General features: G+C 41.9%; 4 protein-coding genes, 2 non-coding genes and 1 pseudogene across 14 annotated transcripts in view; 2 read left to right on the top strand and 5 right to left on the bottom strand.

The window, feature by feature from the left end:
- Positions 1 to 17,820, bottom strand: part of MTCH2 (mitochondrial carrier 2) — a 21,395-nt gene extending 3,575 nt beyond the window's left edge. The window contains exons 1-11 of one of the 2 annotated variants that reach the window (XM_040495158.1): positions 17,636 to 17,819; positions 15,231 to 15,315; positions 14,966 to 15,072; positions 9,253 to 9,279; positions 8,744 to 8,806; positions 6,345 to 6,402; positions 6,020 to 6,071; positions 5,419 to 5,478; positions 2,978 to 3,071; positions 1,882 to 1,929; positions 1,154 to 1,221 (exon numbers count right to left, since the gene is read on the bottom strand). In XM_040495158.1, the coding sequence (XP_040351092.1) occupies positions 1,154 to 1,221; positions 1,882 to 1,929; positions 2,978 to 3,071; positions 5,419 to 5,478; positions 6,020 to 6,071; positions 6,345 to 6,402; positions 8,744 to 8,806; positions 9,253 to 9,279; positions 14,966 to 15,072; positions 15,231 to 15,315; positions 17,636 to 17,722 (749 nt within the window). In that variant the 5' untranslated portion in view covers positions 17,723 to 17,819. Of the gene's footprint in view, positions 1 to 1,153; positions 1,222 to 1,881; positions 1,930 to 2,977; positions 3,072 to 5,418; positions 5,479 to 6,019; positions 6,072 to 6,344; positions 6,403 to 8,743; positions 8,807 to 9,252; positions 9,280 to 14,965; positions 15,073 to 15,230; positions 15,316 to 17,635 lie in introns of both variants that reach the window. The other variant, XM_040495159.1, reaches the window with a different exon arrangement.
- Positions 17,821 to 19,772: 1,952 nt separating this feature from the next.
- Positions 19,773 to 21,989, top strand: LOC121043431 (uncharacterized; annotated as a pseudogene).
- Positions 21,990 to 37,995: 16,006 nt separating this feature from the next.
- Positions 37,996 to 38,107, top strand: LOC121043988 (U6 spliceosomal RNA). The gene has a single exon (XR_005797049.1). It is a non-coding gene; the product is annotated as a U6 spliceosomal RNA (small nuclear RNA).
- Positions 38,108 to 39,070: 963 nt separating this feature from the next.
- Positions 39,071 to 86,352, bottom strand: AGBL2 (AGBL carboxypeptidase 2). 7 transcript variants are annotated; one of them, XM_040495150.1, is made up of 18 exons: positions 84,918 to 86,352; positions 84,599 to 84,731; positions 84,274 to 84,337; positions 82,954 to 83,088; positions 79,007 to 79,060; positions 78,084 to 78,269; positions 70,965 to 71,072; positions 63,218 to 63,371; positions 59,451 to 60,233; positions 57,755 to 57,911; positions 53,451 to 53,577; positions 52,745 to 52,845; positions 51,564 to 51,694; positions 47,770 to 47,836; positions 45,347 to 45,472; positions 44,747 to 44,866; positions 41,340 to 41,426; positions 39,071 to 39,803 (listed from the first exon to the last, which is right to left on the bottom strand). In XM_040495150.1, the coding sequence occupies exons 2-18, from the start codon at positions 84,632 to 84,634 to the stop codon at positions 39,630 to 39,632; spliced, it is 2,610 nt and encodes an 869-aa protein (XP_040351084.1). In that variant the 5' UTR covers positions 84,635 to 84,731; positions 84,918 to 86,352; the 3' UTR covers positions 39,071 to 39,629. The 7 variants fall into 7 exon arrangements, with proteins under 7 accessions (XP_040351084.1, XP_040351086.1, XP_040351088.1 ...); XM_040495152.1 differs by having other exon boundaries at positions 84,611 to 84,731; XM_040495155.1 differs by having other exon boundaries at positions 39,687 to 40,143.
- Positions 86,353 to 86,466: 114 nt separating this feature from the next.
- FNBP4 (formin binding protein 4) lies at positions 86,467 to 130,856 on the bottom strand. Of its 2 annotated transcripts, none has more exons than XM_040495148.1 (17): positions 130,562 to 130,856; positions 129,376 to 129,468; positions 123,016 to 123,152; positions 122,484 to 122,670; positions 119,584 to 119,731; positions 119,329 to 119,449; positions 115,497 to 115,838; positions 114,161 to 114,371; positions 111,002 to 111,123; positions 109,078 to 109,182; positions 107,624 to 107,757; positions 106,451 to 106,638; positions 100,733 to 101,043; positions 100,460 to 100,604; positions 99,581 to 99,921; positions 90,780 to 90,937; positions 86,467 to 87,531 (listed from the first exon to the last, which is right to left on the bottom strand). In XM_040495148.1, exons 1-17 carry the CDS (start codon positions 130,794 to 130,796, stop codon positions 87,441 to 87,443), a joined length of 3,069 nt encoding a protein of 1,022 aa, XP_040351082.1. In that variant the 5' UTR covers positions 130,797 to 130,856; the 3' UTR covers positions 86,467 to 87,440. The 2 variants fall into 2 exon arrangements, with proteins under 2 accessions (XP_040351082.1, XP_040351083.1); XM_040495149.1 differs by having other exon boundaries at positions 130,568 to 130,856.
- An 8,321-nt stretch (positions 130,857 to 139,177) lies between these two features.
- On the bottom strand, positions 139,178 to 139,280 carry LOC121043994 (U6 spliceosomal RNA). Its single transcript, XR_005797053.1, has one exon. It is a non-coding gene; the product is annotated as a U6 spliceosomal RNA (small nuclear RNA).
- A 1,629-nt stretch (positions 139,281 to 140,909) lies between these two features.
- The window catches only part of NUP160 (nucleoporin 160), a gene marked incomplete at its 5' end in the record, with an annotated part of 54,578 nt that continues 51,308 nt past the window's right edge, over positions 140,910 to 144,179 (bottom strand). The window contains 2 exons of the mRNA XM_040495924.1: positions 140,910 to 141,984; positions 142,455 to 142,559. Of these exons, the coding sequence (XP_040351858.1) occupies positions 141,895 to 141,984; positions 142,455 to 142,559 (195 nt within the window). The remainder of the gene's footprint in view (positions 141,985 to 142,454; positions 142,560 to 144,179) is intronic.

Genomic DNA, 144,179 nt, shown 5'->3' with positions numbered 1-144,179 from the left:
GCTCTAATGAAACAAATATTCAGAAAGGGAAAAAAGAGCAAGCATCCCAAAAGGATTTTCCTCCCTCATATTTAGGTTTTGAAACAGCAAGGAAACAGAAACGTCAACCAATTAGGCATTTTCTAAAACATCTGGGTTTTTAATTTGTGAACAAATATAATTCTAGAACACAGCAGTTATAAGCAGGGAAAGGAGACTTAAAAGCTAAGTGATGTTCAACAGAGCCTAAATATGGCAATGAATCTAAACAGTGGTGACTACATACTTTACTCAGATATAACCCGTAATCTCTTCCTCCCTAAAAATCTGTCAGGGACAGTAATACCCTCAACTCACTCTTTTACTACGCTCTGGGTTAAGATGTGGCAGGGGCCCTACTGGGCACAAAACAACCAGAATGTGACATGACAGGAAGTATGATAACTATGCTCGAATCTCCACACAGCTATCTATTTGATACCTTGTTTGAAAACAGTGACACGTCTAACGGCATATGGCGCCAGGCACTGCACTGGAACTGTCCTGACTTAAAGAAAGAGGCAAAACTCCTGCCCAATGCGGTCGTTACTCGGCGTCCAGAAGCTGGAAATCGGTGGTGTCCACCACCGTACCCCCATCCCTCCTTCTCAATCAACACAGTGAAAGGTTAAAAAACTTCCCATGAAAAAAAATAAAGAAACTTTCTATGGACCAAATCTCCTACTTTTCTTTCTTTAAAACTTCCTTTTTCCATGAAGTCCCTAGGAGAGAAACTTACTTTCTCCATGAAGCCCCGACAAGCTGCCACTCAACCCCTGACATATCCTTTGTAAGTTTCATTAAAAGGAAGATAAAGACTTCAAATAAAGGAAAGATATAGAAATAGAGTCATTTGATCACAATCCCACCTTTTCAGAAAAGGACCTAAACTACAGGGAAGGGAATATTATCTGTAAGTACTTGAGAGATATTCTAACAGAGGATATGAGACGGCTGCTTATAATCAAACATACATTGATGCCACCGCTGGTACATGGGGCATTCAGGGAAAAGATTTAGGAAATCTAGTAACGGCATCAACTGTACTTTTCCTCCCCAAATTTCTCCCTGGACTGCTCTGCCAGGCAGGCATACAGGCAGCCAACTACTAGAATAAGAAATGCAGGGCACTTACCCACAGTTGTTGACAGCCATAAGATTAGAGACAAGCACAAAGGGATAGGTCAACATACTGGCAAAAAACTGTGAAGTGGTAAAAAGACAGCTAAGTTATTAGGTCATTCTGAATCTTTATTCTCTTCCTTCCTCTCCCTTAAAGCCCTAGCGCCACTGTGGGCAACGCTCCACCACTAGCTTTGCTTTCTCAGTAGCTCACATTTTTGAGCCTGGAGATGCTTCCTCCTCTTAACATACCGATACATCCAACACTTTAACAAAAGGCCAGAAGGCATCTCGTACCGTGACAGAGTCCTCCTTCAAATAAAACTGAATTACATTATTTAAGAGAAAAAGTAAATGCAATCAAATACAATGAAGCATTTCAAAACACCCCTGAAGAAAGTAAGAAAACATGAGGTCCTTCCAAAAATGATGGAAGTTACTTCAGAAGTCAACTACTGGAAAACTCCACAGACTCAAGAGGGTGAAGTTGTCTGGTACAGGATCAGTGGGGTGCCGCGAGCAGCAGGCCTGAGACTTGGGGGCACGGTGGCATAGACCAAACCATGTGGGCTTGTTAATGCCACTCCTGTGACAAGGGGACCCTGGGTCATTCTCACCTCTGAGAAACATTAATGAACTTGAGAGACATTCCTGTGAGACATCTGTGATGACACGACCCAGATGAAATTGAAAAGGAAACAAAACACAACTAGAAGGTTAAGGGGGTTTTAAAAAACTCACTCCTGTGACAGCTTGGGAATAACTCTTCATTTCACTCATGGTGGAAACCTAAAACAGGAATAAAGCCTTTTCAGAATGAGAAAATTAAGATGATGCTAACAGCTAATTGTCCCCACTCATATCAATATATTCGATCTCTAAATTTTTAGTTTCTTTGACAGCCTAAAAATTAATTTTGAGATGAAAACATAAAATACTGATTGTGACCATAAAAAGGCAGTGAACTAAATCATCAACTTCATTCAACATTAAGAGACAAATTTGCATTAGACTACAATGGCTTAGGAACAAATGTGATAGACCCAGGATTTAAAAAAAAAAAAGAAAAAAAAAGTAACCTTTTCTGATGTTCTAGAAATCCAATCCCTGGAAACTACATTTGTGGTACACCTGAGGGACAAGTCATTACCTCTACATACATCCAGCTGTGCACCAGATGCTGCAGAGACAAGTCTCCGTACTCTAGAAGTGGACAGCGTGGATTCAGTCCTCCCTCTGTGTGTGTTCTATTTCCCACTATGCTATGGGGCTGCCTGTGCACAAAGAGGCCCGCAGCTTCCAGGAAAGACTAATTCTCAAAACTTCCCAGGCTGAGGTTTCTAAAAAGCCCAAACCAGGAGTCCCATTAACACTTCAGATTAGATGAAACACCATTAATATGCTATAAAACTGTCCTGCTTTGCACTGCCCTCCAAAATTATGTACCAATACAGATGTGATCTCCTTGCAGCACAGAGACAGGGCTAGATTTCTTAGGCTGACTCAGCCATACCCTAAGGACTTTTTAGGTGCATCTTTTCATGGTAAATAGCATAGGTCATTCCATCAGCCTTTGAAAAGTTGACTGATAAGGTTTAGCTATATAATGATGAGTCTGGCACATAATAAAGTGCCACCTTACTTTATCTTTTCTTTTCTTTTTTTTTTTTTAAGCAGGCTCCATGCCAAATGTGAGGCTTGAATTCAAAACCCCAAGTCACATGCTGTACAGACTAAGCCAGCCAGGTGACCCACCACCTTACTTTAAAGCTACCCAAGCTGCCCAGTGAAAACAATAAAGTCAGCACCAGCACATCTCATCAAGATCACAACCTACCCCACTGTCCAGTGCATAGGTATTGACGAGGTAGGCCAGTGAGTTACAGAGCCACAAAGAAATGATGTCACCTAGGAGGCGAGGAATAAGACCCCTACATGAAAAACAATAAAAATAAGAGCCAAAAAATGTGATCAGTAAAAAGATAATCCACTCAATACAAACACTTCTCAAAGACAGATTTTAAAGTCTTCTAGAGAACTGAAAAGACACTGACCGCCAGAATCTAGTCCTAACTAGTTCATTCTACGTAATGTAACTATATTAGAGGCTAATCTCTAATGACTTTCCCATTTTCCCTTTTTTTTTTAAAGGAGTCTCCACGCTGGGCATGGAGCCCAACACAGGGCTTGAACTCACGACCCTGAGATTAAGACCTGAGCTGAGATCAAGACTGAGACACTTAATGGATTGAGCCACCCAAGCAACCCAATTTCCATTTTTCAAATGCAGACCAGCTATACATCCTGGAGCTCTGGCCAATGGTTCATCTTACTATCAATAACTACAAGCAAGAGGGGACAAAAATGTGCCTGCTTCAGATAAGAGACTTAAATATAGTTTTGGCTTGGGAATGCAAGCTGCTGCAGCCACTCTGGAAAACAGTTTGGAGGTTCCTCAAGAAACTAAAAATAGAACTCCCCTACGACCCAGCAATTGCACTACTAGGTATTTATCCAAAGAATACAGGTGTGCTGTTTCGAAGGGACACATGCACCCTAATGTTTATAGCAGCACTAACAACAATAGCCAAAGTATGGAAAGAGCCCAAATGTCCATCGATGGATGAATGGATAAAGAAGATGTGGGATATATATACAATGGAGTATTACTCGGCAATCAAAAAGAATGAAATCTTGCCATTTGCAAGTATGTGGATGGAACTGGAGGGTATTATGCTAAGTGAAATTAGAGAAAGACAAAAATCATATGACTTCACTCATATGAGGACTTTAAGAGACAAAACAGATGAACAGAAGGGAAGGGAAACAAAAATAATACAAAAACAGGGAGGGGGACAAAACAGAAGAGACTCATAAATATGGAGAACAAACTGAGGGTTACTGGAGGGGTTGTGGGAGGGGGCACTAAGGAATCTACTCCTGAAATCATTGGATTTGCTAACTAATTTGGATATAATTAAAAAAAAAAAAAAAAAGAATGTATGGGCGCCTGGGTGGCTCAGTCGGTTAAGCGTCCGACTTCAGCTCAGGTCATGATCTTGTGGTCCATGAGTTTGAGCCCCGCGTCGGGTTCTGTGCTGACAGTTCAGAGCCTGGAGCCTGCTTCAGATTGTCTCCCTCTCCCTCTGACCCTCCCCCTTCATGCTCTGTCTCTCTCTGTCTCAAAAATAAATAAATGTTAAAAAAAATAATAAAAAAGAATGCATAATAAGTGATTAGGAATAAAAAACATGTAAATCATAATAAATGAATAATAATTTTAAAAATACATATAATTTTGGCTAAGGTATTTGATACTTAAATTTGACAGGGCTAAAAATGGCTACAAAATCACAAAACAAAACAAGAATGGCCCAGAGGGCCATCTTTTTGAGGGATATCAAAAAACACATTCCCAGCGCCTGGGTGACCTAGGTGAGGCAGTATGCAATTGCGGGATGAACATTACCCCACAGACTGAAGACTGGGGTTCAAATGCCACTTCCACTACCTATTAGCTACGTGACCGGCAGCAAATGAAATTCCCAGAGCATCAACTTTTTTTCACCTCTATAATGAGAATAATAGTAACTACCTGCCTATCTCCCAGGCGATTTGTTTGGTTTTACTTTTTTTTTTTTTCTTTAAAGTAGGCTCCGTGCCCAACGTGGGGCTTGGAACTCACAACCTTGAACTCAAGAGTCGTGTGCTCCACCACCTGAGGCAGTCAGGCGCCCCTCTCCCAGACTAGGATGCTCAAATAAAATCAGTGACATGGAAACCCTCTGAAAATGAAAAAGGACCATTTACAGTTTCTGTTGTTAACAGAAGAATGACAGTAGTAGTCTAAGTTCTTCTAAAGGAAATTCAAGGGAACGGATATAGCCTTGCAAAAACATGTTACTCACAGGATAAGGAAGATACATGTTAGGTAATTCTCCCATTTTTCAAAAATTAAGTTTCCCTAGTTTATCAACTGTACATCATTAGGAACTTATTATAAAGGTAGAAACTTGGAATAAATTTATTTGTTAAAACAAAATGAAAAAATCCCCCAAACAAAAAACAAAACCCTCTAATTTCCAGTGTTTTAGATGTCTGGAAGTAAAAGTTTGGGATCTTTACAAGAGAATTTAAGTCAGAGGGACCTTAATAGAGTTTAACATGAAGTAAACCCAGAGAGTACATTTTCTCCAGGGATTAAACAGTCATGTCCTTATTTTCATTAAAGCTTTCCACTCCCACAAATAATCACACACAAATCAACAATTTACTCACGCAAAAAATCCTAGGATGCCTTCCTCACGATAGATGGTTACTATGGAGTCATAAAGTCCACTAACGTACAGAAGATGGAAAGGCAAAAATACATGAAGATTATTTTGGAGCTACTAAAGAAAACGTTCAATTATCACTTTTGACAAGGTCAAATTTATATCCCACCCCCTTTTCTGCCACCCTCACTCTGTAAAGACAGTTGAATTTGGGACAGGTGTGGAGATATTACTACCTAGTTACATGGAGTCAGGGTGAATTTTGGCTTTAGTGTCTCTGCAGCTTACTCTGAGATCTTGGGTAGCTTCTTAAACGTGCCCAGGCCATTTTCTTCTATTTTCCCTTTTCTGTGTGTGTGCATATCAAATGATGTATCAACTTGATCAAAATGATATATCTAAGGCACCATAAAAATGGAAAGCACTTTTGATAGCTCAGAGCCTGGAGCCTGCAGCCTGCTTTGGATTCTGTGTCTCTCTCTCTCTCTGTTCCTCCCCTGCTCGCACTTTGTCTCTCTCTCTCTCAAAAATAAATAAAGATTAAAAAAAAAAATGTAAAGCACTTCAACTGATCTCCTTGAATCCTTGGAAATAAAAACACTTACCAGTACTTGGATTCTCTGCCGATGAACTGTACCATAGATCTCAGAGTGATCACTGCAGAACACAGAGAAAAGATTTTTAAAACTACGTCGACATAAATTTTGATAGCCCTGAAAAAGAAAAAAAGTTTTTTCCACCTAAAGACACTTTGCTCTCTGGGTAAACTGGATAAATGCCAAAGCAAGTAAGCAAACAAAAAACAAAAACACACAGGCAAGGCACTTAAGTGAACTCCCACATCAATCTGTCTAAGCAGTTGGAGAGGAGAGATCATGCTCTAAAAAGTAAGGTCACAAATCAGATTTCAGTTACCAAGTGCAAACATACCGTGGAAGGGATGTGTGATGAGGGTAGCAGCAGAACGAGCCATCATCTCTCGAGTTGTCTAGAAACAATCAACACACACTTCTGAGATCTAAATAAATGACATTCAAATTCCTGTGAGAAGTAATGTGGGCGACAGGGCCCTCCTGCCCTGAACGTGATACTGTAACACACTGTCATCATCTCAGACCGCTTAGTCCTGGATTTCAACGTTCTGTTGGGGTTACTTCTCAAAACTGATGTGCAAAGCAGATTTCGGTTATCTTCTCGATTTTACAGATTGGGGGACAAAAAAAAGGCAAAAAGACAGGGAGGGTCACTAGCAAATGGTAACCAAGCTAGAAGAAAACTGTGAGGCCTGTGTTTTAGATTTTGAAGTCACTTTCTCACTGTGAGTGATTTCACACTCTGATATCTACATTATTCAAATGTCAGGCTCTAGTTAATCTGTACCAACACAACAACTCTGATTTGTTTTTCCACCACAACCATGTAACTGCAATATCTCAGAAATGCTATTTATCCTAGTTTATCTTTCTTGTCCAGGACTCTGCAAAGAAGTAGCAAAGAAAATTAAATTACAATACTTGGAGGTAGGTTGTAAATACACCAGGTCATTCGTTTATGCATTTAAACATTATCTTCAGTTATTTAGTTAAGACAGCCCTCATGGTATGGTAATCCTGAGAAGAGCCTGTGGGACAGGATGGGCCAACTGAAGTTAAGAAAATACAAAATGTATATTAATACATGTTCCTCTATTTTTTAATAAAAGTAGAAACTTTATGGAAACAAAGTTGATTCATCTGATAGCTACACTTGTAGTAAGATTTGCTTTGGAATATATATTTTATTTATTATTTAAAACTAATTTTTTCCATTTATTTGAAAGAGAGAGATCATGTACATGTGGGAGGAGAGGAGAGGCAGAGGGAGGGAGAGTGGGGGGGGGGTTGGTGAGAGGGGTGGAAAGGGAGAGAGGGAGAGGGAGAGAGACAGAGAGAGAGGGAGGGAGAGAATGAATCCCAAGCAGGCTTCATGCTCAGCACAGAGCCTGACATGGGGCTCAATCCCTGGGATCCCTGGGATCATGATCTGAGCTGAAATCAAGAGATGGAAGTTCAACTGACAGAGCCACCCAGGTGACCCTGGAATATATATTTTAGAAAGCAGCATTTAGGGCACCTGGGTGGCTCAGTCAGTTAAGCGTCTGACTTCAGCTCAGGTCATGATCTCGCGGTTTGTGGGTTTGAGTCCCACGTTGGGCTCTGTGCTGACAGCTCAGAGCCTGGAGCCTGCTTTAGATTCTGTGTCTCCCTCTCTATCTGCCCCTCCTCTGCTCTCGCTCTGTCTCTCAAAAATAAACATTAAAAAAAATTTTTTTTAAAAAGAAAGCAGCATTTACAAGAAAATTGCAACCTCACTAAAAACAATTAGACAATGTGAAGACTAAGAAATCAAAGAGTACTTTTGAAAGCCATAAATATTAAGTCAGGTATGAAACAAACTCCTAAGGCAGGAGATGGGAACAGGAAAATGGGTGTGAGGAACAATCCCCTAAGTCAGAATAACATTGTAAAAACTTTTACGGATAGAGGGGCATCTGGGTGGCTCAGTCCATTGAGGACTTTGGCTCAGGTCATGATAAGCCCCACATCAGGCTCTGTGCTGACAGCTCAGAGCCTGGAGCCTGCTTCAGATTCTGTCTCTGTCTCTCTCTGCCTCCCCCCCACCCCGCCCCCCTTCACACTCTCTCTCAAATGTAAATAAACATTAAAAAAAAAAAATGCTTTTCCAGAGAGATGGATAATATCCAATTCACAAAGGACCTGGCCACTAATTTAACACTGTGCCAGATGTTTACAACTCCATTAGAAAACTTTCAAGGAAAACCTCTTCAATTTTATTTATTTTTTTTTTATAAGATATATTTCTTTTTTTAAATTTTTTTTTCAACGTTTATTTTATTTTTGGGACAGAGAGAGACAGAGCATGAACGGGGGAGGGGCAGAGAGAGAGGGCGATGCAGAATCGGAAACAGGCTCCAGGCTCTGAGCCATCAGCCCAGAGCCTGACGCGGGGCTCGAACCCATGGACCGCGAGATCGTGACCTGGCTGAAGTCGGACGCTTAACCAACTGCGCCACCCAGGCGCCCCAACCTCTTCAATTTTAAAGATGAGATGACCACAAAATTAGTTTCCTTCAAATGCATGCAATCCAAATAGCTTTTTTTTTTTCTTTTTTATGATATCTATATAGAAAAGCCCAAATTAAATTGAAGGTCTGATTTCATTTGGAACAAACGCTGAACACACAGGCCTGATGATCCTAATTCCACAAAATGCCACACTGCATACACTGTGATTTTGGAAAATAGCACAGGATATAATTTGTCTCTTACCTCTTTGATAACTTGGTCGAAGGAAGGTGTGACTTCTTTTTGTACATTCCCAGGGCCTAAATCCTGGAAATCAATACGAAAGACAGATATCTTGAAGGTTTTCTTTCTTTCTTTCTTTCTTTCTTTCTTTCTTTCTTTCTTTCTTTCTTTCTTTTCTTTTTCCTTCCTTCCTTCCTTCCTTCCTTCCTTCCTTCCTTCCTTCCTTCTCTCTTTCTGTTTCTAATTTTTTTAAAGATTTTTTTTTTAAGTAGTCTCTACATACCACACGGGGCTTGAACCTACAGCCCCAAGGTTAAGAGTTACATGTTCCACCAAATGAGCCAGCTAGGTGCCCCTATCTTGATGGTTTTAAATAAAACTGTTCCAACACCTGGCCACTCTGTACACCAACGCTCACTGAGATGAAAGGAAAACTGACTGCTTGTCCCTTCTCCTAAAGAGGACCAAAGAGCAATAATTATCTGCAAGGGAAATGGGCCACCCATGCATACAAATAGGCTCCAACATACCTCAACCTTGTCACATTCCTGGTAATGCTACAAAGGAAAAGAAAAGAAAGGATGATTAGGGCTGTCATAGTGTCATTGAGAGAGGACATAAAATGAAAGTAAAACAGTTTCTGGGTTTTTTTTTGTTGTTGAATATCTCCAATAATTTCTATTTCTATTATCAGTTGGAAGTAAGTGTCTCTAAGATATCTTATTACTAAGTTTAACATATTGGCCAGCTAGAGGAACAGGCAAATGCTCATGAAAACTCTCATGTAAGAGAAGAAATGGGTGCCTGGATGGCTCAGTCAGTTAATCATCTGACTCTTAATCTCAGCTCAGGTCTTGATCTCAGGGTTGTGAGTTCAAGCCTCAGTGAGGGGCCTACTCAAAAAAAATTTTTTTAAATAAATAAGTAAATAAATAAATAAATAAATAGATAGATAGATAGATAGATAAATGAAACAGGACAACAAACCAAAACAGAAACCCAAGGGCATTATTTACTAAACATACACGTTTAGCAGAAATAAACTGGTATAAACATACCCTAGGCCTAAGGTTATGGAAAAAGCCTCATGGCTTTTTCATGAAAAAGCAGAACCAATACCAAACAACCCAATTAAAAAATGGGCAGACGGGGCGCCTGGGTGGCTCAGTCGGTTAAGCGGCCGACTTCGGCTCAGGTCATGATCTCACGCTCTGTGAGTTCCAGCCCCGTGTCGGGCTCTGTGCTGACAGCTCAGAGCCTGGAGCCTGTTTCAGATTCTGTGTCTCCCTCTCTCTGACCCTCCCCCGTTCATGCTCTGTCTCTCTCCGTCTCAAAAATAAATAAACGTTAAAAAAAATTAAAAAAAAAAATGGGCAGAGAATATGAATATACATTGTTCCACACAAGATATACAGATGGCCAACAGGCAAATGAAAAGATTCTCAACATCACTCATCAGCAGGGAAATGCAAACCAAAATCACAATGAGATACCACCTCACATCAGTTATATTGGCTGTCAACAAAAAGAAATAACAGGTGTTAGAGATGATGTGGAGAAAAATGACCTGATTCTGTTGGTGGGAACGTCAACTAAGGCAGCCACCGTGGACAACAGTATGGACACTCCTCAAAAAGTTAAGAATAGAACTATCGGGGGTGCCTGGCCGGCTCAGTTGGTAGAGGATGAGACTCTTGATCTCAGGGTTGTGAGTTCAAGCCCCATGTTAGGGATAGAGATTAGTTAATAAAAAAACTTTTTTAAAGAACTACCATATAAATCCAGCTATTTTACTTCTGGATTATCTGAAGAATATGAACACTAAATTGAAAAGATATACGCACCCTGACGTTTATAGCAGCATTATTTACAGTAGCCAAGATATAAAAACCTAAATGGCCATCGATGGATGAATGGATAAGGAAATTGTGGTATATGTACATAATGGAGTATATTGCTCAGCCATAAAAAAGAATGAATCTTGTCATTTGAGACACAGATGGACCTTCAGGGTACTAAGTTAAGTGAAATAAGTCAGACAGAGAAAGAGAAAAACTGCATTTCACTCACATGTGGAATTTAAACAAACAAACCAAACCAATTCATAGACACGAAGAACAGGTTACCACAAGGGAAGGGGGATGGAAGATGAGTGAAATGGGCAAATGGGGTCAAATGTATGGTGATGGATGGTAACCAGACGATCACTCTGTAATGGACACAGATGTCGAATTATAATTTTGTACACCTGAAACATATGTTTTGTACCAATTTTATCTCACTTAAAAAAAAAGAAAGTAGTACCAATATCAAATTAGGGCAAGGCTCTTTTCTTCACTGCACAAAAGAACAGAGAATTGGTGCCAAGTCTGAATAGCTAAAATCGTTTCACTTTTCCTTTTGTACCTGACTGTTTCTAAAACAGGCGAGAGAAGATTTTGTTCTCTTTTACAGAACTTGAACACTGCCAAGGCTCAGACTAGATTGGAAGAGGAAATATTATTTGTGGGATACTTCAGAAATAGAAGATGGGCTAGGTATTAAATAAAAGAAGCAGACAATTGAGTCACTAGTTATACCAGATTAAAAAAACAGACAATACTTCCTATTAAAAAAAGATTTAAAAGAAAAATCAGAAGAAAGGGAGTAAATGTTAAGATTAAGCAATATGATGTTTTCGGGTCAAATTCCAAGTCTTTAGTTAAGAGTAATTCTAATGGTTTGAGGCGTATTTTAAAATTCTCACTCATGGGGCACCTGGGTGGCTCAGTCAGTTAAGCATCTGACTTCGGCTCAGGTCATGATCTCACGGTTCGTGGGTTCAAGCCCCGCATTGGGCTCTGTGCTGACAGCTCAGAGCCTGGAGCCTGTTTCAGATTCTGTGTCTCTCTCTCTCTCTCTGCCCCTCCCCTGTTCACACTGTCTCTGTCTCAAAAATAAATAAACATTAAAAAAAAAATTAAAAAAAAATAAATAAAATAAAATTCTCACTCATTTCTAGGGGCGCCTGGGTGGCTCAGTCAGTTATGTGTCCGACTTCGGCTCAGGTCATGATCTCACGGTTTGTGAGTTCAAGCCCTGCGTTCCGCTCTCTGCTGTCAGGGAAGAGCCCACTTGGGATTCTCTGTCCCCTTCTCTCTGCCCTTCCTCTGCTCTTTCTCAAAAATAAAGAAACTTAAAATAAAAATTTCCTCCTGTCCTTTCTATACTATTCTGAACAGAATTTAATTTCATTTTGGTTCAAATATACAGAACTCTTTCTTATAAAAGGCTAACAGTTTCACCAACCCTGAACTGGTCTCTCTTCCTGATTGTATGGAACTGCTTTTGATACTAAATGTAGTACCAATCCCGTTATATTTCATTTGGCTACATGTGAAACATATATTCAGGGTACCTAATTACCGGGAGTTTATTACTTTCTGGAACATACAGGACCTTGTTCTCAAGTAGTACGTCTACACATGAAGCCCACTAGAGGACAGCTGTCTTTCCATATGTAAATCTCATTCGCGTAAGGGCAATACTTTCACTGAGCACGGGGGAGGGTGTGGCTGGGAATGAAACACTAGTAATCAATCCACCAAAAATACCTGCCCATTAGGACTCCATTACTCTCACCCACGGGCTACCCACACTTTTCCACATTCAGCCCACAGGCATGACAACAAGAATAAGTATAAGGTGGAGCGCCTGGCTGGCTCAGTGGGTAGACCATATAACTCTTCATCTTGGGGTCATGAGTTCAAGCCCCGCAATGGGAGTTAAAAACATAACAAAAGAATAAGTTTTTGTTAAAAACATAACAAAAGAATAAGTGTAAAGAATAATAAAGTGGCTAAAGGGTGAAACAGCTTCCATGTGAGGAATCTACTGAAAACCTTTCCAACTCAAAAATCAATGAAGGGTGAAGAGAATTTAAAATTGAAGCCAATTAGCATTCATACATGAAATTTAAGGAACAAAACAAATGGGGGCACCTGGGTGGCTCAGTTGGTTAAGCATCCGACTTTAGCTCAGGTCATGAACTCATGGTTCACGAGTTCAAGCCCCACACTGGGTTCTGTGCTAACAGCTCAGAGCCTGGAGCCTGCTTCGGATCCTGTGTCTCCCTCTCTCTCTCTCTCTCTGCCCCTCCCCTGCTCATACTGTCTCTCTCTCTCAAAAATAAATAAAACATTAAAAAAAAAAATGATCATGGGGAGAAAAAAGAGGCAAACCAGGAAACAGACTCTTTACAGAAAACACACTGATAGATACTAGAGGGGAGGTGGGCGGGGTGGGGGATGGGTGAAATAGGTGATGGGGACTAAGGGGGGGCACTTGTGATAAGCAGAGGGCGATTTAAGGAAGTGTTGAATCACTACACCGTACACCCAAAACTAATATTACACTGTATGTTAACTAATTGGAATTTAAATAAAAACTTAAAAATGAAATCGAAGCCAATTAGATCATGAAACTAACAAAATCAAGGCATGGTCATCAGATGATAAAACATTAGAACTGGGGTAATGTGAAAGCCTACAAAAGTAAATGAAGGATTGTGCCCAGTACTATTTAAATAAGCAGTTAGTGGGGCATCTGGGTGGCTCAGCTGGTTAAGTGTCAGACTTCAGATCTCTGGCTTTCTTAAAATCAAATGCCTCAGATACAGATAGCCAAAGTTCCACCTCTCACCTCTTCCCCTACTTCCCCAAAATTTCTACAGCCCTGCAGTTGACATGGACCTTGGTGGTTAAAAAAATTTTTTTAAATTTATTTAACATTAACACATTTGCAGAAACAGTGCACAAAATATAAATGATGGAATAAATAATCACACAACAAATATCCACATAGCCATGATCCAGGTCAGGAAAATCATTTCCATTACCCCCAAATGTCATGCATGGTCCCTTTTCCCTTCCCTCTTCCCACAAATAACCACTATCCTGACTTTTATGTTTATCTTGCTAAGTTTTTTAAGAAAATAAGTTTGTGGGGCACTTGGCTGGCTCAACAGGTAGAGCATGCGACTCCTGATCTCAGGGTTGTGAGTTTAAGACCCACATTGGGCACACAGCTTACTTTAAAATATAAATCAATAAAAAAACCTTTTAAACATAAATACATAAAAAATAAGTTTGTAACAGAAAACATTTTACTAGGAGTAATGATAAGAAAAAAATAACTTCAGAAAGAAATATGTATGTTTTAATCAGCCTCCTTCCTCCTTCAAAGAAATCAAATGAGCTATGCAGGAGATCGAATAATTGCATTCATTTTCTTCTCAGAATGACTGATTCACAGGACGAAGGTTGTGTAGATCAAAGTCAAATGCTTCATTTTATACAAATTCCCCTTGCGTCCCAGGAAAGAATTAAGAATGGGTATTTGGGGGCGCCTGGGTGGCTCGGTCGGTTGAGCGTCCGACTTCGGCTCAGGTCATGATCTCGCAGTCTGTGGGTTCAAGCCCCGCATCAGGCTCTGTGCTGACTGCTCGGAGCCTGGAGCCTGTTTCAGATTCTGTGTTTCCCTCTCTCTCTGACCCTCCCCCGTTCATGCTCTGCCTCTCTCTGTCTCAAAAATAAATAAACATTAAAAAAAAAAATTAAAAAAAAAAAAAAAAGAATGGGTATTTGGGGGCACCTGCGTGGCTCAGTCGGTTAAGTGTCTGACTCATGACACTGGCTCAGGTCATGATCTCACAGTTTGTGAGATGGATCCCTGCGTTGGCTCAGCTGACAGCTCCGAGCCTGCTTGGGATTCTCTCTCTCTCTCTCTCTCTCTCTCTCTCTCTCTCTCTCTCTCTCCCCCCCCTCTCTCTGTCCCTCCCCCACTTGTGCATACATTCTCTCTTTCTCAAAAATAAGTAAATTTTTAAAAAGAAAAAAAAATGGATATTTGAAGAAAATGTTTTCAAGAGGAAGAAAGATCACGGTCATAAATATATCTTTAAAACTGCTCTTGGGGCACCTGGGTGGCTCAGTCAGTTGAGCATCCAACTTCAGCTCAGGTCATGATCTCCTTGTTCTTGAGTTCAAGCCCCGCATTGGGCTCACTGCTGTCAGCCTGTCAGCACAGAGCCTGCTTTGGATCCTCTACCTGCCTCTCTCTGTCCCTCCCTCACTTGTGTTCTCCCCCCAAAAGTAAACAATTATTAAAAAAAACAAAAAGCAAAAATAACCCTGCTCTTGGTCAGTAGAACAAACTGCATAAAAGGTAATCTAAATCTTTGGGAAGATGAACTGATGTTCTTACCTGTAAAACTTTACCATGGACCACGGTCCCAAGGACTCCTGAGCACAGTCTTGGAGTTAAGCCTGTGAACAACCCACGCTTCCCGTCAATGCTGGCGATGTGCTGAGCTAAGAACACAAGTCAGAGATTTAAATTCCAGCTGAAAGAAATAGTTACATAGAAATTTCATGTCAACAGGCTTTCTACATGTTTTCTTTCCATACCTCCTGCCTACCTATCATCATCCTCAATGTCCTCCAATTCCAAATAAATCAAAAACACTTACCATAACAAAACAGACCAGGAAGCTGACATACTTGCCGCCCAAAAATATTTCGTCCTATTGTTGGAGGAAGAGGCTCATATCCCACCTTTAAAAACAATAGGATGTATCAATACTAAGCAATATTCCCCAAAATACCTTGGTTGTAAAGTTATAATTTTTAACCTCAGTTAAAATACAGCATACATTTTCCGAGGCAATGATGAAGTATCATCCTTGTCAGTTTCTTATTCCCTCAACTGATAACACTAGTTTCAATGAACTCCAAGCTTCCTTTTGTTTGGTTCAAATTCTACAAAGTAAGCCATGTAGCTGAGCTGGACTAGTATCAAATTGAAAACAGAGTAAGGGAACTTTTGTGTTAGGAAAGCTACAGTTTACTGAGGCTCAAAAATATTTTCTAAAGAAAATCTAACACATTTTAAATAAAGTAATCTCCATGCCCAGCGTGGGGCTTAAACTCAAAACTGGGAGATCAAGAGTTGCATGCTATACCAACTAAGCCAGCTACGCTCTCCAAACACATTTTTTATATTTGGACAAAACAGAAGACTAAGCCAGTATCCACTATGGATTTGGCTATCAAGATGAAACACTCAAAAGGCAAATGCAGATACGGTTGGATAAGTCATGTGGGAAATGATTATAAGCTAAATCCATGTTAAACAAGCTGATTGTCATTAATAATCTAATGAAGACCATTTTAGAGTTAATGATTATCATTTTATTTCTACAATATATTCAGCATTCTTAGTGCTAAAGAGAAAGTTGAGAGAACGAATGCCATAGGACTTGGTTTTGACTCGTTATTGCCGTGATTCTTAACCTGTTCAATTAACTCCTGACTGAGCTCCCTCAAAGCGCTACCATACAACTATTTTTAAAACTGAGTATTCGATGGGCACCTGGGTGGCTCAGTCAGCTAAGCATCTGACTTCAGCTCAGGTCATGATCTCGTGGTTCACGGGTTCCAGCCTCGCATCAGACTCTATGCTGACGGTGCGGAGTCTGCTGGGGATTCTCCCTCTCTCTCTCTCTCTCCCTCCTTCCCTGCTCCTCTCCCATTGTCTCTCAAAATAAATAAATAAACTAAAAAAAATAAATAAATAAAGCTGAGTATTTGGAAATTTCACCAAAACCCTTAAAGACACTTGGCAACACACAGAAGTTAAGTAATCAGGGCTGAGGATATTAAAATTTTTGAGACAAGAGCTCTAGACGTCACTAAAAAAACACTGTCTCCTGAAGAAGTACTGAGCTCATAGCAGATTTACTGCAAAATGTCATCTCAAGACACTATTTAGCTACAAATGTGCCAATTCTGTTTTAGATGTCATAGCACATTTCAATCAAAGTCTTTGTTCTTAGTTAAAATAATTTACTTTATAATAGCCTTTTATGTACGGAATCTGAATCCACATGGGTCAGCCAAGCGACACATAATATGGAGTAGCATCAACTCAATAGTAAGAAATGTGGCCCTCCTTAGGGTCTTGCATGTTTCTGACAGAAAGGTAGATGGCAAGGACAGGGGTTCTAATCAGGGAATAATGCATGACATAATTATGTCAACTCTCAACAAGAGTTTAAAAAAATGAATGACATGCCCATCACAGGGAATTCTAGAAAGGCAACTGAAAACACTATCAAATAGTGTACCATCAGGTAAAACCTGGGTTACTTGCCTGCGAATGTAAAATGTCACTTAAGGATTATTTCACAGTAGATTAGAAACTAACATATATGCTTCAACTCTTTCATCTGAACTATTCCAAGCTCAGACAGATGTGGTTTCCACTGTCATGAGTCACAAGGGCTGCTCTTGGGAGAGCGCTCAGTGAGCTCAGTGAATCCTCTCACTTCTGAATGAGCTCCTTGTGTTTACCTGGGTATCTGGTGCTAAAATCTCAGAAGAGTAACAGTAGCAAAGAAAAAAGAAGAAAAAAAAACGCTAATCAAGTGTTGGCTCCCCTTTAATATCAAATTTGTCTTTAATATATTTAATGTCTTGCGTTCGGGCCGGGGGAGGAGGTGAATGCTAATTTCAGAGGGGTATGCAGGGAGCGTTGGGAAGCTCTTGGTGGCAACTGGCCAGTATCAACCTCAGGAATGAAAAAACAAAGTTCAGAGGAGCCACCGGGCAGGGCAGGACGGCAGTTGGCTACGGGGAAAGGATCGGGCCTCCCCGCCTTCCCCAGGAAGGAAGCGAGACCTGGGGAAGGCCCATGGGCAGTGGAAGAGGCGCGGGCAGTGGAAGCTGTCCCTGCGGGGAAGGAAGGGGCAGCAGGGAAAAAGCAGCATCTCAGGGGACTGAAGGCCCGGGAAGGCTGGAGCCGATCGCCAAGCGCGGAGGGCAGCGGCGACTAAACAAGGCGCCGGGCGGGGAAAGGGATGGCGACGACTCATACCTGGATGAGCACCTTCACGTACATGAGCGGCTGGGACAGGATGGTGAGGCCGGAGCCCAGGAGCACCTGACTGGCTGCGTCCGCCATGATGACACCCGCGGACGGACAGACAGATCAAGCCACCAAGCGACCAAGCCGCTCCCGTATCACGTGCCAGGGCCGCCGGCTTCACTGGCCCGCCCGCGGCGCGCGCACACACGCACGCACCGGCGCGCGCCTCTCCGCCCAGTCCCCGCCCACCGCCCCGCCCGGAGAAACGGCAGGCGCTCGCGAGCCAGCGCAGGGGTCGGGGCGGGGCTTACAGGCCAGGGCCGCATGCGTTTTGTAGTGGGATCCGCGCCCTCCACTAAGAAAGGCAGTTTCTTTTGCGCTTGCGCAGGCTGGGAGCCTCGGAAGGAGAAGAATGGGCGTGGCAGTGGGGCGTCAGTGACCCTGACGGCAAAGGCAAGGTCAGAGGAATAAAAGAATTGGAGAGTTCTCTGTATGCTTTGCCTGGACAGTTGCACTTTGGGCTGAAAGAGCGGTCCTAGGCTGGCCGACTCCATTTTGTTGTGTGTCCTCCATCTTGAGTGACTATGTCCCCGACGTGGCCCCCTTTTCTGGGAAAACCCGCAGAAAGAAATTCCTGCTTACTCGCTAAAACCCCCTCCCCTTGAGTAACTTCCCGCTCACCCGTTCAAACTTCCCATACAAACCACACCTGGCAACCTGCACAACGGGACTCTGATCCTTCCCCAGCCAATCAGCTAAGGCCACGACCATCACCCCACCAACTACCCCTAGACCCCTATGAACCTTTGTGCTTTTGAAACTCAGTCTCTCTCTGGCATCTCACCGCTGCGTCGGTGCAGGTAGGAGATTGAGCTCGAGCTAGCTCAAATGAAGGTTCCTTGCTTTTGCATCAGACTCGGCTCCCTGGTGGTCTTTGGGGATCGTGATTTCTGGGCATAACATTTGGGAGCTCCTCCGGGATCCCCAAGACTCCCGAGGGACCCCCCCCCCCAACCCAGAGAGCCTGACTGGCCACGGTTAGTGTCTGTCCATTCCCTGTCTCTTCTGTGTGAGCTCATTTCTGAAATTCTGGTAGTGCCTGGAGTGGTCTAAATGGACGCACTGGAGGACCACGGGCCGGGAGTTTCAGAAGACGTTCCAATCCTCCCTTCTGGAGGGATGTGGATTCCCCTCAAAGGTCTGAGACGAGGCGGGTCGCTCCCGCCGGTGGGCGTGAGGCCATTGTCTAGCTTTCAGTTTTGCTTCCACGGACTTGGAAGACTTTCTAGGGGCCCTCTGTCTGTCTGTTTCTGTGTTTCTCTGTTTTGTTCTGTGGACTTACTAGACGGATGTTATGGGACAGACTCAGACTACTCCTCTAAGTATTATGATTGATCACTTTAAGGATGTCAGCCAAAAAGCTAACAACCTCAGTGTGGAAGTCCAAAAGGGTTGGTGGCAGGTTTTTTGTTCTAGCGAGTGGCCAGCTTTCAATGTCAGATGGCCGCCAGAGGGCACGTTCAACCTCCCTACCGTCCACCGAGTCAGGGGTATCATCTCTCGGCCTAAGACGGGCCATCCTGATCAGCTCCCTTACATTATCACTTGGCAGGACCTTGTAGAAGACCCACCCTCTTGTCTTAAGCCCTTCCTAGCCCCACACCCTCCAGAGCCAAAACCCATTCTTGCTTTGCAGGGGACAGAGAAGAAGGAGAACAAGAAAAGTCTTACCCAGCCTTCAGCACCCCTCTACCCTGTCCTACGGGGGGGGGGGGGGGGGGACTAAAAAAGAATTATTTTTTCCTTCCCCGTATAACCCCCTAGGATGCCGGAAGAACACCATCCTCCCCCTCTGGGGGAGGCAGACGCTGTTCAGAGAGCGGGAGGCGGAAACGCTCCAGTGGGAAGCCCGCCCTTTACCAGACAAAGGGCTTAGAGGGAGCAGTCTGCCTCCGCCGCTGACTCCACTATTCTGCCCCTGCGAACCACCGGACCCCCAGACGCGAAGGGGAATCAGCCCTATCACTATTGGCCTTTCACCACTAGTGACCTCTACAATTGGAAAGCTCAGAATCCTAAGTTTTCCGAGAAACCGGCAGGGCTTATTGATTTATTAGACTCTGTTCTTTTTATCTATCAGCCCACGTGGGATGATTGCCAGCAGCTCTTGCAGGTCCCGTTCACGACTGAGGAAACAGAAAGAATCCTCAATGAGGCCTGAAAACTAGTTTCGGGCGCAGACGGGAATCCCACCACCGACCAGGCTCAGATAGATGCCTCCTTCTCCAAGTGGGATTTCATCACAGCAGAAGGTAAGGAGAGGCTCCGGGTCTACCGCCAGACTCTAATGGGGGGGGGGGTCCCCGAATGGCTGCTAGGAAGCCAACCAATTTGGCCAAGGTAGGAAATGTGCAACAGGAAAAAGATGAATCTCCGGCTGCCTTTTTAGAACGGATCATGGAGGCATTCCGTACTTATACTCCCATGGATCCAGAGGCTCCAGAAAGCAAGGCAGCTGTTATCATGGCCTTTGTAAACCAATCGGCCATAGACATTAGAAAAAATTACAGAAAATAGATAGACTAGGAGAAAAAAAGTCTGCAGGACTTACTGGTAGTAGCCGAAAAGGTATATAATAACCGGGAGCCTCCTGAGGATAAGTAGGCTCTCGCCATGGCGGCTGCCAGCAGTAAGCAGACTCGAGACCTGGCCCGAATACTACTAGCTATCACTGCTGACTCCCCTGAGGAACGAGACCTCCATCTCCAGCAGCTGGCGGACGACTCAAGAGGAGGTAAAGGAACCAACAAGGGGGGGAAGCAGAGGCTGCAGAAAGATCAGTGCGCATACTGCAAGGAGATAGGGCATTGGGCCCGAGATTGTCCAAAAAGGCCGGCGGGAAGGGAAGCAAGACTGATTGAGTAAAAGTCTTAGAGCTAGATGAACTGAGTGATTAGTGGAGTCGGGGTTCAGACCCTCTCCCCGAGCCCAGGGTAACTCTTAAAATGGAGGGGACCCCTGTTGACTTCCTTGTCGACACTGGAACGCAACATTCGGTCCTCTGCACCCCACAAGGAAAACTAGCCAGCAAGAAGTCCTGGGTACAAGGGGCAACTGGTATGAGCCAGTATTCATGGACTACCCAAAGAATGGTAGATTTGGGGACTGGTCAGGTATCCCACTCGTTTATGGTAATACCAGAATGCCCCTACCCACTGTTAGGACGGGACTTACTGACCAAGATTGGAGCTCAGATAACTTTCAGACAAGGGGGGCCTCAGGTCACTGATGGCAAGGGCCACCCCATCCAGGTCCTGACCATGAAACTAGAGGATGAATACAGCTTCCACCAGGAGGCGCTCCCGAGAGAGGATAATATAGACAGATGGCTACAAGAATTCCCCTCAGTTTGGGCAGAGATCGGGGGGTGGGGTGGGGGCATAGGACTAGCCACCCACAGGACCCTGGTCCTGGTAGAGCTCAAGCCAGGAGAAGGTCCCGTAAGGATCAAACAATACCCCATGTCTCAGGAGGCCCAGAAGGGGACCCAGCCACACATCCAGAGACTACGAAACCTAAGGGTACTAGTTCCTTGTCAGTCTGCCTGGGACACCCCCCTACTGCCGGTCAAAAAGCCTCACACAAATGACTATCAACTGGTACAAGACCTCCGGGAAGTAAATAAGAGGGTCATGGACATACACCCAACTGTTCCCAACCCACGTACTCTCTTGAGCTCCTTGGCACCCTCCAGGGTCTGGTATACTGTATTAGATTTAAAGGACGCCTTCTTCAGTCTGCCGCTGGCACCCCAAAGCCAACCCTCGTTCGCCTTCAAGTGGCATGATCCAGAGGAGGGCTACAGCGGGCAACTCACCTGGACATGGCTGCCTCAGGGGTTCAAAAATTCTCCCACCATCTTCGACGAGGCACTACACGAGGACCTGGGTGAGTACAGAAAGGAGCACCCTGGCCTCACCCTCCTACAGTACGTAGGTGACATCCTGATTGCTGCCGACACGGCCGAGGACTGTGAGCAAGGGACCCAGGACCTGCTGGCTACCCTGGGGGCCTTAGGGTACCAGGCATCTGCGAAAAAGGCTCAGATATGCAGGGAGAGGGTAAGTTACCTGGGATACATCCTGGAGGGCGGACAGCGGCGGTTATCAGATGCCAGAAAAATCTGTCCTGAAGATCCCTACTCCCACCTCCTGAAGGGAAGTAAGGGAATTCCTAGGACCGGCCAGCTACTGCCGCCTCTGGATCCCGGGGTTTGCTGAGATCGCCAGGCCCCTATATGAAGCCACCAAAGAGGGAAAAACATTTGAATCGACTGAAAAAGAGGAAACTGCCTTTAATCAGTTGAAAAAGGCCCTCCTAGGTGCCCCAGCCCTGGGCCTGCCAGACATTATGAAGCCCTTCCACCTCTTTGTAGACGAACACAAGGGAATAGCAAAAGGGGTTCTAACTCAAGCCTTAGGCCCCTGGAACCGCCCAGTGGCTTACCTGTCCAAGAAGCTAGACCCAGTGGCTGCTGGCTGGCTGCCATGCCTAAGAATTATTGCGGCGACAGCACTCCTTGTCAAGGACGCAGACAAACTGACCCTAGGACAGGAGATCTGGATCATGACCCCACACGCCATTGAAGGGGTCCTGAAACAGCCTCCTGATAGATGGATGAGCAACACACGTATGACTCATTACCAGAGCCTCTTACTCAACCATCCCTGGGTGCAGTTCCACCCCAGTGCGGCCCTCAATCCTGCAACTCTGCTGCCCAACCCTGACCTAGATGCTCCACTACATGATTGTGCAGGGATCCTGGAGCAAGTACATGGATTCCGGACGGACATGACCGACCAGGCCCCTCCCTGATGCCGAGGCTACTTGGTTCACTGATGGCAGCATCTTTGTGTGGGACGGACACAGGTATGCGGGTGCAGCGGTGGTCACCAAAACGGACACCGTATGGGTGGAGGCTCTTCCCTCCGGAACGTCAGCCCAGCAAGCAGAGCTCGTCGCCCTCACCAAGGCGCTGACACTGGGAGCTGGAAAACGGCTTAACATCTACACACACAGCCGTTATGTGTTTGCCACAGCTCATATTCATGGGGCAATTTATCAGGAGAGGGGGTTACTAACGGCAGAAGGACGGACTATAAAAAATAAGCAGGAGATACTTGACCTGCTTACAGCCTTATGGCTTCCTGCCAAGCTGGCCATTATCCACTGCCAAGGGCACCAGAATACTGATAACCTGGTAGCTAGAGGTAATCGAAAGGCTGAGCAGGCAGCCAAGGCAGTAGGCCTTACTTCAGTTCCCACCATGACCATACAACTACTGGACCCGGGAGACCCAGTTTTACCAGACCAGCCCAATACTCCCAGGAGGAGTTACAGTTCATCAAGAAACTCCCCATGGCCCAGGAGATAAAGGGATGGTGGTATACACCTAACAAGGAGCTCGTGCTGCCAGACCAGCTCGGAGTCTCAGTATCAGAGCACATGCATCGGTCTACTCACATGGGGGCCCAAAAATTAAAAGACTTAATCCGACATGCCGGAATCAAGATTCACCAACAGGACACCAAAATAGAGCAAGTTGTATGTGCCTGCAAGACCTGCCAACTCACCAACTTGAGAGCCACATCAAATAAAAAAGGAAGCAGGCTCAGAGTCACCAGACCAGGATCCCAATGGGAGGTCCACTTCAATGAAGTTAAACCAGGAAAGTATGGTTATAAATATCTTTTAGTATTTACAGACACCTTCTCTGGCTGTGTGGAGGCATACCCAACCAAGCATGAAACGGGGCCAGCTTTTATCTCACAGGTAACGCAGGCAGTAGCCAAGGCAGTGGGGGGAAATTACATTGTGCTTATAGGCCCCAGAGCTCAGGATAGGTAGAAAGAATGAATAGAACCCTAAAAGAGACCCTTACCAAATTAACCATGGAGACTGGCGAGGACTGGGTGACTCTCCTACCATATGCCCTTTACCGGGTTAGGAACACTCTTTACACCCTGGGTTTTACTCCCTACGAGATCACGTTTGGCAGGCTACCCCCTATTATTCCCAACCTTCGAGCTGAACTTCTTGCTGAGTTTAAAGATCAAGAACTTTTTCTTTCCTTGAGAGGGCTCCAGAAGGCGCACGAGGACATTTGGCCGCGCCTCCGTGCCATCTACGAGGCCGGCCCAACCCTGACACCTCACCAGTACAGGTCTGGAGACTGGGTCTGCGTCAAGAGGCACCGCCAAGAGACCCTCGAGCCACGCTGGAAGGGACCCTACATCGTGGTGCTGACAACCCCCACCACTCTCAAAGTAGACGGTATCGCGACCTGGGTCCATCACACCCACGTTCGGCCAGCGGCCCCCCCCCCCCGCCCTCCACGATCCGGAAGGACTTCGTCACGCAATGGGCCGTCAATCGGGACCAACACAACCTGCTCAAGCTCAAGCTATAGCGCATTCGACCCACCTGATATTGGTAACTCTGTTAACTCTGCTTGTCATTGCTCATGCTGCCGGGAGTCCCCATGCCCCCCAAAACATTACCTGGCAGATCGTAGACACCAGCTCAGGGACAATACTTAATCAGACATCCCAGACCCACCCTAGAGACACATGGTTCCCGGAATTACGAGTAGACTTAGAAAGCCTGTTTCCCCCTTATACTGGCCACCCCAGGGTTGATACCACAGGGTTCAGGCGACAAGACTTTTACTTCTACGTCTGTCCCGGTGGAAAAGACCATGGGGACACTTGTGGGGATGCGGCAGACTACTTTTGTGCCTCTTGGTCATGTGTCACCACTGGACACATCTGGTGGACCCCACCATGCACTGGAGATCTCATTGTGGTAACACGGCCCAGTGGCCCCCGACCACCATATGTCTTGGGCCATGGTAATCCTGTGTCAATATCTTTCACAGAACAAGGAAAAAAGGCAACAGGGTGGGAAGCTGGAAAAACCTGGGGGGTCAGGCTTTATGACAAGGTCAGACTTGGGCCTAGAGATAAAGGAATGTTATTTACCCTCCGAATGCAAGCAACCCCCCTTGCCCAGCAGTCACCCACAGGGGTAGGACCCAACCAAGTACTAGTTCCCCGACCTGCCCCCGCCCAGACAGCCACGCCCAGAAACACCCAGGCTCTGGCCACACAGCCCTCCACATCCCCTGTCCCTACCGGAGCGTCACCCACATCTCCTGCCCCGGGTCACAACTTACTATCTGATACAGACCCCCTATGGAGCACGGAGCATACCAGGTACTAAACACTTCTAGGCCTGACCCGACCAAGTCCTGTTGGCTCTGTCTAGATGTCCGGCCCCCATATTACGAAGATATTGCCATTAAAGGCAATTTTACAACAGCCTCCAACTCTAACTCCTGCAGATGGCAGCAGGCTACTGTAAGACTAACCCTCCAGGCAATAACAGGACAGGGCACTTGCATAGGCCACATGCCCCCCGGGCAGTCACATCTTTGTAATGAAACCCTAACAGTCCCCAGGGAGACAGTGTATCTACTTCCCCCCAAAAATGCATGTTGGGCCTGTTCCACCGACCTCACTCCCTGTGTCCACTCCCAAGTCCTTAACTCCTCGAAGGAAGGCTTCTGCATACTCCTGCAGTTGATCCCCAAGCTAGTGTACCATTCGGGGGAAAAAATTCTTAACAGGTTAGGCTCTACTAACCCCCGAAGTAAAAGAGAGCCTATTACAACCCTAACTCTGGCTGCGCTCTTGGGACTGGGATTAGCGGGGGCAGGGACTGGAATATCCTCACTCGTCATCCAGGACAAAAACTACGGAAACCTAAGGGCAGCCATTGACTTAGACATAGAAAGAATTGAGAAATCAATTTCTCATTTACAGCAATCCCTTACTTCTTTATCAGAAATAGTACTCCAAAACAGAAGGGGATTAGACATTATTCATGCAGCAAGGAGGATTATGTGCAGCCCTAGGGGAAGAATGTTGCTTCTATGTTGATGACTCAGGGGTCGTAAAAGAATCTGTGGCCCTCATAAGGGAAGGGCTGCAACAATGAAAGTTAGAGAGAGAACAATCTCAGTCCTGGTATGAGTCTTTGTTCAACTGGTCTCCCTGGTTAACTACCCTCATCTCGGCCCTTGCTGGACCCCTCGCCATCCTGCTCCTACTAGTAACCCTCGGACCCTGTATCATCAACAGGCTGGTCCAGTTTGTCAGGGACCGCTTGGGAGCCGTCCAACTAATGGTCCTCCGTGCTCAGTACAAGCCCCTAGTAACAGAAGAAGACAAAACAGAAATGCAGCCGGTCCCATGATTGGGTCCATAAGCTACATGACAAGGGGGGAATGAAAGAGTGGACCTAGGCCGGCCAACTCCATTTTGTCCTGTGTCCTCCATCTTGAGTGACTGTCCCCGACATGGCCCCCTTTTCTGGGAAAACCGCAGAAAGAAATTCCCGCTCACCGCTAAAACCACCTCCCTTTGAGTAACTTCCCACTCACCTGTTCAACCTTCCCGTTCAAACCATACCCAGCAACCTGCGCAACAGGACTCTGATTCTTCCCCAGCTAATTGGCCAAGGCCACGACCATCACCCCACCAACTGCCCCTAGACCTCTATAAGCCTTTGTGCTTTTGAAATTCGCTCTCTCTCCGGCATCTCACCGCTGCATCGGTGCAGGTAGGAGATTGAGCTCGAGATAGCTTGAATAAAGGCTCCTTGCTTTTGCATCGGACTCGGCTCCTTGGTGGTCTTTGGGGATCACGAATTCTGGGCATAACAGGGCGTCTGCAATATGAGGTACAAAGGGTATTCAAACCCATAAACAGCCTAATGGCCAACAAAAACTAGTTAAGTTTGATATCAAACAACGAATCTATCAGCAGGTTGCCTCTTGATGCATTCATTTAATGTTACCTCCTCAGAAATGGCTTCTCTGACCTCTATTTAAATTTACCTGCCCCTTATTTCCTACCACATTATCCTGTAGCACTTACTGTCTGAAATTGTCTTCCACTAGAATGCAAGCTCCGGGAGTTCAGTAATTGGGACAGCCTTTGTTCACTGTTTCATATTCAGCTCCTGGCACATACTAGGTGCTCAGTAAATATTGCACGAATGAACACATACTTCAGTGCCTAGGAGACTATAGGCTATTAAAGGAAAAAGGCATTGTCCTTAACCCTTCATTCCCTAGCTCACATGTTCTGTATCAAACAACACAGAGCATGGCTCAGAATGAAGTACCTGGAGAAGACTTGGCATTTGGATCCTGGCTCTCCTTTGTATCTAAATGATTCAGAAAACTTTTTGTCTTTTGTTATTCAGTTTCTGTATCAAAATCTAAGGATGACACTACTACCTACCTCTCAGGGTTATTACTGAATGGTAAGTGGAATTGTGCATAGGATAAGATTTTTTTTTCAACGTTTTTTTATTTATTTTTGGGACAGAGAGAGACAGAGCATGAACGGGGGAGGGGCAGAGAGAGAGGGAGACACAGAATCGGAAACAGGCTCCAGGCTCCGAGCCATCAGCCCAGAGCCTGACGCGGGGCTCGAACTCACGGACCGCGAGATCGTGACCTGGCTGAAGTCGGACGCTTAACCGACTGCGCCACCCAGGCGCCCCGAGGATAAGATTTTTTTTAGCTGTATATTAAAATAGTTTTAATTATTACTGTCCTGTACTCAGCATGGTGCTAGGTGATACTGGGGGCAGCTTATGCAACCAGAAGGAGCATGATCTTTGAGGTCCAACGGACTGGGTCCAAATTCTGTTTCTACCAGTGCGTGATCTTAGATCACAGGAACTCTCTGAATCTTAGACAAATGAGCAATGTAATGTCTCCTCCACACAGTTATGAGGAATGAATGAAATAATACGCCTACCCAGCTTGGCACGCAGAAATATGTCAAGTTGTAGGTTTTAGAGTTATAAGAAGCTTACAAGTTGCTTCTAACCAAGTCCAGAAATTATTTAGATGTCAATACAATTTATATCTAACAATTGTGTCTAACGAGACAATATCTAACCTTAGAGACCATCTACCAAAAGAATTCTTTGTGGATTTGTGTGCTGGTGGTGCTAACAAAATATCCACCATCTCTGCCCCCACTGATGGCTGTGGGCACAAAGAGGTAAAGAACCTCTTGCAAGGATGGGTGGGTGGGGATGCAGGGTGCTTTACCATTTTCTCTAATGGTGCAGGGCAGAAGCTACCCATGAAATTTGGGGAGAATCTGCAGAAATGGAACGGAAGCCAGTAGCATAGATAAGGGAAGTGCAAAAGGTATAGGGCTGTTGTATACAGCTGCCCAAGCTCCATACTGAACGACTCACAAGACTATGATATAAATGAGTGGTGTTCCCTGATAGAGTTCAATATGGTGAGTTCTAGTTGGTGACCCATATTCATGTGGTGAGAGGAATATGAATCAAAGGGGCACACTAATTTGTCCCTTGAGGGGAAAGGAAACAGGACCAGAACATCAGTGTCACTGAGGTCAAGAGAAAGGTTTGGAAGAGGAAGGACGGTCAGTAATGTCAAAAGCCATTTCTACCCATGTATGACCTCAGGTCACAGGACAAGAGATCAATAATAATAATGAACCCCAGTGAAAGATGAGTGAATTTGCCAGTTAAAAGACTCCTGGGCTGGGAGGCAGTCTAACCTGGGAGAGAGATTAAAGGTCCTATAACTTCTTTCCTATTTTCTGATTCCCATTCTGCCACTTGCAGTTGACAACTTTGAGCAAATCACTTAACCTCTTTGTGCTAAAGTTGTGATGAATAAGCACTCTTTCACGGGCTCACTTGTGAAGATTTCAGAAACAAGCTGACATTCTCTATTCTCCCTTCTTTATTTTTCTTCCTAGCCTTTATCACCTTCTAGAGTACTATACAATTTTTAAATTTGTTCCCCTGCCCCCAACATTCTAGAATTATGTCCAAGAGGGCAGGGATTTTTGTCTTTTTGTTGTTGTTCACTTCAGTATCCTCAGTGCCTAGAACAATACCAAGCACATACTAGGCACTCAATATATATTTGTTGTATTTCAGGTCCTTTCCAGGTCCATCCTGCTCATTGTTCCTCTAAGTTCCTTCATGTTCCTCAGCTAATTATAGATGGGATTATGTATCTCACAGTTTTCCTCATGTATATTTTATTTTATTTTATTTTGAGAGAGAGAGAGAGAGAGAGAGGGCACAAGTGAGCAAGGGGCAGAGAGAGAGAGAGAGAAAGAATCCCAGGAGGGGCAGAAAGAGAGAAGTGGGGCTCACCCAAAGCAGGGTTTGTGTTCACCCAAAGCAGGGCTTGAGCTCACCCAATGTGGGACTCGAACTCACGAACCATGAGATCATGACCTGAGCTGAAGTCAGATGCTTCACGACTGAGCCACCCAGATGTCCCTTCATGAAGGCTTTTAAATTGCCTTATCTCAACTGAAAAACTTATCTGGTATCTTAATTAGGACTTTCTGTGTGCAAGTAATATAAAATCCTACCCAATCTGCTTTGGGATGGTGGGATGGTGGGCATGTGGGGGAGAAAGGGAACGTATTGACTCTTACAAGTAGGTGGCTTCAGGCATGGCTACATCCAGGAGTTTAGGGAATGTTACCTGGACTGAGCTTTTTTTTAATCTCTCTGCTTTCTTCTTTATTGGTTTTTAAAAATGTTTTCCTTTTTTTATTTTGAGAGAGAGAGAGCAAGTGGAGGAGGGACAGAGAGAAATGGAGAGAGGATCCCAAGCAGGCTCTGAATTGACCACGTGTAGCCTGATTCAGGGCTTGGGCTTACAACCATGAGATCATGAGCTGAGCCGAGATCAAGAGTCAGAGGCTTAACTGACTGAGCCACCCAGGTGCCCCTAACTTTTTTTTAGGGAGAGCACGAGAAAGCAAGTGCGAGCAGGGGAGAGGGATGGGGGCAGTAGAGAGAGAGAGAGACAGAGAGACAGAGAGACAGAGAGAGGGAGAATCTTAAGCAGACTCCACCACTCAGTACAAAGCCTGATGCAGGGCTCGATTCTACCATCCTGGGATCATGACCTGAGCCAGAATCAGAACTGGATGAGCCACCCAGGTGCCCCCCTTTTAGCATCTTTAGAGATGGTCAGTCATATGGTTTCTAGTTTTGACCTAGTAACATGGTGTTGGTTTGCAACCACCTTGGGGGCATCCCAGGTGAACCCTAACATCACCCCCCATATTCTGAGGGCAGAGAGAGACCAAAGAAAGGCCACTCCAGGCTGGTGACAGCCATTCAACAAGGGAACTTACATATGAAGCTTGTCTTGGGTGGCTGTAAGACGATCTACACACTTGCCCACAAAATTTTAAAAGGCTTCTGTAATGTGATAAGAAGGACACTTCTCTGTGGTATTCTTTCCAGAAGCCCATTACTCCAGTCAAATCACGAGGAACACATCAGACCAATTGAGGACCATTCTACCAAATACCTAACTGGGACCTCTCAAAACTGTCAAAGTCATGAAAAATAAGGAAAGACTGGGAAACGGTAACAGACAAGAGGAGGCTAAGGAGGCATGACGACAAAATGCTATATGATGTTCTGGATTGGATCCAGGAAAGAAAAAGGACTTTAAAGATAAAACGGTGAAGTCTAAAGAAAGTCTGGAGTTTAATAGTAATGTACTGATGTCTTCTTGATTTTGACAAATGGGCCATGGTAATGGGAGATGATAACAGTACGAGAAACAACCTGAGTGAGGGGTATGTGGGAACTCTATCTTTGTGGGTTTTTTAAAAAATATTTTATTTTTAAGTAATCTCTATAAAAATTGTTCCAAAATAAAAACAGTTTTTATTGAAAAAATTTGTTTAAATGCTTATTTATTTTTGAGAAAGACAGAGCATGAGCAGGGTGGGGAGGGGTTGAGAGAGAGGGAGACACAATCTGAAGTAGGCTCCAGGCTCTGAGCTGTCAGCACAGAGCCCGGTGTGGGGCTCGAACTCACAAACTGTGAGATCATGACCTGAGCCGAAGTCAGACGCTTAACCGACTGAGCCACCCAGGCGCCCCAAAACAATTTTTAACGTATAGAAAAGTCAGAGGGGCGCCTGGCTGGCTCAGTGAGTACAGCGTGTGACTCTCGATCTTGGGGTTGTGAGTTCAAGCACCACATTGACTATAGACAGAGTGACCATCGAGAGGCAGATAGACATCATGTGCCCTCTGATGTGATGCTTGAGAAGGACATGTCACTTATGTGGTATTCTGGTCAGAAATGCATCCCCTGAATCTGATCATGAAGAAACATAAGGCAAAGCCAAAATAAGGAACATTCTACCAGAAAGAAGGCTCTAGACTCTGGCATCAGAATGCCAGGGTTTGGGGGCACCTGGCTGGCTCCGTTGGAAGAGCATGTGATTCTTGACTTCAGGGTCGAGAGTTTGAGCCCCTCGTTGGGTGTGGAGTTTACTTAAATAAAAACTTAAAAAAGAAAAGAATGCCTGGGTTCAAATGCTGGCTCCACTGGCTTTATGACCATAGGAAAGCTACCTTCTGAAAGACTCCATTTCCTCATCTGTAAATGGGAACACTAGCAAGACCCACCTTAGAGGGTAGCTGGGCGGACTGGATGGGAAAACGCACACAACATACCGAACAGACTGCCCCCCACACAGAGGGAGCGAGCATTGCTCCTGTCCACCCTGGCTTCCTTCCCTTTGTTCGTAGAGAAAGAAGTGCCCAGCTCTGGGTTTAAGGCTAATTTTCAATTCCATCTCCTCCAGTGTCTTCTCAAACTTTCTGCATTGCTTTATCCCTTCTTCCATAGGTCTCCCTCTTTACCAGCAACTTCTCCATAGCCTAAAAACATACCAAGCCTCTACCGGCCTTAAAGAAAACATAAAACCTTCAACTGTTCCTTACCATCTCCACTGCCCCCCTTCTGAAGCTCTTCCCTCCCTTTGTAAAAACCACCTTTGGTTAGAGGCCTGCTGTGCGTCATGAACTTTACCCTACATGGGAGGTAGCCATCCTGTCCTATTTCACAGAGGAGAAAACTTGGGCTTAGGGAGGATTTAAACCTAGATCTGCCTCAGACTGGGACTGTCCGATTAGGCAGTCACAAACCACAGGTGGCGCTTGAAATGGGGCTGGTCCAAACTGAGGTGTGCGGTCGGTGTAAGTCCATACCAGGTTTCAAAGACTTTGCCCAAGGAAAAAACACTGTAAAAGATCTCGTTGATATTCTTATACCGATTACATGTTGAAATAATTTTTTGGATATTTCAGGTGAAATAAACTATATTATTAAAATTAATTTTACCTGTTTCTTTTTACTTTTCCGAGGTAGCTACTAAAATATTGAAATTATGTGGTTGGAATTATATTTCCATTGGGCAAGCACTGTTCTAGAATATTCATCTCATCATGAAATATATGGCCTTTTGTCTTCTGCAACACCACTTATCTTAGCTTCCTGAATGTATCCCGGGTACCGGGGCGTCTCCCTCTACATACCCTGCCTGGATGATCTCCGCCTGCTCTTAGTATCTGCATGCCATGCTGATGCTGGGAAAGGCTTCTCCTAGATTCAACAGTCTCCCTCCATCGCCACTTCGTTCTCTTCTGTACCTCAAAGGGAACATGGCCAAAGTGAAGTTACTCCATTTTCTTTTTCTTAAACCAGAGCCTCCCTCTATATCCTCTGTCTTGCTAAACAGTCACACCCTTGTTGTTACCATGCTTATAAGTCCCTCCCCTTCTCCTCCGTGTCCAGAGACCACACCCTGTGGCCTCTACCTCCTAAGTAAATCCAAAACCCTCTCTCCATAAACATTCTAAGAACTTCAGGTTATCATAGTTCTCCTAAATGATTCAGTCTGGCCTCCCGGCCTCTAGTCTTCAGGATCCTGATCTTCCTTTGATAGAGGGGCTGGGGTGAGCCCATGATAAGGCAAATCTGAGCATGCTGGTCCCCTTGCCCGACACCTCCCTTCTGCAGGACGGTCCATCTGTGACATGGCCCTGAGCCCTCTCAGCCTCCAACGCTGGGTCCGCCCTGTTCCTTATGGATCTGGAATGTTAACTGGCTCTCCCTGCTCCCTCCATGCCCACCACCCCCGTGCCCACTTCCCAAACACTTGTCACCTTTCAGGACTCAGCTCAGTGATATATCAGTTTTTAAGAAAAGATCCTGCTCAATAGTAGCCCACTATGCCAAACTGGTCGTTTTTGTTGTTTTTAAAAAAAATTAAAAAAAATTTTTTTTAATGTTTATTTATTTTTGAGAGACAGAGTGTGGGTGGGGGAGGGGCAGAGAGAGAGAGAGAAAGACACAGAATCTGAAGAGGCTCCAGGCTCTGAGCTGCCAGCACAGAGCCCAACGCGGGGCTCAAACTCACAAGCTGTGAGATCATGACCTGAGCCGAAGTCGGATGCTTAACCGACTGAGCCATTTAGGGGCCCCCAAAATTTTTAAATAATGTTTATTTTAGAAACAGAGAGAGAGAGAGAGAGAGAGAGAGACAGAGACAGAGAAGGGGAGGGGCAGAGAGAAAGGGAGACACAGAATCCAAAGCAGCCCCGAGGCTCTGAGCTGTCAGCACAGAGCCCGACACGGGGCTTGAATACACAAACTGTAAGATCACGACCTGAGCCAATGTCCAAGGCTTAACCTACTGAGCCACCCAGGCGCCCCGTGAAATGTCTTGATGGTTTTTCCCAGGCAGATCTCACCAATCCTTCCTTTGCATCCTACAGACTTCTACCTCAGCACCTGGACCACTTCAGTGCACCAATTTGTGTATTTGGCTGCCTTTCCTAACCAGAAGGATTTCAAGTACAATCCACAAGAGGGAAAGAAAAGACAACAACAAGATTCAAAGAAAAGGCAATTATTGGGCGCCTGGGTGGCTCAGTTAAGGGTCTGACTTCAGTTCAGGTCACGATCTCACACTCTGAGTTCAAGCCCCACGTCAGGCTCTGTGCTATACAGCTCAGAGCCTGGAGCCTGCTTCGGATTCTGTGTCTCCCTCTCTCTCTGCCCTCTGCTCATGCTCTGTCTCTCTCACTCTCAAAAAAATGAATAAATGTTAAAAAAATTAAAAAAAAAGAAAAGGCAATTATTGCTTCACATAAACAAGCAGTCCAGATGCAGGGCATCTCCAGGACTGGTTAATTTATTCAGCAGCTCACTGATGCCTTCAGAGATGCGGCCTTACCATCCTCCAGCTCTGCTGCCTTTGGTGCCGACTTTGTCCAGCTTTGTTGGCTGCACGGCTGTAGCAGATTCAGGCAAAGCACCATATGGAACAATGCCGGATGGAAGAGAACATCTTTCTTTTTTTTCTGCCCCTCGGTGGTCACTGTCAACGTGCATCCAATTTCTCCATGACATAGTTAATATTTTTTCCCTTTGAACTAATATGCAATCTGAGTAGACCGTTTGTTTGTTTTCTGAGTGGACACTTTAAAACCTCCTCCTCCTCATCATCATATTTCCTCCTAAATTTGGCCTCCAAGGATGAGTGTTGCCTGGTCCATTTCACTGTGATGGTTACAGAACTCCAGCACTCCCTCTATCTGACTCAACATCAACTCTTGTATTCGTTTGCTCAAATCCTAGAATACATCTGAAAAGGTTTCAGAATCATTTTACCAATACCAACACATAAACAAACCCACTAGAGACAGATCAGAACTTGTTTGAATTTTTCTTCCTACCCCCACCCCACCAGAGCCTGCCTTCTCAACCACTACCTCCTCGTAAGGTTGTTTGCTGGCAGGGTGATGGTAACAGGGAGGGACAGGGCACTTGAGGAACCTGGAGGTGGTGTGAAATGGCCCTGCATGGGGAAGGATGAGGGACTTCAGTTTCAGAAGCAGAGAGTTAATTCCAGAGGCTGGAGGGGATCCATGAGCAGTGGCTCCAGTTCTCTTGGGGGCATGGTTTCCTACAGCCATGTTGGCAGCCTGGGTGTACGAGTGGAGAAGACAGATGGTTGGGATGGCTAGGCTGATCCAAAGGTGAGGAACTACCAGGTGGATGCGGCAGAAGGACAGAGAGCAAAGTCTGGAGTGCTGGCAAGAGAGTGGTTGACATCTGTGCCCCGGAGTCTGAGCTGAATGGCGGAGCAAGTGAGGCCAAGAGGGAGAAAAGAGAGCGGCTGGGGCTTGAGCTGGGCTGCCAAGAGGTTTATTGAAGTAATTTCCGGTCACCGAATCCTACGGTCGGTCCGGGAATAGCCAGTTCAAAGGACCGGGAGGAGAGATGGCCTGGACCAAATCTGGCCGCGGGCAAGACGGGAGAGGCTATCCTTTGAGCAACCGGAGTGTTTGTATCCCCAAGGAGGAGAGAGGAGACGGGTGCTGGCCCCGAGCTGAAGAGGGAGGCTGTTTCAGGCACATTGTTGCATGAGCGACGGCTGTGAGAAGTGTTCCAAAAAATGTGATTTTGAAAAACAAGGAGGCCTTAGAGATTATTTCACCAGAACGGTCCAGAGCTGTTGAGCAACTGCACCCCCCCCACCCCGTCCCCCGCCAGCCTGGGTGGGATTCAAACCCAGGTGTTTTCAATTTAAGTTGGTGATTGTCTTTAACCCACTACCATGTTCTAAAGCTTTAGCGCAGAACAAGTCTTAGTTTTTCATGGGGCAGGAATGGCGTCTCACGCGTCTCTGCACTCTTGGTCGTTCCCAAGTCAGTCACTGCTCAGTGCGTTCTTTGCGATGGATTTGTGGGAGTAGCACATATCTTAGGGAAGAAGTATAGCAGGGAGTCTGAATTTTCAAGTTGTTACTATTTCTTTCTATGTTCTTAGGGATCTTCCTTTCTTTTGACCCTTACTGCACAACTGTTCCTCTGGACATGTGCTACACGCTTTGTCACTAGAGCTTTGTCTTGTAGACACGCTAATTAAAACAATGCCTTTCTGAACCCAATGTCTTGTGGAAGCTGATTTCTCAGAGACCATGTGACCCAGCTGCACAGAGTTAAGTTGGAACCCACTTAAAGAGGAAAATCACCTCTGAGCTTCCTTGTGGTTGATCAGGCAGCATGGAGGTGAGGGCAAGGGGATAAAAGATGTTGGACCTCGGCAAGCATGAACAAGGGTGAGTTTATCTTCCCCAGGAATATTCCACTAAGAAATAGAAGTGTCCCTGGTGGAATGTAGCTCAGCTAAACCTAGCCATGCCTTACAGTTTGTCTTTGTAGTTTAAAGGACAGAGTAGGCTTTGTGGCATCAAAGGCATCCTGTGCAGAAGGCCCCAAGTCTCTGTGCTCTGGAAACATCTCTGCCATTCTAGGTAATTAAAGCAGAACTAGTCGGAGAACAACCTGGAAAACCAGAAGTTAGCAGTTCTATTTCTGCAAAGCAGAGCCTTCTGCGTAGCATTTTTGCTAAAAGCTGGGATCAAAATTGGTGACAACATAACTAAACCAAAGATCACATTGACAAATGGGGGAAAAAATACCTAGATTTTTTTTTTAAGGAGCCTCTGTGTCCATACAATGTTCCTGTATCTAATGTTCCATCAGAAACTTAAGAGTAATGCTGTCATCACCTTACCTGTTTGGACTTGTTTCTACCACTTTCAAGAGTTGCCACTTCTCCAAAAACAGAAACGAGTACTGCCACAGGACCTTGGTTGTGACTACATGGTCCCAAAAGTAAGGCTTCTAAAGAAAACAGGTTTACCTGAAATACTTCTTGAATCTTAAAACATACCATTAGTGATTGTGTATTTAACTTATCGACAAAATAGGATATAGATTATTTTTCCCTTTTTAGAAAAAATATTTATTTATTTATTTATTTATTTATTTATTTTGAGGGAGAGGGGCAGAGAGAGAGGGAGAGAGAATCCCAAGCAGGTTCCACACTGTCAGCTCAGAGCCTGACATGGGGCTTGAACTCACAAACCTGAGCCAAAATCAAGAGTTGGATACTTAAGCAGCTGAGCCACCCAGGTGCCCCTAAATACATATATATTTTTAAGTAATCTCTTTGCCCAAGGTGGGGCTCGAATTCCTGAGCCCGAGGTCAAGAGTCACATGCTCTAACAACTAAGCCAGCCAGGCAACACCCTGCCGCCTTTAACCTTTGTTGACAACTCTTGAATATAAGGTAGATGTTGGCCTCTGACCCGACTAAAATGCTCCATTCTCAAGATTAACTCTTAGTGATCAAGACGCTTTGGGTTGTTTCTCCTGCAGCATGAGATTTATTATGTTCATACAAAATCAATTACCTTAGTTTGTCATTTTAAAGTTTCCAGCTACGCGGGGCGCCTGGGTGACTCAGTCAGTTAAGTGGCCGACTTCGGCTCAGCTCATGATTTCAAGGTCCATGGGCTCAAGTCCCGAGAGGGGCTCTGTGCTAACAGCTCAGAGCCTGGAGCCTGTTTCAGATTCTGTGTCTCCCTCTCTCTGACCCTCCCTATTCATGCTCTGTCTCTCTCTGTCTCAAAAATAAATAAACGTTTAAAACAATTTTTTTTAATTAAATAAAATAAAGTCTCCAGCTATGGGCACTTGGGTGGCTCAGCCGGTTAAGGGTCCGACTTCGGCTCAGGTCATGATCTCACAGTTTATGCGTTGGAGTCCTGAGTCAGGGTCTGTGCTGACAGCTCAGAGCCTGGAGCCTGCTTCAGTTTCTGTGTCTCCCTCTTTCTCTGCCCCTCCCCTGCTCGTACTCTGTCTCTCCCTCTCAAAAATAAATAAACATTAAAAAAAATAATAAGTTTCCAGCTAGAGGCACCCTTCCAACCTCCTACCAAAAGCAAAATGAGAAAGGCACACGGGCTGCTAGATGCTGCAGCATGTAAATCGTGTGTGTGTGTGTGTGTGTGTGTGTGTGTGTGTGTGTGTGTGTGTGTTTGGGGGGAGGCACTTCTTCCTAACCATCCAAGCAGGAAGGCTTGCTTTCTTCTAAAGAAAACAAACAGCTACCCCTCTGCAGGCCTGACTGTGAGCTGAGCAGGTCTCAAAATGGAACTGCCACAATGTTTTGGCAATTATTGGATGTGGAGGCCGTGTCTGGATTACATGGATTCTCTCCTTCTTCCCTTTCAATACCTTAGCATTCAGACCCCATCCCTCAGGAAGCTCTCCCCCACTCCCCTGGGAGTTTGTTGCTTTCAAAAAGCACTTAAAAAAAATCTGATCATATATTCTGATATTTGATTCCACAAACATCACCATACTGGGGTGCTCTTTATAAACTTTCTCCAAAAGAGACAAGTTATTTCTGAACAACTTTCATACAAAGGTTTGCCCTCAGCAGTTTGTAGCTGTCTGGGGACTTGTCCTTGAAAGATATCCTCTTAGGGACAAAAAGTGGGGTTTTGGATGTGCTTTAGGTTTTAGGGTGTAAGGTGTGGAACAGGCAGGTGCCTGCTTGCTTCGGCAGCACATATACTAAAATGGATACAGATCCTGAGAAGATTAGCATGGCTCCTGGGCAAGGAAGAGATGAAAATTCCTGAAGCGTTCCATATCAGAAATCAAACAAACAAATGAAAAAGAGCTCGAGCAGATTCCCTTTAAAAAGACTCACATAGGGACACCTGGGTGGCTCAGTCGGTTTAGCGTCCAACTCAATTTTAGCTCAGGTCACGATCTCACGCTTGTGAGATCAAACCCCACGTTGGGCTCCATGCTGCTAGTGTGGAGCCTGCTTGATATTCTCTCTCTCCTCTCTCTCTGCCCCTCCTCTGTTCATGTGTGCATGCTCTCTCTCAAAATATTAAAAAAAATTTTTTAAATGACACACCGTGTATGTGGAGGGTGGAAGGGTGGGTAATATAGGGGAACTCTCCGTACTGTCTCCTCAGTTTCTCTGTAAATCTAAAACTGTTCTCAAAATAAAGTCTATTAATTTTATTTATTTATTTATTATTTATAATTTTTTTAATGTTTATTTATTTTTAAGAGACGGAGAGACAGAGTATGAGTGGGGAAGGGTCAGAGAGAGAGAGGGAGATACAGAGTCCGAAGCAGGCTCCAGGCTCAGAGCTGCCAGCACAGACCCCGACGTGGGGCACGAACCCACCAGCTGCGAGATCATGACCTGAACCAAAGTCAGATACCCAACCGACTGAGCCATCCAGGCTCCCCAAGTCTATTAATTTTTTTAAAAGGCACAGATACTGGAATTGTAATAGAATTTGTGTTGCCATGTGGTCCTAATCATTAGTCATCCAGGTAGGGGTGGAGGCTGAAGGAGTTTACAGGCGATCGTGAGAAACACACCAGGAAACTTTCAATCCAATGTGACAGGAAGAGGGGAAAGTCAGAGCAGGAGGCCTGGCATGAGCCAGAGTGGACCTTCTTCAACACGACTCCAGCCTGTTAACATGACAGGCTATAGTCCGCTGACTGTGCTCGGTGCTCACGAGAGATCTACAATATGAAACACCTGTTCACTTAAGATTATGCAGTCGATCAATCAAAGGAAACAACTGGTTAGAGAGAAAGAATTTTAATCAATGGGTTAAAAAACATACGTAACCGTGTTGAACATAAGATATGTAAGACTAAACTGGCGAATACACGAATTGTTCTCTCTGTGTGGTATGAGCCAATGAGCCACCATGAGCCAATCTGATAATCACAGTCTGACCATTCATTGCCAGAAAGCTTTGACGCAAGACTTTTTAAACACAGCACACTCCCAGAATAGGTTTAAAACAGAATTTGAGCTCTTAAAGTTAATTTGCACATAATTTTAGAAAGACTATCTATTGGTTAGAATGAGGTATATCTGTGCTGTGGGTTCATGAACACACACCTCAATTTCTGATAAAGGAAGCTTTTGTATACATCATAATATAATTTTGCTTTATGAAAAAAAACCTGATTCGTGAGGTATGAGTCCTGAGGGCATGCATGCAATGTAAGCACACAGCGCAAGGTCAGTGCACCATGAGCACACAACGCAGAGTACCCCAAGTCACACAACTCCCCTCATTACAAAACATGTCTAGCCCCACTGCCAATGACGCTCCTGTGTGGCCAAGGCCCCCTATGGGTACGTGTATATGTGCAAGGAGGGGTAAACCGTCATGGCGGCGCGGCCTCTCTTTGTGGCAGGATATCTGTTCCTGGACCAGTGTGACTTCATATCTGCAGCTGGCTCTTGGCTGGAGTTTGTGCTTCTCTTGGGAGAGCACGACACTGTGGGTCTTGGCTTCTCCGTCTGGGCAAACAAGATATAAAAGTTGAATCACTTTATGTTGCGATTTCTGAAGTCATAGTTAGGGTTGGGGTTGGTTTTACCAGGAGTTAGTGAGAAGTATTTGCGTTTCTCCCCAAATGCCGAAGTATAGTCATTGATGTTGTTCCAGAGCACAGAGGAATCAAGCATTTGCCCTAATCCTTCAGAGAGCCGAAGAAGGGTTGGTCCGTGGGCAATATTTTAATTGCCCTGAGTTCAACGACTACATTTCATAAGCTGCCTAGAGACATTACACAGAGGGAAGAACTTGGTCTTTCAAGGTGGAGGCTGCCCCATTGTTTTCACTTCTGCTTACCTATACCTGCAAGTTAAACGCCCATGTTAGAGAAACGTTCCACCAGAAATTGTAAGAAAAGGAAGGTAGAGGTCTGGATGGCATTCACCCGCCACTCTGGGTTTAACTGAATCCCCCGTTAGGTGTTATTGCCCAATTAGCAGGTTTCAGCTGTGGGATACGGTGTGAGCAACCTGGCGACGTCCTGAGCGAATGCTGAAGACGAGAAGGGGGCAGTTCGTGGCTCATCTGCCTGTCAGGACCGAAATCCTCTCTGATTTGAATTCCCCTGTACCTCTCTTCCCACTGCTGTCCCGGTTCTGTTAGGCCACGGGGGTTGGACTTCATCCTCCCGGAGGATGGCGGACTGAAGGGAGGGATTATGTCTTACAGTCCTCAAGGGGCCCTGCCCCTCGTAGACTCTCCATAAGATACTGATGGCTACCCGGGAGCGCCAACCTGAGAAGTCCCGAACAGCAGCCTTGGGAAGCCAGCAGGGACGTCACCCTGGGAGAGCCGTCCATTCTCTCTAGTTTGCCCACGTTACTCCAGCGGTGCTCACGCTGTTCGCCGCGGGCGCACGTGAGCTGCACCCGCCCAGAGACATACCCAGAGCTCTCAGCTTACTAGCTGTTTCTCCACTTCTTTTTCCTCCTTCTCAGGAAGGAATATGCCAGTGCAAATGAGCAAGAGAGATGTTATTAGGGCATAACGATGAACTCGTTCTTAGTCCTTTTAAAAAGGAAACCATTCACAATCCTCGGTATCGAACGATCACTGGTAACACTGGCCGGGAACACCTCACGACTGAGACTGAGGGCGGCGCCCGGGGTTTGTTGTTACCATCTCCTAGGGCTGAGAACCAATGCGTTATTCACGATCGCTGTTTCACCTGAAATGCCGCCATGGAGTTACAAAATAATAGCCGCCGAACGAATGTTTGTTGAAATAAAACTAAATTCTCCACGGCAAGCTTTGAGCTCTAGGGGGGGATTCCTCCTATCCTGGGGTGCCTCGTGGGCTGCGCCCCCTGGTGGCCAGGGGCTGTGTAGCTGCGCAGGGGGCAAACCGCCTCAGCCGGGCCCCGAGCAGCACCAACCCTAGGAGGTGAACTGTGCACCATGGATCCCCCCCCCCCCCCCCCCGGATCACACAAGGCACTTGAAAACCAGGTCAAATTAATTGCTGGCGTATAGGTGTGTATATATAGATTAGTGACATACCTGCAATCTCTCTTTACTCTTAGTCAGAATCAAGGTCATTTTTGATGGGTCCAGCGAGGTGCCCTTGTCTCTTCCATGTAACTGTAACTGAAATAGATGAGCACTTTCTCACTACATTTTCCACTTGCACGAATGTGATTATATAGAATATACATTGGGTGGCATTTAAAAAATTTTTTCTAATGTTTATTTATTTTTGAGAGAGAGAGAGAGTCAGAGCAGAGCAGGGGAGGGGCAGAGAGAGAGGGGGAGAGGGTCTTAAGCATGCTCCACACTGTCAGCACAGAGCCCAATGTAAGGCTCGAACCCACAAACCGTGAGATCATGATCTGAGCTGAAATCAAGAGTCAGATGTTCAACCAACTGAACCACCCAGGCGCCCCTACATTGAGTGTTTTTCTATTCACACATGTTAATTCATTACAATGCTGTAACACGGAAAGAGAGTCAAGACACAAATGAACAGTAATTCAAAGAAAAGAAGGAAACTACTTATTTATGGACTGCCTACCAGATGCCAGGCATTTTACACAGTTTCACATCTCCTTTTCTCAACATTTATGATGTGGAGATTATTACTCCAATATTTTAGAGGCAGAAACTGAGTCCCAGGGTGGTTCAGTAACTCAAGGAAAGTGACAGTAAGGCTGGAATTTGAACTCAAGAGGGACTTGAAAGCTGGGATCTTGCCACTGTCACACCAGACACCACATTGCCCTCCATGCCTAATAGAGCCAGCTCGGTAGGGGTTCTTTGGTGTGACAGAGTGAGACCTCATTATGTCACTGTTAAACACAGGGTAGCATTCTGCAGGAAAAGGGCCTATTTTGCACCCTGTCTACTAAGAGTTGTATACTATTATACGAAAACTTATTTATTTTTAAAAATTTTAAACGTTTATTTATTTTGTGAGAGAGCATTTGTGTGAGCAGGAGAGGAACAGAGAGAAGGGGAGAGAGAGAGAGACTCCCAAGCAGGTTCTGCATTGTCAGCGCTGAGCCCCACGCAGGGCTCGATCTCACCAATTATGAAATCATGACTTGAGCTGAAATCAAGAGTCAGATGCTCAACTGACTGAGCCACCCAGGCGGCCCTTATTTTTTTATTTTTACTTTGTTTAAAGTTTATTACTGGGGCGCCTGGGTGGCGCAGTCGGTTAGGTGTCCGACTTCAGCCAGGTCACGATCTCGCGGTCCGTGAGTTCGAGCCCCGCGTCGGGCTCTGGGCTGATGGCTCAGAGCCTGGAGCCTGTTTCCGATTCTGTGTCTCCCTCTCTCTCTGCCCCTCCCCCGTTCATGCTCTGTCTCTCTCTGTCCCAAAAATAAATAAACATTGAAAAAAAAAATTTAAAGTTTATTACTTAAGTAATCCCTATACCCAATGTGGGGCTTAAACTCATGATACCAAGATCAAGAGTTGCATGCTCTTCTGACTGAGCCAGGCAAGCACCCCACCGAAACTTGTTTTTATACATCAAAAACACAAATTTTTTTTTTAATTTTTTTCAACATTTATTCATTTTTGAGAGTGAGAGAGACAGAGCATGAGTGGGGCGGGGGGCAGAGAGAGAGGGAGACACAAAATCCGAAGCAGGCTCCAGGCTCCGAGCTGTCAGCACAGGGCCCGACGTGGGTCTCGAACTCACCGACCGCGAGATCATGACCCGAGCTGAAGTCGGACACTCAACCGACTGAACCACCCAGGCGCTTCCCCAAAAAACACAAGTATTTTATAGGTACATAATTCCAAAGTACTAAAAAAATGATTGGGTGCCTTTCCTCTGTGCTCCTTCTGCATCCTACTCTGTGATGTAATTTACTGCTTCTTTGTTAAAATCCCCAGTAGACTCTAAGGTCCCTAAGGCAGAGATGGTGTTTTGTTCGATGTTGCATTCCCAGCACACAGGAGAGCGTGTGGCGTGTGGTGGTCACACAGTACAATTTGTTGACTGCAGGGGTGGACAGATGATGAAACCACCTGTTCTTATGCTCTGGGTAAAAAAATCACAAACCACCAATATCCGTGGTCAGACTTCAGTGGTGTCTACTCCAAAGCAGTGTCAATGTCCCCACTGATTTTAATGTTTCCCTGCTCCTGGTGGCATTGACAGGGAAGAGTGACATAGGGGACTATTGTATTCTTCAGCCTGTGGGACAGATGTGCTAATTGGAAAAATCAGAGAATCTAAAACAAAGAGTCAAAGATGGAACAGAATAGAGAGCTCAGAAATAAACTCATGAATATATGGTGCATTAATTTTTTACAAAAGAGCCAAGCATTTACAACAGGGAAAAATGGTCTCTTCAATAAACAGTATTGGAAAAACTAGATGTCCACATGCAAAATAATGAAACTGTACCCCTATCTTGTATCATACACGAAAGTCAACTCAAAATGGGTTAGAGTTATACTTAAGACCTGCAACCATCAAACTCCTAGAAGAAAACACAGGAGGTAGGCTCCTTGACAATGGTTTAGGCAATGATTTTTTGGATTTGATCCCCAAAGCAAAAAATAAACAAGTGGGACTAGAGCAAACTAAAAAGCTTCTGCACGGCAAATCATCAATAAAATCAGAAGGCAGGGGCACCTGGCTGGCTCAATCGGTAGAGCATGTGAACCTTGATCTCAGTGTTGTGAGTTTAAACTCTATGTTGGGGGTAGAGATTACTTAAAAAATTTTTTTTGAACCTAAAAAAAAAAAAAACAAAATCAGAAGGAAACCTATGGAATAAGAAAATATTTGCAAATAATATTATTCAGTCTTAAAAAAGAAGGAAATCCTGCCATCTGTGACAACATGGATGAAATTAGAGGGCATCGTGCTGAGTGAAATAAGCCAGACAGAAAAAGACAAATACTGCCTGGTATCACTTATGTGTGGAACTGGAAAAAAAAAAAAGGGTCAAACTCATAGAAACAGAGAGTAGATTGGTGGTTGCTGGGGAGTGGAGGGAATAGGCAGAAGATGGTAAAAGACCATAAACTTTCAGTTATTAAAGAAAAAAAATGGTAACTATGTGAAGTGGTGGGAACTCAGTGGTGGGAACCTTCTCGCAGTGTGTACAGATATCAAATATCACATTGTACACTTTAAATATATTACCCCCCAAAAGTGTTTTTTTAACGTTTATTTATTTTGAGAGCAAGCAAGAGAGAGACAGAGTGGGAAAGGGGCAGAGAGAGAGAGAAGGAGAGAGAATCCCAAGCAGGCTCCCCACTGTGAGCCCAGAGCCCCACTCGGGGCTCAATCTCATGAACTGTGAGTTCATGACTTAAGCCAAAATCAAGAGTCAGGCGTTTAACCCAAATGGGCCACTCAGGCGCTCTGTGTAGGAGTTAAAAGTTTTGACACATTCTCCATGTGGAAGTTAAAAAAAAAAAAAAAGGTCAGGCAAAACTACTACCTCATTCAACCTCGGTTTTTCATTTCTCATCGCTGAAGAACTGGCATTCTCTGAATTTCTGAAAAAGGTAGGCTGTTTTTGCAGGGTAGAAGAAGCAAACCCTGCCCTTTCCTGGAAGGACTGAGTGCAAAGAGAATATTTTTCAATTGATCCATTGCAATTAATCTACTTATAATTGACCCAATCCACCCAACAGTAAAATGCCCACATCGGAAAGCATTTTCATCTTTAGGAAACAGTGGCCGCTGGGAGAAGACTGGGAAGGAGCCAGCCTGGACGAGGCCTGACACCTCGGCCACGCAGCAATCCTGGGCTAGCTCCAGCCACCACTTCTCCAGCACCCCCGTTTCTTCTGGAAATCCAGACATGGCCAAAATCCAGACCAGAGTGCCATGGCAGAGGGTAGTGCAGGGGCCAGGGTGGAAATCTGCTCAGAGATGTCCAGAGGACCCATGGAAGAGCTCTGAATTCAAAATAGCTTCCCTCTACCCCATTCCCCATTCCCTTTCTGGTTGAGAGTAAACGTTAACCCCCTGTCCTGCTCCCACTCTGGAATTCTCTTTAGCCAGACCACAGAAGTAGGCAACAGAGCCTTCTTACCAGGGCATCTTCTGTTAACTTTAACTCCTGCATCAAATTATTTTTCTGATACTGTTCATTTCGCTGTTTCCTAGTCTGAAGTGGCTTCTTTTTTTTCTTCTTATACATCTTCTTCTTTTGATTCAACTGTTGCAAAAAGCACAGAGAACCTAGTCGTTGAGGATTCCGGAGGAAATGACCACCTGCATGCAGCACTCTTTTACACAACACTCAAGACAGGAGAGCTGCCCCGGGACATGAGCCCTCACGGTGCCCAACTGCTGCTGGCTCGGAGGATGAACAGTTCAGTTGCCTTGTTACCAGAGTCCGCTCCCCATTTAACACCCCCAAATCCCACTATCGCAGGTATGCTGCCAAAGGGACACCTATATCAATATCCAAATATCTGTGCTTTACAATATGAAACCAGATTACTTATGGCAATAATGTCAGGCACAGACAATACTGATATTGGGTGTGTAGTTAAGAGTCAGTTTGGCTGTTACACAAGGTGGCTTTAATAATTAAGCAAGTGAAGCTCAGGACTGATTTTCCAGGGACCTGTTGAGTGGTGACACTTATATTGATGTTGTAAATCCAGCTGAAAAAATTATAGGGTCCAGTCTGATTTGGCAGGTTCCATCTGACACAGCCTTAATCTCACTCTATGAGAGAGTTATTTCTTCTTCTTCCCCCTTTTTTTTTTTTTTTTGAGAGAGAGTGAGTAGGGAGTAGGATAAAGGGGCAGAGGGGGAGAGAGAGAGAATCTTAAGCAAGCAGATCCTAAGCTCAGTACGGAGCCTGACGTGGAGCTCAATCTCATGATCTTGGGATCATGACCGAGGCTGAAATCTAGAGATGGACACTCAACTGACTGAGCCACCCAGGTGCCTTGTATGATGGAGGTATTTATTAATGCAACTATGAAATTATGTGCATAATGAACCACAACAAATATATCATCTATGTAATAAGATCTGTGAATGAGATGGAGCAAAGAAAATTTAATATATGGAAATATAAAAAACTATCTAAAACTATATGAATAAAAAAACACTTTTTGGGGGCACCTGGTTAGCTTAATTGGTTAAGCATCTGACTCTTGATTTTGGCTCAGCTTATGATCTCACAGCTCATGGGATCAAGCCCCGACTCGGGCTCCAAGCTGACAGTGCAGACCCTGCGTGGGATTCTCTCCCTCCCCTTCTCTCTGCCCTTCTCCTGCTTATGTTCTTCCTCTCTCCTTCTCTCTCAAAATAAATAAAATAAATTTAAAAAAAAAGAAACACTTTTTTTTTTTTAAAGTATGGGTCTTTTTAACAACCTCTATCTCTTGAAATAGTTTTGTTTTTGTTTTTTTAGGTAAACTCTACACCCAATATGGGGCTTGAACCCCAAGATCAGAGACAACCCCTATCTCTTAAGATGTTTTCACTTTTAGGGGCACCTGGGTGGCTCAGTTGGATAAATGTCTGACTTTGGCTCAAGTCATGATTTCATGGTTCGTAAGTTCAAACCCTATGTCGGGCTCTGTTCTGATGGCTTGGAGCCTGGAGCCCGCTTCCAATTCTGTGTATCCTTCTCTCTCTCTCTCTCTCTACCCCTCTCCCACTCGTACTCTGTCTCTCTCTCTCAAGAGTAAAAACAATTTTTAAAAAAAAGATGTTTTTCAGTTTTAAACTTTTTAAAAAATTTTGTTGACTTTGTAGTAAACATGGAGTCTTCACATTTTTTCCCCTAGATTTTTAAAAGGAAAGTTATTTTTTTTTTATTTTATTTTTTATTTTATTTTTCAACGTTTATTTATTTTTGGGACAGAGAGAGAGACAGAGCATGAACGGGCGAGGGGCAGAGAGAGAGGGAGACACAGAATCGGAAACAGGCTCCAGGCTCTGAGCCATCAGCCCAGAGCCCGACGCGGGGCTCGAACTCATGGACCGCGAGATCGTGACCTGGCTGAAGTCGGACGCTTAACCGACTGCGCCACCCAGGCGCCCCTAAAAGGAAAGTTATTAAAAACAAATAAACAGGGGCGCCTGGGTGGCTCAGTTAGTTAAGCAACCGACTTTGGCTCAGGTCATGATTTCAAGATTCGTGAGTTTGAGCCCCACATCGGGCTTTCTGCTGACAGCTCAGAGCCTGGAGCCTGCTTTGGATTCTGTGTCTCCCTCTCTCTGCCCCTCCCTTGCTCTCTCTCTCTCTCTCTCTCTCTCTCTCTCTCTCTCTCTCTCTCAATCAAAAATAAATAAAACATTTAAATAAATAAATAAAAGGAAAGTGATAAAGGACAAAATGAAAGACTCCAGGGCAGGGTAACCAATAGATATAGAAAATCTATTTTCTATAGATTTTAGGATAGTTGGAAAATTCCACCAAATTATCCAGGAGACTCATGCTTTCCTTAAGGCTGCTACTTCCTGAGTGGAAGAGTCTGATAATCTTACCTCATCTGCTACGTTCAGTAGGTGAACAGGGAGACCATCTGAGAGGGAACTATCAGAACCACTGGTGCTGTTTCCAGAAGGAAAGAAGAAAGGGAGATGCCTGTTATTAATGTCTAGGACATATACATTTACCAGACTGGCAGCATGGGACTAGAATATCCAGTCCGCTATTTGCTCCCAGTGCCTGCATTTCGATGACCAGCAATTCCGGACAAGCACATTCATTCATTCATTCTGAACACCTACTATGTGCCAGGCAGGGCATCGAGCGCAGAGATGAGCGTGACCAAGCCCTTGGCACCAAGGAGTCTATAATCCATGTGGCAAAGTAAGTACTGGCCAGGTGGGCAAAGCTGCCCATGGCAGTGACTGTGGGACTCTGTGCAGCTCTAGAGAATAACAGACTATGATTTGTTTGAAAGCGGGGCTCGTTTCATTCATTCCTGTCTGGCCAGGTCCAGTTCAGAGAGCAAGGAGCCTCCGGGTACTCTTTAAAACTGCGTTGAATATATACATAAACATATTTGATAACAAGGAATCTGTAGGTCAGAGGCCAGGAATATTACTTTTATTATCTCAATTCCCACTTCAAAAGTTGTGGATGCAGGTCCAGACGGATCTGAAGTCTTCCCCCACAGAGGGTCAGCTCCCCCTTCCTTCAAGGGCTAGGATGAATGAGGACTTGGATTCTCCATCCCTGTGTCCTTCATCATGTCCATTGTTTAAGCGTCCCATTATACATTCCCCTCTCCCGGGGTGTGCGTGGCCAGAAGCCAGAGCTGGGCTCTAGAACATGGCCTCCATGTACAAAAAAGTGTCTTAGGCACAAAACTCAGATCTCCTGGGAAAAGAGCATTTCAAACCATTCTTTTGCTCAGGCCTTTCATCCTGTTCATGCTCCACCTCCCTCCCTTCAGTCCACAATGAGGAACCCCACGGTAAGACAGCGGGAAGAACGCCCTCTCTTCTCAGATCTAATTCCCAATTCCCTGTTCTCAAAAGGCTTTTCTAGTCTGAGGAATAGCCTTTGATGTCACTGGATAATAGTCTCTGAAGTCCCTTTTGGAGATAACGGAAAACTATTAATCAAAGGGATAAAAACATTAGATGCGGCATGCCACGGAAAATGTTGAAAACCATGGACGTGCACACACAGGGCACACTCAAACTGGGCTTGGACATTCGCAGTCTGCTTTTCTGGGTAATGGTGAGAATGGAGAGGTGGAGACCCATGCAGGCCCGTGATAGCTGGCTTCCTGTTCAGATGCTGGCAAAATGGTTTCAATAATTCTTAACTAAATGTATCTTAACTAAATGTGTCCCTGCTAAGCCAGCTAGGATGCAGTCTCCCTGTTTCTGAGTGGACTGCCCCCGGGCTCGGTACCAACAGGTTGACATGCAGGGGCATTTTGTTTTTGAGGCTGAGATGAAGAGTGGTTCATGCAGTGGTCCTGGAGAGCAAGGCAAAGAATTCTGGAAGAGTGGAAGAGGCAACATGGTGAATGGGGCACACTGCCTGGCCTGATGGTCTGACTTGAGGTTCCTAAGGACACATTTGAGAGACTCAGCCAGCAGAACTGCTTTAGGGCCCAGATGTCAACTCTATGTCCACATAGAGCAGGAAAGAGAGCCTTCGACTGTCCACCACAGTCTACAGCGCAGCCTCTGTCATGTCCAGCCCAGAAATCTTCTGACTGAGGGCAGCTGGGATGGGTATGAGGCACCCTGGCCAATAAGCTGGAGTAGAAGGTGTTCCTGCCCACCTGTCAGATACTCACCCACCTGGTAGGCTTCCTAAAATAGTTGAAGAGATTATGAGTGTGGGGCTGAGACCTTACAAACTAAATTAATTCAACAAATATTTATTGAGCTCTCCCTATGTGCAGGGTACTCTGCACATGAGATACAGAGGTGAACAAAATAAAGATCTCTGACCTTGTGGGACCTACATCCAGCAGGAGGAAACAGATAATACTTAATAAACACAATAGAGATGTAAATGACCTAAGACAGACAGAAGGTGATAACACGCTATGGAAAAAAAGTAGAGTACCTCAGGGGGATAGGGAATAGTGGCAGGAGGGCAAAGGCAGGGGAGCAAGTGGCAGTATTAGAGTAATGAGGGTAGGCCACATTGACAAATTTTACATTTAAACAAAGACTTGAAGGAGGTGAAGGAATGAGCCATGTGGATATCTGCGGGAAGAGCATTCTAGGCAGCTGGGACTGCTAGTGTAAAGGCCCTGGGGCAGAAGAGGGCCTGGCAAGTCTGAAGAAGAATGAGGCCAGTGTAGCCATAGAGAGAGGTGTGTGAAAGGGTGAGGGTGGAGGTTATAAGGTGTCCGGTGGCTAGATCCTATAGCCTGTCAGCCATTGTAGGGTCCTGGTCTTTCTACCTCATTTGCTGGATTCTCCCTATCTTTGTGACCTGTGCCCTGTGTACCCTGCTTAGACTTGGACCTCCTATTTACTCGAGCTGCACGTACTCCCTTGGGATCTCACCTAGTCTTAAGGTTTAAACATCATCTATCCAATGATGACTCTATTTGACCTCTCCAGCGAACTACACACTCATATATTCAACTGCCTATTTAATATCTCCATTTAGATGCCTAATAGACGTCTCAGACTGAACATGCCCAACACTAGCCTCCTGACCTTCACCGCTCCCCTAACCTTCTCCACCACCTTAATCTTTCCCATCTCACTTAAAAGGCAACTCCATCCAATCAATTATGGACTCATTCTCTTTCTTTCATGCTCCATATCTCATCCATAAGAAAATCCTAATGTTTATGGGGCGCCTGGGTGGCGCAGTCGGTTAAGCGTGCGACTTCAGCCAGGTCACAATCTTGCGGTCCGTGGGTTCGAGCCCCGCGTCAGGCTCTGGGCTGATGGCTCAGAGCCTGGAGCCTGTTTCCGATTCTGTGTCTCCCTCTCTCTCTGCCCCTCGCCCGTTCATGCTCTGTCTCTCTCTGTCCCAAAAATAAATAAACGTTGAAAAAAAAATAAAAAAAAAAGAAAATCCTAATGTTTGAAACTTCAAAATATATCCAGAATCCAACCAATTCATAGACCCCCAACCACTACAACTACTCATGTCTAGACCACCACCTGCATTTACCTGTATTATTGCAAGAGCCTCCAAATGCATGTCCCTGCTTACACCTTTCCTCTCTACAATCTATTTTCCACATAGCAGCCAGGGTACTCCTACTGAAACTAAAACCCAAGTCAGAACATGACACTTCTCTATTTAAAACTTTCCAAAAGCTTTCCGTCTCCCTTGGAGTAAAAGACAAAGGCTTTACAACTGCCTCAAGGCCCTTACACGCATGGCCTGCCCATCTCCCTAACCTAGAAAAGATGCTGTCAAAGAGCAGGCACTCAATACGTAGTTGGTGAAGAAATGATATATATTTAAGTGCGCTACGATTTATTCAATATTTTGCACCTTTGGCTCAACCAACAAAACAACAGAGCAAACGAAAACAATAAAAAAATAGAACTTGTCTGGTTTTTCCTTGTGTTTTTTTTTTTTTTTTTTTTTTGAGGGAGAGAGTGAGTGCTCTCGTACATAGGAGGGGGGAGAGAGAGAGAGAGAGAGAGAGAGAGAGAGAGAGAGAGAGAGGATCCCAAGCAGGCTCCCACGTGGTCAGTGTCAGCACGGAGCTCCAAACCAACAATTGTGAGATCATGACCTGAGCCAAAACCAAGAGCTGGCCATTTAACTGGCTGAGGCACTCCGGTGCCCCTCTCTGGTTTTTCTTTTAAATGAAGTTTCATTTCATTACCTGGATTCAATGTCAGACAAGCAGATGTCACTCCAACTTCCTTCTAAATCCATATCTTGTCCAAGCTCATTGAATTTCTTATGGATTTCTTGTTGTAAGAGCTCTTTAAGCTCTGTTAGGCACTGCATGAACTGTGGAAATCAATAAAAGGACATTTTTGATTATTCACTTATTTATATGTCAAATATTTACTAAGCATATGCGGAAAGGCACTTTATTTATTGCTGGGGACATAAAGATGTGTGAGTGGTAACCTCTGCTTCTAAGGACATGTTAACATAGAAATTACATGAGCTGCAGTAAAAGTGTTTCTCGGGCAGAACATCAGTGAATTTTATGCTTTAGGTGCTTTTCCCTGGCTATGGACAATAACAAACTTCTTAAACAACTCAACGGTCTGATTTATTGTATTTTTGTGAATAGCAAGGAAGGAAACATTAGAATGGGGTTGTTCAGATTTTGGCTTATGGCAGATGTGATATAACAGGCCGTATTGTGGCTGATTCTCCTTTAAATATTTTTTTATTAAAGGGGAGCCTGGGTGGCTCAGTTGGTTAAGTGTCCAACTCTCGATTTTGGCTTAGGTCATGATTTCACAGTTTGTGAGTTCGAGCCCCCAACGGGCTCTGTGCTGACAGCCTGGAGCCTGCTTGGGATTCTCTCTCTCCCTCTGGCCCTCTCTCTCTCTCTCTCTCTCTCTCTCTCTCTCTCACACACACACACACACACACAATAAGTAAATAAATGTTAAAAATATATAAATAAATAAACTAAAAAAAGAAGTAAGAAGAGGAAAAAAACTGAGGACACAGAAAAGGGAGGAGGTAATTAATAAGGCAAGACCTTAGGGAGGCCATGGATTGAGGGGCTGGTGGGTGCACAAAGGGCAGGGTTAGTTTCACAGAAGGGGAAGAACTCCTGCTTTTCTGGAAAGCAAAATGAGGGAGAGGTGTGCTGAAGGAGGCATGAAGAAGCATGAAGGCTTCTATATTCTTGGTGAGTTATGAGGTTGCTATTTGTGGACAGTGTGCAGACTGGGGGCTTTCTTTTACTGATTATAAAAACTTCAGAATGATATTAAGAGGAAAATAAAGACCACCTATAATCTCAGTAGGCTGACTTTGGACCCATGTGAAACTGATCACAGTAGCACCACCCCATTTCTTGAACCCCATTTTTACCTTGGTTCGGTCAGGATCACAGAAATCCAGAAGGGTGTCACAAACATGATAACCTAGAGACTTTAGATCCTCAGTAGTAAAGTGAGTATCTCTTTTATTGCCTGAAAAAAAAATCCATAAACATTTCTCATTAAATAATAAGCGAATGCAAATCTAATTTATGAATAGCTCCTTAGAAACGCCACCTCTGATTCTAGAATATTGTGCTTCTGGACAGGGTCTTTCTCCTTCTAGATCTGGTTTGGTTCAGAAGAATCTGACAATGAAAAAATTTCTAATCATGATGGCCATGATTACTGAAGTTTTACTCTGTGGTAGGCACTATGCCAAGGGCTTTACGTGCATTAAGTAGTACCTATAATGCAGGTACTATTTTTATTGCCAGTTAAAAAAAAAAAAAAAAAAAAACGAGGTTCAAAGAGTAAATGAAGTAACTGAGCCAGGATTACACAACTTGGAAATGGAGAGGCAATTCGAACCCAGATCTGCCTGATTCCCCATCAAGTATTATATTTGGGGCTATACTGCCCCACCAAGTGTTATATTTTACACTCATATTTAGGTTAGTCAAATTTGGCATAAGGCGCAGTTAAGAAAACTCTCTAGGTCAATCATCTCCCCAACATTCAAAAGGACTTCCTGTCCTCAGAGCTTTGCTTGGCTCCCCCTTGTCATGCTGACCTATGATATACAAAAGAGAGCTTACCCAGTGTGGACCCCCCAAAGGTAGATTCCATGGTGTAGCTGTTCAGGATTCCCATCCGCCACATTACAACTCGTCCTGTTCCTTCTTTGCACTTTTGGACCTTAAAATTACAACTATGAAAAGAGAACTAAAGAGAAACCCAAATCCTCTGTTAATCATAAACTGGCAAATATAAGATGCCAATGACTCATATAAGAATGGTTTCCCTGGGGTCTATATGTTATTTCCTAAAGTATGTTCCATAAAATAGTAATAATTCTAAGGGATTACAGAGGAGAAAATTAGTGCTATGGTCATGTTGCTCAGGAGGATGAGGGGCTAACAAAATTACACAGTCTTCCTGTGCAGGACCTTTTTTTTTTTTATTTTGAGAGAGACAGAGAGAGCGCGAGTGGAGGAGGAGCAGAGAGAATGGGAGACAGAGAATCCCAAGCAGGCTCCACACTGCCAGCACAGAGCCCAACGTGGGGCCTGAACCCATGAAACCACGAGATCATGACCTGAGCAGAAACCTAGAGTCAGATGCTTAACCGACTGAGCCACCCAGGCACCCCCTCTCCCAAGCATTTCATTATTGTAGACTGTGAGTCTCCAAAGAGGAGAAAGTAAATTCTGTTCCTTACTGCCCGTGAACCCTTCCTTCCCTTCCCTACCTTTCCAGGGACATTTTGCAGGACTAGGGTTCTTTGAACTCCAGTTTGGGAATGCTGGCTTACTTTGGCATTCAAGACACTAGCCACATTTCTAAGATTTATTTTCTACTCCTCTGCAACTTGAGCCCTTGGATCCAGTTGGGTTTATCCTCTATATATGATCTGGGTATGCCTCACTCCTATAATCTGCCTAGAACTGTCTCACTTCCTCATACTTAATGTTCTTGGCTCGGAGTTCAATATCCTCCATTGTCCTTCATGACCACCCCAACCCTCTTTCCTTACTTGGAGTTTGTAATGTACACTTGGCACCTATCCTGACCTATCCTATCCTGCTGAAAATGCTTTACAGTGGGAAGGCATTTCACCACCTAGTGGTTTGTAAGTGGTGCACCCTGGAATCCAGGGGTTCTACTGAGGAGCCTCAAGCATTCCTGCCACAAAGACTGAAGGAGGCAGAATGGGCAAGGTTCCAAGCCTGCCATCCCCCTTTAATTAGCATAGCTCTGTTTTTAATTGTTTTAGATACTAGGTTCTGGATGTCATTTGTTTTTTAATTAAAAAACTTTTTAAAAAATGTTTTTATTTTATTTTTTGAGAGAGCATGAGTGGGGGAGGAGCAGAGAGAGAGGGGGACACAGAATTTGAAGCAAGCTCCAGGCTCCAAGCTGTTAGCACAGAGTCCGATGTGGGGCTTGAATCCATGAACCGCAAGATCATGACCTGAGTCCAAGTAAGACACTCAAGACTCAGCCACCCAGGCACCCCTAATTTTTTAAAAAATACTTATTTATTTAGAGAGAGAAAGACCAAGAGTGCAGGTGGGTGAGTGGCAGAGAGGTGGGGGGAGAGACAGAATCCCAAGCAGACTCTGAACTGTCAGCATGTAGCCCAACATGGGGCTCGAACCCAAAACCCAAGAGATCATGACCTGAGCTGAAATCAAGAGTCAGACGCCTAACCAACTGAGCCATCCAGGTGCCCCTAGATGTCATTTATTTTTAATTAAAAAAAACATTTTTTTTAACAAGACACATATTTGGATGCCATTTTATTTAAAGAGATCCCTAGCAAACACAGGAAGATTTTTTAAAAACAAAGAGAAAAGGAAGGAAGGAAGAAAAAAATGGAGGGAGAAAGAAAAGCTTCCTCTTTCTTTTTAATGTAAGAATAGTAGATATAAAATATTTGTCATATATCTTTATAGGAGAAAATGTGCACTATTATTTAAAAACTTTTCTAAATCCAACCTAATTTCTTCTTTCTTTTTGGTAAATGTTTATTTATTTGATGGGGCACCCGGGTGGCTCAGTCGGTTAAGTGACCGACTTCAGCTCAGGTCATGATCTTACAGTTAGTGAGTTCAAGGCCCAGATCGGGCTCTTGGCTGTCAGCATAGAACCTGCTTCAGATCCTCACTTTGCCCTCCCCGCTCCCTCTCTTTCTCTCAAAAATAAATAAACATTTGTTAAAGCAAGCGCACATGTGAGTATGGGAGGGGCAAAGAGAGAAAGAGAATCCCAATCAGTGCAGAGCCTAACATGGGCTCAATCTCACGATTCATGAGATCACTACCTAAGCCGAAATCAAGAGTTGAGTACTTAACTGACTGAGCCACCCAGGCGCCCCTAATTTCTTCTTTCTAATGAAATTACATTTTGTGGATCTATTTATGATGCTGAAAACCAACGTCTAAACCAATGCAGATCCTCTGTTTATGCCTAACTGTCAGAGCTGTTACTCAGCCAACTGGTAAAGACTTTTAAGTTGTTTTTATTAGCCATTTACTATCTTACAGTTATTTGTAATCTTGTCTTATGTAAACTTTTCTGTGGAGACTCATATAATATTAGTATTTTGTGTATCATTCAATCCCTTCTATCACTGCCAAGCACAGGATTAAAGAGAATAAGTTACCTACTAAGAGTTTGAACTTGTGCCCAGGAAAAGCAGCCAGAGCAATTTTCAAAACTCATCTTCACTGAGGGGCGCCTGGGTGGCTCAGTCAGTTGAGCGTCCGACTTCAGCTTAGGTCATGATCCCACAGTTTGTGGGTTTGAGCCCCATGTGCTGACAGCTCAGAGCCTGGAGCCTGCTTGGGATTCTTTGCCTCTCTCTCTCTCTCTCTCTCTCTCTCTCTCTCTGCCCTCCCCTGCTTGTACTTTGTCTGTGTCTGTCTCTCAAAAATGAATAAACATTAAAAAATTTTTTAAAATATCATCTTTATTGAGATATAACTCACATGCTGTAAAATTCACACATTTAAGGTACACAATTCAAGGATGTAAGTATATTTACAGTTATGCAGCCATCACCACTCTCTGTTTAGAACATTTTCATTACCTCCAAAAGGAAACCCAGTACTTATTAGCAGTCAGGCCCCCCCCACCTCCCAACTGACTAATCACTACTTTCTGTTTCTACAGATCTGCCTCTTCTGAACATTTCATAGAATGGAATCACACAAAAATGTGGCCTTTTAGGTCTGGCTTCTTTCACGTAGCATGTTTCAAGATTCACCTATGTCTTAGCATATCAGCACCTCATTTTTTTATTGCTGAATAACATTCCATTGTGTGGATATACTATATGTTATTTATCTTATTTTATCTTATTTATCTTATTTATTTGTGGATGTACACAGAGTAATTCTTAAAGCCACACCTTTCTAAATTCTTGAAGTACCTTTCCAAAGAAGATGTACAAATGGCCAATGGACACATAAAAAGATCCTCAACATCACACATCATCAGGGAAATGCAAATCAAAACCACAATGAGATATCACCTACACCCATCAGAATGGCTAGAATTAAAGACAAGAAATAACAAGGGTGGGTGTAGATGTGGAAAAGGAACCTTCATACACTGTTGGTGAGAATGTAAATTGGTGCAGCCACAGTGGAAAACAGTATGGAGGTTCCTCAAAAAGTTAAAAATAGAATTACCATATGACTCAGTAATTCCACTACTGGGTATTTACCCAGAGAAAACAAAAACACTAATTCAAAAAAGATATATATGTACCCATATATTTATGGCACCCATATGTTTATACCAAGGTATACATGTACCCATATGTTTATTGCACCCATATGTAATAGCCAAGATATGGAAACAACCCAAGTGTCTGTTAATAGATGAATGGATAAAGAAGATGTGGTATAGATACACAATGGAATATTACTCAGCCATAAAAAAGAATGAGATCTTGCCATTTGCAACAACAAGGATGGACCTAAAGGGTAAAATGCTATGTGAAATAGAGAAAGACAAGTACCATATGATTTCAACCATATGTGGAATTTAAAAAACAAAACAAAGAAAAAAAGACAAAAAAGCAGAGTCCTAAGTACAGAGAACAAACTGGTGGTTGGCAGAGGGGAGGAGGGCAGGGGATGGGTGAAATAGATACAGCGGATTAAGGGTACACTTACGATGAACATTGAATAATGTAGAGAACTGTTGAATCATTATATTGTAAACGAAAACCAGAGTAAAGTCTTGAGGTCCAAGCTGCTGGGATTTACCCAAGATAATGAAAAGAAATGTGAAGTGGCAGATCAAACACTACATATAGGATGCAGCGAACTCCTTTCCTCCTTAGTCAATGGATGGAAGATTACCTTATGTGCTTACCTTGTGTGCTTACCTTATCTGGCGCATTTTTGCTTAACATTAAAGGAAAGACTCGCTCATGAAGCCAGTACTTGCGATCATTGTTATTACAGCCATACAAGAAGATATTATTCTTACGGCTGTGGCCATGGAAATCACAATACAAGAGAACCTCCCTTTCTTCAAGAAGTCTATTGAGAGGGGCAAACAAAAGATTTAGTGGACATCCAGATGCATGAAAATAATCAAGGATCTTTTACAGTCTCTTCCTTAAGTATGTCTGTTGCTACCTTCCCACTAAAGAAAATGCCAACCCCTTCAAAGGACCCTGTCCCCACCCTCGGCTACTGCTGTAAACATGACACCAGCACTCCTCACCCCTGCCAGTCAGAGGGACTTGAAATGAAAACACCCTGATGTGGAAAGTGGTGTTGGATAGGCCCTATATAAGTTGACAAGGAAGTGGAGGAAATCAACTGAAAGAAAGCCCCCTCTGGGGGCAGACCTGGGGAAAGAGAAAGAGAAGGGAAGAGGCTGTAAGTGTAGGGATGAAAAAGAGAAACAAAGAAAGCCTGGGTCCCTGACTTTCCAGTACCGGTTCCTGTAAGGCTTAGCTCCTCTTTGTCTCCTCTTCACCCAGGACACCTCCTCAGTCTTCCATCACGGTCACCTTCTCCATGATGATAATGATAGGATGAAGAGGATGACAGTAATGCCACACACTTACAATGTGCTGAGCACTGTGCTAAACAGATGACAAGGGTCCTCATCTAATTCTCTTAAGTAACCACCCAAGGCAGGTAAGATTACCCTCCTCTACAGATGAGAAAGCTGAAGTGCAGAGAGGTGCAATCACATCCAAGGTCACAGACCAGCCAGTAGTAACACCACGTCTCAAAGCCAGGCCTGTCTTGACTCCCAAGCACATGCCCTTAGCCATCTTGCCTGCCAGCCCAACACTCCCCCCACCCTCTCACACAGATAAGGTTAGAAGGTGTATGCATTCACATATCTTACACGCTGTAGTTTGGCAGAGGGGAGTACACAGAGTACCTTTAAGTAGTAGTTCCTTTAAGGTGGGTGCTATGACATCATAGCCTTCAATTGCTTTCACACAGGCTTGGAAAATATTAACTGACTTTTTTATTATTCTTTCTTTATGCGATGAAATATAAGAGGTAATAAGGAACTCAGATTCTGGAACCCGAGAGCGTGTATTCAAATTATCTATTCTGTTGCTTATTAGCTCTATGACCTTGGGCAAGTGACTTGACTTTTCTGGGCCTTAGTTTCCTCATCATATATAATGGGGATACTGATTGTGCCTACCTCAGGGGGTTAATGTGAAGATTACACGGGTCATGTATCTGTAAAGCACTGAGAATACTGCCTGTCCCCTATACACAAACACTGCCTAGTAGTTAGGTACTATTATTATTATTCGCCAGGCCTCCTGACAAAGACCTATGAACTTCTGACTTCTGACCTCTCTATTCCATTGTTTTCACTTATACGTCAAACAACCCCTGGCAGAAATGTTGCATGTTCAGTTTAACCCCAGAGACAAAACATGACTTAAAAGTTTGAAACTGAACGAACTCATGTGACTGCAAAGAGAATGGCAGACTCTCTCTCAAGCCGTATCTGATTGCTACATCAAAGAGAGCCCTCGCACCCATCAGAGAGTACTCACAGCATTCGGAGGAAGATCAACAGATAAAGGGGCTCACCTTCTGATCATGTTCCTGGTGTACCAGATACAAGGGAAAGACTCCTTCAGAATGGTTTTATAATGTCTATTCAAGTCCCTTCCAGCCAATGAACACCGGTAATTCCCCACAATCACTCCATCTGGATTTAACATAGGAACCACTTTGAAGACAAAGATATCTCTGAGGAGCTGGGCATCTGGAGAGTTGCTCAGGATGAAGTCCAAAAAGCCTTTCATGATCCAGGAGCCGTTACTTTCTCCGGGGTGGACTCTGGCACTCAAGACCACAGCTTTCTTTGCAGCTGCCTCTTGAGGGGTCCGGGATGGGTTGGTGATGGTGAGCAGGTAGACGGTATTTCCTGCAAGGCTCCTGCATAAAGTTCGGAGTTTGCAGAACTGAGACTGGACAGGGTTGTTTGCCACTGACAGCAGGTAGCACTGCAAGTCAGTGTATGTATATGGATAGAAGTGTGCGAAGAAGCAAGTGTCCTGGTCGTGTGGGAACTGAATGGTCCACGTGAGACAGTAAAAGGCCCGCTGCCCATCGTCCCTGTTGTTCTTATAGTACCTGATTTCATTTCCTTCTCTTCTCCAGCCAATGTTGTGGGTCTTGGCATCCAACTGGGAGTACATGAGTGGCTTCATCCCTATAGTATAAAGGCTCTTGGGTTTTAGCAAGTTGACAATGGTGAAGCGGTAGGTGGCATCTTTTCTAGTGTTCTGCACTCGAAAATAAAACCACTGAGTGTGTTTGTTTGTGTAGAGGTCAGTTCGCAAGGTGAGCTCATACTCATAGGTATCTCTGTAGTGGAGAAAATAGAAGAATATCTCTGTAACACCACATCCCCCCTCAAAAAACAAAGCTTAAAAAATGTTTTACCTGGGCAAAAATAGATCTTATCTCAACAGGAAAGCCTGCTACCTCAAACATTAATTTTCTTTTTTTTTTTCCAACGTTTATTTATTTTTGGGACAGAGAGAGACAGAGCATGAACGGGGGAGGGGCAGAGAGAGAGGAAGACACAGAATGGGAAACAGGCTCCAGGCTCTGAGCCATCAGCCCAGAGCCCGACGCGGGGCTCGAACTCACGGACCGCGAGATCGTGACCTGGCTGAAGTCGGACGCTTAACCGACTGCGCCACCCAGGCGCCCCTCAAACATTAATTTTCTAGTGTACCTAGTTCCTCAACTCATACATTAGGCTGAAAGAAATATGGGTCAACCAAGTTTATTTGGGGTATTTGGGAGCTCTGTGAGTTTTTTAGTATCGTTCTGGAGTGTTCAGTAGCAGTTCCCAACCACTTCAACACATTTCTAGAACCACACCTAAAGGCAGCGAAGCCAGAGCCCTCTGTTGGCTGTTAGCTGCCTTCTGGACATGACCACTATGGAGGAGAACTGTCAGCCTCAGGTGTTATTTTAGCTCTGATTGTCAACTGTTTGAAGATTAGGGGGCATCTCTGGAATGCATTCACCTTACTGAAAAGTAGAAGAGGAAATACAAATACTAAATCCTGAAAAGATGCTCCCACACAGGCATAATGCAAGAAAGGCAAATTAAAATAGGAAGTCAGGGGCGCCTGGGTGGCACAGTCGGTTAAGCGTCCGACTTCAGCCAGGTCACGATCTCGCGCTCCGTGAGTTCGAGCCCCGCGTCAGGCTCTGGGCTGATGGCTCAGAGCCTGGAGCCTGTTTCTGATTCTGTGTCTCCCTCTCTCTCTGCCCCTCCCCCATTCATGCTCTGTCTCTCTCTGTCCCAAAAATAAATAAACGTTGAAAAAAAAAATTTTTTTTTAAATAGGAAGTCATTCTCCCTCCATTTCATGCATATTCCAGCTTTGGGAAACAGTCGCTTTCATACACCGGTGATGGGAACTGAAATCATGTTGGAGGGTAATTTGGCAAAAAACAGCAATACTTAAAGTGTTCAAACCCTTTGGCCCCCCAATGATATTTCTAGAATGTATCCCATAACATCACAAATATTTAAAAATATAAATGTCTTTGCAACTACATGGATGAAACTAGAGGTATTATGCTAAGCGAAATTAGTCGGAGAAAGACAAATATCATATGACTTCATTCATATGAGGAATTTAAGATACAAAACAGATGAACCTAAGGGGAGGGAAGCAAAAATAATATAAAAACAGGGAGAGGGAAAAACCATTAAGAGACTCTTAAATATAGAGAATAAACTGAGGGTTGCTGGAGGGGTTGTGGGAGGGGGGATGGGCTAAATGGGTAAGGGGCATTAAGGAAGACACTTGTTGGGATGAGCACTGGGTGTTATATGTAGGGGATGAATCACTGGAATCTACTTCTGAAATCACTGTTGCACTATATGCTAACTAACTAGGATGTAAACTTAAAAATTAATTAAAAAATTATATATATATATATATATATATATATATATATAATTTAAAAAGTGCCCAAGAGTATTAATTCTGTTAATTCATTAAACAAAAAACAGTAAATACCTTCATTTCCTATCAGCTGGGCACAGGTTACACATGATATGGAACATCCATACAATAGAATAATATGAATTATTAAAAATAAGGAGATATGGGAATGCAAGCTGGTGCAGCCACTCTGGAAAACAGTATGGAGGTTCCTCAAAAAACTAAAAATAAAACTACCCTACGACCCAGCAATTGCACTACTAGGTATTTATCCACGGGATACAGGCGTGCTGTTTTGAAGGGACACATGCACCCCCATTTTATAGCAGCACTATCAACAATAGCCAAAGTATGGAAAGAGCCCAAATGTCCATCAATGGATGAATGGATAAAGAAGATGTGGTATATATACACAATGGAGTATCACTCGGCAATCAAAAAGAATGAAATCTTGCCATTTGCAACTATGTGGATGGAACTGGAGGGTATTATGCTAAGTTAAATTAGTCAGAGAAAGACGCAAATCATATGACTTCACTCATATGAAGACTGAGACAAAACAGATGAACATAAGGAAAGGGAAACAAAAATAATATAAAAATAGGGAGGGGTACAAAACAGAAGAGACTCATAAATATGGAGAACAAACTGAGGGTTACTGGAGGGGTTGTAGGAGGGGAGATGGGCTAAATGGGTAAGGGGCATTAAGGAATCTACTCCTGAAATCATTGTTTCACTATATGCTAACTAATTTGGATGTAAATTTAAAAAAATTAAAAATAAAATTAAAAAAATAATGAGATAAATCTGCAGTATTGCCATAGGAAAAATATAAAGCTTATTATGTGGAAAAAAGCAGTTTGCAAAACGGTATGTATACCATCATCCTATTTTTAAAAACAAAATAATTTCTGTATATTATACATACACAGTAAAAGGGGGAAAAATTACTGCATGTATACCAAACTGTTAACAGTTTCTGCATCTGAGAGGTACGATTACAGAACTTCAATTTTTTATGTTACGTATTTTTGTTAATACAGATTTCTTCTTGAGTTTTACTTAAGTAAACTCTACACCCAAAACAGAGCTTGAACTCACGACCCTGAGATTATGCTCTTCTGATTGAGCCAACGAGGCACCCCTATTAATACAAATTAAATTAATACTAATTTCTTTCATAAGCAGAAAAAAAAATGTAGATAAATTTTTACCCTGAGGGAATATGAGTCACAATTATTCAATTTTTCTTCGTCCTCATACCATTTCTCACCACTTCTCTCTTTTCCAAAAACACCCCTAACTCCTAATATGACTCCTGAAGATGTGAGTCAGTCCCTCCAGCGATCACCCCTTTGGGAAATTCCTGTTACTCACACTCTGACAGCTTTTTGCAGATTCCCACTCTCAAACCTTGACTCAAACAGGAGAGTCTTGTCCTCAGGTCCTTGCAGCGTAACAGCAAGCTCCTTGATGATCCCTCGCTTGCCTCCCACTCTGGAACTAGTGAAATAGGAACCTTCGGTGGGCACTGCAGAGGAGACAGACCTATTTAGAGCAGGTTCCACTAAGAATCTATTCATCCAGCCAATATTCACAGAGCTCCTCTGTGTGTTTATCGCCATTTTAGGTTAACGATAATGAATATTCAGATTTTCAAGGGTCCTTGCTGAGACTTTTAATTTTAAACATTGTATTTCTTTGAAGACCTTTAAAGTGGTGTAGAGCACCTCCTTTTGCTGCACGGCTGCCCCTGGCATCTCAGATACTGTTTGTACCCACATAAGCCCTAATCTGAAAGGATGTTGACAAACAAATGAGATTCTACATAGAGCATCTGAAAACATTTACAATCTTTATTCTAAAAAAATAGCATCTATTATTTTTTAACTTTTAAAAAAATTTATTTACTTATATTGAGAGAGACAGTGACAGCACAAGCAGGGGAGGGACAGAGAGAGGGAGAGAGAGAATCCCAAGCAAGTTCTGCACTGCCAGTGCAGAGCCCTATACAGGGCTTGAACCCATGAAACTGTGAGATCATGACCTGACCCGAAACCAAGAATCAGACGCCCAACCAACTGAGCATCTATTAATTAAAAAAAATAATAATAAATAATAATAATAATAGAGGGGCATCTGTGTGGCTCAGTCAGTTAAGCTTCCGACTTCTGCTCAGGTCAGGATCTTGCAGTTTGGGAGGAGTTCAAGCCCTGTATCGGGCTCTATCCTGACAGCCCAGAGCCTGGAGCCTGCTTCAGATTCTGTGTCTCCCTCTCTCTCTGCCCCTCTCCCATTCTCTCTCTGTCTCAAAAATAAAAAATAAACATTACAAAAAAGATAATGGAGAAAAACAAAGAAAGAAAGTATACTTCATATAATTTTTTTGGTATATCCTTCCAGATTTAAATATAAAAAAATAATAGAAGTTTGAGAAGAATTGGCATGGGTGAATTAGCCTAAGAAGGGAACCAAAATATCTATAGTAATTATAGTGAAAATGTTATGATTGAAATTTTATCTTTAAAATGATGCCAAAACAAACAACCAACATACATAATTTATTTTATTTAACAAAATTTAGATTATAATCATCTCTTTCTAATCCTTGCAATAATCAACTGTTAATTTGTTTTAGAAAGTGGGGTTGAGGGGTGCCTGTGTGGCTCAGTCAGTTGAGCATCTAACTTGGTTTGTGACTCACGGTTTGTGAGTTCAAGTCCCCTGTTGGGCTCTGCTGACAGCTCAGACTGGAGCCTGTTTTGGATTTTGTGTCTCCCTCTCTCTCTGCCCCTCCCCCACTCTCATTGTCTCTCAAAAATAAACATTAAAAAAAAAAAAGAAAAAAAGTGGGGTTGCAACTTTTCAGACAAATTCAGTAAGACTGCCATCTGACATCTTTGATTTTTAGTTTCTTTTGCAAAACTATTTCAAAACTATTTGTAAAACTTTGTAGTTTTCCCAAAGACTTTGTACCACCATATTCTCATCATTATGTCTAGAAGAGCCTATTTTGTCATCTTTTGTTCATTTTCTCTTCAACTGTTGTTAACTGCTAAAAAAAATGTCTAGATTCTCATTTGTCAGTGGCTTTGCAAGTGATTCAAACAATTCCTTAACATCCATCAGCTTCATAAAATCCTGCATCTCTTGTAAGGATAATTTCACTTTGCAGCTGATTTTTACTGTACTTACATTATATTGTCACATATTAACAATATCCACCAATTGGCAAGTGACTGATATTAACAAAGACGCTGATCACAGGGCAGGGCAGATAGGAGCATTAAACAGTAATATGCTGACATGTGGGGACTGATTATATAAGTCTAATTTATTAGTAAATCTGTTCATGTTATGACAGCTTTTGTTTCAATAGGCAACTCTGTCGTTGTGGAGACTTAGATAATAAATATTTGGATAATAAATGAGAGCAAAAGAGAAAAGCAAGCATATAAAGAAGCGAGTAAAAGAAGAAAACAAGCACAGAGGAGGCAGGAGCAGAGTCGCATAAAGCAACTAAAAGCTGGGGACCTACGTGGTTCAGTCTCTTCATGGAAGCACAAAGTTATAGACCAGCAACCAGATGTAATTTTTTTTTTTAATTTTTTTTTCAACGTTTATTTATTTTGGGGACAGAGAGAGACAGAGCATGAACGGGGGAGGGGCAGAGAGAGAGGGAGACACAGAATCAGAAACAGGCTCCAGGCTCTGAGCCATCAGCCCAGAGCCTGACGCGGGGCTCGAACTCACGGACCGCGAGATCGTGACCTGGCTGAAGTTGGACGCTTAACCAACTGCGCCACCCAGGCACCCCTTCAACCACATGTAATTAATACAGGAATTTCGACATTTTTTTGAGTCTCTCAGGTAAAAACATTAAAGATGATCCAATTCATAGTCCACAGTAACATTTCTCAAAAATAAAACCTCTTTCCTTGTTTCTCCCCATTATTCTCATAGCAGGTAAACCGACAAACTCCCAAATTTTCCCTGGAGTCCCATTTTCTCCATTTTCTGTTTCTTCATTCCTCCAACAGGGTGGGCTCAATTCTCCTTGGTGAATCCAAAGGACAAGATCAAGACCACTGCCACAACTGCGCTTTAACAGGACAATAAGGAAAATTCACAAAAGTTGCCCTCAGGAGAGTGAGCTCTCAGCCCTAAGGGTTGCTCGTAGGCAGAAAACATCTCTGAATAGAACAGGTAAAGCAATTGAATTCAAGGTCAAGGAGTTTGTTGAAAATGACTACCACCAGGTCAACAAGAGGTAAAATAGACTTCTAGTACCCAAGACTTTTGGGGCACCTGGCAGGCTCAGTTGGTTGAACATGCAACTCTTGTTCTCAGGGTTGTGAAGTTCAAGCCCCACTTTGGGTATAGACATTACTTAAAAATGAAATCCTTTTTTTCTTTTTTTTAATGTTTATTTATATTTGAGGGTGAGAGTGAGAGAGTGCATGAGCAGGGGGAGGGGCAGAGAGAAACAGAGACAGAATCTGAAGAGGCTCCAGGCTCTGAGTTGTCAGCACAGAGTCCAACACAGGGCTGGAACTCACAAACTGTGAAATCATGACCTGAGCTGACGTCGGACACTTAACCAACTGAGCCACCCAGGCTCCCCACTTAAAAATCAAATCTTAAAAAAAAAAAAAAAAAAAAAGCCCAATACTTTCTTGAGGTTCCAGGAGCAGTACATCCTCGATTATTTATGACTGAAGTCTATCCACTTAAGACCTTATACTTTAATGTCTCCCAAACTCCTTCTCAGACTCTCCGTAGGTGGAGCTAGGGAGACTGTAAGTTGCTTCACCTCACTCACTTCCCCACATGTAGCTTTTCCCAACACAGTATTACTAACACAAGCACTCATAATCAAGGCAACTGGGAGCAGAGCATATGAAATTACTTCGAAGTTGGGCCACCTGCTAGAATCGGTTCATTTCATTTTTCCAGTTATGGAAATGTGAACACTGCGGTCCCTCCCTCCTAGTTCTGGTTGTTTCTCTAGAAGCCTACCCTGATTTCATTGACCTAACACATTTTATTTCTACTAACTAAACTTCGTACATATTCCTCCTCCAATAAAATTGATTTCCTTTCTGATCATTACTGTATAGCAAATACTGATTTTCAAATTGTGAGAATATTTTTCTTGCTATTTCTTGAATACAACATTTCCCAATCTCAGATAACCCCTTTTAAAAAGTTCTAGGGGCACCTGGGTGACTCAGTCGGTGAAGCGTCTGACTTCGGCTCAGGTCATGATCTCATGATTCGTGGGTTTGAGCCCCACATTGAGCTCCATGCTGGCAGTGCAGAGCCTGCTTGCAATTCTCTCTTCCTCTCTCTCTGCCCCTCCCCTGCTCGTGGTCTATCTCTCTCTCAAAATAAATAAATTAAAAAAAAAAACTTCTAATTAACTCTGGTACCTATATATACAATAAGCATCAGATGATTTTTGGTGATGACGAAGGATGCCCTTATTGAAAGCTTCTCTAGCTCGCCATGTCCCTCCCTATAACTAACTTCACATTCTGAGATTATGAATTTAAAAATTAATTCCTCATCCTTGGGAGGGTTCCTATTAACTTTTCTTGACTCATTGCTCTTGAACATTATATCTCCTTTCTTTTTCTTTTTTTAAGTAAATTCTACCCCTAATGTGGGCTTGAATTCATAACCCTGAGATCAAGAGTCGCATGATCTAGCATGCTTTACCAACTGAACTAGCCAGGTGCCTTTATGTTCTTTCTGTCTTAAATGTTTCTATTACAACCTGCTTCACATCCTACCCATCACCTGTTATTGCCTTTATTATAGCTATTTTAGTGAGTGTGAAGTTGATTCATCCTTTCCATAACCTTTTTCAAGCAGAGGAATTTTCTTCTATTCCTAGTTTTTTGAATGTTCGTATGCTTTTTCTGCATCACTTGAGAGGATCATGTTCTTCCCTTTGTTCTAATGTGGTGTGCCACATTGGTGTATGGTTTTTAGCCTGAACCATCCTTGCATTCCTGGAACAAATCCTCCCTGGTCATCCTGTATAATCCTTTAATATGCTGTTGGAATTGGTTTACTGATATTTGGTTGAGGATTTTTGCATTTATATTCTTTTTTTTTAAGCAATAGATTATTTTCTTTATTTAAAAATCTTTTTCTTTACCTCTTCTTTTCCTGATTTTACCTCATCTCTCATTTACAAGATAAGAGATTTTTAAGACTGCATGCAGAAAAAATAGCAGTGCATAGTAACTGCTTAATAAATGTTTGCTACTGATACACATAGTGGAGCCCAGTATTGTGGAAGGAAGGTGGAGAGGGAAGGAGAGAACATAGTGTGCCTTCCACCTCTATGATTCTAGAACGTTAGGAGCCACAGTGAATTATCAAGATTTTGAAGGCAACCTGCAATCATTGCGCTGACAACGAAAAGAGTAAAATGTCCTTAGCCTCCATCAGCAAGGAAACATTTCTGCCCTAAAGATGATTATTAGGGATCCTGATTTTACTTATTTATTTTTATTTACTTATTTATTTTTTTTAGAGGTCCTCATTTTTAAAATACTTATTATCGGGGTGCCTGGGTGGCGCAGTCGGTTAAGCGTCCGACTTCAGCCAGGTCACGATCTCGTGGTCCGTGAGTTCGAGCCCCACATCAGGCTCTGGGCGGATGGCTCAGAGCCTGGAGCCTGTTTCTGATTCTGTGTCTCCCTCTCTCTCTGCCCCTCCCCCGTTCATGCTCTGTCTCTCTCTGTCCCAAAAATAAATAAATAAACGTTAAAAAAATTTTTTTTTAAATACTTATTATCTAAGTCTCCACAGTTATGAACCTGGATAGAAAAAAAAATCATCAAAACATTGCATTTACATTCTTAAGGAATATGGCTTTTCTGTGATGTCTTTGTCTAACTTTGAATATTGGCTTCACAAATAGTTAGAAATGTTTCCTCCTGTTACTGTTTTCAGAGCTGATGAAGGACTAGTACTATTTCACCTTTAAATGTTTGATATAATTCAAACAAACCCTGTCAAGCCATCTGGGCAAGGAATTTCTTTGCACAAAGATTTTTAATTACTAACTCAATTTCTTTGTTTTCATCTATTCAGATTTTTAAAATTTCTTCCTGAGTCAGTTGTGTCTAACAATTTTTCCTATTCATCTATGTTGTTTAATTTTTTGGCAATAAGTTGTAACTTGTAATTCTTTTTTTGTGTGTGTTTCCTTCCTCTTTTTTCATGGTTGGTCTAGCTAAAGTTTTGTCAGTTTTGTTGAGGTTTCCAAAGAACCAACTTTTGGCTTGATTTTCCACATTGTTTTCCTATTTTCTGTTTCACTGATTTCCATCCTTATCTTTATTATGTCGTTCCTTCTGGTTGCTTTGGACTTAGTTTGTGCTTATTATTCAAATTTACTAATATGAAAGCTTACGTAATTAATTGGAGCTCTTTCTTCCTTTCAAATATAGGCATTTGAAGCCATAGGTTTACCTTGCAGTACTTTAACTGTATCCCATAAATTTTGATATGTTGTTTTATTTTTACTCAGCTCAAAATATTCATCTCTTATGATTTCTTTAATTCATGGGTTACTTAGAAATGTGCTGCTTAGGGGCACCTGGGTGGCTCAGTCAGTTGAGCATCTGACTTCGGCTCAGGTCATGATCTCGCAGTCCATGAGTTTGAGCCCTGCATCGGGGGCTGTGCTGATAGCTCAGAGCCTGGAGCCTGCTTCAGGTTCTGTGTCTCCATCTTTCTCTGCCCCTCCCCCGCTCACACTCTGTCTCTCTCTATCAAAAATAAACAACTGTTAAAAAAAATATATATATGCGATTTAATTTCTGAGTATTTGTATATTTCCCAAATTTCATTCTTTTTTTTCTTTTTTAAGTAGGCTCCATGCCCAGCAAGGAGTCCAACACAGGGTGTGAACTCACGATCCCAAGATCAAGACCTGTGCTGAGATCAACAGTCAGATGCTTAACCAACTGAGCCAGGTGCCCCTAAAAATATTTTCTAGGAGCCCCTGGGTGGCTCAGTTGGTTAAGTGTCTGACTCTTGATCTCAGCACAGGTCATGACCTCATGGTTGTGGGATTGAGCCCCGTGTCAGGCACCGTGCTGAGTGTACAGCTTGCTTGGAATTCTCTCTCTCCCTCTCTGCCCTTCCCTTGCTCACAATTGCGCTCTCTTTCTCTCTCTCAAAATAAAATAAACATTAAAAGAGAGAGATGGATTCTACCTATAGGAAGGCTGCAAATTAATGGAAATCAATTAAACCACATGGTAAATGAGAGTTATATGCACATACTACAAAGAACTCACTAAAACACAGAGATGGAGAAAAGAAGAGCAAGTTCTCCCGAATATCCAATATCTGATTTCTAGGAAGTGGAGTGACACAGGAGAACCTTTAAATTTATTTTTTTAATGTTTATTTATTTCTGAGACAGAAAAAGACAGAGCATGAGTGGGGGAGGGGCAGAGAAAGAGGAAGACACAGAATCAGAAGCAGGCTCCAGGCTCCAAGCTGTCAGCACAGAGCCCGACGTGGGGCTTAAACTCATAGACTGTGTGGTCATGACCTGAGCTGAAGTTGGAAGCTCAACCGACTAAGCCACCCAGGCTCCCCAATACAGAAGAACCTCTAAAATGGGCTTAGAACTATTAAGAAAAAGGTACTGTCATTTTAAAAAACAACTGAAATTTTATTTTATTATTTATTTATTTTTAATATTTTTTTTAATGTTTATTTATTTCTGAGACAGACAGAGCATGAGTGGGGGAGGGGCAGAGAGAGAGGGAGACACAGAATCTGAAGCAGGCTCCAGGCTCTGAGCTGTCAGCACAGCCCCCGATGCAGGGCTCAAACTCACAAACCGTGAGATCATGACCTGAGCCGAAGTCAGTCGCTCAACCTACTGAGCCACCCAGGCGCCCCAAAAAACAACTGAAATTTTAAATCTGATTAGCCATTAATATCATGGCTCCTATTCAGGCTGGTCTGGAAGGACAGTTTATTTATCACTAAACTATAGTTTGTTAAAGATAACTGTTATTATAGAAAATATGTTTATTACAATATTGTCATGATTACCACTGACTGTTCAGTGTAATAACAATACCTGAATCTAATTGAAAGACAACTGTGCCTTTTTCTTCTCCTACAATTTCTGGTAACTTTTCATTTCCTGTAGGTTGATAGAAATATTCTGGTTCAGGTGGAACCCACTCTGAAAGAAAACATTAAAAATGTACAAAATAAGAAGCAACATAAAAGGTATTTTATCCAGAACTAATGTAAAATTATATATAATAATTATTATTCATGTGGTTAGTCTGGTTGAATCAAACCAAATTCTCATAGTAAGTCTCCAGTTTGTTTGTAAATTATGTCTTGCTACTTTCCATAAAGATTATGAGGAGATTTTTAACAAAAAGCATATACAACAAAAATATAAACTTTAAAAAAAAAAATTTTTTTTAACGTTTATTTATTTTTGAGACAGAGAGAGAGCATGAACGAGGGAGGGTCAGAAAGAGGGAGACACAGAATCTGAAACAGGCTCCAGGCTCTGAGCTGTCAGCACAGAGCCTGACGCGGGGCTCGAACTCACAGTGTGTGAGATCATGACCTGAGCCAAAGTCGGCTACTTAACCGACTGAGCCACCCAGGCGCCCCAAAATATAAACTTTAAATAGAAGAGTTAAAAATAAGCCAGAAAGGTCAATATAGTTGATCTACAGTTGCTCTAACAACTCTTCAAAATTTGGCCCTGAACTTCTTTCTCTTTGGCAATTATTTTTAAGATTGTATTTTTAAGTAATCTCTACACCCAACACGGGGCTCAAATTTACAACACTGAGATCAAGAGTCACGTACTCTACTGACTAAGCCAGCCAGGTGCCCAAAAGTTCTTTTTAAAGGCAGGAAAATATGATCAGCTACATAATTTATATTACCATAGAGGAACAAGTATATCAACTATTTCAGAAGAAACAAAGCTTTTTCAGTAACACTCGATTCTAAAAGATTTCTCGTATGTGACTTGGGCAACTCTCAGTACAGTAGCCATTGATGAAAGCCAACAGCATATAAAGACACAAATGAAATTCAATAATACATTAAAAGGATCATATACATTGATCAAGTGGGATTTATTCCAGGGATGCAAGGATGGTTCAACATCTGCAAATTAGATAATGTGATACACCACATTAACAAAATGAAGGATAACAATCATCAATCATCTTGGCGGATGCAGAAAAACCATTTGGCTAAATTCAACATCCATTTATGATAAAAACTCAACACAGTGGGTATAGAGGGAGCCTCAACATTAAATAAAGGCCATATATGACAAGTCCACAGCTAAAACCATACTCAAATGTGAAAAGTTGAAAGCTTTTCTTCTAAGATCAGGCAAAGGCAAAGATGCTGACTCGTCATTTTTCCTCAACATAGTACTGAAAGTTCTTGCTGAAGTAATCAGGCAAGGAAAAATAAATAAATAAAAGGCATCCAAATTGGAAAGGAAAGTAAAACTGTCAAACTGTTACTATTTGCAGATGACATGATACTGTACATAAAAAACACTAAAGGGGCACCTGGGTGGCTTAGTTGGTTAAGCGTCCCACTCTTGATTTTGGTTCAGGTCATGATCCCAGGGCCGTGAGACTGAGCCCTGCGTTGAGCTCTGTGCTGGGTGTGGAGCCTGCTTAAGATTCTCTCTCTCCCTCTTTATATGCCTCTCTCTCTCTCTCTCTCTCTCTCAAAAACTCCCCCAAATAGTAAAAACTTCATCAAAAAACTGCTAGAACTAATAAATAAATTCAGTAAATATACAGAATACAAAATCACTACAATCAATACAAAAACATGTTGCATGTTTATACACTAGTAATGAACTATCAGAAAGAAATTAAGAAAACAATCCCATTTACAACTGTATCAAAAAGAATAAAATACCTAGGAATAAATTTAACTAAGGAGGTGAAAGACCTGTATATTCAAAACTATAAGACATTAATGAAAGAAATAGAAGACACAAATACATTAGAAGATATTCATGCTCACGTATTTGAAGAATATTTTTAAATGTCCATACTACCCAAATAAATATACAGATTCAATGCAGTCACTATAAAAATTCTAATGGCATTTTTTCACAGAAATAGACCAAAGAATCCTAAAAGTTCTATGGAACCATAAAGACGCTGAGTAGCCAGAGCAATCTTGAGAGAAGAACAAAGCTAGATAGAGACTTCATGCTCCCTGATTTCAAACTATATTATAAAGCTACAGTAGTTAAAACAGTATGGTATTAGCATAAAATCAGACACATATATCAATGGAATAGAATAGACAGCCCAGAAGTAAATCCACATATACATGGTCCATTAATTGATGACAAAGGAGCCAAGAATATATGATGAGGAAGGACAGTCTCTTCAATAAAGGGTGTTGGGAAAACTGGACAGTCACATGCAAAAGAATGAAACTGGAACACTGTCTGACACCATACAAAAAATTAAACTCAAAATGGATTAAAGACTTGAATTTAAGACCTGAAACCATAAAACTCCTAGAAGAAAACATAGGCAGTAAGCTGCTGGGCATTGGTCTTGGTGATGATGTTTTTAGGTAGGCTCCATGCCCAATGGGGGGTTGAACTCACAACCCTAAGATCAAGAGTCACATGCTCTACTGACTGAGCCAGCCAGGTGCCCCTTGGTGATTATTTTTTAAATCTGACACTAAAAGCAAAAGCAGCAAAAGCAAAAATAAACAAGTGGGACTGCATCAAATTAAAAAGTTTCTGTGCAGCAAAGGAAATCATTAACAAAATGAAAAGGCAACCCAGTGAATGGGAAAAAATATTTGCAAATAATATATCTGATAAGAGGCTACTATCCAAAATATATAAAGGATTCATACACCTTCATAGCAAACAAACAAGCATTCCAATTAAAAAATGGGCAGAGGATCTGAATAGACATTTTTCCAAAGAAGACATACAGATGGCCAACAGAGCCATGAAAAAATGCTCTACATCATAATCATTAGGGAAATGCAAATCAAAACTACAATGAAAATCACCTCATACCAGTTAGAATGGCTATCATCAAAAAGACTAGAAATAACAAATGTTAGCGAGGATGTGGAGCAAAGGGAACCCTATTGTTGACGGGGCATGTAAATTGGTACAGCCACTATGGAAAACAGTATGGAGGTTCCTCAAAAAAATTATAAAATAGGGGTGGCTCAGTCGGTTAAGCATCTGACTCTTGATTTTGGCTCAGGTCATGATCTCAGGGTTCATGATTTCAAGCCCCACACTGGGCTCTGGGTTGACAGCACAGAACCTGCTTCAGATCCTCTGTCTTCCTCTCTCTCTGCCCTTCCTCAACTCACATGCGTGCTCTCTCAAAAATAAACATGAAAAAAAAAACCCTGCAGTTCTTTACTGCTTCTAATATTATCTTCTGACTGACTAAATATAAAAAAATAAAGACAAAATAAATCATAAAGATGCAACTCATTAAAAAACAATGCTTGGGCCACTTGGGTGGCTCAGTCAGTTGAGTGTCTGACTTCAGCTCAGGGCCATGATTTCACGGTTCGTGAGTTTGAGCCCCGCGTCGGGCTCTTGCTGACAGCTCGGAGCCTGGAGCCTGCTTCAGATTCTGTGTCTCCCTCTGTACCCCTCCCCCACTTGTGCTCTGTCTCTCTTTCAAAAATAAAATAAAACATTAAAAAAAATTTAAAAAAACAATGCTAATTTCTTATCTTTAAAGAGATGGGAAATGATGAGGGTGTCAATTTGGTTTAAACAATAAGGTGCTTGTTATCAAATTTCCTTGAAATTAAAAAGAATTGCCTTTTAAAATATCTAGTGCTGGGGTGCAACTCTTGATCTTGGGATTCTGGATTCAAGCTCCACGTTGGGCATAGTACTTAAAAAAATAAATAAAAATCTAGTGCTTTTGTGGATTACCACTGCAATAACGTGGTTATTTAATTCCAGTTTCCCACCTTTTCCCCCTCTTGGAACTGTATCCAAAATCCTCACAGGAATTTTCTTTGCTTATTTTATACAGAGAAAAGCAAAATCCTATTGTTCAGCCACATCAACTAAGACTTTTATCTAAAAATTGATCTTAGGACTTTCAGCTATTATACGAACTCAAAATTCACCCTCCATTTCCAAACACCTTAAGAGCAGAATCCTGTGCCCAGTTGAGACACTAAGAAGTTCCCTCTATTTTCAGCTTTATCTCCTGTCTTTCATGCTCAATGCTCCATGGTTGCTCAAACATGCCATGCTCTTCTTCTATGTCCTCTAACTAGAATATTTTCTTTGACCTTCTCAGGAGGATTACTTTTAACTTACCATCCTTCAGATCTCAGTATATGTGTCATCTCCTCTGGGAAACCCTCCCTAATCTTCCAGGCTGGTGTTAAGCGTTCCCAGAGGGACTAAACTCTAAGCAATTGCCTGGTTGTATCTTCAACAACCCCACCAGTATGTGAACTCTCGGTGTCTCCATTTGTTTATCATTATATCTGTAACACCAAGCACTGCACTTAGCAGATGGCAGATGCTTATTAAATATATATTGAATGAATATTATAAGAGGGAAGTGTGAGAATAAGAAACATCCAGTTGTTTATCTAGCAGTCTAAAGCAGAGACATAATGTTTGATAGACGTAGGCATCCCAGCCATTAGAAAAGTCTCCACTTCAATGCAACCCACTTCTGAAACCCTCACATAATGAATGCTGAAGATTGTATCTGCACCAAGAGCTCAAACGTATGACCAGCAATCTCACAAAACTAGTCTCCACCATTTCCACAAAAACACTCCAATAAACTCAAAATTCAATTAAAAACAGTCAAAACTGGGACACCTGTGTGGCTTAATGGTCACACATCTGACTTTTGGCTCAGGTCACGATCTCGGAGCTCATGAGTTTGATTCCCACATCAGGTGAGCTCTAGTCCCACTTCGTGTGAGCACAAGCCCTGCTTCAGGCGAGCATGAGCCCTGCTTCTCTTTCTCTCTCTCCCTCTCTTTCTCTGCCCCTCCTGGGATTCTCTTCTCTGCCCCTCTCTCACTTGCACCCTACCTCTCTTTCTCTCTAAAAAAAACCAAAACAGCCAAAACTGGGGCGCTTGTGTGGCTCGGTCAGCTAAGTGTCTGTCTGACTCTTGATCTCAACTCAGGTCTTGATCTTCAGGATTGTGAGTTCAGACCCCGCACTGGGCTGCACACTGGGCTTAAGCCTACTTAAAAAAAAACCAACAAAAAAATCTAACAACAACAACAACAACAACAACAACAAAACAACAGTAAAAACTATGTTCTGGTATGTATAGTGTTCGTCAGCTATACCAAGGCTAGTAAAAATACAACTCCTATGGCACAAAAACAGACACTCAGATCAATGGAACAGAATAGAGAACCCAGAAATGGACCCACAAACGTATGGCCAACTAATCTTTGACAAAGCAGGAAAGAATATCTGATAGAATAAAGTCAGTCTCTTCAGCAAGTGGTGCTGGGAAAACTGGACAGTGACATGCAGAAGAATGAACCTGGACCACTTTCTTACACCACACACAAAAATAAACTCAGAATGGATGAAAGACCTCAATGTAAGACAGGAAGCCATCAAAATCCTTGAGGAGAAAGCAGGCAAAAACCTCTTTGACCTTGGCCGCAGCAACTTCTTACTCAACATGTCTCCAGAGGCAAGGGAAACAAAAGCAAAAATAAACTATTGGGACCTCATCAAAATAAAAAAGCTTCTGCACAGCAAAAGAAACAATCAGCAAAAATAAAAGGCAACCGATAGAATGGGAGAAGATATTTGCAAACGACCTATCAGATAAAGGGTTAGTATCCAAAATCTATAAAGAACTTATCAAACTCAACACCCAAAAAACAAAGAATCCAGTGAAGAAATGGACAAAACACATGAATAGACACTTCTCCAGAGAAGACATCCAGATAGCCAACTGACACAAGACAAAATGCTCAACATCATTCATCATCAGGGAAATACAAATCAAACCACAATGAGATATCACCTCACACCTGTCAGAAGGCTAACATGAACAACTCAGGCAACAACAGATGTTGGCAAGGGTGCGGAGAAAGAGGATCTCTTTTGCATTGCTGGTGGGAATGCAAGCTGGTGGAGCCACTCTGGAAAACAGTATGGAGGTTCCTCAAAAAATTAAAAATAGAACTACCCTACGACCCAGCAATTGCACTACTAGGTATTTATCCAAGGGATACAGGTACGCTGTTTCAAAGGGGCACATGCACCCCCATGTTTATAGCAGCACTATCAACAATAGCCAAAGTATGGAAAGAGCCCAAATGTCCATCAATGGATGAATGGATAAAGAAGATGTGGTATATATATACAATGGAATATTCCTTGGCAATCAAAAAGAATGAAATCTTGCCATTTGCAACTATGAGGATGGAACTGGAGGGTATTATGCTAAGTGAAATTAGTCAGAGAAAGACAAATATCATTATGACTTCACTCATATGAGGACTTTAAGAGACAAAACAGATGAACATAAGGGAAGGGAAACAAAAATAATACAACAGGGAGGGGCACAAAAACCTAAGAGACTCTTAAATATGGAGAACAAACAGAAGGTCACTGGAGGGATTTTGGGAGGAGGGATGGGCTAAATGGGTAAGGGGCACTAAGGAATCTACTCTTGAAATCATTGTTGTACTATATGCTAACTAACTTGGATGTAAATTAAAAAATAATAATAATAAAATGAAATAAAATAAACAAATGAAAAGATCATAATAGAAAATATCTAAAGATGACATATAAAACATTTAATAAATAAATTCTAATAGTTAAAAAAAGTAAAAAAAAAAATGTTACATCATGTGATTTTGAGTCAAAAAAAAAATACAATTCCTAAAACTCAATCATATTAATACTGAGGCAGATGTAAGTACTGATATATTTCAGCCTCTAGAAAGGTATCCCTCCATTCCAATAAACCCTGAAGCATTTGAGCTTACACATTAGTGTAACTTTTACTTTGACCAGTGTATATCAGTTTCCCAGGGCTTAATCATTTCAGGATGAGTTAACAGATGTTGAATCTGTCCTGCCTTGTACTTCAGTATGCTGGACTTAATAGGTTCTCATAATAATGTCTGTCAGGACAGCACCGCGACACAGAAGTCACATTACCAATATGATGAAGGTTTTCCTTGATGACCTCACATTCTATTGGCCACCTCGGAGCCTGCAGAGGCCCGCTGCTAGAGAAGAAGGTAAAGAGATCTCGGGGTTCTCGAAGACATGGGTTGACTTCACCAAATTCATCATGAAGAAGCTGCCTGCTCTTAAGAAGTGGTGAACTAAGCATAAGAGAATCTGCAGAGAGAAAGGGAATGAGTGAACAGCTTTCCTTTTCTCCTTGGGGACTTTACAGCTCAACTGTGACAACCAAGTAACTTGAAGCACTGTATTAAAATATGAGCACAGGTGCACAATCCTAAGACAGGTGTCTCCTTCAAGAAGGAGATTTAGTCCAAGGCGACAGCATTGACATTATGCAAAGTTAAAATTCTACATTATTAAAATTCTACACAGTCTATTAAATACTTAAATGTAAAGGTTTAGAGTAAGTTAGAAAAAACTTTTTTGTTTTTTAAATCAAATTATGTCATATTATTTTTGCTTAGAGAGAGGCAAAAGAGGAAACTGCATTGCATCCGTTAGCGTTTTAGAGAAAAGTACGTAAGACTTTATTAACAACACTAATAACTATTAACTAATTTGTAGAAATCATCTACAACTTAACTTTCAAATTCAAAATACAATGGTTGGGAGGACACAGAAACTAACGAAGAGGAGCGAGCAGGGGCAGGAGAGAAAGATGAGCTCTTGGGAAAAAGAATGAGAAAGAAAGGAGGAAAAGAGGCTCCCAGGATGGAGAAAAAGAAGAGAAATGAGAGGAAGAAGGCAAAGAAAGGCAAGGAGAGGGGGAAGGAAAGGCCAAAAGCCCCTGGGTGTGGTCAGTGCCAGATCTGGAGGGGAGAGCAGGGAGTGAAGACGTATTTCTGTAAAGCAGCAGCATGAGTTTTCGGGTCTGGAAGGACACGGAATACCTCTGCTCACAGCTTCTATCTGTCTATGCACAGGTGAAGATATACAGGTGGGCCCTAGAAAGAGGAAGAAGGAGGCATGGTTTGTCCTAGGGATCTGTGACTTTCTTTTTTCTTCCCTCTTTCCCTATCCCTTTCCATCTTCCACCCCCATTTAGGGCCCCATTTTTCCTTTGTTTCTTTTCTTTCTCTAAAATTTTTTCTTTTTAATTTCAGGGCCCTGTTTTTTCTGTCTCTTAATTTTTTCCCTAGTTTAATGAGGGGAGGGGGGATCATAAACATTTGAAAAGATGGTAAAGCTGCTCAGCGTTACATCAAGAAATGTAAACCACTATGACAAGGAAATACTACTTTTTTACTTAACAGACACAAAAAGCATTTATGTGTTTTCACATTCATTCTGGCACAGGTGTTAAGTAAACAGGTACTCTCAGAACCTGCTGGCAAGTGGGCAAATCAGTACAAACTTTCTGGAAAGCGTTTGGCAGTTTATCTAGTAACATTTAAAATACAGAACCATTGATCCAGCAATCCCACTGCTAAGAATTTACTTTACAGATTTTCTCACAAAAATTCATCAAGATACACATACAGGGACGCCTGGGTGGCTCAGTCGGTTAAATGCCCAACTTTTGGTTTGGCTCAGGTCATGAACTCATGCCTCGTAGGTTCAAGCCCCATGTCGGGCTCCGTGCTGATGGTGCGGAGCCTGCTTGGGATTCCCTCTCTTTCCTTCTCTCTCTGCCCCTCCCCTGCTCGCTCTCTCTCTCAAAATAAATAAATAAACTTAAAAAGAAAAAAACTACACATACTAAGACGCTTACTGAAGCAATGTTCAAATAACAAAAATGTGGAAACAACGAAAACATCAAAAGGGAAGTTAAAATAATTATGACATATTAATCAGGTGGAATACTGTAGGTGCCCTTAAAAAAGATGAGGTAGGGATGCCTGAGTGGCTCAGTCGGTTAAGCGTCCAACTTTGGCTCAGGTCGTGGTTTGTGAGTTCAAACCCCATGTCAGGCTCTGTGCTGACAGCTCAGAGCCTGGAGCCTGCTTGGAATTCTGTGTTTCCCTCTCTCTCTGCCCCTCTTTCACTCATGCTCTCTTTCTGTCTCTCAAAAAATGAATAAACGTTAAAAAAAAAAAAAGATGAGGTAAAAAATTGTGTGTGTGCTCATTTGAAAAAGCTCTGTAAGGTGTATTATTAAACGGAAAAAAAAATCAAAGTTATAGTATTATAGTATTGTGTATAGTATCCCCTGTGAGTAATTAAAAAGACAAGAATACACAGATACATGAGGATATATGAAAAGAATTAAGACAATAATGGCTTTATCAGGAGTAGGGCACGGAGGGCTTTTAGTTTTCCTTTTTTTCTGCCATTTGAATTTGCAACTTTACACATATATTCCTTTTCTTTTGTTTTATTCATTTACTTTCTTTAATGCTTATTTATTTTTGAGAGAGAGAGAGAGAGTGAGAGAGAGAGACAGAGAATGAGTGAGGGAGGGGCAGGGAGAGAGACACAGAATCCAAAGCAGGCTCCAGGCTCTAAGCTGTCAGCATAGAGCCCGATGTAGGGCACCAATTCACGAGCCATGAGATCATGACCTGAGCCAAAGTTGGACCACTTAACTGTAACTGACTGAGCCACCTAGGTGCCCTTATTATTTTTTCTTCTTTTTTTAAATAAGCAGATTGTATTGTAACCCATTCCTTTTTCTCTTTGTTCTTTTCTGGTTAAAAAACCAACAGCATAAAAATACTTTGCTACAAAGATGATGCAACGATCAAAACAGGAAAAAAAGTCTGGAGTCTGGTTGCTCTAAAGATCATTTTTCCTTAATACCACTGAGATTCTCAATTTACTATAAGGATCATGCATTTACAGCTGCATTGTCCTGTGAGGACTACCCCTTACTGTGAACAAAGTGGACAGAAGCAGTAAGGCTGAGATGAACTTATTGTAGGAGGAGACTTCTATAAGTCCACCCACACGTTCCTGTGCACATCCTATTATCGATTACACTCTAAACCTCATTCACATTGTTGCCTCTACCAGCTGATTTTGCATTCATGTTTTTTATTCTATTGAGCCTGGCAATCATTTCTTATGAATGTTATCTTGAGTGTCAGTTAAATGGGGCAGGAGGAAACTGAAGGGTGTGGGGCAATCAGCTGGCTCCTAAGCCATCCCACCCAGATGAGTCTCCTTCGCTCAACCCCTGCCTTTCTACTCCCTGTCAGGAGCCCTGGGACACAGAATGGAAGAGCCTTCAGGGCACTGGGATGTGCGCAGACATAGATCTGAAAATAGAATTGCTGCGTCAAGGGTCATGCACTGTACTAAATTTCCCAGGTAGTGTTAAATTGCCTTCCTAAAATAGTCTACCTGTTCACATCCCTGACAGCAGTGGAGGAGTGTTCCCCCATACCCTGACCTATATATACTAGGTGTCATTAAAAAAAGCTTTTTTTCCCAAATCCCGTAATTAAAAAAACGGTACCTTGACATTTTGATTTGTATCTTTAATTGGACGTGAAATCGAGCATCTTTCCATAAGCCTGTCGACTGTATTTGTTTTTAGGAAAGGCTTGCTCATGTCTTTTTCTGCTTTGGTTGTCTTTGACCATTTTCCTTCCTGGTCATCTTTTACATATTGATTTGTAAGAGCCTGTTATGTTAAGGACTCTAATCCTTTGACATATTTGTCGCAAACTTTTTCTTTTTCAGTTTGTTATTTTGCTTTCTTCACAGTATTGTATGGCTTTTGAGTCGTGTCATTCACAGGTTTTAACTAGAAAAAGGGCACAATCAGACTTGCATATAAAAAAGAATAATGCTGTGTGGAAAACAGACTGAAAGGGGTTAGCATGAAACAAGAGAAGAATTCAGGAGACCAAGTACTGGGGCTGTTTCAATAATGAGAAATGACGGCAGCTTGAACTGGGATCAGGGGAGGATATGGGGAAAAGAAAAGTGAATTGACTTTTGGTTGCATATGTATTGAGGGAGAAATTCAACTGCACACCTGCCCTTAGATTCCAGAAGGAACCTATAAAATCCTTGTGAAAACTTATTTTTTGCTTAAGCTAGCTGAAATTGGTTTCCACCATTCTTTTTTTTTTTTTTAATTTTTTCTAATGTTTATTTTTGAAAGAGAGAGAGAGAGAGAGAGAGAGAGAGAGAGAGAGAGAGAGAGACTGACTGACCATGAGTGGGAGAGGGGCAGAGAGAGAGGGAGACAGAAAATCTGAAGCAGGCTCCAGGCTCTGAGCTGTCAGCACAGAGCCTGACATGGGGCTTGAACCTGTGAACTGTGAGATCATGACCCGAAATAAAGTTGGAAGGTTCAACTGGATGATCCACCCGGGAGTCCCCTGGTTTCCACCACTATTATGCAAACTGCCTTAACAAATACATCCATCAAATCTGTGTAAAAATCAATGTGCTCCTCTTGACCAAAGAGTCTTAACAAATTTTCCAACAATTTGAAGAAAAAGATAATCCAGAAGGTATAGTATTTTAATTTAAAACCTATACTCCAAAGTGGATCTAGATAGAACATTTTTGAGTGATGTCAGGAAACGGTGGCCGAGGCTGCTTCTCTGGCTTCTCTCGAGTTAGGCCATGTTCTCCTCAATACCTGAAGGAGTTGCTCAAGGCAACTGAATTCTGGGGATCACAGACACTGATTTAAAAAAAAAAAATTGTTTTTTTAATGTTTATTTATTTTTGAGACAGAGAGAGACAGAGCATGAATGGGGGAGGGGCAGAGAGAGAGGGAGACACAGAATCTGAAACGGGCTCCGGGCTCTGAGCTGTCAGCACAGAGCCCGACTTGGGGCTTGAACTCACGGAACGCGAGATCATGACCTGAGCCGAAGTCGGCTGCTCAACCGACTGAGCCACCCAGGCGCCCCCACAGACACTGATTATTACTCACACAGAAGCTTCTCCTTTTGCAGAGGGTCTGGTATCATACCCTGTCTTTCTCCAAAAGAGCCGCTCAACAGGTATCGAGGATTATTCTTCCAAACATGCTGGTGTGTAGCTGAGGTTGGTAAACTACCTCTGTGACCTATGAATAGACAATTAAACAAAGGTGCTGGAAGGCTAGTTCATCACCTGTAACATCTAGGTTAATACCAAAACCACGACCACTACCAAACCTGCCACTACTTCTGTCACCACCCATCACCCACGGCAGGCTTTTACAATGAACATGTCCTATTTTCCAAAAAGCTTTCATATTCCAATTTACGTGAGCTAAGCATCATTTTCTCCATTTTACAGTGAGGAGAGACTTGAGAAGCAGCATGGTACAGTGGAAAGAGAAAGGTGCCCAAAACTGCTTTGTCTTGAGGGCTCTTGAATCTGGCTAACTGGAAATCCAGTTTTCAACAAATTACCACTTTATTATTATTTTTTAAATGTTTATTCATTTTTGAGAGAGAGAGAGTGTGCGCAGGGGAGGGGCAGAAAGAGAGGGAGACACAGAAGAGAGGGACAGGCTCCAGGCTTTGAGCTGTCAGCAAAGAGCCTGATGTGGGGCTCAAACCCACGAACTGTGAGATCATAACCTGAGCCGAAGTCGGACACTTAACCAACTGAGCCATCCAGGTGCCCCACAAATTATCACTTTAAAAATGAAACAGTTAATAAGAAAGTTTAACAAGGTTGATAGAAATAAAATCAATATTGAAACTTAATTTTATTTCTAGATACTAGGAACAAAGAGAATCAAAATTTAAAAAGATACCATTTATGGTAGCCTAACGATACAAAGTCCCATGACGAATTTACAAATCTTTATTGGGAGACATTAAACAACACCTATGTAGATGAAGAAACAGAGTATATTCATAGATTGCTGAACCAGTATCAGAAAATTCTCACTTCTTCTGAAATTTGATCTACAGATTCAATACAATGGAAAAGGTAAGAACAGCCAAGAGACTTGTGGACAAGATGCAGGACATGTCTTTCCAGATTATCAAGACTATTTAAATGCCATATGGTATAATTAAGAAAGGGTGGTGGTATTGGCCCAAGGATAGACAGACTCTTGTATACACACTCAAAAGAGGTGACACACAGCAGCACAGCAATGGAGAAAGGAAGTACTTTTCACTTCCCTTCACCTTTCCCTTATAGTGCTAGAAAAATTCGCCATTAGTTCATCCAAGTGCAACTCTTCCAGTTAATCAAACCATTTACTCCATGAAGGCAGAAAAGGTGATGCTAGGTAAGAATGAGATATTACCTTTAAAGTAGCCATAGTATTGAAGATGATGGTACATAAAGTCTTCATAGGGATCAGGAAGAGTCTGTGAAAGGAAAAGTCATCTCAATCACGAAAGTCCTTTCAAGTAATATTGAACTCTTAACAAAAGGCACACAAGAAGTGTTTGTTGCAAAGGACAGTATACCCAAGGATTCTGTAAACAAACCGAGTGAAAGACATTCATGCAAATTATTCTATCTTGGGGATCAAGATCTCCTGCCGGAAAAAGGTGCCACCAGAATATACCTTCTGATATAGAAGTACTGGATTTCTGTGGAGTTCCTGGAGAGGGGAGTGTACCAACCTCCTGCTTTACCTCTGTTTCCAGTGCTGGGAACATGTTACTTCTGCATTCTATGCTGAAGACAAGTCAGTGACACCGGCATCCAGCCACAACCCCCGCCCGATTTCCAAAAGGGCAGCTGATTACACAGAAGCTAAAACACCAGAACAGGACAACTGAAAAAAACTGCCGATATTCTCCCCCACCCTCCTCCACCTGCGCGGCTCTCACGCGAATTTTAGGAAGCCCTGCCGCATCGCTCCCTCTTCCCTGCCAACCCAGCTTCTCACACATACAAGCACCTGGCTACTGGTTCCCAGTCTGAGGCTCGGAGGCACACCTGAGGAACTAGGGAGGGCGGTTTGTCTTCCAGCCTCTGCCTCCAGAGGCGCCTGGACCTTTGCTGGTCTCATGCTTCCCTCTCCGAGGACGGAGATGCCCACCACCAGGACGCAACAGGAAAGTGAAAGAATTGCGAATGGGGGGTGGGGGGTAGAGGGATGCGACGGAGTCGCCTCGGGGTAGAGAAGGAAGGTCAGGGGCCCGCAGTGTGGGCCCGCGAAAACGGGACCCAGGGGTTCAGGGCTTTCTGGTGCTGGAGAAGGAGGTGAGGGGCAGTTTCCCGAAGAATAGGGGCGGGGGCGTGGAGATTTCCTAGAAAGGCAGGGGAAGGGTGCGATCGCCTCCACTCTCCGGCCCGTCCCGGGCAAAGGAGCCTAAGCCAGGCTGGAGGCCACCTCACTGCAGGGACAGCGGCCGAAACACTCAGCGCCCAGAGAACAGCCCAGAGAACACGCTTGCAGCACTCGCCCGCCGCGGCTTTCTGCTGCTAGGGCCCCGGTAGCCTAGCAACGACGGAGCGGAAGTAGGAGAGCAGGGTGGCCGGACGCTTCCGGGGAGCGAGGCCCCGACTCCAGGGTATGAGGGAGGAGCCTAGAAAAGGTAGAAGACTGGCCAGCCTCCAGCTCTTCACACTGATTCCTCCTTTCAGTTGCAGCCCCGCTTCTGGGGAACCAAAATTAGACCGGTGAATACAGTATCAGTTAGCAGGCCTCAAAAGTAATTCCAGACTTCTTTGCCATTCCTTAGGTTTAGGTAACTGGTAAGTGTTGCTCAGATGGAGCGGATTCCCCTTTTCTTTGACCTTATAGTCTCACCAGCCCATAGCTAGAATTGAAAAATTACAAAACTGAAACCACACATTTTGACCATGGAATTATCGGACTTTAGAAAGTGCTCCATTCTGTTAAGATAATGACAAACGTACTGGTGCTCTGCAACAACTCCTACACGTCTAGAGAACTGCTAGGGAGTTAAAAGCTTTGCTAGTTGGTAGCTTTTCTAGAAATTTGCTCTAGTAAAATTGTAAGAAAAAGTTTATATACAAAATGTTACCCCAACACTGGCGTTAAACGTAAATAAAACACACTGATATACAGGACACCCAGTAGGCAAAACTCCTATGCATATAAATGTACTGGAATAAAAATCAAACTATTAACTGTTGTCTTTGGTTAATTTTATATGAATATAACCAAAGTAGAGGTCACTTTTATAGTCAGAGGGAATAAAGCAATCTTAAAATGTTAACCACATTACATCATTTCCAGGATTTTAGGTCAAACGTTAGCTAATATTATAGTATACAAGCTCCAAAATTTAAGTCACAGAGTACCTTCTGGTGCTAGAAGCCTGTTTTCTCACCGTCCCCACAGCTCTCCCACCCACAAATGACTCAAGATCCTGCTGGTCTTTTTCCCAAGAGCTGTTCTCTTCAGTGTTTACACATGCGTTATGCTGTATTTGATAAACGACAAGTATGACTGGACTTAAAGTCTTGATTGTACAATCATGATATAACAGGCTTGGAAGAGCAAGGATAACCAATCAGAAGTATAAAAAAAGCTTTATTAGTGCATATATACAAATTTACAAGGTCAGAAACTGGAGAAATACAAACAGCTTTAAAACACAATTTGCCTTTTCTTCAGTTTAAAGTGACTTTTACCTGATTGTGATACAATAGAAAGTACAGAACAGTAAACTGCTTTTTAAATACTGGAATTTTATGGAGAGTACATTCACATAAAAGGGAGGTGAATTTTGGTACAAGGTTAAGACAATGGAGACACATTAATACATACAGTGGCTCTTGTTACATTTACTGCCACACATGTGAGGGGGGAAATCCTCAAAATTAAAGATATGAACACCTGCTGCTGCCTGTATTGAGATTTAAATATGCCACTAGTGTGTGAAATGACTGAGCTATCAGTTCTAGAATCTGTGAGAATCCTCTAAAGAGTGTGGCCATCTGTCAGCACAAGGTAAACACCTCAATATACCTCAGCACTTCAGGGGTGGCAGGCTAGAAGAAGACGTCAGAGATTCCGATAATCCCAGTTAAGCAAAACAGAATACAGAGCTGCCTTCTTAATTGCACTTGTTCTGGAGTAGAAGTTAATGAGAGAGAGCCACACTAGGAACTAAATGAGCCTCTACTAGACAGGAAAGTCCTTCACTTTTTGTCAGTGAGTCCTCCACTGAGGTATTATACTCATGAACCACATGTTCCCAATCAGAGGTTAATGTACCTAATACGCTGAGTTTGCCAGTGTGAAAATAAAGGCAGCCATGTCAAAGCATTCAGTCAACCTCACCTCACCCTTCAGCAAAACAGAAAAATTACATTTCACAAATGTGAAAACTTTGTATGTCTATGCTTTTGCCCAGGAAATTTATATGCTCTCCCTCATAACATTTAGTTTACTGACGACAGTAAAACTGGTTAAGACTCTGAACTGAATGCACAAAAAAACAAACAAAAAAACCTATAAAAAAAGCACCCCCACCCCACCCCAAACTATGTGTTTGGAGCCATTTTCCTTCTCTTCAGTCTTGCTCGCCAATCCTCAGGAAGCGCTTCAAAATTAGCGTTTCTCTCTGCCATGCCACTGTGAAAACAACATACAGATTATTCACTGGAAAGAAAAAATATGAAACTGTTTATTTCCTAACAAAAGCCACTGCCTAACACTGAAAATCTGACCCATCACAACTATGTTCATTACAATGCTTCAAAAGTTTCTCAGGAGTGCCTGGGTGGCTCAGTCAGTTAAGCGTCCAACTCTGGATTATGGCTCAGGTCAGGAGGTCAAGAACTGAGATCAAGCCTCTGCACTGACGTCTCCTTCCTCCTCTTTCTCTGCCCCTCCCCCAGTCACACTCATTCTCTCTCTCAAAAATAAAGTTTTAAAGAAAAGTTTCTCAGCTAAGTACCAGCATATTCTTCATCAAATTTCTTAATTCTGATGGGTCAACCAAAGATATACTCTCTCTACAGTTTTAGGGATACGTTGAGTGCATGCTTAGTTTTATCTATCTCCAGTAACCATTAAAGTCACATTGAAGGAATACAACAATTCTTGTGAAAGTTTTTCTTAGCCCCAAGGAGTTACAATTCTTTAGGAAAGATATATTTTAACCTTCAACTTACTATCAAAGACCTTTGGATATAATGTTTTTGAAATTCTCTTTCGAACAGTTCTATTTGTAAGCATTGCTAGCTCATAGCTTCTTCAATCATCTTCAAAATACGTTAAACTCAGACACTATAATTACTAGAATGGGTGCATTGGATCCATTTTATAAATCTTTATAAATCTAAAATAATCTAAATACAGTATCTTTTGTGATTCCCCACCTATCATTTTGAAATAGTTTCCTATTTCATTATTGTAGGAATTAATCATTATTCAATTTCCAGCAATACCAAAAAGACTAAAATAATAAGAAAACCAAGTAACAGAATCGCCTACAAGGATGAGGCAAAAGCACAAATTGTCAGTAACAGCATCCCCAGCTTTCTTATTGTGTTGCCCCCAAAAAGCATGTTAACCTTTCAAGGAAGTAAAAGAGTCTGGAGGCAACATCTTCATTCATAGTACGCCCCCCATACTATTGCTATTTGTAAGTAAGCTCTATGCCCCAAGTGGGGCTTGAATTCGTGACCCCGAGATCAAGAGTTGCATGCTCTACCGACTGAGCCAGCCAGGTGCCCCTGCTTTGCTTTCAAGTATTAAACAAACCAAAAGATAAAAGCAAACAGACAGTGGCACTGTACATTCTAATAATTATGATGGTAAAACTTATTGGGTAAGTAACATTTCAGACTATGGATATGAAGAGGACCACATCCTAGATGAATTTTCTCAAATTTGAGATTCATGTGTGAACAGTGTATCTCTAACAAAAAAAGAAGTATAATTTTCTCATTAAAAAGGAACACCACCACCCAATTATTTTGTAACAAGAATCAGGACTGGGGTGCCTGGATGGCTCAGTCAGTTAAGCACCTGACTTCAGCTCAGGTCATGATCTCAGGATTTGTGAGTTCGAGTCCCACATCAGGCTGTGGGCTGACAGCTCAGAGCCTGGAGCCTGCTTCGGATTCTGTGTCTCCCTCCCTCTCTGTTCCTCCCCTGCTCATGCTCTCTCTCAAAAATAAATATTAACAAAAAACAAACAAACAAAAAGAACCAGGACTATGTCATTTCCCTAAAATGACACATGACAGGAATCCTTCGGGTTTTATGATGCTGTATGCTAAAATTCATTTCAGAGGGTTTATAAGTAGACAAATGCTGAAAGCAGGTATATAATGACTGCAGAAATAGATATTTTAGGAACAAAAAACCTCTTACAGTGACCATTCTAATTGGTGTTTATATATCTAAAACTAAAAATGCCTTCAATTAGGAAACAAAAGATGGCTATCCTCTTCCAAATGGTTTCGTTAAGTATTACATTTATGAATGTTGCAAATGTTAAGAACCAGAAGCAATGATAAGCTAGAACCTATCAAAGATGAATCTGAAATATGGCAGCACTATTTATGAGATGAGTATCTTCCAGATTATGGTGTAACAAGTAAACAATTAATTGCATCCAAAGAATGTTACTCATTTTAGCCTGGACACCTTTAAAACCAAGAAAATAAAGAAAAAATTTTGAGTTAGCTATGCTTAAATTCTTAGAAAAATCTCTAATGAAGTTTTCTCCCCTTCCCTTTTTAAATCCTTTTTTAAGTAAGCTATGCACTCAAAGCGGGGCTTGAACAGGGGCGCCTGTGTGGCTCAGTTGGTTAAGCGTCCGACTTGGGCTCAGGTCATGACCTCACGGTTCAAGATTTCAAGCCCCACATCAGGCTCTTGCGCTGACAGCTCGGAGCCTGGAGCCTGCTGTGGATTCTGTGTCTCCCTCTCTCTCTGCCCCTCCCCCACTCCCATTCTGTCTCTCTAAAAAATAAATAAAATATTAAAAAAATAATAAAAGTGGGGCTTGAACACAACCCCAAGATTAAGAGTTGCATTCTCTACTGACTAGCCAGCCAGGCACACCCCTCCCCCTCCCTTTAACTTCTGTAAATTATTTGCAAAATAAATTTTTAAATATTTATTTTGAGAGAGAAAGGGCATGCATGCAAGTATGAGAGGGGAAGAGAGCAGAGAGAGAAAGAGAGAATCCCAAGTAGGCCCTATCAGTACAGAGCCCAACGTGGGGCTCTATCCCATGAACCGTGAAATCATGACCTGAGCTGAAATCAAGAATCAAGATGCCTAACCGACTGGGCCACCAGGTGCCCCTGTAAAATAATTTCAAAAAAAATTTATGAAAGGGTCTATTGGATCTACATGGTAAGTGGGACAGGTATTTTTCCTGGTATGCTAAGACAGGTATGTTAAAGACAGTCTTTTTGCTTAAGAGAAACAATCAGTAGGATAAAGTATTAAAACTGTTATCTCTGGGATGCCTGGATAGCTCAGTCGGTTAAGTGCCCGGCTTCAGCTCATGTCATGATCTCACAGTTTGTGGGTTTGAGCCCTGGGTCTGGCTCTGTGCTGACAGCTTAGAGGCTGGAACCTGCTTTGGATTCTGTGTCCCCCTCCCTCTTGGCCCCTCCCCAACTCATATGGTCTTTCTCTCTCAAAAATAAACATTAAAAAAAATTTTAAACTCTTGATATCTATAATTTTGAAAAAGGGTAGATCATAATTCTCACAGGGAAATAATCATTATAAATTATAAACTTTTAGATAAAGGTTTGTAAAATATATCAAAAATTAAGGATTGTGATTTAAAGAGTATGACTGCTGCTTTAAAACCACCACCATAACCCACTCATCTGGGGGCTTTTGTTTACCTGACCAGCTGCTGCTGTTTCCACTCTTCGATTCGCTTCTGTGCAGTTGATTCCCGGTCCTCTTCACTGGAACTAGAGTTCTCCTCTTCATCTAACTCACGCTGGATACTCTGCCACTTCTTTACCAAAGACGGCATTTTGGTTTTACTCTTCTTTGCCTAGAACAAAGGGTAAAGGTCAGAAGGAAGAAAATACATAAAATATGGAAGTAAGATCCACACAAGATCAAGGTTCTTCTTACATATAAGGAATAAGTAAACTTTAAAATCAAAAGGACAAAAAAAAAAAAAAATCAAAAGGACAGAAACACAAAAAATAAATACTATTATAAATTCTTGCCCGAAATTTCTACCAACTATAAATCTAATTAATGCTTGGTCAAAATTCTAAAAACTGGAAAAAAAAAAAACACCCATATATGTGCTTTTATAAAATTAGGTCAGAAAAATTCCCTTCAGCCTCATTATTCTATGGAATTCAAAACTGTTGCCCTTATCTCAGAATTACAGTGTTTCCTCTTGCAAATTTTAACTAAATGCAGTGTTCACATTAAGTAAAATAGAGCTGAGAAACAAATGACCAGCTTTCCTGGAAACAGCAACAAAGTCAATTAACAACAAATATTTACAAAGCAAGATGTATCAAAATATTAATGGTAAGAATGGTTCTAAGAGGAGATACAATAAAATCTTTTTGGCTCATCTTCATTTTCTAATTTTTTTCTATAGTAAGTATTTACTTTCAGAGTAAAAAAAATCTTGTGAAAGTAGCAAAAGTAGGCCTACATATATCCAACACGGTTTGCTCTATCACTATCATCAGGCTTCTGATCAATGGCACCCTAGCAAAGAGGCCCTCCCCGACCAACCTAACTGGAAACAGCACCACCTCCCAAAGACCGCTTTCTGTCCTGACACTGCTTGTTTTTTCTCACTGCATTTTAAAGCACCAAACATGTATGCATTTGCTTATCTGTCTCCCCAACCCCATTCCCCCACTTCTTTGGTTTGTATTCTTTTGTATTCCCCCACAAACATTTGATTCACTTCTGCATCCCCAGCTTCTGGGGAGAATGCCTGACAAATAGTATGCCTTAAAAATATACTTGTTGAGGGGCAACTGCATCTGGGATCTGGGTGGCTCACTCAACTCAGTTAAGCATCCGGCTTTGGCTCAGTTCATAATCTCACAGCTCATGAGTTAGAGCCCCCACATCAGGCTCTGCGCTAACAGCTCGGAGTCTGGAGCCTGCTTCGGATTCTCCATCTCTCTCTGCCCTTCCCCTATTCATTCTTGCACACTCCCTTCTCAAAAATAAATAAGTAAATAAACATTAAAAATAAAAACAAAAAAACCTGATGTTAAAAAAATAAATAAAACCAAAAACCAAATTTGTTGAATCTGTGATTAGTTATGTGAAATTCAAAGGCTCCTATATCAGACATGGGGGGAAACATGTTTTTTATCCCTATATTTTGAAGAGCTATGTACTTGAAGACCTGACCAGGTTACACTAGAAACACAACAAGCAGTTGAGTGGTAGATGTGATTAACTGCTGCTGGGCTCATCTTGGACCAGGTATGGGGGCCCACCCTGTTTTTCCTGCCTGCACTTGAGAGATATTTCTTAATTCCCCAAAATCTGAGAAAGTTAGTTTTAGATTTTCAGTCTTTCTTCTATTACTTTGCTCTCTGCTCAATACCATATTTTGACTATAACGGACAGTTCTTAACGTTCTGGAGAACTGAGTGCTCCATCTGTTGTGTTTACACCTTTAGCTCCACACACCCCCACACTCCAGGCTGTCATTTCACCTGTGGTTCAGCCTCACACACTGCATACATACCCTGCCAACAAGCTCCAAAACAGCCCACCTGGGGTTAGCATGGAACCATACGTGTAAAAAGTAACATGAACTAATAACAGTCATAAGTGGACAGAGGGCTCGGTGAGGTATGACCTCTCACTGAACACGGTCAAACATGACTAAAATCCAAAGCTCTAGGTAGTCACTGTTGTTTCCTTTTGACTTCTATGGGTTTTGTGAAAAAAAATTTTATCACATTTGATTCGTCATGGGAAAATAAGTTGTTTTATAAGTTATTTATTGCCAATCACATCCAAAACCATGGATAAAGAATTATACTGGCTGTTTTTTTCTTTTTAAAGTTCATTTATTTTGAGAGAGATAAAGTGCAAGTTAGACAGGGGCAGAAAGAGGGGGAGAGAATTCCAAGCAGGCTCTGCACTATCAGCACAGAGCCTGACACGGGGCTTGAACACAAGAACCATGAAATGATGACTGGAGCCAAACTTGGACACTTAACCAACTGAGCCACCCAGGGGCCCCTGCAATGGCTGTTCCAGCACATTTTTACAGGGGAACAGGCAGTAAGATGAATAAAGATCCAATGGCTAGGACTTGTTTTCTAGCCTTTTTTTTTTTTTTTTTTTTAAGGGCACTTGGTATTTTTAATTTTTTTTTAACGTTTATTTGAGAGAGAGACAGAGCGTGAACAGGGGAGGTACAGAGAGAGGGAGACATAGAATCTGAACCAAGCTCCAGGCTCTAAGCTGTCAGCACAGAGCCCGATGCAGGGCTCGAACCCACAAACCTTGAGATCATGACCTGGGCAGAAGTTTGGTGCTTAACCGACTAAGCCACCCAGGTGCCCCTAGGACACTTGATTTTTTTTTTTTTTCAACGTTTATTTATTTTTGGGACAGAGAGAGACAGAGCATGAACGGGGGAGGAGCAGAGAGAGAGGGAGACACAGAATCAGAAACAGGCTCCAGGCTCTGAGCCATCAGCCCAGAGCCTGATGCGGGGCTCGAACTCACGGACCGCGAGATCGTGACCTGGCTGAAGTCGGACACTTAACCGACTGTGCCACCCAGGTGCCCCGACACTTGATATTTTTAATAAATGTTTTATTTTATTCTTGAGAGAACACATGCAGGGGAGGAGCAGAGAGAAAGGGGGACAGAGGATCTGAAGCAAGCTCTGCTGTGGAGCTTGGACTCATGAACTGTGAGATCATGACGTGAACCAAAACCAAGAGTCAGACACTTAACCAACTAAGCCATCCAGGCGACCCTAGCTTATTTTCTAGTAAGCTGCACACAAAATTCTTCAGCAACAAGATTGAAAACATGCATTTCAAATATTCTTGAACATCCAAGGAAGTAAGTATATTATTTTATATTCTTTTAAAATGGCCTGTAACAAGAAAGATAAGATTATCGTTGTTTTAATATGAAGTACATAAAAATGACATATTAACAAATTAGAATTCTGGATTTCCTAAAGTATTATTTACAAAACCATTAAAGAATGACCGGCTAAGAAATTACTTACTGCATGAAATCTTTGGAGAATTGGAGAAAGAGTGTCAAGGAAGGCTTCATACAAGAAATGATTCCCCAGCACTGGTTGTTCTAACATTTAATTGTGTAAAGAACAAAAAGTAGTGGGACTGGTAGACAAAGCAAAGATATGGAGGTGGTAAACAGTATGCTGGCTCAGGAGAACCATATATGCTATAGTATAGACCTTGACACTATATTAAAGACAGTGTTCTAATTGTTATCATTGACTTCAATAATATTTACTTCGTTTCCAGATAATTTCTGAAACCAGAATACTAACTTGGACAAGGGGTTTCAAGTGGAATCACATGGCCTATTCTGTGTGAACACGTATCTCATTCAGTAAGGTTCCTTTAACCATGGTAAGGCAAATGAATTTGCCCTGCTGATCCCTGGAGAAATGATTCTGGTTCAGGCAGATAAAGTGCCAACACAGAGAAAAAGCTGATGAGAAACTTTGGGTAATCAGGGCATACAAAAGTGGCCAGTGAATGTGACGTGACATCAGTAAAATGGAAGACCATGAAGCTCCAGGCCCTGTTTCCCCAAGGAAACATTATGAAAACAAATACAGACTAAAATCGCTTTATGGGAACTCTGGAAACAAGTTGAAGATCTTCTGGAAACAAGTTGAAGATCTGAAGCAAACAAGAGAACACTCAATCAAGAAGCCACACTGAGACACCTGCCTAGCTCAGTAGGTAGAGCATAGGACTCTTGATCTCAGGGTTTTAAGTTTGAGACCCATGTTAAGTCTAAAGAATACATAAAAATAAAATCTAAAAAAAAAAAAAAAAAAAAAAGTCACATTCAAAACGGTAGGAGATTTTGTGACATGTTTGCTTGCCTTTGCACCACCCTCTCCTGTGTGGTTGGGATGAAACAGCCCAATTCTCAGTTCCCTACCTGAGGAGGGAAGGAAAAGAGTAAAATATTCTCTCTTCTGTCTGTGGCTGCCTGAAGGACTGGTTTCGGTACATTGACTAACTTGGAGCTCAAGCAGTAATGGCAGCATATTTTGAATCTCAGGTTGGAAGCCCTGAAAGGCAGCGGCAGGTACTGCAGCATTGTGAAAACCACAGGGAAACTGCAGTCTTGTGGATACCTAGGAGCAGAGATTATGGGCAGAAGAATACTAAACAACATATAAAGCTCCTCGGAAAAAAGAAGGTGTAAGACAGGAAGATGAAAATTAGGGGCATCTGGGTGGCTCAGCTGATTGAGCACCCGGCTCTTGGTTTCAACTCAGGTCATGATCTCATGATTTGCAGGTTCGAACTTCACGTCCAGCTCTGTGCTAACAGCAAAGAGCCTGCTTGGAATTCTCTCTCCCCCTCCCCTGCTTGCTCGCACACAAGTTCTCTCTCTTTCAAAATACATAAACTAAAAAAAATAATAATAATAATAAATTAAATGTATACAGATGGGGGGCCTCTTGGGTGGCTTAGTTGGTTGAGTGCCTGACTCTTGATTTTGGCTCAAATCATGATCCCAGGGTCGTAGAACTGAGTCCTGTGTCAGGCTCCGCACTCAACCTGGGACATGCTTAGGATTCTCTGTCTCCCCCCTACCTCTCTCTCATGCTTGCACACTCTTTAAAAAAAAAAAAAAAAAATCTACACAGGGGATACAGATGCCCAGAAAAGGCCCAAAGAGATCTAAACCTTCATGCTGGGCTTCTTAATGAAGGTCTTTCTACAAAGAGAATGCATGTGCAAAGACTGGGAGAGACAGTTGTTTTGCCAAATGCCTAATTTTCAACAAAGAAAAAAAATCACAAAGCACAGATGAAACTGGCAAACATGTCCATTCAAAGGAACAAAATAAATCTCTAGAAACCAACCATAAATACATACTTCAGACTCACTAAAGACCTTAAAACAGTTGTCTTAAATGTATTCAAAGAGCTAAAGAAAAATAAAGGCAAAGAACTAAATGAAATCAGGAAAATTACACATGAATGAGATTATCAACAAACAGGTAGATATAAAAAAATGCAAACCAAATAGAAATTCTGAAGCTGAAAAATGTGAACTGAAAAATTCATTAGCTCAACAGCCAACTCTGATAGGCGGAAGAAAGGATCAGCAAAATTGATGGTAGGTCATTTGAAATTATGGAGTCTGCAGAGCAAAAAGAAAAACACTGTGAACCACTGAATTCTACTCCTGAAACCGATATTGCACTATATGTTAACTAATTAGAATTTATATATAAGAATTTGAAGAAAATACATAAGTGCATTTTCAGAGATTAAAAAAAAGAAAATGAAGCAAAGTGAACAGAATCTAATTTATAATACACCATTAAATGGACTAATATATGCATTATGGGAATCCTAGGCATATGGGAAGAAAAGGGCAGAACTTTTATTTTAAGAAATAAAATATTGGGCGCCTGGGTGGCGCAGTCAGTTAAGCGTCCAACTTCAGCCAGGTCACGATCTCGTGGTCCGTGAGTTCGAGCCCCGCGTCGGGCTCTGGGCTGATGGCTCAGAGCCTGGAGCCTGTTTCCAATTCTGTCTCCCTCTCTCTCTGCCCCTCCCCCGTTCATGCTCTGTCTCTCTCTGTCCCAAAAAATAAATAAACGTTGGAAAAAAAAATTTTTTTTTAAAAGAAATAAAATATTTTAAGCCACAGTGCCTGGGTGGCTCAGTCGGTTAAGTGTCTGACTCTGGATTTCAGCTCAGGTCATGGTCTCATGGTTTGTGATATCGACCCTTACACTGGGCTCTTAACTAACAGTGTGGCATCAGCTTGGGATTCTGTCTCTCCCCCTCTCCCACTAGTGTGCATGCTCTCTCTCTCTCAAAATAAATAAACAAAAAAAAAAGAAAAAGAATAGCCAAGGGGCACCCAGGTGTCTCAGCTGGTTGAGCATCCAACTCTTGATTTTGGCTCAAATCATGATCCCAGGGTCATGTGGGACTGAGCCCCATGTTGGGTTCTGTGCTGAGCATGGAGCCTGCTTAAGATTCTCTCCCTTTCTCCCTCTGCCCCTCTCTCCTGCTTGTCTGCATAATCTATTTCCAAAATAAATTTTTAAAAAATTAAAAAGAAATAATAGCTAAAAACTACTCAAATTTAATGAAGACATGGATATACATACCCAAGAGGTCTAACAAACTCCAAGTAGAATAAGCCCCAAAAGATCACCCTGTGACACATAACTTGTCAGAAACCAAAGAGAATCTTGAAAGCAGCAAAAGAAAAATGACCTGTCATGTACAAAGGTTCCTCAATAAGATTATCAGGATTTCTGGAAGAAACAGTGCAAGCCAAAGGCAGCAGGATGATATATTTAAAGTGATCAAAGAAAAAAAAAAAAAAAGTTGAGAATTCTGTACAGGCAACGCTTTCCTTCAAAAATGAAGAAGTGGGGTGCCTGGGTGGCGCAGTCGGTTGAGCGTCCAACTTCAGCCAGGTCACGATCTCGCGGTCCGGGAGTTCGAGCCCCACGTCAGGCTCTGGGCTGATGGCTTGGAGCCTGGAGCCTGTTTCCGATTCTGTGTCTCCCTCTCTCTCTGCCCCTCGCCCGTTCATGCTCTGTCTCTCTCTGTCCCAAAAATAAATAAACGTTGAAAAAAAAAAAATTAAAAAAAAAAAATGAAGAAGAAATTAAAATACTCCTAAATAAACAAAAGCTCTGGGGTTCATTATTGCTTGACCTATCCTACAATAAATGCATAAGGGAGTTCTTCAAGTTGAAGTGAAATGATGCTAAATACCTAAGTTGTCATACAAAAAAATAAAGTTCTCTGATAAAGGTAAACACAGGAATATGAAAATCAGTAGGATTGTGATTTTGGTTTGTAAACTCTACTTTTTATTCTTCTACAGAATTTAAAAGACAAAAGCATAAAAAGTAATTACAAAGCTATGTTACTGGGCACACAATATGTAGAAATATAATTTATAACACCAATAACATAATGGAGTGGGATGCAGCTATAGAGGAGTGGTTTTTGTCTGCAATAGAGTGTATCAGTTTAAAACTGATAACTTAAGCACATTACATATAATACCCATGATTTCATAAAGAAGATGAATATAGGGGCGCCTAGGTGGCTTAGTCAGTTGAGCGTCCAACTTCAGCTCAGGTCATGATCTCACAGCTCGTGAGTTCGAGCCCCACGTCGGGCTCTGTGCTGACAGCTCAGAGCCTGGAGCCTGCTTCGGATTCTGTGTCTCCCCCTCTCTCTGCCCCTAACCCACTCGTATTTTGTCTTTCTCTCAAAAATAAATACACATTAAAAAAAAAAAAAAAAAAACACTTTTTAAAAAAATCTTAAAAAAAGAAAATGAATATAGAACATATGCTAAAGGAAATGACAAGAAAATCAAAATGTGTCACTAAAAAAATCAACTAAACACAAAAGGTGGCAATGAGAGGAGAAATGAGGACAAAAAAATCTTCAGAATACATACAGAAAACAAGTAACAAAATGGCAACAGTAAGTCCTTCCCTGTCAGTAACTACTGATAATAAATTAGTAATTTACTGATGTAAATAAATCTCTCCAATTAAAAGATGTATTCTGGCAGAATGGATTTAAAAAAACAGAACTGAATAGGGAGCCTGAGTGACTCAGTCAGTTAAGGGTCTGACTATTGATTTTGGCTCAGGACATGATCTCACAGTTTGTGGATTGAGCCCGTGCCTGGCTGTGTGCTGACAGTGGTGGAGTCTGCTTGAGATATTCTCTCCCTCTCTCTCTCTGCCCCATCCGCAAGTGCGCACTCTCCCTCAAAACAAACAAAAAAACAGAATTGAAGTGGTGATGTCTGTAAAACGTTAATTTTCTATCTAAGGATATACACAGATTTAAAGTAAAAGGACAAACAGACTCCATGCAAATAGTAACCAAAAGAAAGCAAGGGTTAACAACATTAATATAAAAGAGACTAAGTAAACAACTGTTACAAAAGATGAAAAAGGACGTTATATAATGCTAAACTGTAAACCAAATAAACGATCACTTATGATAGTATCCAACAGAATAAAAAATAAAATACCTAAGAGTAAATTTAGGAAAGGAAGTAAAAGACTTCTACACTGAAAATTACAAAAAATTGCCCAAAAAAAACCCCCCAAAAACCCTGAAGACCTAAATAAATGGAAAGAATCTTGTGTTCACAGACTGAAAAATCCAATATTGTTAAAATGGCAGTATGACCCAAACAATTCAGACATGAAATGCAATCCCTATCAAAACTCCACTGGCTTTTTATGCATAAATAGAAAAGCTGAATAAATTCGTATCAACTTACAAGGGGGCCTAAACAGTCAATATTGAAAATTACATACAAAGTTGGAGAACTCATACTTCTACACGCTACTGAATTATATACTTTAAAATGTTGGTTTTTGCATGAATATCACTTCAATAATAAAAATTTTAAATTAAAAACTTGGGAGAGATTTACTGTACCTTATCTTTCTTTCCTTTTTTTGTCTTCTCAGATGGTGGCATTTTGGGAGCTGGCGGTGGTGGTGGTGGTGGTGGCGGAGGAGGAGGAGGTGGTGGTTCAATAATGGCAGTGGTAGGCACAGCACCTCGGGCCTGGACTGGCTGCAATGTGGGAGTCACTGCCATTGGGACAGAACATTCAGCATAGCTCATAATTGCAGGAGCTGTTGCCAGTCCTAGGTAATTTGACTGTAGGGTCATTCCTCTGGCTTGATGACCCATTCCTGTTGCTGGATGGCTAACAGATATTGCCTGGTGTCCAATCCCTGCAGACTGGTGTCCAATCCCAGCTGCCTGATGACCTAACATACAAACCATAAAATAAAACTATTAAGAAGGACACTCTGACAAAGCAAAAACAAAGAAAAGATGGAAAAGGGATTTGGGGGTTAGATCCCCTATAAAATGATGCCAATATACCTTCTCCTCAAAAAATACAGCCACATTTTCTGGCAGCAAAATATTTCTGAATACTTTAGTATTATGGTACTTTTTTCTTTAAAAAAAAAAAAAAAAAAAAAAGCTCTAAGCCCAACGTGGTGCTTGAACTCATGACCCCATGATCAAGAGTTCCATGTTCTATGGACTTGAGCCAGCCAAGCACTTCAGCATTAAGGTACTTAAATTATCAAAATTACTGATGTCATGTAAGTGCACAGAAAACAATATGGAACATGTCAAATTGTTAACAGTAGTTTTTAGTAACTGAAAGAAAAACATATAAGGGAGTTCTTGAAATGAAAAGCCTTTACATGATATCTAAAAGCCTTTTATGACATCTAATTCCAAAAACAAAGATGTAATATGTTCAGGAAAACAGATTTCAATCACAATGCTTACCTGCAGCTATAGCTGACTGGCTGTAGAGGACTGGAGAACTACCAATGGTAGCTGATCTCTGAACTACTGCATTACTAATTTCTGTGGCTTTTCTTTTTATCGCTTTAGTGGAAGGAGAACTAGAGACAGCAGAATCAACTGAACTCTGAAACAGAAGAGAATCTAGTCAGTGGCTAAAAGCTCTAGTTAAACATCCTCTTCTAATATAAAACATGGTGTCAGTCATGCCCCAGTCCCCAGAAACCCTTCGGAATGCCAAAGAGCATTTCTCACCTGGCTAGTTACAACTGTGGTTTGTGTGGAAGGTTTCAATGGAGTATCCTCCTCTGTTCCTGGGGCAGGAGGCTCTTCACTTCCCTCATCCTCCATCTCTACCTCCTGGATCTCACCATCTTCTACAGGAGGAGGGGGAGGGGGAGGGGGAGGAGGGGACTCTGGGGGTGGAGGTGGGGGTGGTGGCATTTCCAAAGGTAATGGAGGTTGAAGCACAGGCACATTCGACTGAAGGAGAGTCCAGAATGGAGTAAGTGGCATGAGTGATGAAGAAGAAACTTGGCCAGAAAAGGACTCTTTACAAAGAGAACCTATGAAAATAAATAGGAGTCAGGGAAAGGGCAAGACAAAAGCTCCATGGCTTACGTTCACAACAATGTTCAACTGCCTAGTGAGACAACTGGACCTACAGGCATCTATTCTCTACGCTCATACTACTGAAATATTAAGCAATTCAGTTCAAAAATGCTTCCATAGAAAGATAAATTTATGAACCCCACAGTTAGCACCTGCCCTAGCTGTTATATACTAGTGTTGTTCTTTGGGCCCAGATTTATGGATAAATAAATGAAGTACATCACATCAATACAATGAGAAATTTGGTCATTGAACTTGAAGTTTCTTATGTCAAACATTCACAGTTTCAACATACACAACTAGAAGTGAATGCTCTGGGTCTTTATTTCAAAAAAGAAGAGGGGAGTAAATAATGTACATTTGTGATTCTGATTCCGTGTTATTTTATTTTTTAGTGAGTAGATAACTGATCATGGATGACCCAGAGAAGTACTCATTCAAAACACCTTTTATTAATCTGGGTTACTAAGTTTTAAAAATCCATTTGCAAGGTGGTCTTGTCAACTCTATCATCCCTTTGTGCCTTTGTATGAATTATTTGCTAAACCACAGCAACACAAATCAAGGAAGGTATTTTTTTTTATTTCTGTGATGAGAAAGGGAAATTTAGAAAAACAAATCTTCAAGGTAAAGGATAACAAAGGCACACACAAAAGAGGTATTTGAAGATGCAGAAGATCTGAAGTTGCTGAAGTCTGAGTTAAGAAATTATAGCTGAAAAGCTACAGGATCAGCTTTCCTCAAATTCTGCAAAAGCCAGTTAATTACTGTCCTTTCTCTCCTGGGAAAAGTTTTAAAGGTTAGAGAAAATAGGAGGATATACTTACTTGTAGCCTTCCCCATCCCTCTTTATCGTCAATAGGGAAGTTTCACAATATATGGGACTATTAGATATATATCCCAGGAATGCTGAAGGGAATTTTCTCCCTAAAAATCATAGAATTTAGGAGTAGAAGAGACATGAGAAATCATCTAGTTCAACTCTCTGATTTCAAAGGTAATGAAACCCAGGAGGGAAATGACTTGCCCAAGATCATACAGCTCTCAATGACTAGGTCTGACTCCTAGTCTAGTGCTATTTTACAAAGAAGTCTTGGTGAAATACCAGGGATCTAACAGATTTAGAAATCACAGTTAAATAAATCTCAGTTTGGGGCACTTGGGTGGCTCAGTCGGTTAAGTGTCCCACTTCGGCTCAGGTCATGAACTCACCGCTTGTGGGTTCAAGCCCCATATCAGGCTCTGTGCTGACAGCCCAGAGCCTAGAGCTTACTAAGGATTCTGTGTCTCCCTCTCTCTCTGCCCCTCCCTCCCCCGCTCATGCTCTGTCTCAAAAATAAACATTAAGAAAAAAAATTTTTTTTAATAGTACAAAAAATAAATCTCACTTTTCATGGAATAGAGATCCAAATGCAATCACCTGTTAAATTTCATGATCAAAAGTGATGGTATAACCATATACCATAAACAAAAGTCTCTATGACAAGGATAAAACCCTTTATTTACTTGGCTTGAAGATACCACGCTGTCCTCAATAAGATAAAACCTAAGCCATTATGAACCATTTGGCTATAAGGATAACTTTACTTTTTATGGAGCAGGTAAAAATATTACACAAAAGATTTTAAGAATAGGATTTACAAGGTTACTGTAATTATTCTGAGATGTTGCTTACTTAGCAAAGCACTGAAAGAAAAAATTCACCAGAAAACAAGAATGCAGTTTTCCAGCTAATAGACTTCAAAAGTCTCATTAAACTTTTTTATTTGGTCATATCTAATGTGAATTTATACACTGACCTTTAGATGAATAAAGTTTGGGTATGGCCAGGCAGTTTACTATGTTACATAATAACAGAACATCAAAATTACATCAGAACTAAGGTAGGAAGTACTGAGAATTAATAATTTATCAAACTTCCTTCTACTAAACCTTCAACTACATTTGGTAGGTAAATGAATAAGCTAAATTTTACATATTCTCGTCTAAAATCATAATGCAACACAGAAATTTATGATGGCAATGTGCTACTATGCAAAGCAACTCAAGGAAATACAGGTTCAAGGTTAAAAATGGGGTTTACAACCTCCGGCAAAGATAATCAGAATTAATTAAACTGTGTAAATAAGGAGATAAATTTAGCAGCAAACAAGGAGCATTTTTAATTAATATTTGAATCCCATACTAAGTGTGCTCAAAACATAAAAGCTGTGTCTTAACACTGATAGCTTCCTTTAGCTTAAACACAAAGTTTGGATATTAATAGATATCCTCCTACACGATGCTTCTCTTCATTTCTAAATATAACTCAGTTGGTATATTTTGCCATTTAAGCCAACTTTCAAGTCTGAAATCCAAGGAGAGATTAAAAAACACAGTTTTGGGAGCACCCGGGTGGCTTAGTTGATTAAGTGGCCAACTTTGGCGCAGGTCATGATCTCCCTGTTCTTGAGTTGGAGCCCCATGTCAGGCTCTGTGCTGAGCTCAGAGCCTGGAGCCTGCTTTGGATTCTTTGTCCCCTTCTCTCTGTCCCTGTCTCCCCCTCCCTCAAAAAAGAATAAACTTAAAAAAAAAATTTTTTTTAGGATGGGACTAGAGTGTACTATGCTAAGTGACATTAGTCAGAGAAAGACAAATATCATGACTTCACACATATGTGGAATTTAAGATACAAAGCAGATGAACATAAGGGAAGCAAAAATATAAAAACAGGGAGGGGAACAAAACATAAGAGACCCTTAAATATAGAGAACAAACTGAGGAGTGCTGGAGGGGTTGTGGTGGGGGGATGGGCTAAATGGGCAAGGGGCATTAAGGAAGACAGTTTTTGGGATGAGCACTGGGTGTTATATGTAAGGGATGAATCAATGGATTCCACTCCTGAAATCATTATTGCACTATATGCTAACTAACAACGTAAATTAAAAAAAAAAAATTAAAATTAAAAACATAAAGGTAAACACGGCATTTATTATATGCTAATAAATTTGAAAGTTACAGGCTTACAATAGTGTGGGGATACAAATTTTGCTCTTCAAGAACCTGTTTTTTTCTATTTCTAGGCAAGCTTCCCTTTACTGTTTTCCTGTATTTCTCCAAAGAGAAAATTTTTGCTTAGTATTCTGAACCAAGAGGCCAGTTTAGCAGTTACTGTATAAATAATAGTTCCATAGACTTTTGAAAAGCAGCTGAATTTAACCAAAGTGACAAAGCCTAATAAGACAGACACAGTAGGTATCTTGCAATATCACTCATCTTTAGAGACAGGATGTTAAATTCAAACAATGAACGAAGATTGAAATGAACAGAAGTTTGAAACTTCCTTGCTCCCCACAGTGTAGTAATTTTTCTTATTTAAAACATGATTTTAACCACTACTGGGCTGACAAAGTGAATATACTAAACTTTCTTGACAGGTTTAAATAGCCATCAGTATTGCTCTTAAATCCCAAAAACCTTAGTACAAGATCTGGGTTTTACTTAGATCAAGATTATCAAGTTTTAATGGCTCTCATTAAAGAGGCTTAAGAATATAAACAGTTTATCAGTGACTTTTTCCTACAGCATAATTGTTTTACTCAGATAGGAATGTCTCAGTCTTCCTTTAATCAGACAGTACCCAACTTTATGTGTCTTCAACAAAGTGAGAAAATAATTCTAAGGTGTTCACAGAACACCTAAGAGTTGGTAATTCTAGAATACTCAGCTTTGTAACATACAAGAAAGGGACATTAGACAGCAGTCAGGAGTGGAATCTCCTATCCAGAACCACCATCAAACCTTCACTGGACTAACTGCAGTTAACATGATAAAACTAACTTATTAGACATATCTATCATTACTACCAAAAGAAAAGAATGAGGAAAGTAATCAAAAGAAAATCCCTTTGTGAAAATATTAAGACACCCTGTAACTCAGAAAATGTATTTCTGAAATAGTAAGTAGAATAAAACCACCCTTTTGCTTTATGCAAAATTATCACTGCAGCCAAATGTGGCTTTTTGTTTAGTGATCCAATAACTGCCCCTAGGCTATTTTAGAAATTAAAAAATCATCTAACATGATCAGTTTAATTTGGTACATTATCAGAACTTTTTAATTGGGATCAGGGAGCAACAGAATACAAAACATCATTTTTCGTAAGCAGAGGACAAAAGAATTCAGCTGTCCACTCCCTATGTTACCAATAAATTCCATGCCTTTACCTTTAAATGTTTATTACTTTAAAAGCCAAATCACAGACTCCTGTTTCATGTACTGTCATTTTAACAAACAGCTACTAGTTTTTTAGAATGAAAAATCATAGCCTTGACTAGGCTTCACTATTCACTTATTTCTGTCATTCCAAGAATGGTGGATTTAGAGGGGGGAAAATGCATCTTCCAAGATGTGGAAATCAAGCCACTCCTCTTTAGAGGAGCTCCTATTAACTAAGGAGCTATGAAAGCCTTTTTAAAAACCTATACAACAAAATAAGGAGTGCCTGTGTGGCTCAGTCGGTTGAGTATCCAACTCTTGATTTTGGTAATGATCCATGGTCATGGGATGGAGCTCCATATCGAGCCCCCTGCTCACGACAGAGCCTGCTTAAAATGCTCCCTTCCCCTCTGCCCCTCCCCCACACTCTCAAAAAATAAACACATAAGTAAAAATAAGTTAATGTATACAACAAAACTAAAGACCTCTAGGAGAACATTTACTGGGTCCTGATTGTTTTATGCTAGAATATTGTTGGCAATTTCCAATGATTATTTTGCTTCTCTGAAATAATGGTCCTAGTTTCATACCATTTCTTCAGAGTATTTTGATTTACAACAACCATACTTGTAAGAATAGTGGAGTGGAAAAATGAGGCTGCACTATCTACAGGTTAAGTTTTCTACAGAAAGGGAAAACAAATCTATTATCACTCCACAAAGATATCAACAATTCAGCTACTAGTTCCTCAACATTAACATTCCTGTTAGTGGATACACGGCTTTGTGGCATGACAGAGTGGTTATAGGACAATCTTTTTGTTGTTGTTAGATCTAATTGGGTACATTAAATGATTCCTGAATCGGGAGCATCCTATCTAGAAAGCAGATGGAAGCTCTTATGGGACAATCTTTTAAAAATCAAAATATATTGGCTCATCATTTTATTTTTTAGCAAAGTCTGATATTAATAGTCTGCTGATTTCTAAGCAGTCCCTGCCTTAGTTTTCTTCAGTATTAACTCTTGCATTTTTATGTTAAGCCACTATATTTTAGCTAGAAATTTACGCTTTGAATTACTTTCTTCTTTTATGGTACCAACTAACACAAATCTTTTTTCTCCAAAAGTATTTCTCTCCAATTAGTATAGGGTAAATTGTCCCACCTGTGGAATTCTCAGAAGATTCTGTAGAATTTGAATCAGTGCCAGTTTTGTCTTTCAAGGTCTGTTTAGGAAGAGTCTCGTCTCTACTTTCTTGTGCTTGGCTTTCTTCCTCTTCCTCCTCACCATCTGGGAACTCCCACTGAGACTCGCCCGACTGTTCGTTTACATAGAAATATCGTCTATGATCCCTAAATTACAAGAAAGAAAACACACGTTTTAAGACCCATTCTCCTATAAAGACACTTCCGTTTGGTCCTGTCCCAGGACAGCAGTCTGCTCTCACAGGGACGAACCTCTTCTTAATGGACTGCTATTCACAAAGGCAACAAAGAGCTTTGACAATTGAGGATGAAGAACCAAGGATAATTCAAAGCTATTTGCACTGCCAGCAGCTCTGTGAATACAGCCCTGAGCCCTCACTCCAACAGATGACTTAGAAAACACCTCTCACATTTTGTTTTGTTTTGTTTTTTGCCAATGTTTAACAGGGTTTCAAGTTTCATTAACGAAGGGACTCAATCTCCTAGAACACTAATTTCCCTTCCAAAGAAGAGAACAACGAAGTTTGCGAAAGGTGACTCTTCCCCTCTTGGACCGTGGAATTCACATTTCATACTCTTGATATCAAACACAGTGAAAGCTAAAGAGAGGGAGAGGATCTGGGAGCTGAAAAATAAAAGAGCAAAGATTTCAAATAACGAAAAAAAAAATCAAGAAAAGCCAAATATAAAAAGAAATGTTTTCATCTGACCTGCTGGCAGAAGATAGTAATCTTGTTCTTCATTCACATCTTCTGGCACGAAGCTTTCCTTAACTTCACCGAGGTTAATCAGGAGTAGTTGCTTCCAGAGGTCCTGTAAAGCGCACAGAGCTCTCGCATGCGCTTAACCCCCAAGCCCGCCCTACTCCGTGCAACAACACTCTGGAGAGTAAAAACCAGCTTTGTCCATCTTGGGAAAAAATCCGTTACATGGAACACTTTAAACATTGCTTTTTGTTTCTCCGTGTGGCTGGCCCAAACTGTAAGTGCTTGCGGTGCTCTGCCTGCCCAGCACCGCTAACTGCAGCTGCTCTCAGTCTCCGGACAGGCTGTCATGTCGTCAGGTGGTGGTGATCACAAATCATGTCTGAGATGTCAAAGGTGAAAGGTGAAAAGGGGAGAAGAGTGCGTACCTGTCCCAGTGGCAGGACCAGCCTTTAGGAGTGGCGTTTATTTCATACTGTTTTAGTTGTTCTGCTGCATCCTGAAGTTTTCGTTTAAGGTAGTTCCCATTAAGAGCCCCTTCCCTCCAGTCTGCAATCCGAGTCTAGAATCAACAAACAGAGAAATAAGTTAAAAGGCTTACTGTTACATGAGAAGACAGAAATAAAAAGGGACAGGTCTTCTGGTCCACAACTGTACTGCTATACTCTCACAAAAGGAAAGTAGACCCAAAACGCACAGAAATACGGTCTTAATTTCATATAAAATATTGTTTGCTCTACACAGTTCTGAAAAACAAGATTGGACCTTAGTACATTTTTATACTGCCAGCTCTCCAGTATCTGTGAAAATGAGTAGCAGTTTTGTTTTTCTCCTTTGGACTATATTAATTCCCTAGCAATTTTAGTTTTTGGTAGAGAGTTCATTTGGTTCAGTAATCAAAAGCAAAGGTTCAATACTTACGGAGATATGCTTCCTACAGGAGTTCCTTACTGAATCCTGCTCTACCATGTTGTAAACTATTCAGGTTACAAAAGGACTCCAAACTTTTATTTTTAGTTTGATGTAAATCTGTTATTAGGCTCATTGTGTTATTTAATGCATTCATTCATTCATTCATTCATTCATTCATTCATTCATTTATTTTACATCCAAGTTAGTTAGCATATAGCGCAATAATGATTTCAGGAGTAAAATCCAGTGGTTCATCCCTTACATGTAACACCCAGTGCTCATCCCAACAAATGTCTTCCTTAATGCCCCTTGCCCATTTATAGCCCATCCCCCCACCCACAACCCCTTCAGCAACCCTGTTTGTTCTCTATATTTAAGGGTCTCTTATGTTTTGTTCCTGTCCCCATTTTTATATTATTTGTTTCCCTTCCTGTATGTTCACCTGCTTTGTATCTTAAATTCCACATATGCGTGAAGTCATATATTTGTCTTTCTCTAATTTCACTTAGCATAATACACTCTAGTTCCATCTGCATTGTTGCAAATGCCAAGATTTCATTCTTTCTGATTGCTACTATTCCATTGTATACAGATACCACATCTTCTTTGTCCATTCATCTGTCAATGGACATTTGGGCTCTTTCCATAATCTGGCTAGTGTTAACAGTGCTACCATAAACATTGGGGCACATGTGCCCCTTTGAATCAGCATTTTTGTATAAAAAAATATTTTTTAAACATAAAATAGAATATATGCCTACTGAAGGTGGTATCCCCACACATAAAATCTTAGTATTTATCTTCATAGTTACGTTTTGCTTTAGCTAATACACAGTTTTGTTTCCTGGGTTAGTCGTTCAAATTTGCACCAATGTTAAAAATTTTAATTTAGGATTAGAAAAATAAGATAAATGCCTTACACATAGAGCATTTTACTCAAAGACCAACTATACATAAATGCCTAAATTACCTCAGTCTGTAAGAGCAGCACATGAAAGTTGGAGATGGACTGTCTATTAATGCCTAGGAATTCAAATTTACTTGTCAGGGTATTTGCCAGTTCTCCAATCTGAAACTGTAATGTAGGAAAGAAAGAGAAAAATAAAATTGAATCAGCAATATTTTTCTGTATTATGTAAACTATTTTGTTCTTAAACATACTTAAAAAAAGGGTCTGCCTAGAAACAGCCCTTCTTAAATAGTTGCATCTGAACAGTCATGAAAATAACTCTTAGTTATTTCTAGCTACGTAGAAAAATTTCTAGTTACGTAGAAAACTCTTAATTTACGTTAAAATACTTCACATAACAAGTGATAAATAAGGACAAGCCTAGAGAAATTGAATGTATACTTTGAGACAATATAGAATTCAACAGGTGAAAACAGATGCTAAATGATGTAACTCCCAATAGTGTCCAAACTATCATTTAATTATTACTAAGTGCTTTTATCAGCTACACACTGAACAAAATTAATTCTCCCAGTCCCTTTCACATGGTTGTACACTAGCCAGTGACTGGATAAACTCTTTCGAGTCAAAAGAATGTACTATGTGATTTTTCCAACAGACCATCCTTAAATAGCCACATATTTATATGGTCCAATTCTCTTGACATTAAGCTAGAAATAAAATTGGAACCGAGTTAGCCTTTATGTAAAGAGAAGTACACGCAGAAATTAAATTTGTGACTTTTAGTCTCTTCAGTGCTTCCAAACTACAGGAGCCTACATTGATACACTATTATTGCTTTCCAATGAAGGCTTAAATTTTATTTATTCATATTTTAATGTTTATTTATTTATGAGAGAGAGAAGGAGAGAACATGGGCACGTGCGCATGGGTGGGGCAAAGAGAGGGAGACAGAGAATCTGAAGTGGCCTCTGTGCTTACAGCAGAAGACCTGATGTGGGGTTGAAACCCATAAACCATCAGATCATGACCTGAGCAGAAGTCGAACACTTACCCAACTGAGCCACCTAGTTGCCCCTGAAGGCATAACTTTTATTTTTTTTTTTTAATTTTTTTTTTAATGTTTATTTATTTTTGAGACAGAGAGAGACAGAGCGTGAGTGGGGGAGGGGCAGAGACAGAGGGAGACACAGAATCCATAACAGGCTCCAGGCTCTGAGCTGTCAGCACAGAGCCCGATGTGGGGCTCGAACCCACGAACCGTGAGATCATGACCTGAGCCAAAGTCGGATGCTTAACCGACTGAGCCCCCAGGCGCCCCAGAAGGCATAACTTTTAAAAGAAAGCAATTAAAGCATTTAGAATTTATTTTTAGGTAATTTCTCTACATCAAGTCAGTCTTCTAATTCAGTGTTACAGCCTGAAATATGACCTTTTCACATAACTAAATAAATGACTTATATTTGGAGATAGCAAAGATTACTTTCAGTACTTGCTAACAAAGAATGTAGTTTAACGGTTGCCCAATTTAAAAATATGTGTCTGGGTGCCTGGGTGATTCAATCAGTTAAGCATCCAACTCCTGACTTCTGTTCAGGTCATGATCTCACAGTTTGTGGGATCAACTCCTGCCTTGGGCTCTGCCCTGCCAGTGTGCAGCCTGCTTGGGATTCTCTCTCCCTCTGTGCCCCTCCCCTGCTCATGCACACACTCATTCTCAAAAGAAAAACAAACTTTAAAAATATCTATTTGTCAGGGCGCCTGAGTGACTCAGTTGGTTAAGCCTCCAACTTTGGCTCAGGTCATGATCTCATGGTCCATGAGTTTGAACCCTGTATCAGGCTCTCTGCTGTCAGCACAGAACCCACTTCAGATCCTCTGTCCCCCCTCTCTACCCCCCCTCTTCTTGGACGCTCTCTCGCTCTCAAAAATAAACATTAAAAATATTTTTTTAAAAATTTATCAAGCCATGTTAAATACATACTTTCAAATCTTGTTCTTCTTCTTTAGGTGCTGTTGGTACTTTTATCTTCTCTGGAGATTCTTCGACTTCCATCTCTTTGTCTGAATTTTCATCTATTTTTTCTGAAGTGTCAGCACCAATTACTACAAAAGAAAACATGTAAAATTAATTCAAAAGGAATACTAATATAGTACATCACGTAACTTTTCTTACTCCTATAGCAGCGATATCGGAAAAAAAATTTTTAGTTCTTTTTCCTTTGCCTGTTTTCTTTATTAAATAAACCGTAATGACTTATCTACCTGTCTTTAAAAAGCCAAAAAACCTTATCCTCTATAATCCCCTTTCTTAAAATGTCTATAATTAACAATCTGTTTTACCATATTACCCTGTAGTCTTCAGTTTCCCTTTCACATTCATCTATTTATCTTTTCTAATCTATTCCAGGATACCATTACTTCAATTACTTATAAAAGCTAGGTTATCAAACCTGGGATACATAAAGGTTCTTCACAATATGAGTTTTGAAAAAAAGGGTTTCACTATCACAGCAGCATTAATTTTAAACTACCTGATAAACTCCTTTCTAAACCGGTTAAGACCCGGAGACAATCTGTATCGGACCAAACTACTCTTCTGCTTGGTGATGTCTCTTTGGGAAACTTCCAAAGAGAACAGGTTTACCATCAACTTAAATGGAGTAAAAGACACGAACTGTTATGTTTGCTTACCACCTCTCTGTTATGTTTGCTTACCACCTAGATGTGTGCTTATCAAACTAGTCCACACATACAATATAAATCTTTCTGTCATGAGGCTATCAAGTGATTTAAGAAATAACTAAATTTAAATACTTTTTCTGGACTCTGGTTAATCTTTGATGTAAAGAATAATGTGACTTTTAACATCACTTTCAATAACTTTTATTGGCCTAAAAGTTTATATTAAGTACTTAATCTTACATATAATGGCCTTGCCCTTATTAATATTCCTTCTGCGTTTTCAAATTGAAACCGGGGTGCCTGAGTGGCTCAGTCGGTTGGGCGTCTGACTTCAGCTCAGGTCATGATCTCATAGTTTGTGGGTTCGAGCCCCGCGTCGGGCTCTGTGCTGACAGCTCAGAGCCTGGAGCCTACTTCCTATTCTGTGTCTCCTTCTTTCCCTGCCCCTCCCCCATTTGTGCTCTATCAAAAATAAATGTAAAAATAAAAAAAAAATTGTTTGAGACCAAATCTCTCCCCCCAACTTACCAGTTTGTAATTCATTTGTATATTAGACATCTTACATTTGCTGGCAGGTAAAAGACTTTAACAATTTAAAGCACTACTAGTGCTCTAAGACTATTTCCAAGGGCAATTAGATAGGATCTATATACCCCTGGACCTAATAATATTATATCGCTAGGAATCTATACTATAATGACACTAAAATCTGCATAAAGATATATATATACCAAGATGTTTATTACAACATTGTTTTTATTGTGAAGTACTGTATGTATATAATAAAGAATGAAATGAGCACTGAAGAAACCACAACCCAACTTAGTGGAAAACTATCACAGGCACTTCTAAAGTTCACAGTGCCTCTGCCATCACATCCACATCAGACGTGATCTCTACCCTTGTGGTTTAAGTGCCTTCCTCTAGTTCCATCATGGAAAGATCTTTAAGCACAATATTTTTTATGATTTTCCAACTTACATACAGAGAATACAAACATATGTGTTCTGCAGCTTTCTAAATTCAACACTATTGTTTCTTAGATTCATTTTAATGCGTATTAACTGTAGACCATTGACCTTTTTTCACGGTTGCTTAGTATTCAATTGCAAGAACACACTACTGTTTATCCATTCTACCCTGGATGGACACTTGAATGGCTTGCTGGTATTACCTAATAATACAACTGCAGTATTACTTTTAAAAGTGAAACATGGACACAACTCAAATGTCCACTGATGAAGAAGAGTTAAATAAAAATATCTTTTGTACTTGGTGGTTAAAAACAGTAATTTTACACTTTAAGTATGTTTAACAATCCACATGGTTAATCTCACCTATGGCAAAAATTACACATGCACATGTACAGATTACACATATACACACAACCACAAATGAATACAGCGGAAAAGGTCTAGAAAGATATAGGTAAAGGACAGAGAAAACGGACTTCAGAGGTAAGGAATGCAAATCGGGAAAAGATGAAGGGGGACTTTAAGATTTTTACTTCATATTCTTCTATATGATTGAAAAAAATCTCAAACAAGGATGTCTGCATTTACTTATTACTGTGTTTTTGTTTATTTATCGTATTTTGACCATAACCCATAAAAGTATCTTTTGTTAAGTACACCAAACTAAGGTCTAGTGCTCAAATCTTACTGCTAATTTTCCACTAAAGAATCAGGGTCAAATGGAGATTAAGATATTTGTTCTATTAACAGATTGGAAAGATGCAGCAGGGTCTCTACTACATTACCCTGAATAGAGATAAGTTGGGTCCTCATGAAAAGACTAATCTATCTAAACAAAAAACCAGAGAGAGAGCAGAGAGGAGGCTGGGCTTGGCAGAGGTAGTCCTTGCCTGCCTTGCTTACAAACAGAAACAGTGAGCTAATGAGAGCTCATGGACTTAATACAGATAAGGCAGTGGACACCTGGGTGGCTCAGTGGGTTAAGCGTCCAACTTCAGCTCAGGTCATGATCTTGCAGTTCGTGAGTTCGAGCCCCACGTTGGGCTCTGTGCTAACAGCTCAGAGCCTGGAACCTGCTTCAGATTCTGTGTCTCCCTCTCTTTGTCCCTCCCTTGCTTGTCCTACTCTCTCTCTCTCAAAAATAAATGAATAAAATGTTTAAAAAAAATACAGATAAGGCAGTTACCGTACCAAGATTTTTAAAAAGGGAGTGAATCTTGCTTGTCTGTTTTTGAGGGAGAGGTAGTCCCCAATCAGCAGTGAATCCCCAACCAAAGCTCCTGGAAAGGGAGCTTCCTTTCACTTCTCTACTTTTCACAGAGCAGTTAAAGTGAAAGGAAGCTCCTTTTCCAGCACTTCCATAAAAGGATGCAAGTGCTACCTCCTTCTTGCTGAAAAGGGAACAAAACACAAAACAAAACAAGGCTAAGGATTTCCCCTTTGTATCTTTCAACTCTGCAAATTTAACGTAAAACACGAATTACCAGTTTCCCCATTTTCTGGAGTCTCTCGTCCAGTTTTGCTAGAACTCCGGCTGGTAGATTCTGGACTGGTAGCTCGAACAAACATCTTCCATTTCCCCCTTTTAGACATAAGTCTACGCATTCCATCTTGAGACGCTGGCTGGCTGATGTCAGAACATGGACTAGACCCTGACACACTACCATCTCCTTCCTCCAAGGCTCGTAACTCTGCCTACAATGAACGTGACAACAAAGTTAGAGTGTTATTACCTGTTCGTCAACACTTAAGCATCTGTGAGACCAAGAATGATAACTGTGCATTATCAGAATTAAAATCCTTTGAGGACAGAAGTATTTAATACATTTTTTCCATCAGCACCAAGCATTACGCTCGTTACTCAGCAAACACTTATTCACGATTGTAGTTAACAAATACCAATTTGAAAGGGAAAAGGTTCTAGAGATTTCACTGAGACAAAGTTTCTAGTACATGAACATAATAGATAGAGTCTAACGTAGCTTGTCCCTGATAGCTTTAAATTTTTCAAAAGTGGAAAAGCTTAAAGGAGATATTGCTGTTATAACACCTGTTACATTTTTCATACTCCAAACAGCATACAAAACTGTTTCAAGAAAAATCAGGGCAGGGGCCCCTGGGTGGTTCGGTCGGTTAAGTGTCTGACTCTTGGTTTTGGCTCAGATCATGATCTCGTGGTCGTGGGATCAAGACCCGTGTGGGGGTCCATGATGAGCAATGTATGGAGCCTGCTTGGGATTCTCTCCCTCTCCTTCTCTCTGCCTCTACCTGGCTCACTCACACTCTCTCAAAAATAAACATTAAAAAAAAAAGAAAAAGAAAAAGAAAAATCAGGGCAGAAAATTGTAAAAATCAACTTCTCAATCAAGAAAATTTCCTGAGGACCATCTTTTTTGAAAGGAAGCACATGAAATTATGAGTTTCTCTTAATCTATTATCTTACAAGACCCATTTAACTATTTAAATAACGCCACAGGTGATCACTGGAAGTCAACCTGTACTTTAATTTAAAAACCAAGTTATCACTAAGAATCTACTATGCTCATTTGTTAAGAGTCTAAATCAAAGATAGTCATTCCTCACTGTATCTAGCTATCATTAAATCAAAGCAATGTCAGTCTTTATTAGTCAACTATCAAAAGCATCATCAGGAACCAAAAGAACTATAACTCGATAGTTAAGGTTTTTATTGCATCAGCTTAAACATATGTAGACAAAAGGTTGAGAAAAACAAAATCCCGGTAATGGCTATAAACAGAGCACAATGACCCCAGAGTGTGATAGTAATAGGGGAAAAAAATGTACTTAACAAAAACTTACTTTTTTTCTTTCCAAAACCAGCTCCAATTCAAGGGTATCTTGTTCCTCTTCCTCTTCACTTTCTCCAGATTGAACAACACTGCAAAGATCCTCCTGAGAAGGATCTTCCATGTTGTCTAATGTAATTTCCTGTGGCTTTATTATTGTTGCTGCTTCTTCTGCTGTCGTACTGGTTTCTTTCACTTCGGAAATGGGCTCTGATTCTTTACAAATTACTTTTCTTCTCCATCTCTCTTCTTCCTCTTTTATTCCCTCAGGCAGCAAAGGAGCAAGCAGTGATGCTGCCACCCCTTTCTTCTCCTCCTCACTATTTGAGAGAGCCTGAATTCCTTCATTTACTTCCTATAAATGAAATAATCTCATTTATTTTTCAAATGAAAAAATAAAAAAACTTTACCTGAATAAATATAACACACGCAATTGTTCATGCTAAAAATGACTGTTTTTCAATCACTGCATATTTTTTTATATAATTTATTGTCAAACTGGTTTCCATACAACACCCAGTGCTCATCCCAACAGGTGTACTCCTCAGTGCCCATCACCCACTTTCCCCTCACCACCTCCCCATCAACCCTGTTTGTTCTCAGTATTTAAGAGTCTCTTATGGTTTGCCTCCTTCCCTCTCTGTAACTTTTTCCCCCCTTCCCCTCCCCCCATGGTCTCCTGTTTCTCAGGATCCACATGAGTGAAAACACATGGTATGTCTTTCTCTGCCTGACTTATTTCACTTAGCATAATACTCTCCAGTTCCATCCATGTTGCTACAAATGGCCAGATTTCATTCTTTCTCATTGCCAAGTAGTATTCCCTTATATATAAACCACATCTTCTTTATCCATTTGTCAGTTGATGGACATTTAGGTTCTTTCCATAATTTGGCTATTGTTTAAAGTGCTGCTATAAACATTGGATACAAGTGCCCCTATGCATCAGTACTCCTGTATCCCTTGGGTAAATTCCTAGCAGTGCTATTGCTAGGTCACAGGGTAGATCTATTTTAATTTTTTGAGGAACCTTCACACACTGTTTTCCAGAGCAACTGCACCACTTAGTGCATATTATTTTCTTAATGTTTATTTATTTTTGAAAGGGGGGAAGGGGCAGAGAGAGGGGAGACAGAGAATCCCAAGCAGGATCCCCACTGGCAGCACAAAGCACAACGCGGGGCACAGTCCCACGAAGTGTGAGATCATGACCTGAGCAGAAATACTGACTGAGCCACCCAGGCACCCCTCAATCAGTGGATATATATATAAATAAATAAATAAATAAATAAATATATATATATATATATATTTTTTTTAATTATCAACCTTCCTTTTTATTTATTTTGAGAAAGAGAGACAGCACATGCATGTACAAGCAGAGGAGAGGCTGACAGAGAGGGAAAGAGAATCCCAAGCAGGCTCCTCACTGTCAGAACAGAGCCTGATGTGGGGCTCCAACCCATGAACCGTGAGATCATGACCTGAGCCTAAATCAAGAGTTGGATGTTTAAATGACTGAGCCACCCAGGCACCCCAACCATGGGATGTTCTTAAAAACCACAAACGGCCAACAGACTAGTATATATTTGTACCATTTTCCTTACAAGTGTAAAATGCAAACATTGTTACTTGAGGAAAGCAGTGTTTTTTTTGTTTTATTTTGAATTTACATCCCAGTTAGCATATAGTGTAACAATGATTTCCGGAGTTGATTCCTTGATGCCCATTACCCATTTAGCCCATCCCCACAACCCCTCCAATAACTCTGTTGTTCTCCATATTTAAGAAGTCTCTTGGGGTGCCTGGGTGGCTCAGTCAGTTAAGTGTCTTGACTTTGGCTCAGGTCATCATCTCATGGTTTGTGGGTTTAAGCCCCACATTGGGCTCTGTGCTGACAGCTCAGAGCCTGGAGCCTCCTTCGGATTCTGTGTCTCGTTCTCTCTGCCCTTCCCCCACTTGTGCTCTGCTTCTCAAAAATAAATGTAAAAAAAAAAATTTTTTTTTTAAGAAGTCTTACATGTTTTGTCCCCTTCCCTGTTTTTATATTATTTTTCCTTCCCTTCCCTTATGTTCATCTGTTTTGTATCTTAAATTCCTCATATGAGTGAAGTCATATTTGTCTTTCTCTGGCTGATTGTACTTAGCATAATACCCTCTAGTTCCATCCCTGTAGCTGTAAATGGGAAGATTTCATTGTTTTTGATTGCCGAGTAATACTACATTGTATATATCTACCACATCTTCTTTATCCATTCATCCATCGATGGACATTTGGGATCTTTCCATACAAGGAAAGCAGTGTTTGAACTAGAACCTAGTTCTGGGTGCGATTCACACATATCCTTCCACCTATTCTCCCAAGTCAAAGGCAAGTTAGCAAGAAGCAGATTTAAACAATTAAATAAAATCTAAGTTTTGTCAGTTATGTAACTGGATAAATCTCTACCCTCTTTTGTAAGATGACATAATTTCAGAGGTATGTTAGGAAAGTGACAAAGAGAAAAGTGAAATGTGTTGTTATACCTATATTGCTCACTTCCTTCACTGGTATAATGTTTAGTCCACCTCAAAAGAAAAATAGTCTATCTCCCGCCTGGAGTTGTAAAAACCAAACTGTTCCAAAATGTATGTATGTACGTACGTATTTTTAAGTAGGCTCCACACCAACATGGGGCCTGAACTCCCTTTCCTGAGACCAAGAGTTGCATACTATACTGACTGAGCCAGCCAGGCACCCCCTAAAAATATATGTTAATATACCTCCTATTTAAACCCATCATTTAAAAATTTAAGATACGTGGGGCCCCTGGGTAGCTCAGTTGGTTAAGCGTCTGACTCTGGCTTGGGTCCTTATGTCACAGTTCGTGGGTTTGAGTCCCATGTCAGGCTCTGAGCTGACAGCTCAGAACCACCTACTAAGGATTCTATCTCTCCCTCTCTCTGTCCCTCCCTTACTCATGCTCTGTCTCTCTCAAAAATAAACAAACATTAAAAAAAATAAAAAATTCAAGACATGGGGAGCCTGGGTGGCTCAGTGGGTTGAGTGTCCAAGTAGATTTCGGCTTAAAACAAAAAAAACATGTGGGTTCCCAAAATAGAACTATTCTGAACTAGAGAAGGAGATCTGAAGCCTGCCTGCTTGGCTGCCCCCACATCCTTTTCATGATGACCCAATGAGCCTCTGTAGCACCCTAAAGCTCCAGAAGAACCAATGAACTGGGTAACTGTTATAAGGGCTACATATTAAACATAAACATCAAATAAAGCTTTAAGAAACATTTGTCCTATTTCACATCCAGTTATAAAATACTAACAGAAAGCTTCTATACCTGTGCCAGAGCAAGAGTCAAGTTCATTAGATTTAAAATAAGCAAATGAGGGGCGCCTGGGTGGCGCAGTCGGTTAAGCGTCCGACTTCAGCCAGGTCACGATCTCGCGGTCTGGGAGTTCGAGCCCCGCGTCGGGCTCTGGGCTGATGGCTCAGAGCCTGGAGCCTGTTTCCGATTCTGTGTCTCCCTCTCTCTCTGCCCCTCCCCCGTTCATGCTCTGTCTCTCTCTGTCTCAAAAATAAATAAACGTTGAAAAAAAAAATTTTTTTAATAAATAAATAAATAAAAATCAAATAAGCAAATGAGGGGCATCTGGATGGCTAAGTCGTTTAAGCGTCCAATTCTGGATTTCAGCTCAGATCATGATCTCGCAGTCTGTGGGTATGAGCCCCATGTAAGAGCCTGCTTGGGATCCTTTCCTCTCTCTTTCCCTCCCCCCGCCAAAAATAAATAAGCATTTATAAAGAAATAAATAAGTATGCAAGCAAGCAAATGAGATATGTTGTAACTTACCTTTTTGACTTCTCGCTTGGCTATGACTTGTCCACTTTTACTACTGGAAACAGAAACGTTCTTCTCCTTTGTATACACATCTGTATTAACCACAAAACTAGCTTCAGCACCTGTTACAGAACTGAAAAAAAAAAAAAAATATATATATATATATATAAATATACACGTAGTAAGAGAAACAAAAGGCAAATATCATCAACAAGAGAAAGACTCTAACTTCTTCCTAGGTAATTTCTTCTGTAAGTCTATTCTTACCTGGGCTGGTAATGTTGTAATCCCTGTACCTGGGTGGCAAGATACTGGGGTAACTCCCAAGTCACTTCATTTGTTTGTGTGTTCCAATAATAATAGCATCCTGTGTTCTCATCCCAGACTTCCTGCCAATCTCCCATCTCAATTCCAACTAGAAGAAAGACAAATTTTAAAAACCAAAAATTTCTCCTCAACAAAACTAAAAAATAACCTACTGAATACGGTAAGATATTTATTAATGATATAACTGATAAAGGGAGAATATCCAAAATATATAAAGAACTTGTTCAACTCAACAAGCAAAAAACAAATAATCCAAATAAAAATGGGCAGACATGAACAGACATTTTTCCAAAGGCGACATCCAGATGGCCAACAGACACAGAAAAAGACGCTCAACATCACTCATCATCACGGAAATGCAAGTCAAAATACAATGAGGTGTCACCTCACACCTCTCAGAATGGCTAAAATCAGAAACACAAGAAACAGCGTTGGTGAGGATGTGGAGAAAAAGGAACCCTCCCCACACCATTGGCTGGAATATAAACCAGTGCAGCCATTGTGGAAAACCGTACAGAGGTTCCTCAAAATATTAAAAATAGGGGTGCCTGGGTGGCTCGGTCAGTTGTGTCCAACTTGGTTTTGGCTCAGGTCATGATCTTATGGGTTCATGGGATTGAGCCCTGTGTTGGGCTCTGTGCTCACAGCGCAGAGCCTACTTTGGGATTCTCTCTCCTTCTGTCTCTGCCCCTTCCCTGCTCACCAGCACATGCACAAGTACCCCCTCTCTCACAAAATAAATAAACATTAAAAAAAAAAAAAAAAACCTACTATACAATCTAGTAATTGCATTACTTGGCATTTATTCAAAGAACACAAATACTAATTTGAAACTATATATGCACCCCTATGTTTATTGTAGCATAATCTACAATAGACAAATTATGGAAGCAGCCCAAGTACCTATTTATAAATGAACAAAGAAGTGGTATATACACAATGGAATAGTATTCAGCCATAAAAAGGAATGAAAGCTTGCCATTTGTTTGTTTGTTTTTTTTTTTTAATTTTTTTTTTCAACGTTTATTTATTTTTGGGACAGAGAGAGACAGAGCATGAACGGGGGAGGGGCAGAGAGAGAGGGAGACACAGAATCGGAAACAGGTTCCAGGCTCTGAGCCATCAGCCCAGAGCCTGACGCGGGGCTCGAACTCACGGACCGCGAGATCGTGACCTGGCTGAAGTCGGACGCTTAACCGACTGCGCCACCCAGGCGCCCCGAAAGCTTGCCATTTGTAACAATGCAGACAGAGCTAGAAAGTATAATGCTAAGAAAAGTAAGTCAGAAAAAGACAAATACGATATTTCACTCATGTGGAATTTAAGAAATAAAACAGATGAGCAAAGGCAAAGAAAGAGAGAGACAAATGAAGAAAGACTAACTATAGAGAACAAACTGATGATTACTAGAGGGTGCGGGAGGAGGGGAAATGGGTGAAATTGGTGACAGGTATTAAGAAGTGCACTTTAACGAGCACAAAATAATGGATAGAATCTTGAATTATTATACTGTACACCCGAAACTAATATGACACTGTATGTTAACTATACTGGAATTAAAATAAACAATTTTAAAAATTAAAAAAGGAAGCATAAATTTCTCCACAATTCTCACTTTATACCCCAACTCAGCTCTAAAGCTATTAACAATCTAACACAAAGTTCCTCAACTTTAGCAATGTTAACATTTGGCTGGATAATTCTTTGTTGTGGTGAGGGTAGTCCCATGTAGTGTTTAGCATCCTGGATTCTACCCACTAGATGCACTAACAGTTCCCCACCCCTTGGTGTTAACAACCAAATATGTCTAGGGACACAGTCAAATGTCCCCTGGAGGTCTAACTCCTCCTTCCCAAATCATTTTTGCACAAATTACTTAAAAAAGTTTGACAAGGGCGCCTGGGTGGCTCAGATGATTAAGAGTCCAACTTCAGCTCAGGTTATGATCTTACAGTTCGTGGGTTCAAGCCCCATGTCGGGCTCTGTGCTGACAACTTGGGAGCCTGGAGCCTGCTTCAGATTGTGTCTCCCTCTCTCCCTGCCCCTCTCCCACTCACATTCTATTTCTCTCTCAAAAATAAATAAGCATTTTGAAAAATTAAAAAAAAAAAGACAAAGAATTATTTAAGGATTCTGGAGTTTTTTGGTTTTTTTTAAGTGTTTATTTTTGAGGGGAGTGGGAGGGGCAGAGTGAGGGAGATAGAGGATCCAAAGCAGGCTCTGTACTGACAACACGGGGCTCAAAACCATGAACGATGACATTGTGACCTGAGCCAAACTCAGACACTTAACCAACGGAGCCACCCAGGTGCCCCCAAAAAAGAACCTTTAAAATAATGGCCTTACTGCTTCGCATTCTGGGTCTCCCTCTCTCTGCCCCTCCTCTGCTCATATTCTGTCTCTAAAATTAACATTAAAAAAACAAGTAAATAGGGGCGCCTGGGTGGCGCAGTCGGTTAAGCGTCCGACTTCAGCCAGGTCACGATCTCACGGTCCGTGAGTTCGAGCCCTGCGTCAGGCTCTGGGCTGATGGCTCAGAGCCTGGAACCTGTTTCCGATTCTGTGTCTCCCTCTCTCTCTGCCCCTCCCCCGTTCATGCTCTGTCTCTCTCTGTCCCAAAAATAAATAAAAACGTTGAAAAAAAATTTAAAAAAAAATAAAAATAAAAAAACAAGTAAATAAAATAAATAATGGCTTTAATTATTCACTTGGCATAAAATTGCAACTGGTTAAAAGTCTGCTAAAGCATATGGGCTTTCATCCTTGGGAATTTCAATGCCTAGAACACCTTTGAAAATTACACTTCAGACTTCTTTAAAAAATCAAAGTATCAAACTTACCTCCTGCAAGTGAACACTGAGTATCATATTGCCACCCTGCTGTCTGAGTGGAGTCTGTTCCATTTGAAGTGGTAGAACTAAGGGCAGATGTTGCTGATTCCTTTGGCTCTGGTCTAGGTGGAGTTGGAGGTGGAGCAGAGGCTCCTACAGGAGCTGTAGGCTGAGGTGCTGTTATAGCATCAATCTCCTTTAGTATGGAAATAGTAACAAATGCATTAATAACCTCAAAACTAGAACACTGAGAAAATGACAATCACCATAAAAAAAATTCTGTATGATCAATTCTCAGCTTAAACCAAAACGCTCAATTTCCAATTATGTAAAAGATCCCCAAACACTTTAATTCTCCATTTTTCTCCTCCTTACAATCTTTACAAAAAAGAGATGACTGGGATGGGGAGGGACTAAGGAAGAGATGTGGAAGGGGAGAAAGAAGACGGAAACACTGAAACTGACAAGCAGGCTAACCACTTGAGATCCAGGTCCCAAAGTGGCTTCAACAGCTAAAAAGCCCAACAAAAGCACCACTAACCGCTAAGAAGTTGGCCAATGTACTATCAATATCAGTTGACTGGTTTCCATTTGTCTCTTTGGACTGTGCTGGTTTTTCTGAAACATCACTCTCATCATCATCACTGTCCGCATATGCACCAAGTAAGCACAGACCTCCTAGAAAGAAAATGGTAAATGTTAGTGACAACAATGCCAGTATGCTCCGGGAAGAAAAATATGACCTTGTTCTTCAGTCAGAGTTTACAATTAGTTTACTTACAGATTAGAACACAGCCTCAAAATGAGTCATCACTGAACTACCACAGAGAAAGAAATTATAATATGCATTTAGAGCTAATAAAACCATCCACATAGCTACTTGACATCCTTCTCAAAATACACAATCAATCAACCTCATCCTCTTTCAAAATAGCACAGAGTAAATCCTGATTTTAGAATTCGTAGGGGTGCCTGGGTGGCTCAGTTGGTTAAGTTTCCAACTCTTGATTTCGGCTCAGGTCACGATCTTGTGGTTCATGGGATTGAGCCCCACATTGGGCTCTGCGCTGACAGCTCGGAGCCTGCTTGGGATTCTGTCTCCCTCTCTCTCTCTGCACCTCCCCTGCTTGTACATGTTCTCTATCAAAAATAAATAAACATTAAAAAAAAAAAAAGGAATTTGTTGATTTATGTGTCCATCTGAAGCAACAAAGCCGATTGGGGTTTAATAGATGAAACAGATTTTCAAAGCTAAAAATCTTTTCCAATTTTTCCTCAAACAAGAAGGGACTAATTATAATGGAAATCAAAGTGCTAGAACCAAAACAAACAACCAACCAAAACCCCGCCAGAACCAATCTTCGATGTCTTCCTCAAACTTAAGAGGTATCAGATATAGCTTCTGTAATGCTGCTATGTATGCCATTTCCCTCTGTACGACCTGTGGCCACTCTAATGTTAAAATTAAGCAAGCATAGGGGCGCCTGGGTGGCTCAGTCCATTGAGCGACCAACTTTGGCTCAGGTCATGATCTCACGGTTTGTGAGTTTGAGCCCCACATCGGGCTCTGTGCTGATAGCCAGGAGCCTGGAGCCTGCTTCAGATTCTGTGTCTCCCTCTCTCTCTGCCCCTTCCCCACTCATGCTCTGTCTCTCTGTATCTCAGAAATAAACGTTACAAAAATTTTAATTAAGCAAGTATATATTCTCTTTTTACATCTAATTTTATTGTAACAGATACATTAAATGTTAAACTCCAGCCAACTTTTCAGCTATCACTAAGACTAAATTTCCCAGGGTCTGGCAACAGCCTATGTTCTCTGTAAATATTTGGTAAATGAACAGATTTATCAGGAAGTAAAATCTAGTTGTATCATAATTCCATAAATGAATTCATGAGATCCCTTAAAAATAAACATTAGGTTGCTTCATTTATCATAGGGGTTCACATTCATTGTTTTAGCCCTATCAATCTTGCCTTCATTATCTTTAGCATACAGGTAAAGTTCTTGCACTAAATACCAATTTAAAAAATTTAAGTTTATTTATTTATTTATTTAGAGAGAGAGAGAGACACACACAGAGTGCACACAAGAGACAGCACAAGTAGGGAAGGACAGAGAGGAGGAGACAGAATCCCAAGCAGGCTCTGCACCATCACCGCAGTGCTAGATGCAGAGCTTGGGGGTCAAATTCACGAACTGTGAGATCATGACCTGAGCTGAGATCAAGAGTCAGACACTTAACCGATTGAGACACCCAGGCACCCCAAATTTCTAAAATATTCAAAGCTCACTAGAAAGATTTTTTTTTTTAATGTTTATTTATTTTTTGAGAAAGAGACAGAGTGTGAGTGGGGAAGGGGCAGAGAGAGAGGGAAACAAAATCCTAAGCAGGCTCTGAGCTGTCAGCACACAGCTCAATGCGGGGCTCAAACCCACAAGCTGTGAGATCATGACCTGAGCTGAAGTCAGATGCTTAACTGACTGAGCCACCCAGATGCCCTAAAAAGGTTTTTTTTGTTTTGTTTTGTTTTGTTTTTTAAGTGAGAAAGGGAGAATGAGCAGGGGAGAGGGGCAGAGGAAAAGAGAGAGAATCTTAAGTAGGCCACAAGCTCAGCACAGAGCTCGATGCGGGGCTCCATCCCAGGACTCTGGGATCAAGACCGAAACAAAAATCAAGTCAGATGCTCAACCAACTGAGCCATTCAAGAGCCCCCATAAATTATTATTATTTTTTTTAACATTTATTTCTTTTTGAGAGACGGAGATAGAGCACGAGTGGGGGGGGGGGCAGAGAGAGAGGAAGACACAGAATCTGAAACAGGCTCCAGGCTCTTAGCTGTCAGCATGGAGCCTGACACAGGGTTTGAACTCAAACTGTGAGATCATGACCTGAGCCGAGGTTGGACGCTTAACCGACTGAGCCACCCAGGTGTCCTAAATTGGTTCTTTCTTTTTTTTTTTTTAATGTTTATTTATTTTTGAGACAGAGAGAGACAGAGCATGAACGGGGGAGGGCCAGAGAGAGAGGGAGACACAGAATCTGAAGCAGGCTCCAGGCTCTGAGCTTCCAGCACAGAGCCTGACGCAGGGCTCGAACTCACGGACCGTGAGATCATGACCTGAGCTGAAGTCGGACGCTTAACCGACTGAGCCACCCAGGCACCCCTAAATTGGTTATTTCTTAAGAATAATCTGGTAACACATACCAAAAGCCACAAAACTCCAAGTTTCTTTAAGATAGATAATCCCATCTTTGAGAATACAACCCCAAGGAATAACTAAAAAAAAATTTCACACAAAGCTTCTGGCAACTTTATTTAAATAATGAAAGCTGTTAACAACTCAGATGCTCTCAAATAGGGGACTGGCAAAACAAATTATAGCATGGAACCTGATGCAATATTAATTTATGATTAATCAGATTACAGGATTACATGCAAAAATGCTAACGGGACAAAAACTAAACACTAAAGGAATAAAAGGAAGATAAAAGCAAGCCATGAGATACATGTTAAGTTCTAATCACACCTATGAAAATTTAGTCCATCAATGATAAGGAACAGGAATGAATTTAGAGCTGATACTGAAAATAAAGTCCTAATATTATGTAAACTTGCTTAATCTTAAAAAAAATAAATAAACAAAAGCTTCATAGGACCATAACCCAGACTACCATTGAGATGATACAGCTATTTAAAACCAGGACATTCTTGGGGCGCCTGGGTGGCTTGGTTGGTTAAGTGTCCGACTTCGGCTCAGGTCATGATCTCACGGTCCATGAGTTCGAGCCCTGCTTCGGGCTCTGTGCTGACAGCTCAGAGCCTGGAGCCTGTTTCAGATTCTGTGTCTCCCTCTCTCTCTGCCCCTCCCCTGTTCATGCTCTGTCTCTATCTCAAAATAAATAAACATTAAAAAAAAAAATTAAAAAAAAAAATAGTAAAATAAAACCAGGACATTCTTTGAAGCCATAGTCCTTAGCAGTCTTTTACTGAAAGGGGTGCTGGCTGATGAAACCTCAATAGGCTTACCTTTAATGGATGGTGCCACAGAATTTATAGTGCAAATCAACTACATTAGGTAGAAAATTATTTCTTAGGTATAAACTTAACTTGATAAGCTTCAAACAGTAACTATTATTTTTCTAATAAGTCTACTATTGCCTCAAAACATCGTTTGAACACTGTTTCAATCTTTTTGGTTACAGAAACTACTAACAATAAATGTAATAAAAACTATGGACCCTCTTCCAGGAAAACACACCCGAGTGTAGAATTTTAGCCAATTTACAGACTTCTGACACTCATCAGTGGAGCTACATTACCCTTTCCTAGATGATGCTGAAATATCAATGACTATCATAGTAGTCAACTGATCTAACTTCAGAGCTCACTCTGAATTTTTTTTTTAATTTTTTTTAACATTTATTTATTTTTGAGACAGAGAGAGAGCATGAACAGGGGAGGGTCAGAGAAAGAGGGTGACACAGAATCTGAAACAGGCTCCAGGCTCTGAGCTGTCAGCACAGAGCCCGACGCGGGGCTCGAACCCACAGACCGCGAGATCATGACCTGAGCCGAAGTCGGACACCCAACTGACTGAGCCACCCAGGCGCCCCTGAATTTTTCTTAATTTCATATGCATATTACCATAATATTCTTCTGCATGAAAATATTAGCTATGCTTGCTGTACTATATTATTTAAGTTTATTTATTTTAAGAGAGAACTCTCGTGATCAGTATAGGGGAGGAGCAGAGAGAGAAAGGGAGAGAGAGAATCCAAAGCAGGCTCTGCCCTGTCAGCACAGAGCCCGATGGGGGGGCATGACCTGAGCCAAAATCAAGAGTTGAAGGCTTGACCAACCAACTGAGCCACCAAGGTGCTCTACTGTATTATAAAAACATACTTTAACAACTTAAGATTTATACTTCATTTCTGTGGAAAGAAATTTGGCATGTTTCTAGTGATAAAGGTAAAATTCTTTAAAATCATCTAAAAAAAAAAAGGAAAATTCTTGAGTATCTACTCTAATAGCTATAGAAGCCATACAAATAATAGAAAATGGTTTCACTTTGGGTTTTGACACATTTTTCCTGAGTATCACAACTGGTAGGTTAAGAACTGAATAAAGCAGATACCTTATGTTTCAGGATGAAGTTGGATAGAATGAAAATAGTTCTATTCACAAGGCACATGAAGGGCTGAAATGCTGACAGAGCAATTCAAGAAATTTCTTCTTGGAACATTAAATTTCTATTCATCATAGAAAACTCAAAATAACATACATAGCTTACAAATATAAAATGGTATTTCCTAGTTCTGAAATTTCTCTTACAACCAAGTTTTAGCTTTTCTAAACGACCCTATTTTTTTTACATGGCAACTGGGAGGAAAGGAGAACAAACTTCTATTATCTCAGGTGTCATGTCTGGACAGAACTCCAAACTGAAAGAATAAAATTATTACCAATTATAAAATATTTAGTATCAAGGGGTGCCTGTGTGGCTCAGTTGGTTAAGCATCCAACTCAGGTCATGATCTTACAGTTTGTGGGTTCAAACTCCGTGTTGGGCTCTGTGCCGTTGGCATGGAGCCTGCCTGGGATTCTCTCTCTCCCAAAAAATAAACTTAAAAAAAAATTTAGTATCAAAACATATTTTAATCTTTCAAGATATATAAAGACTAGCAAAAACTAACATTCTTGGCACTTGCTGTGTATTTGAACTTTATGTACCCTGTTCAATTTAATCTTCAAAACAACTTAGGGCTGGCTGATTCAGAAAAAGAAATTATTTTTAATATTTATTTTGAGAGAGACAGAGAGAGAGAGACAGAGAGAGAGAGACAGAGAGAGACAGAGAGCGAGCGAGCAGGGGAGGGGCAGAGTGAGGGAAAGAGAAAATCCCAAGCAGGCTCCAAGCTGTCAGCACAGAGCCTGACCCCGGGTTTGATCCCATGACCCCCCAGATCATGACCTGAACGGAAACCAAGTCTTGGGACACTTAACCAACTGCGCCACCCAGGTGCCCTCCCATAAGATTTATTTTATGGATGAATGCACTCCCAAGGTATTAGCATTAATGCTGGAGTGCCAATTTGAGACCAGGTTTATCTACAAAACCACTGTTGCAAATATTCCTTCATACTTAATAATTATTTATTTTTAAGACTTTATTCTTTTAAGTAATATCTATAACCAAGGTCTGGCTCAAACTCACAACACTGAGATCAAGACTCACACCCTCTGGGGCGCCTGGGGGGCTCAGTTGGTTAAGTGTCCGACTTTGGTTCAGGTCATCATCTCATAGTTCGTGAGTTCAAGTCCCACATCGGACTCTGTGCTGACAGCTCAGAGCCTGGAGCCTGCTTTGGATTCTGTGTCTCCCTCTCTGCCCCTTCCCTGCTCGTGTTCTCCCTCTCTAAGGATAAACAAATATTAAAAAAAAAAAAAAAAAAGAGTCACAGGCTCTACTGACTGAGCCAGCCAAGTGCCCCTAAAAAATATTTAATAAGAGCAATTTTCAGCTCCACAAACATTTGCTAGGTACCAACCAAAGCATAGTGCCGGAAAAGAAATGCACAGAATGAAAGACATCCTTGGTATCCCTAAAGAACATCAAGCTAGTGGGGGAGCCAGAAAATTACAAACTAGGATTAGAAGAAAAATAGTAAAAGGTATTTTGGCTACAGAAAAAAAAGCAACAACAAACCTTACTTTGGTTTAAGTGTATATACCAGCAAGCCATTCACGTACAAAAATTTACTTTATTTTCAAAAATGTTAAATTTCCATTTTACGGGAGAAATGTAAGCAGCACCGAAGCATTCAACAAAATATATACAAACCCAATCTGACCCTAATGAAAGACCTTGTAGAAAAGATGAAAAAAAAAAGTGTACCTGTTGCTTTAACGGCTGTAGGTCTGGTGGTCATGACTGGTGGTTTGGAAGGATTCTGAACTCTGGGAACCTCCACCACCACTTCCTGTTCATCTGGATTTTAAAAAGGTACAAAAGAAAACTACAGTTAGACAGTGGACCAGAGAAAACACTACAGGTGACAAAACAATCTTTGATTTGACCTTTCAAATCTCAATTTCACCAACTTGAAAACAGGGTGTGTAAATCCATCACTGACCCAAATAACTGGGAGATGATAAACAAGCAGAGCTAGACTCTTCCACGTGACTAGCGACTTTCAGGACACGATGATGGTACATAAAAGTATACCTTAAGTCATTCAAAATTTTAAAAATACACAGACACAGAACAAATCTTCTCGGGGATACCACTGGACCTTTAAACAAGCATAGCCAATGGAAACCGATTTAAGTTATATTTAAAAAATAAAATAAAATAAAATAAAATAAAATAAAATAAAATAAAATAAAATAAAATAAAATAAAAATAAGCAAGGCTAGCCATAGCATTTTTCCCCCCTACAGTAACTACCAAGGGGATATTTTAGCGCCTGAAAAGGTCCCGGCTTCTCGGGCGTCTGGCCCCGTAGCAGCGCGTTGAACAGGTACTCTTAATCCAAGAACCATTCCGGGGAGAAACCAACAAGTACTTGGGAACCCACAAGCGCCACTTCTGCAGGAATTTTGGGATTACCTAGCCATTTGGAGTTACGTTCGCTTTGGCTGGCATAATAAAATGGGTGTACTCACTTCTAAAGGGTCCCTCTCAGTTTCAACAAAAACGAAGGTAAAAGCACAGGACGTGTAGAAAAGGGCAGGTTTCCTATCTCCAGGCCTCGGAAGCGAAGCCCGGACTCCAACAAATAGCCCCTGAAGTTATGCAAACCCGAGCGCCGACGCTGAGGAGACTCGGGAGGCCAGGCCAACCCCTGCACCAGAGATGGCGCCCCTCGGGCGGGCGGGCCGGAGCGCGCGGCGCCGCCGGCCCCTTCCGCCGCCTTTGGGGCCCACATCGGTCCTCCCCTCGGGACCCACGCAGCAGGCCTCGGATGCGGAGCAAGCCCACCCGCCCGGGTTTCTCTTCCTCCCAAGGCCCTGCCCTAGGCCGCAAGCCCCGAGCTCGAGTTTCGGAAGCCCCACCTAGGTGCCGGAGTTCCCTCGCGCACCTTTACCTTCTGAAGGCGAGTCGTCTGGGGCCGCGGCGGCAGTAGTCACCGTGGTCGTCGTCGTCGTCGTCGGTGGCGCCGCCGGAGCTGGCTGGCTGGGCGCCGCCGCCGTCGAATCCGGCTCCGTGTCGGGTTCCGGCTCCGGGTCCCTTCCCGGGGTGCTGCTACGGGGACCCGGCGGAGAGAGCTGCAGAATAGGCCTGCGGCCGGGTACCGCCCGGGACTTCTTCCCCATCGCGAGCCTGAGCGCGAGCCGCGAGCGTCGGGAAGCCGAGAGGGGCGGGCGCTCGGCGCGGCGCTGCGTAATCAATATTCATGCACCGCGACACCGCCTCCTCAGAGAATCTGCTTTTAACCGGCGGAGCGGGCGCCCGCGCAAGCGCCCTGGGTCCTGTACGCTATTCTGGCTCCTCCTTCCAGGGAGGCAGGGCGGGCTTTACCCACGGTGCTAGGCGATTGGCTGTTTTGATCCATTGAAGGAGCCAGTAGCCAGTGGAAAAGGAAAAAGAGTGAGAGTCAAGCCAATAGCGCGGAAGAGCCTGAGTTAGAACGCCTTACCATTACGAACTCCACCCATGCGTCTTTTGCGGAGTCTTTTCTTTATGCCCCTTGTCCTCCATCTTGTCCCTATTCTCTGCATGCGGTTGGTTGTTTTTGTGTGTGTGTGTGCCTTGGGAGGTTGCCCTGCTTTCCGAGTCCTTCCGAGTTTCGTCCTGATTATTGTGGGTTACTTGGGGTATAATATTGAACACTGAATAAAATAGTGGGTCTTTTATGCTTTTGTAAGTGTTTTCTTAGAGCACAAATCTGATGTCTCATTGGGTTACTTACCAGCTGGAAAAAAATCACACTAGACATTGTACTTCATAAGAGGGAAAGTCCTAAATTGTTGCGATGGTTTACAGCTTTCCCAATCTGGCCCATTGGTATCCTCAACCTGCTTCATCGTCCTTTAGCACTCTCTCCTCCCTCTCCCCTTCTTCCCTCCTCGAGCCAGCCACTTGGACGCTAGCTGGAATACAGCATGGCAATGGGAAATTCTCCATTACTCAAGACCTAGTGCACTCGAGATTCCGTAAACTAACGTTCACTGAGCACTTAACTGTGTGTGAGGCACTCACTGCCTAAGCGCTTTACACGTAAAATTGTATTTTCTCACCACAACCTTGTATGGTAGATAACCCCTAATGTATAGATAACCCCTCAAAAAATTTTTAAAGGTTTTATTTTTAAGTAATCTCTACACCTAACATGGGGCTGGAACTTACAACCCTCACATCAAGATTGCTATGCTCTACTGACTGAGACAGCCAGGCACCGCCAATTTTTTTTTTTTTTTTTTTAATAATTTCTACACCCGACATGGGACTGGAACTCATGACCTTGTGGTCAAGAGTCACAGGCTCTTCTGACTGAGCCAGCCAGTTTTTGGATGTAAAAGCGATGAAAACCGTGACTCATCCAGTTTGTTCCCTGTTTACGAAATGCACTTTCTGGAACATAAGCACTCAATTTTTTAAATGAATATAGTATGTAAACATGTACAAACTTGAAATAAGTAGCAAGAATTCTTTCTTGCCTATGGGAGAAATATCCGGATTAGTGTCCTGAGATTAGACTCCCCAAATTTCTGAAAAATTAGCAGCTAGAAACAGGATAATTTGCTGCTTTGAAGCTATTAACAGTTTTCTGACATTTCTTAGGGAAAAGGCATTGAAATATAGTAGTTGTGCATAGGAGTTCTGAAGCCAAACATCTTGGTTCAAAAACTCACCCTCTGCACCTTCCAGATGTGGTTGCTTAGATAAGTTTCTTTTTACTTTTTTAGTGTTTGTTTTGAGAGAGAAAGACAGGTCATAAGCGGGGGAGGGAGAGAGAGAGGGAGACAGAATCCAAAGCAGGCTCCAGGCTCTGAGCTGTCAGCACAGAGCCCAATGTGGGGCTAGAACTCACTAACTGTGACATCATGATCTGAGCCAAAGTCGGATGCTTAACCGACTGAGCCACCCAGGCACCCAGGATAAGTTTCTTAACAACCCTAAATTTTGTTTCAGCAGCTATACGATGTGCTAGTAACAGTATTCTTAGGGTAGTCGTGAAGTTTAAATTAGAACATAGTTTTAAGATCTTTGCCTTGTACAAAGAACAAAATAAGCAATCGGTATATGGTAGCTATTATTATTAATAAGCCTTTATACAAAAATCTAGATCCTATTATAAAACTGGCTGGAACCAAGTTGAGATTATGAGCTAAATCACAGTGTGCAGAAATGGGATAGGTTTTTTTCTTGGGGAACTTATATTTCTGGAGGTGACTGAAATAACTGTAATATTTATAACCATGGTTCTCAATGCTGTCTGTTCATGAAACCATCTGGATAGCGCTAAAGCAATATAAAAATCAGAATCAGTTGGATTGGGGGTGGGAGTACACAGCTCATATCAATTTTTTTTTCAAATATGCACTTATTGGGGCACCTGGGTGGCTCAGTTGGTTAAGCATCCGACTTTGGCTCAGGTCATGATCTTGTGGTCCGTGAGTTTGAGCCCCGCATCGGGCTCTGTGCTGACTGCTCAGAGCCTGGAGCCTGTTTCAGATTCTGTGTCTCCCTCTCTCTCTCTGACCCTCCCCCGTTCATGCTCTGTCTCTCTCTGTCTCAAAAATAAATAAACGTTTGGGGCGCCTGGGTGGCGCAGTCAGTTAAGCGTCCGACTTCAGCCAGGTCACAATCTCGCAGTCCGTGAGTTCGAGCCCCGCGTCAGGCTCTGGGCTGATGGCTCAGAGCCTGGAGCCTGTTTCTGATTCTGTGTCTCCCTCTCTCTGCCCCTCCCCCGTTCATGCTCTGTCTCTCTCTGTCCCAAATAAATAAATAAACGTTGAAAAAAAATTAAAAAAAATAAACGCTAAAAAAATTTTTTTTAAATATGCATTTATTTATTTGAAATAATTTTTAAAGTTTATTTATTTATTTTTGAAAGAAAGAGGGAGAGAGAGAACCAACGGGGGAGGGGTGGAAGGAGAGGGAGGGACAGAGGATCCAAAGCAGCCCCTCACTGACAGCAGAGAGCCCAACGAGGGGCTCAACGCCCAAACTGTGAGAGCATAACCTGAGCCAAAGTCTGATGCTTAACTGACTGAGCCATCCAGGTGCCCACCCATATCAAATTTTCTTTTCAAGTAAGCTGTATGCCCAGCATGGACCCCAAGATCAAGAGCTGCATGTTCTACTGACTGAGCCAGCCAGTCAGGCATCCCAATATCAATTCTGTCTGTCTGTCTGTCTGTCTGTGTGTATGTATGTATGTATTTATAATAATCTTTACACCCATCGTGCGGCTCTAACTCATGACCCTGAGATCAAGAGTTGCATGCTCCTCTGACTAAGCCAGTCAGGCACCCCGATGAATTATTTTTTAAAAAACTCTTTATAATATTCTAATGCTTAGCCAGGGTTGAGAACCAATGGCTTTTGAAGGAGACATAGTCTGCTGTTACTACCCTCATAGAAGGTGTTAGGGATCTGAACCAGGAGTAGGCAAATTATAGCTATATCAGAACTTTTATTTTATTTTTGTTTATTTTATTATAATTATTTTTAAAGTTTGATTGATTGATTGATTGAGAGACAGAGTACAAGCTAGGGAGGGAGAGAGGGAGATACAGAGTGTGAAGCAGGTTCCAGGCTCTGAGCTGTCAGCACAGAACCCAATGCAGGGCTCAAACTTGCAAACTGTGAGATCATGACCTGAGCTGAAGTCCGACGCTTAACTTACTGAGCCACCCAGGAGCCCCTTAAAGTTTTTTGTTTTTTTAATGTTTATTTATTTATTTTAAAAAGTTTTTTTTTTTTAAATTACCTTTCTTTATTTTTGAGAGGCAGAGAGAGACAGAGTGCGAATCGGAGAGGGGCAGAGAGAGAGGGAGACAAAGAATCCGAAGCAGGCTCCAGGCCCTGAGCTGTCAGCACGGAGCCCAATGAGGGGCTTGAATTCATGGACCATGAGATCATGACCCAAGCTGGAGTCAGACGCTCAACTGACTGAGCCACCCAGGTGCCCCTAATGTTTATTTGAGACAGAGAGAGAGAGAGAGAGAGAGAGAGAGAGAGAGAGAATGAGTGAGGGAGGGGCAAAGAGCAGGCTCCAAGCTGACAGCCCAGAGCCTGAGGCGGGGCTCAAACTCAGGAACTGTGAGCTCCTGACCTGAGCCAAAGTCGGATGCTCAACTGACTGAACCACCCAGGCACCCCTTTAGAGTTTATATTTATTTATTTGAGAGAGAGAGAGAGAGAGAGAGAGAGAGAGAGAGAGAGAGAGAATGAACAGGGGAGGGGCAGAGAGAAAGGGGGACAGAGGATCCAAAGCAGGCTCTGTGCTGACAACAGAGAGCCCAATGCGGGGCTCAAACTCATGAACTGTGAGATCATGACCTGAGCCAAAGTCGGATGCTTAACCAACTGAGCACCTAGGCACCTGTATTGTATTGTATTGTATTGTATTGTATTGTATTGTATTCTACGGAGAGAGAAAGAAAGAGAATCCCAAGAAGTCTCCACACTGAGCACGGAGCCTGATGAAGGGCTCAGTCCCACGATCCTGGGATCATGATCTGAGCTGGAATCAAGAGTTGGAAGGTCAACCGACTGAGCCACCCAGACACCCCTAAAGCAGACCTTTTAAAGGGTCGTACAAAGGGGCTCCAGGGTGGCTCAGTCAGTTAAGCGTCTGAATTCAGCTCAGGTCATGATCTCACGGCTTGTGAGTTCGAGCCCCGCATTGGGCTCTGTGCTGACAGCTCAGAGCCTGGAGCCTGCTTCTGATTCTGTCTCCCTATCTCTCTTCTACTCCCCTGTTCTCTCTCTCTCTCTCAAAAATTAATAAACATTAAAAAAAAATTAAAGGGTCCTACAAACAAAATCAAAGAATGTGTGAGAGAGACCATATTTAGATTACAAAGGCTGAAATGTTATCTGGCTCTTTACAGAAAAGTTTGCATATATCTAGTCTAAAAGTGGTCAAAGTTACTCCCTTTAAAGAAAAATCAGGCCTGATCCCTGTTTACTGGGGACTTAAGCACCTCTGGAATTACTGAGATTTTTTGGTTGTGGTGATAATGTTGTTTCAGTAAAACCAAATGATCAGGGCTGACATTTGACAAGTAAAACCTAGGAAGAACAATCGTTTAAGTAAATAAACATTTTCAGGGGCCCCTGGGTGGTTCAGTCAGTTCAGTGTAAGACTTTGGCTCAGGTCATGATCTCATGGTTCTTGAGTTCAAGCCTTGCATCAAACCCCGTGCTGACAGTGCAGAGCCTGCTTGGAATTCTCTCTTCCTCTCTCTCTGTCCTTCTCCCACCTGTATGTGTTCTCTCTCACTCTCTCTCTCAAAATAAATAAACTTCAATAAATAGATGTGTGTTTACATATTAAATATATTTAATTATAATTATTATTTGATGTGCAATGGGGTGATGTCTTTACTCGGTATTTGATGTTAACATCAAAAGTTGACCTTCCTGAATTCATTTTAAAGCTCTAGGTTTTGGAACTTCAGGAGGTCACCTACAGAAATGGACTATCTACAGAAGTCTCAGCTTTAGTAGGGTAGAATGAAGCTGTGTGTGTGTGTGTGTGTGTGTGTGTGTGTGTGTGTGTGATCTAAATTTTATCAGTCTCACTCCCAACTGGGTGCACTTTGATCAATTCAATTCTGACAATAAGCACTGCCCCCCCCCATCTTAGCGATTTAGCATCAGATTCTATAGGCTCACTTCCCCAAGACTGCCCTTACTTCAGAAGCCAGCTCTAAGATTTCCTAGGACACTCACACTTTGGACTGGCTATAAGATTGGGGGTTCCCACGACCTCAACAAGTTCGATAATTCTCTAGATCCATTTGCAGAACTCAGGAAAGCTCTACACTTACAATTACACTTAAATTTTTTCTTTTTAAATGTTTATTTTTGAGACAGAGAGAGACAGAGCATGAACGGGGGAGGGGCAGAGAGAGAGGGAGACACAGAATCCGAATCCGAAACAGACTCCAGGCTCTGAGCTGTCAGCACAGAGCCCCATGTGGGGCTTGAACTCACGAACCGTGAGATTGTGACCTGAGTCGAAGTCAGACGCTCAACCGACTGAGCCACCCAGGTGCCCCTACACTTTTATTATAAAAGATAAACATGGGGGGAAGTCTGGGAGGGAGCACAGTGCTCCCATGCTGCCTGCCCCCCCGTGGAGTTAGGGCATGTCACTCTTCCAGGCACAACGAAATGTTCCTTAACCAGGATGCTCTGTTCAGCCTTGGTGTACAGCTTTTACTGGGACTTCATTATACAGGCACAGTTGATTAAACCATTGCCCAGTATGACTGATGAACTCCATCTCCGGTTCCCGGTCTTCCCAGGAGGTTGGCCTGGCCCAAAGTTCCAACTCTAGATTCACCATCACAGGGTTGGTCTTCTTGGTAACTGGCACTATTCTGAAGTTATCTAAGGGTCCCCCTCTACTCACCTGATTAGCATAACAAAGACTTCTATCTATATGTGTATACATATACATGTATTTTTTAAGTTTAGTTTTGCGCGTGTGAGAGAGAGCATGCAAGTGGGGAAGGGGCAGATAGAGGGAGAGAGAATCCTAGGCAGACTCTGCACTTTCAGTGCTGAGGCCAGCGTGGGGCTCAGACTCACAGGAGATCATGATCTGAGCCAAAGTCAGAGGCTTAACAGACTGAGACACCCAGGTGCCCCTATACATGTATTTTTTAAGTGTTCGTTTATTTCCAAAGAGAGCGCAAGCAAGGGAGGGGCAGAGAGAGAGGGAGTCAGGGAATCTGAAGCAGGATCTGTGCCATCAGCACAAGCCCAACATGGGACTGGAAATCATGAACCATAAAACCATGACCTGAGCCAAAGCAGGACGCTTAACCAACTGAGCGACCCAGGCACCCATATATATGTTATATATACATATACACAAATATATATATATATATATCATATATATACATACATATATATATATTCTTTTTCTTAAAATTATTTACTTTAAGAGAGAGAGAAAGTGACTTGGAGAAGGGCAGAGAGAGAGAATCCTAAGCAGGCTCCACACTGGCAGTGTGGAGCCCTATTCGGGGCTTAAACTCACTAACCGTGAGATTATGACCAGAGCCAAAATCTAGAATTGGACACTCAACTGACTGAGCCATCTAGGCACCCCACAAACATATATATATATATATTTTTCAAGTAATCTTTACACCCAACATGGGGCTCGAACTCATGACCGCCAGATCAAGAGTCACCATGCTTTGTTGGCTGAGCCAACCAAGTGCCCCAACCAGATACATTCTTTATTATACTACACTATTTGACTTGTTTTATAGAAGTTCATTTAAACCATGAAACCTCACTTACTGGAAGAAATACCTATTTTTAGTGTATAAAGACAGCCATAGGTTATTTGAACAATAAATTCGTCTTTTGATGATGGAATTCCATACAGATGTGGAAAGGTATATTCTTGTAGATTGGGGTTAATGAGTTACTTATTAAGGTCTCAATTTGTGAAGAAACATTAATACAGGACTGTTTCTAGGTACAGACAAAATTGCAAAGAACTGTGAAGATTAAAGAACACTTTAGAAATTTGTATTATACTGTGTTCTATTATACTGTATTCTATCATACTGTGTTCTATCTATAAAAATGGGGGCACCTGGGTGGCTCAGTCAGTTAAGCATTCCACTTCAGCTCAGATCGTGATCTCGAGGTTCATGGGTTCGAGCCCCACATCGGGCTCTGTGCTGACAGCTCAGAGCCTGGAGCCTGCTTTGGTTTCTGTGTCTCCCTTTCTCTCTCCTCAAATAAATAAAAACATAAAAATTTTTTTAAAATGCACCAGGTTGAGGTAAATTAGGGTAATTGTTATAGACTGTAATAAGACTTTTCACTTATTGATTAAACAGAAATCTCATTTACATTTATATTACACCCCCCCCCCCCCGCCATGAGGGGAATATTGGTATCAGCCACATCAGAACAGCCTGGCACCCAAAAGGTGGGCAAATAGTACAATCTATGTGGATGCACACAGTCCGTATTTTCTAGAAGCTTCCATATCTTGTAACTTTTTATTTTTAAAAATTTACATCCATTTTTTTTTTTTTTTTAAGCTTTTGTTTGTCTTTACTCCTAAGTGCTCAGTGCAGTTTCAGTTTTAAGAGACAACACAGCCTGGACTTTGGGAGGGAATCAGAATGGGGAGAGGAAAACCCATAGTGAGCTGGTGAGAGGTGACCCCCGGGATTCTCGAGTGTTTTAGTGAGGACGACTGGCAGAGGTGACAATGCACAATGTAACAAATTAGCTTTTCTTGGAAGGTCACAAAAATCAGTGATAAACTTGGTAAGAATGGTCAATATGAACCTCATGTGTATCATCAATTCTATTATCCACAGGAAATATTTTATTGTCACAGGCTGTTAAGGTAGGGACCTTATCAGTTACACCTTGTTACATGAAGAATGATAAAATTTCCCTTTGAGAGTCTTATCTTTATTTAATGGCAGTTAAGTACTAAAAAGGGGGGAGTTGTTTTTTTTCTTTTTTAATGGAATACTTGGCGAATTTGTGCCATCCTTGCATAGGGGCCATGCTAATCTCTGTATTGTTCCAATTTTTTTTTTTTTTGTTTGTTAATTTATTTCTGAGACAGAGAGAGACAGAGCATGAGTGGGGAGGGGCAGAGAGAGAGGGAGACACAGAATCAGAAGCAGAATCCAGGCTCTGAGCTGTCAGCACAGAGCCCAACGCGGGGCTCGAACCCGCGAACCGTGAGCTCATGACCTGAGCCGAAGTCGGACGCCCAACCGACTGAGCCATCTAGGTGGCTTTTAAGTTTATTCATGTATTTTGATAGAGAACCAGCAGGGAAGAGGCAGAGAGAGAGGGGAGGACAGAGGATCTGAAGCGGGCTCTGTGTTGACACCCATGAACCATGAGATCATGACCTGAAGTTGGACGTTTAACTGACTGAGCCATCCAGGTGCCCCTGTATCCTGTATTCCAATTTTCAGTATATGTGCTGCAGAAGTGAGCACAGGAGGCAGCTTTTTTTTTTTTCTTCAGGATTTCATTTTAGTGTAATCTCTACACCCAACATGAGGCTCAAACTCACAACCCTGATATCCCCTGATATCAAGAGTTGTGTCTCCCCTGACTGAGCTAGCTATGTGCCCGTTAAGAGGGAGCTTTTGTTTTTTAAGTTTTGAGAGAGAGTGAGCGAGCAGTGGAGAGAGAAAATTTCAAGCACTGACAGTGTGGAGCCCAACGTGGGGCTCAAACTCACAAACCATGAGTGAGATCATGACCTGAGCCAAAACCAAGAGCTGGATGCTTAATGACTGAGCCACTCAGGCTCCCCAGGAGAAACTCTTTTAGTAACATTTTGTAATCAGAAATTTTTGGTGTGGGAAAAACAAGGAATAACGATGCAAGGAATAATAATAATGGACTATGAAAACATCACATAGTCCAGGAAAACAAAAATGCAGAACTAAAGTGGAGAGAAAAGTGAAGTGAAAGAATTTCCATCGTCTGTTCTGGTTGGAAACCAAAGTGAAGAAGGTGGGAGAAAATAGAAGAGGGGTGCCTGGGTGGCTCAGTCGGTTAAGCATCCAACTCTTGATTTTGGCTCAGGTCATGCTCTCAGTTTGTGAGTTTGAGCCCTGTGTTGGGCTCTGTGCTGACAGATTCTCCTTGGGATTCTCCATTTCTCCCTCTCTTTCTGCCCCACCCCCCCAGCCGTGCTCTCTCCCCAAAATAAATAAATAAACATTAAAAAAAAAAGAAAGAAAGAAAGGAAGGAAAAGGACAGAAGAGCTGGGTTTTCTCCAGCATGGGTGGGGTCTTGAACCAAAATACTGACAACAGGTAAAACTGGTCAGGGTCTTGTGAACTGCCACCATGGAAGCTACTGCTCTGATGAGCAACACAGGTGGCTAAATTTCTGGAACAGGGCCAGTCTCAAGTTACTTCCTGTTCTCCAAAATGGCTACAAGAGGATTTGATTTTTTCAGACTGTGGCTTATGATCCATTAGTCATTCATGAAAGCGTCAGGTTACACAGCGACAAATACATATTCTGTGAAACCTTTCTTTTGGTTATATATGTGTATTTCTTGCTATACTTGGGAGCCACACGGGTTTATGAAGCTCTGGCAGGGCAAGGGCTCTCCCAGTCCCAATTACATCAAACACTTCACATTAATCTTGGCAGAGCTAAAATGAAAAAAGAGCCATACATCTCATTATCTACCAATAACAGTACCACAGTGAAGCTCACATTGTTATTTAAAATATATAATGTAATTATGGTATTGATAGTATAAAAATTAAAGGCTTATGAAAAACTCAAGAGGTCAAAGGGCATACAAGCAAGTAATATACAGATCATTTCCTTAAAAGATACATTTTAATATACAGAATAAAATCCAAGATTTTACTTTTCATGATCCCCCCAAATCTGTGGACATGAATACTCTGAATCCGACCAGGAAAGTTTATATTTTGGTCCAATACATTATTAGACAAGTTGTATGATCAAGTCCGGCTTGATTATCATAAATCATAGAAGTTAACAGAATTTACCTTGAAAATTGGTTACTTTTGTAGGTAAAATCCCCTATTTTTTTCTTAGCTAAGAGTTTACTCAACTTTAGCCTCAGAACCAGATTCAAAACCAGCTTCTTTCACAGCTGATCATCATTTTAGGTTTAATTTAGGCAAGTTATTTAATAGTTTATTGAAGATCATACAAAAACTCCACAATAAATAATGAAAAGAGTATGCAAAATCATTAGCCTCTGTTTGCAATACAGAAAATACATGTCAGTTCTGGACCAAAATAATTCCACTGAAATACAGACAGTGGCAGGAAGAATGAAAGGGTCTGTAGTGGCTGCGTCCAGTGGTTGGCCACAACCAACCACCACCATCAGCTACTGTGGCAAGTGAGGGTGGGTTTCAATTTGCAGATAAAGAATGTCTTCGGTTGTTTAAAAAAATAGAAACTCTAAAAAAGCTTGTGAATCATATACAAAAGCAGCTGTTTGAGACCAAGGTTGAGAACCAGAAATTGTGTGTTAGCACCGCCAGCAAGCACAGGTTCTGTGACTCATCTGCCCTCTTCTCTTGTGCAGGATGCAGACTCGATGTTGCACACACCATTTGCAGGTATAAAAATTGTCCTGGAATCCAGGGTTCCTGTAGGGTAAAGTCTTAAGCCCTAAGAGGCACCAAGCGGTTACAAAAGCTAGGCAATCATCCAGATCACAAGTTCCGACGATATAATAAATCTCGTGTTGCTTTATCAACTTTTTGCTGGTAGTCCTCCAATTTGTCAAGTATTTTCTGGGACAGCTGGAGGAGAAAAGAAGGGAATCGTTACAGAATAGGTCAAGGACTAAAAAAAGACTGAAGTTAGTCATCACTTTGACTTCACCAACTAGCTTCCCCCTAATGAAGATGTCCGCCACTCTGCTTCACTTACTCAACATTCAGTACCGGAGTCTGTTCTGTGATTCTACTGATAAAATTGGATTCCACTGTTCACACACACTATCCCACTCCTGTTCTAATGAATTTTCTAAACATGCAAATCACACCAGTATTTTAATAAATGCATTACTGGCTATCTTCTCAGAACTGGAGAGGCTACATGTGATTTAAGTAATCATTTTATAAAGAGATTGGAGCAGCATGTTAAGGGCAACAAATGTTTTCTGTTCTCCCCTTAATCCTTGAGAGCTGAAGAGCCAGCTTCAGGTGGGAGTGCTAGTGCAAGGGCTTATAAAAGACACCTGCCCCGCCTCATGAAAGGACTGACTTACAGCAATGTTGTGACTGTTGGCACTGTTCTCTCCCAGAGCCTGGAGAAGCTGGTCGATAGAAGAGTATGGGAGCCACACCATTGGAGCTGTTGCAGACAATGGAAACTGGAAAGACAAATATCTTCTATTTGAAGAAAATCTCAAAAGTGGACCATTTCTTCTGGGTAGTTTCATAGGTTTGGACAACATAAACTAGTAATTTTTTTTCACAGTAAGAAATTGTGTATGTATGTATGTACGTGTACACAGACACACATTTGTACCACCCCCACCCCCTCGCTTCTCTTTTCAACTGGGAAACTTGTCCTTTTCTTAGTGAAATCAAATGTATTTAAAAATTTTTTTAATGTTTTATTTTTTTAATTTTTTTTTTTTTGAGAGAGAGAGAGAGAGAGAGGGAGGAAGGGAGGGAGAGAGAGAGGGAAAGACAGATTCTGAAGTAGGCTCCAGGCTCTGAGCCGTCAGCATGGAGCCCGACGCAGGGCTCCAACCCACAAACCATGAGATCATGACTTGAGCCAACGTTGGATGCTTAGCCAACTGAGCTACCCAGGCGCCCCCAAATGTATTTTTAAATTCATGTCACCTCTTATCTTAAAGTAACCCTAAGGCCTATCAAGGAAAAATACACTCAATAAAACTCTAAATTGTCAATGAATGCTTCTATTTGCAGTCTGAAATATAGATTCAAATTAACTGGAAAGAAAAGTTTGGAAAAGGAAAGCTCACCTTTCAAAGTTCTGAATACTTTTCTGAGAGTTTAAGAGCTTGGCTTTGGAGACCCAGATTTTAGACCTGGCTCTTCCATTTACCATCTGTGTGAGCTTTGGCAACTTACTTAACCTTTGAACCTCTGTTTCTTTGTGGGTTTAAAAAAAAGGGGGGGGGGTAAAACAATCTCCCATAGGTGGCTGTAAGGATTAAATGAGAAAACACTTGCAGAAATTCAGCACAGTTTTGGAACACAGAAAATAGCATTTTGTTCTTAATTACCTCTTTCCTCTAAATACTAACTAAAGCTACGTTCCTTTGATGGAGAAAAATGAAATGTATTTCCATTTTATAAACAGGAAACTGGGAAATCCTACAGTGCCAGTCCCTGATTATAAGGAAAACTAGTCGTGAGGACTCCTGGCTGGCTCAGTTGGTGAAGCATGCAACTCTTAATCTTGGGGTTGTGAGTTGAGCCCCATGCTGGGTGTAAACATTACTTAAAAATAAAACCTTTTTTGGGGCGCCTGGGTAGCTTTGTCAGTTAAGCGTCCGACTTCAGCTCAGGTCATGATCTCACGGTCCGTGAGTTCGAGCCCCGTGTCGGGCTCTGTGCTGACAGCTCAGAGCCGGGAGCCTGTTTCAGATTCTGTGTCTCCCTCTCTCTCTCCTCCTCCCCTGTTCATGCTCTGTCTCAAAAATAAATAAACGTTAAAAAAAAAAATTAAAAAAAAAAAACAAAAAAAAACACCTTTTTTTTTTTTATAATGTTTTTTTTTTTTTTTTGAGACAGAGAGTGTGCAAATGCATGCAAGTGGGTGAGGGTCAGAGAGACAGAGAGAGAGAGAGAGAGAGAGAGAGAGAGAATCCCAAGCTGGCAGCTCAGAGCTGATGGGAGGCTCGATCCCATGAACTGTCAAATCATGAAATGAACTGAAATCAAGAGTTGGACACTCAACTGACGCAGCCACCCAGGCACCTGAAAAATAAAATCTTAAAAAACAACAAAAACAA

Source organism: Herpailurus yagouaroundi, unplaced genomic scaffold, assembly GCF_014898765.1.
Source record: "Herpailurus yagouaroundi ecotype Mexico unplaced genomic scaffold, PumYag 187, whole genome shotgun sequence".
NCBI classification, from domain to species: domain Eukaryota; kingdom Metazoa; phylum Chordata; class Mammalia; order Carnivora; family Felidae; genus Herpailurus; species Herpailurus yagouaroundi.
The sequence above is the reverse complement of the archived record's forward strand: the minus strand, read 5'-3'. Positions and strand labels throughout refer to the sequence as shown.

Coding starts and splice junctions, on each gene's coding strand:
- FNBP4 (XM_040495148.1), bottom strand. CDS start 130,796: ATGGGGAAGAAGTCCCGGGCGGTACCCGGCCGCAGGCCTATTCTGCAG. Junction 122,671..123,015: donor CATTGGCCAACTTCTTAGCG/GTTAGTGGTGCT, acceptor TCCATACTAAAG/GAGATTGATGCTATAACAGC. Junction 109,183..111,001: donor AAGAAGAACAAGATTTGAAA/GTATGTATTTAA, acceptor CCTACATTACAG/TTTCAGATTGGAGAACTGGC.
- AGBL2 (XM_040495150.1), bottom strand. CDS start 84,634: ATGTTCCCAGCACTGGAAACAGAGGTAAAGCAGGAG. Junction 52,846..53,450: donor CTTTGGGGGGTCCACACTGG/GTAAGCTCTCTT, acceptor TTTTTTTTTCAG/GCAATAAAAGAGATACTCAC. Junction 45,473..47,769: donor TACTGAACGTAGCAGATGAG/GTAAGATTATCA, acceptor TTTTTGCAACAG/TTGAATCAAAAGAAGAAGAT.